The sequence below is a fragment of the Capricornis sumatraensis genome, chromosome 1 (assembly GCF_032405125.1).
Source record: "Capricornis sumatraensis isolate serow.1 chromosome 1, serow.2, whole genome shotgun sequence".
NCBI lineage: Eukaryota > Metazoa > Chordata > Mammalia > Artiodactyla > Bovidae > Capricornis > Capricornis sumatraensis.
The window spans coordinates 81,586,391-81,730,569 of record NC_091069.1 but is presented as its reverse complement, the minus strand read 5'-3'; the positions used below and the strand labels follow the sequence as shown (position 1 = coordinate 81,730,569).

At 37.4% G+C, this 144,179-nt stretch overlaps 1 protein-coding gene across 1 annotated transcript; it reads left to right on the top strand.

Annotated features, from left to right (window-relative positions):
- Window positions 1–52,039: 52,039 nt before the first annotated feature.
- Window positions 52,040–135,911, top strand: EML4 (EMAP like 4). Its single transcript, XM_068971814.1, has 23 exons — window positions 52,040–52,142; window positions 66,850–66,979; window positions 69,877–70,050; window positions 71,907–72,035; window positions 72,509–72,534; window positions 72,726–72,758; window positions 84,851–84,974; window positions 86,361–86,510; window positions 89,089–89,158; window positions 90,556–90,666; window positions 92,489–92,584; window positions 98,038–98,172; window positions 98,279–98,414; window positions 108,939–109,090; window positions 110,171–110,296; window positions 110,381–110,512; window positions 111,244–111,311; window positions 120,052–120,140; window positions 121,528–121,625; window positions 128,124–128,211; window positions 128,843–128,941; window positions 132,140–132,270; window positions 133,166–135,911. The coding sequence occupies exons 2-23, from the start codon at window positions 66,879–66,881 to the stop codon at window positions 133,637–133,639; spliced, it is 2,742 nt and encodes a 913-aa protein (XP_068827915.1). The 5' UTR covers window positions 52,040–52,142; window positions 66,850–66,878; the 3' UTR covers window positions 133,640–135,911.
- The last annotated feature ends 8,268 nt before the right edge of the window (window positions 135,912–144,179 follow it).

The following is a 144,179-nucleotide window of genomic DNA, read 5'->3' as shown; positions in this document are numbered from 1 at the left end:
GTAAAACAAAACTGTTCAGTTTTGATATCTGACTTTTTTTTCCTTAAGTCATTTTTCACTCTTGTATGTAACTTCTTATGGTGATTTTTAAGTGACATGTCAGAGAAAATGACAAAATTTGTTTGTGTTTTTCTTTGAGGCATTTGTTCCAGAAAAGTGCCATAACTGACTTCTGTTGATGAGTGGGAGATTTTTTTTTTTTAAACTTTGGAGGATATCCTGTTTTCAGTTTAGTTGGGGCATAGCCTTTGACTTTCTTTGACTGCTTTGAGTACCTCTTGGCATTCATCTTATTTTTTTAATCCTCTCCAATTATAATTAGTGAGGATTTTTTTTTTTTTTTGGCACAAACAATATTTTCTTGATTTTTAGGATCTATTATTGTGGATCATATGAGATGTAACATATTGGGGAACAAAGTTTAGAATAAAGAGAATGACCAGGAAAGTAACCCGTTTTTGACTTCTTTTCTTGAAATCTTTGTGAGTATTCTTGAGTGAAATTTAATGATTATATACGTACTGTGAAACTCCTTATCTTGGTTCATTAGTGCATACTGTAATGGGGCTAAGGTTATAGGTTTGAGTTTCATATAAGCCACTTATTTGCGTGTGTTTCCTGGTCATAAACACATTCATTAAGTAAATAGCTTTTGATTAGCTTCTTTGGGTCACACTCTGTGCTAAGTGCAGTGGGAAATTGGTGAATGAGACTCTCGAAATCCCTGCTCTCATGAAGCTTATAATTCTGTGGGGGATTCAGGCAGTATTTATTCAGGAAATATTTATTGAATGCTTGGTATGTGCTCAGCACTCTTCCAGCTATAAACATAGTTCTTATGGAGCTTATGATGTTGGCTTTTAAAATACAGAGTAACAAGAATTGTGATGGTGAAGTATGGGACGCTTTGGAAACCAAGGAAGGCTACCTTAAACTTCCGCCTTCCAGCCTTTTCTGTTTTATTCAAATGCTTGCTTAGTTTTGGGTGTAAGCAGGTCACAGTAGCCTTCCCAGCTCGTGAAAATGGCTTAAAGGAATGGCATTTACTTTTTTCTCTCCCTGCTCCCATATACTTGAGAAGATGGTAAACTACCAGCAGAGCTCACTTTGGTTGCCGTTTTCATCCTATGCAGAGACCATTGTCAGCTTCGCTCTCCTGGTGTCGTCCTAACTTAAGTCAGTGATTCAGTGACTTCCATCCTCTCTGTTATCTGTGTAAGTGGTGCTTTCCTGAGATACTTGCTTTTCCTGTGCTTTGTTGGAGTATGAGTCCTGTGATTAAGTCTGTGGTCTTTGATATACTTGCTTTAGGAAATAATCATTGAGGCAGTAGTGTATGGACTACATCTCAAGAAATTTGGTTTCACATGGCTAACTTTTTGAAAGGAAGCAGCAGAGCAGAGGCACTAGCATTTTTTCAGCTCTGAATAGGAAGCATGTCAGATGCTTTCCATAAACTGATAACTAAATGGCAAAGAAGATTGTTAACGTCAGTTAAAAAAAAATACCCTCGGGTAACTTTTAACTAGATTGAGTAAAACTGAACTTGTTATTACAACCCTACATATGAGGGCAATGATTATAGTAGTATTTGTTAGACTTTTGGTGACTGAAATGAACTATTGCTGCTAGTATGAAAATCTAATAATTGAGCAAATATTTATTCACCAAGTGCCATGTGCCAGGAATTGTTTTCATACTGGGAATATATCAGTGAAGAAAAGAAACAAAAATTCCTGCTAAAGCATATACTATAGTGAAGGGAGATAGACAGTAAACAGTTTTCATTTAATTATTCTCTCTTAGGATATGATTCCTGCATTATCTATTATAAACATAGTGTCCTTTTTTTCATATAATAGATGGTGATAGAGCTTGTGTGGTCTTTGGTTTTGTGAGATAAGCTTAGAGAAAAGTAATCTTGGGGAATGCAAAAACATATAGGTAAAATATTGACTGTGCTTGTCTACTATCATTGAACGTCTTAGTCACTGTATCTGATCATATGACAGTTTTGAATAGTATATGTACTTCTTAGATGTCCATACTCAGACTCTTAATTTTTTTGTTTCATATTTAAAGTTTTATTGTTTACTATAGTACTTTTATATGTTTGGATATATATTCCCTTGAATTGTAATATTTTTTTCTTGTGGAAAAATTTGATCATATTTCTCTAAAATCATTTGCTTCCTCTAGGTTAGTTACTGTAGATCACTGTTTGTCAACCTGGATTCGGGACCCCTATTCAGTTCCTAAGGAGGATTCCCAGGATGCTGTGGAGCTCTCCAGACAGCTGTCTGTGGGTGGTAGTGAGAGTGGAGGCAAGCAGTGGGTTGTGTGGCCAGGGTGAGGTCACCTCTTTTACCTTCTGGCCCTCCTTCTTTCCGGACTTTAACACCTACTTTGGTACTTAAAGCAGTTTGGGTTCTGTGCTGTGTTCTGAACAGTCGTTTAGTAGTAGTACCCATAAGATGATGTTAGATGTGTTTTGGATGGAACTCACGGGGGTGTGACTATGTCACAGCAACAACAAAGAAGTTGTTTCAGTAGTTTGAAAAGCGTTGGTATAGTTTTAAGTGTTCTGACCCACTATAGGCAACTGTTTTCATGTCTGGAAATTAGTGACTTCACATTTGATCTTTCCTGCTCTCATTTAACTTGCATATGGCCACCAGAATGTTTTATTGTCACTTTCTGGCCTAAAAGCTTTTTATCATTTTCAGCTTCTATGAGATGAACTCTTGGCTTGGGCCACCTGGCTCCAACTTTGCCATTCTTAGCTCTTTTTGGGGAATCATAGGTGGATTCATTCTCTCACTATCCCTTTTCTTGCCTCATTTCTTGCTACCTTGTTTCTTATGCCATAATTTATTATATTATATATTACATATATAATATGTTGATGGGTTTGACATATACCCTCAGGAAAATTAGGGAATTTGAAAACCAACAGATAACAACATATTCCTAAGAGTTGCATGAGAAAGTGTCTTTAGAGTAAGGTTTTATGAATTGTTTTCTTTTCCTACTTATTAACTTGTTCCTGCTTCTCAGCACTGGTATTTTGTGTAACCCTGGATGAGCCAATCTTCTTTTTTGCCAAACTTCATTGGACTTCTTTAAAACTGAGTGTATTCTGTTCCTTTAGGAATTTGTCTGGTATTTTTGCTATCAAATACAGTGCATTCTTGATAGCAAATTCTCAGTCATTTGTTTTAAAACATCACCAAACACCTCATTATTATATCTTGATCTTAGTTTGATCTTCAGTGACAAAGAAAACTACAGAGTAGTTTTGAGAATTCAAATTTTTAAAATCAGCTTTATTCAGCTGTGTGTGTGTGTGTGCACTAAATTGTTTCAGTCATGTCTGACTCTTTGCAGTCCTATGGACTGTAGCCTCCTAGGCTCCTCTGTCCGTGGGATTCTCCAGGCAGGAATACTGGAGAGGATTTCCAGGCCCTTCTCCAGGGGATCTTCCTGACCTTGGGATCAAATCTGGTCTCTTAAGTCTCCTGCATTGGCAGGCAGGTTCTTTAGCACTAGCGCCACCTGGGAGCTGTGCTTTACCTGTGATAAATTATGCCAATTTCAAGTGTATAGTGGGTCTTCCAAAATTCATATAGTTGTGTATCCACCACCACGATCAAGGTATAAACCATCTCTGTTACACCAAAAAGTTCCCCCCAAAGTTCCTATACCACCTTGCAGTCAGTCCTTTCCCTCCACTATGTTTCTGGCAACCACTGATTTGCTGTCTTTCCCTATATTCTGCCTTTCCTAAAATATCATATAACTGGAATCTTAAAATCTGTGGTCTGTTGTGCTTTTCACTTAGTATACTTTTGGGATTCATCTGTGTTGCATGTGTCAGTAATTTATTCCTTTTTATTGCTGAATCGCATTTTATCGTGTGACTATACCACAGTTAGTTTATCCATTCACCAGAGGATGGCCGTTTCAGTTGTTACCAGTTTTTGGCTATTATGAATACAGACAGCTGCTGTGAACTTTGGAACTTTGGCTCCCCACAGCCCTGCAGCCGCTAATCTGCCTTCTGACTATAGATTTGCCTGTCTGGTGCTCATTTTTTTTTAAAAAATGGGTTGATTATCTTATTATTAGATTTTGAGAGTTCTCTGTATACTATGGATGCAAGTCCTTTATCAGTTATGTGATTTGCAAATATTTTCTTCCACTTTGCAATTTAACTTTTCATTTGCTTAACAGTGCCTTTTGAAGAGTGGAAGTTTATTTTGATGAAATCCAATTTATCAATTTACTAGGATAAAGTTTGTCTTTTATAGTACATTTTATGTCCCGTTAAGAAATCTTTACCTAACCCAAGATCACAAAGATTCTAAAAGAAAACTGTCTGCTCACAACACTTCTGACATCAAATGTGTGGATTTTCCACACCACTAACTTCCTGAAATTAATGCAGATCCTATAGGTTAAAGAGTCAGTCCCTCTTGAGTGCCTTCCTTCTCCAGATATCAACTACAAGTTCAGACCTCAGATACTTCTGACTGACCACTTATAAATGGGAGATTCCTATGCCCCTTCTTGGGTCTGATAATATGTTAGAATGCCTTATAGAACTCAGGAAAGCACTTTACTTCCTGTTACTGGTTTATTATAAAGGACACAGTGCAGGAGTACCCAGATGGAAGAGATGCATTGGACAAGGTTCTTAGGAAGGCATATGGAGCTTCAGTGCCCTCTCTGGGCATGTCACTCTCCCAGCAGCCACCTTGAAGTGGTCATGTACCTGCAAGCTCTCTCAACCCCATCATTTAGGGTTTTAACGAAGGCTCCGGTATATAGGCGTGATTGATTAAGTCATTGACCAGTGTGGCTGAGCTCAAATTTCCAGTCCTCCTTCCCTCCCCGGAGGTCAAGGGGTGGAACTGAAAGTTCAAACTGTCTAATCAAGAAGTTGGTTCCTCTGGCAACCAGCCTCCATCTTCCAAAAGTTACCTCTTTAACATCAACTCAAATATGGTTGAAAGGGGCTCTTCACATCTCTTTACTCAGAAAATTCCAAGGATTTCAGAAATTCTATGCCAGGAACTGGGGGCAAAAATCAGTTATATATACTGCGTGTTATGTCACAATTTCTCTCCTATTTTCTTGTATAAGTTTATAATTTTTACTTTTATTTTAGGTTTGTGATCCTTTTAGAATTCGTTTTTACATATGGTATGAGGTATGAATCAAGGTTCATTTATTTGCACACTGATACCCCTTTGTTCCAGCAACATTTGTTGAAAAGATTAGCCCTTTTCCTTTGAATTGCCTTGGCACCTTTGCTGAAAATCAATAGACTGCATATGTGTCCGTCTATTTTTGGACTCTGTATTCTGTTCCATAGATGGCTATGTTTATCATTAAGTAAATACCACACTGTCTGATTACTATAGCTGTAAAGGCTTCAATTAAAGTTTTTATATTTGAAAAATAGTTTAGAGGAAATAAATTTAACTTTAAAACTTTGTAGACTGACATAAAATTACATAATTCAGTGATTGTTGTTAACATTTTATATTTAGATTTCAGAGTTTACTTTTTAAAATTACTTTCAAGAACACAATCTCTTGATTCACTGATGATTTTAAGAATTAGAGCAGGCACTGATATTCATATTTTATAAATGAGGAAACTGTAATATTTAAGAGGGATAGTTTAAGATCAGGCTGTAATATTTAAGAGCGATAGTTTGAGTGTGATAAAGGAAGAACTAAAGCCAAAATGTTATGCCTTCAAAAAATCCAGTGTGCTTTCCATTATAGCACACTGCTTTCGTTTGCTACTTCTCTTTATTTTGAATATCAGAGAATAAGTATTTCATGAAAAATTGAATCACTAAATTTTATTTAAAGTATAGAGCTATAGGAGAACAGTTAATCTGATTTTTGGTCACCAGCATCACAAGACACATTAAGAAGTCAAAATTGGACTTCATCCCCCCCCCCCACCCCCCACCCAGTGGTGTGTTTTACAACCAGAATAGGTATTTACAGTTTCATTTTAAATTTAGAAGGGCAGGAAAGAAGCAGCGAGATATGTTAAATGAAAGCTAAAGATTCCTTCTAAACGAACTGTTTTAAGAATGAGGATCTTCTTGCCATAGTGAGAATAAGAACAATAAAACTTAAACTTTCGACTGTTTGAAGCCTGAAATTATCTATAGTGTTCTCTTATGTTGCCACCACATTAAGTCTTTTCTCCCCAAATCCCCACAGCCTCAGATCCTACTTAAGAGATTCTTGCAGGAATACTGGTAAAAGATGATGACACCTGGGGCTTTCTGTGGCAGAGGTGAAAGAAGTGGTACCTTTTGGAATGTCTTTTGGAGAGGCTGTTGATGTGCTGATGGATGGTTGTAAAGGATAGAGAAAAGGACTGAATCATGATCCCAGGGTTATCCACTTAGAGGTTTTTTCCCCTCATCACCTTGATGGTGCCATGTACTTGGTGTGGAGAAGACTTAGATGAATTGGAAGAGCTACACAAGGGAGGAAAGGAAATCACAAAAGCTGTTAAAGTTCTTTTTTTAAGTTAATTTTTTGTTGGCGTACAGTTGATTTACAGTGTTGTTGGTTTCTTCTGTACAGCAAAGTGAATCATTTATACCCCCTCTTTTTTAGATTTCCTTCCCATTTAGGTCCCCAGAGAACATTGAATAGAGTTCCCTGTGCTATACAACAGGCTCTCATTAATCTATTTTATACATAGTGGTGTATATATGTTGGCCCCAATCTCCCAGTTCATCCCATTCTCCCTCTTCCCCCTTATCCATACGTTTGTTCTCTACATCTTTATCTCTGTTTCTGCTTTTCCATTAAGTTATCTATACCATTTTCCTAGATGCCGCATATAAGCAATATTATATACTTGTTTTTCTCTTTCTTACTTATTTCATTCTGTATGACAATCTCTAGATCTGTCCACATCTCTGCAAATGGCACTGGTTTTCCTTTTTCTGGCTGAGCAATATTTCCTTGTGTTTATACACCTCAGGTTCCTTATCCATTCCTCTGTTGATGGGCATATTTAGTTGGCTTCCTTGTCCTGGCTATTGTAATATTGCTCCAGTGAACATTAGGCTGCATGTATCTTTTTGTATTGGTCAGTTTGCTGGGTTATATGGTAGTTCTGTTTCTAAAATTTTGTTTTTATTGAAAGCAATATCACATCTCAGACTGGGAAGATAGAGACAAAATGAAATTACTTATGATCTTACCTTCCTAACAATCATTTAAAGTGTTTTGGGGTGTGTGTTTACCGTTTTGTATAGAAATTGGCAAACTTTCTGTAAAGACAACTACTCAATTCTGTTGTGGCATGAAGGCACCCATAGACAGTATCATAGTTGGGTGTGCTTGTGTTCCAATAAAGCTTTATTCATGGCCACTGAAACATGAATTTCAGTTAGTTTTCTCATATTGCAAAATATTCTGGTATTGATATTTCCCCCCAAACATTTAAAAATGTAAAAATTGTTCTTAGCTCACAGGCCATACAAAAATCACTGGCAGATCAGATTTGTCTTATGCGTTTGCTTTGTGGTTGCAGTAATAGCTTACGTTGAATTTCGTTACCTGCTTTTTGTATTTAATATATGTAATAAATGTGTACAGTTCTAGTTGAAAACCAAAGTGATCACATTTGCTGAATAATCTGAATAAGCTCTGATAAACTTAGAGTTTATGAAGTACCTTTATATTATTTCTTTTAATTCTTAAAATAACAACGGGAAATATTTACCGAGCTTAAGGTGGCTCAGATGGTAAAGAATCCACCTGCAGTGCACGAGACATGAGTTTGATGCCTGGGTTGTGAAGATCCCCTGGAGAAGGAAACGGCTACCTGCTCTAGTATTCTGGCCTGGAGAATTCCACTGGACAGAGGGGCCTGGCAGGCTACAGTCCATGGGGTCTCAAAGAGTTGGACATAACTGAGTGACTTTTCACTTCACTTCACTTAAAATACACGTTATATACATAGTCGAGGGTAAGGATGGTGCATTATCATTGGAATTATTGGTCTCTTACCTCCACTTCTCCATACATACTTGTTTTGTTCTTTGAAATAAGTCTTCTTCAGCAGCAGGGCTCATCCCAGTAGCTCTGCAAATGTGTCCTCAAGGTTTCCTTCCCTTAACTCTAATTTGAAAAATCCAAAGACAGGACTTTGGTCCTGCTTACATCAAATTTTTATCCCACTGCTAATCATTATGTTTACAAAGGGCAAATTGGTCATTTAGGAAGATGGCAGTTCTCTTTTGGAACAAAAGTCTAGAATAATAGGAGAAATGATTGAGTAGTCTCTCAGATGAAGGTCTAAAGGGTAGTACTCACAGCCACTTGGGGGAATTATGAATTGGATAGCCTTACCAAATCATGTCTGTTTACAATCCTTGGTTAATTCACTGATTTGATTTTGTGTTCTTTTCTTTTACTTGTTTGTATCACACTCAGTTCTCTTTCCTTCACTCTAGTTTTCATTGCTACTTAATTGTTTTAACACCATCTCAAATTTAATTTTAAAAATCTCTAGTTTTGAAAGTCTCTTTCTCAAGAGTCTAGGTCTTACACCTCAGTGCAGATGACGCTCTTCTTTTAAAAAGTCTGTATTCTTTCTGTTGTTTCCTGACCACTGCAGTCCCTTAAATACTAATATGCTTTTAGAGCAAAATCTTGGTCGAGTCTCTTGTCTCTTCTGTAACAACATAAAAGGTTGGATAAGAAATAAGTGAGGATCATTTGGAAACCCAGACACTAAAATATGAGTATATTTTGCCAGAATAATTGGCTTCCACTAGAATCCAAAAGCCCCTGAAGCGGTTGCTGGGGTCTCAGAGTTTTTAGGGCAATTGATTCCACTGTCATTTTCAGTTTCCTCCATACCTCATCTAGAGAACATGAGATTCCTGGTTCATCTGTACAGGGTGTTCAGGTTTTTGCTAATGAGAGAAATGATAGGTGAAACCCAGCAGTAGTAAGATTGTTTTTCAGGTTCTGAGATGATAGAGAGTATGGCGGGGAGGCCATGGAAATGACGTTTCAGCTGATTTGATCCATCCGCCAAGCATTGGTCTTTAGCTGCATCACAGCATGCTTCATAGTGAAATACTACATAATGTGCAGACAGTTTATCCTACTGAAGAAAAAATTAATAAAAGGTGGTTTGGGGATGAAAAATTAGAAGAGGAAAAGCATTTAGATGTTTAGACTGATGGTAGAAAATATTCTCAGGATAGAAATTACTGTGGAGATTTTATTTCTTAGGGCCAAACCCCATCTAATGCTGTAATGAGGACTAAAATGATTTCAGTTCTTTTAAGTTTTGGCCATTTGTCATCTCAGATTTCTTAATATCCCCATCTCAAATTCTTTAACTTAATCACACTATAAAGTTTTGGGTTCCTTTTTTTTCTTGCCATATAAGGTGACATTAACGGGTCCCAGGGATTAGGACATACGTAAAGGGCCATTCTTATATACTTTCAGTTTTTCATTTGTTATTTATTGAGAGTAATATGCATTCTTATTTTTAAATGTGTTGATCTTATTGTCAGCTGGTTTTAAGATTTCCCTTTTACCATTTTTAGGGGCACTCATGTTTTGCTTATTTTAATTCATATTTATAATATAGTATTTTTATAGCCTGTAAATAAAAATATATACAAAGAGGTGGTTACTGTAAACTCTTCACTTCAGATGTTGTGTTAATTAGAATTAGCTACAGTATGTGGTGAAGAAAATCGTCTTTTAAAATGAGATTAGATAAAATATAATTGTATTTCATTTACTTTTCACTTCCCATGTTTTCTATTCAATTGTTTAAATTTTTATTCTAGATTTGTTGTAGTTATGTACTCTGAATACAGATCCTTTGTCAACTATATGTGCTGTTAATATTTCTCTTCACAACTGTGAAGTTACTTCCTTAATGGTGTCCTTTGGTGGATAGGAATTTTAAAACTTCTGGTGAAATCTAATTTGTCATTGGTTCTCTATGACTCGTGCTTTTACTTTAGGTCAATGATTAATTATACTTCAGATTGATTTCTGTGTGTGGTATGAGATAAGGAATAAAGATCATTTCTTCCTTATGCTCCATAATAAACAGCACTTTTTGTTAAAGACCTTGCTTTACTTTCCTATTAGGTTTGAATATTAACTTATTAAAATAATTCTTCAAGTAGTTACATAGTTAGATCGCTTATTGGTTATAGAAACTGTGCTTCTAAGTTCAGTGTTACAGGTTCGTTCTTTCAGGATCAGTTACCTTGGCCTTGTTTTGTGGCCATAGATACATTTCTAGTCTGCTTTAGCCAATTGGTAGACCTGTATAGCCTAACTCCATTGTGCTACCAGATAAAACATTAGAGCATATCCCCTCCATGGTAATTCACTAATTTAATTTAGTGTGAAAGACAGTACCTCATTACATTTTTTAAGGATATAGTATGCATAGTAATACAGTGCTTATTGTGGCATGCTCAGTTTTTGTGCCTTACTAAAATAAGCAGAAGTACATTAATTCTTGTAAACATTAGGAAATAATTTTGCAGAATTTTGGGTAGAGTGGAAAATGGAGACATGACACTATAAAGTCTGTTTGTTAGGTTTTGTGGGTAAATGATAACTATTAAAAATTTAAGACAAAATTTTAAACGTAGTTCTACATATGCTTGTGTCAATATATAGATATATTACATAGACCCAATCGTTGGCTTACATTTCTGAGAGATCCGCATTAAACACAAGTCATCTTTTAAGAGGCTGAATTTCAGTTATATTACTGTGGTAAGATTTGTGCCAGCCTTTGGTTAATCATTATCTTGTTGATTATGTTTGGTTCAAGATGACTCATTTTTCAAGGAGCTTTATTGCAACATTACATATTTACTACAGGAAGCCTGGACGGAAGTGGAGCGTCAGGTCCTTGGAGATTTTTTTTTCTCTAAACTTGATTGTACCAAGTGTTATTAAAGTTAATTATTTTTCAGTAATTGAATTCTCTGTAGAGCCTAGTATTTCATTAACCAAATGTTATAGGATCAGTTATTTCTTTTTCATGACAGGTATATATACAGTTTGATGATTGTTTAAATATTGATCATACTTCATATCATACTTTTGGCTGCATTTGGATAAAATACTGTATCTTCATTAGGTTGAGTATTATAATTAACTGAGAATTTTGGAAACATAGAGATTTCAGTTGATGAAGATGTGAATGTATTTATATGCTGAGGGCAAATGACCAGTAGATAGATCAGAGGAGAGGGGCCCATGCGTGATGGACATAACTTTTCTACAGATAATATTTAATATTAGGAATGCTCTGTAGTACATTTGGTTTTTAACCAGAGACAACTGTGATTTGGGGAGGGGTATTTCTACCTGAAGTCTGCTATTTTCTCTTTAAAAGAAGAGGCGAGGACACTCAGAAGTATGAGGTAGAAATGGTGGAGTTGAAAGCTGAAACCGAGTTCTGAGAATTTGAAGTACTGAGGCCAATGCAATTGGCATTTACTTGAGAAGTGTAGACTCAGATGAGTTTGACGGCCTTGGATTTTCTGGTCGCCTCAGCAGTGCGCATCATTTCCCCCATCCTGCCCCCACAGTACTGTGGTAAATGTGGAGGACGAAATTTGAGAAAGAGGGAGAATGGCATAAGAAGAGCCATTCTAAGAGGGGTTGAAAGGATACATCTTGGATGCCTGGACTGGATATAGAAAGAAGTGAATCCAAAACAAGACTGGGAGAAAATGGAGGAACGTAGCACCAAAAGTTTCCTTGAAGCTAAAGTGTGATGATGGGTGGGTTGGCTGGGAGCTGGGGGGAGGGGGTGGGGGGGGCGGGTGGTGTAGAGTGTTAGAGAGCCAAAGGATAAGGAATGTTAGTTATAGGTCAAAACTATGAATTTTAAGGTTTCAGATGAATAATTGTTCTGGGTTATAAGGTCTAGAGTGATCATAGAGGTAGGTTGTTCAGGTGAGTGTTGGATATAAAGATCATTGTAGTTGGATATCTCCTTACTCCTTGAGGAGGAGAGCAGCTAGGATGTTCACAAGGATTTGGAAGTTACCTGGTTGATGGTGCCTGAAAAGGCAAGTGAGACAGTAAGACGGGCATTAAAACTTCTCTGCTAAGTTGAGGAGTGATGGGGAAGTTGATTGATGATGCTGATGAAAGTTAAGTAGCGCCTGATTACAAATAAGGAAGAAAAGTTGTAACAGTAGATTTTTGGAGTAGTCATATGTGTGCCACAATAGGGAAATGATAAGAAAATGCTGATATCTCCCAGTCTGTTGTTGGAGAGGTACAGAGAAAGGTGGAATGAGGTTCTGTTAAGGGTCTAGGGAAAGTTTATTCATAAAAGAAGCAGCATTGCGAACAGTGTAGTAAAAAGCTTTGGAAAGGAGGGGAACCCATCAGGAGAGAGGATGGGTAGGAAAGAGCGGGAACCAAGCCTTACAGAAATCAGACGTCTGTCATTTACTGGTCAGATGGTGAGTATTTTAGGGAAACAAAAGTGGTTTGTATTGTTATGGAAGCATGGATGAAGGCCATTTGTTATGAGTTGGTAATTCATGGTACATCATTTATGCCAGTTTCAAAAAACAATTTTGTATGATACCATTCCTTAGTGATCACATCATCATGATTATCTGGGTCGTGAAGATCTTTTTTGTACAGTTCTTCCGTGTATTCTTGCCACCTCTTCTTAATATCTTCTGCTTCTGTTAGGTCCAGACCATTTCTGTCCTTTATCGAGCCCATCTTTGCATGAAATGTTCCCTTTGTATCTTTAATTTTCTTGAAGAGATCTCTAGTCTTTCCCATTCTGTTGTTTCCCTCTATTTCTTTGCATTGATTGCTGAGGAAGGCTTTCTTACCTCTCCTTGCTATTCTTTGGAACTCTGCATTCGGATGCTTATATCTTTCCTTTTCTCCTTTGCTTTTCAGCTCTCTTCTTTTCACAGCTATTTGTAAGGCCTCCCCAGACAGCCATTTTGCTTTTTTCCATTTCTTTTCCATGGGGATGGTCTTGATCCCTGTCTTCTGTACAATGTCACGAACCTCGTTCCATAGTTCATCAGGCACTCTATCTATCAGATCTAGTCACTTAAATCTATTTCTCACTTCCACTGTATAATCATAAGGGATTTGATTGAGGTTATACCTGAATGGTCTAGCGGTTTTCCCTACTTTCTTCAATTTGAGTCTGAATTTGGTAATAAGGAGTTCATGATCTGAGCCACAGTCAGCTCCTGGTCTTGTTTTTGTTGACTGTATAGAGCTTCTCCATCTTTGGCTGCAAAGAATATAATCAGTCTGATTTTGGTGTTGATCATCTGGTGATGTCCATGTGTAGAGTCTTCTCTTGTGTTGTTGGAAGAGGGTGTTTGCTATGACCATTGCATTTTCTTGGCAAAACTCTATTAGTCTTTGCCCTGCTTCATTCTGCATTCCAAGGCCAAATTTGCCTGGTACTCCAGGTGTTTCTTGACTTCCTACTTTTGCATTCCAGTCCTCTAAAATGAAAAGGACATCTTTTTTGGGTGTTAGTTCTAAAAGATCTTGTAGGTCTTCATAAAACCGTTCAACTTCAGTTTCTTCAGCATTACTGGTTGGGGCATAGACTTGGATAACTGTGATATTGAATGGTTTGCCTTGGAGATGAACAGAGATCACGACCCAGATAATCATGATGATGTGATCACTAATCTAGAGCCAGACATCTTGGAATGTGAAGTCAAGTGGGCCTTGGAAAGCATCACTACGAACAAAGCTAGTGGAGGTGATGGAATTCCAGTTGAGCTGTTTCAAATCCTGAAAGATGATGCTGTGAAGTGCTGCCCTCAATATGCCAGCAAATTTGGAAAACTCAGTAGTGGCCACAGGACTGGAAAAGGTCAGTTTTCATTCCAATCCCAAAGAAAAGCAATGCCAAAGAATGCTCAAACTACCACACAATTGCACTCATCTCACATGCTAGTAAAGTAATGCTCAAAATTCTCCAGGCCAGACTTCAGCAATACGTGACCCGTGAACTCCCTGATGTTCAAGCTGGTTTTCGAAAAGGCAGAGAAACCAGAGATCAAATTGCCAACATTCGCTGGATCATGGAAAAAGCAAGAGAGTTCCAGAAAAACATCTATTTCTGCTTTATTGACTATGCCAAAGCTTTTGACTGTGTGGATCACAATAAACTGTGGAAAATTCTTCAGGAGATGGGAATACCAGACCACCTAACCTGCCTCTTGAGAAATCTGTATGCATGTCAGGAAGCAACAGTTAGAACTGGACATGGAACAACAGACTGGTTCCAAATCGGAAAAGGAGTACGTCAAGGCTGTATCTTGTCACCCTGCTTATTTAACTTCTATGCAGAGTACATCATGAGAAACGCTGGGCTGGAAGAAGCACAAGCTGGAATCAAGATTGCCGGGAGAAATATCAATAACCTCAGATATGCAGATGACACCACCCTTATGGCAGAAAGTGAAGAGGAGCTAAAAAGCCTCTTGATGAAAGTGAAAGAGGAGAGTGAAAAAGTTGGCTTAAAGCTCAACATTCAGAAAATGGAGATCATAGCTTCTGGTCCCATCACTTCATGGGAAATAGATGGGGAAACAGTGTCAGACTTTATTTTTTTGGGCTCCAAAATCACTGCAGATGGTGACTGCAGCCATGAAAGCAAAAGATGCTTACTCCTTGGAAGAAAAGTTATGACAAACCTAGATAGTATATTCAAAAGCAGAGACATTACTTTGCCGACTAAGGTCCATCTAGTCAAGGCTATGGTTTTTCCTGTGGTCGTGTATGGTTGTGAGAGTTGGACTGTGAAGAAGGCTGAGCGCTGAAGAATTGATGCTTTTGAACTGTGGTGTTGGAGAAGACTCTTGAGAGTCCCCTGGACTGCAGGGAGATCCAACCAGTCCATTCTGAAGGAGATCAACCCTGGGATTTCTTTGGAAGGAATGATGCTGAAGCTGAAGCTCCAGTACTTTGGCCACCTCATGCGAAGAGTTGACTCACTGGAAAAGACTCTGATGCTGGGAGGGATTGGGGGCAGGAGGAGAAGGGAACGACCGAGGATGAGATGGCTGGATGGCATCACTGACTCTATGGACGTGAGTCTGAGTGAACTCCGGGAGTTGGTGATGGACAGGGAGGCCTGGCGTGCTGCGATTCATGGGGTCGCAAACAGTCGGACATGACTGAGCAACTGAACTGAACTGAACTGAAGCATTCCTTAATGAGATGAACAATGGTTGGGTAAGTAAAATTGTGAAGATTTAGAATAGAAATACCATTACTGTGTACACATGAGTAAAGAAGTAAGAATTTCAGCGGTAATTATTTATGACCTTTGCTATACAAACAGCTACAGACAGCAATTTTTTGTGAATTCTTTGTAAATGCTTATGTGGGTAAATGTTAATTTGTGGTCGTCAAGCAAATTAATCAGTTCATTTAACAAATATGTATTGAGTTCTTATTTGGTCATTGGGATCAAAAGCTGTCTTTTCTGCTTTAGCACACTATAGTCGAAAAGATAGTTTCAGAAATTATGGCACCAGTTCATACTCATAAGCCTTCTTTGTAAAGACAATAATTCTCAAGTTTAACAGTTTGGCTCTAAACATCGTAACAATTCTAAATTCATACATAGAGGAATGTTTTAAATCTTTTAGAGTTTTTACAGATACTAGTCTGATAATGTTGGCATGCCTTTTATTGAATCTTTGGTGGGAAAAATAGGACGTGAAGCAGAGCACAGTGCTTTGCCAGGGGAGAGTAGAGGAGGCCATAGGATGAGGGCACATCCACAAGCAGCAGCAGCACGGGGTAGCCCATGTCTTTGCCACTTCTTCCCCTAGTCTCCATGGATTGCCTACTCTGTTCTCCTAGGGATGATCGAGGTAAATGGAGTGAATTGCACCCTCTAATTGTTCACTACAGCAGCAACTTGGCAGAGTACAGTACTTGCCGAAGTTCCCAAGTTTGGAAAATGACAGTCTTTAGCTTTATGACTTAAAGTTTGAAATCCATATAAGTAAAATTTAAGTGAAGGGTCAGTTCAGTTCAGTCACCTGTATTCTAATTCCCATCAATAGAATTGAATTTCTGAAGGTTTTGTGACCTGTGTTGATGTTCAGAATGGTTTTCTTGGCTGCGTGCCAACTTCCTAGTTAAACCTGTGAAAGCATTCCTGTCAAAATCTAGCTATTTAATTAAATTAATATGTAATTATAATAACTAACTTTTATTGAACACTACTCTGTAGCAGGTTGTGTTCCAAGTTCTTTACATGTATTGACTCATTTAATCCTCACAATAACCTTATGAAAGAGTATTATTATATCTGTTTTACAGATGAGGAAACTAAGGCTTGGGTTAAATAAGTTACTCAAGGTCACACAGCTAGACTCAGTGTATGTCAATTTTAAACTTGGTTTATGAAGTTAAACTTAAGACTATTAAACCTTTAAAAACTTACACTTTCCATAAATATGTAAAGATGTAAGTGGTTTTTTTTTATTGTTTAATGGACAGTTTATCTTTCTATCTGTGGTAACCCTTTTTTTATCAGAATCTGAGATAAAAATATTTGAATCTATATTATGTACAGTATAGTTTTTCTAAATTTGAATAAATTTGTCATTATTAAGCATACAAATGTCTTGATGTAGCTGTAATTAAAGTTAATATAACAAAGTTCACTTGAATGTTACATAGATTTTATTTGTAGTACAATGGATGGTACCATTGCCTATGGAAGCAATTGTACAGAGTGGCTGTAAAGTCTGGTTTCACTGATTAATATTACAAACCCTTTTCCTGTATACTTACCTGTGTTTCCAAATTTTATAATCACCCTGTATTTTATAAAGGCCTTTTCTGCATGTTCTGGTGTGGGTTTTAGTTGCCTGGAAGTAAACAGGAAAAAAATCAGAAAAGAGGTACTATACTTTTGTGGCTTCTATATCATAAGAAGGCGGCCTGGACTCCAACAGTTTGATTCCCTGTAACTATATGATGATGGTACTAATAATTAAAATATAGTAACACTGCATACGTGTTCAGTTGCTCAGTCATGTCCAATTCTTTGCGACCCCGTGGACTGTAGCCCACCAGGCTTCTTTGTCCATGGGATTTTCCAGGCAAGAATACTGGAGTGGGTTGCCATTTCCTCCTCTGGGGATCTTCCCGACCGAGCCAGGGATCAAACCTTAGTCTCCTGCTTGGCAGGAGGATTCTTTACCCCTGAGCCACTTTATTTAGTACTTACTGTGTATTAGGTATAGTGCTAAACACTTGATATGTATTTATCCTTTTAATCCTCTCAACAGTCCTATTAGGTACTATTTTCTGTCCTTAAAAAATTTTTAGAATTCTGAATTTTAGAATATTAAACAGTGAGACAGTCTTCATAACTAGTGGCATAGACAGATTTTGAAGCTGGGTTGATCTGATTTCAGTGCCTAAAGCATAATCTTTTGTCTGTTCTGCTATATGATAGGGGTTGGCTTTTCCTGTAAGTGGTCATATGGTAAATATTTTAGGCTTTGTGGGACACATGGTCTTGCAGAATTACTCAACTCTGCTGTTTTTGTAAAACAGTCATAGTCAGTACTTAAAAGAATGGGTGAGTCTGTAATAAAACTTTACTTACAGTCACTGAATTGCATATCATTTTTGTGGGTCCTTTAATGCTGTTCTTCTTTGATTTCAGTTTTCAGGTGTTCAAAAAGTGAAAAATCATTCTTAGTTAGCTGACCCTATGAAAGCCAGTGGTGGGATCAGATTTGTCTTGTGGACAGTAGTTTGTTGACCCCTGTAGAGTGATGTAATTATTCTTTCCCTCACCAAGGATAACAGAAATGGAGAATTATTAACATTTCTTTAGAATAAACTGGTATTTTTAGGTACAATTTAGAAATGAATCTAGGTAAATTTCTTTGGGGCAGATATTCATGGAATGCTAAGATGATGAGACTTTAATATTATAATTCTTATTACCATACCATATACTTTTAGAAATCATAAATATTCAACTTAGTTATTTCTGTTAAATTGCCAGTTTGTTCTATAACTATCAAAATTTTTTTTTTTCGAGGCCTTTTTGTATGTTAGATGCTGAGGTAATTTGATTCTTCTGTTAAGAAAAAGGAGTCTTGGAAATATAATGAAGAGTTCTCAAAAAAGATGATTCATTCAGAGTTTACAAAACTGGTGTCTTAGATTATAATTTGTCACTTATAAAGTTGACCTTTTAGAATGGATTTACTGTAAGTTTGGCTTGTATGCAACAAAAATACTTCCAGATGTGATCACTGATATATGATTCTGATTTAAAATGCTTAATGAAAACTTTTAGTGTTGACATACCGATACTAATAAAAATCTGTCCCTACAGTTAGTGAGGTTTATCAGCAACTGTTTACTTTTTTATATTTGGTAAGGAAAAGAGATACACAAAGACTAAATTAATCTCAGTTTGATCAGTAACGATTATAGGTATTGATGGAGTTAAATGGCCATTTGTGGGGATTATATGGTTGGTGCTGAGTCAGCTTCCCTGACTTGCCTAATCCACAATAAGCAGTCAGTGTATCTGTGATATTAAATTCTGTGTCAGCAGGTACACAAATGGAGGAATCAAAAGATATGTTAGTACAAAAGGAATTATTCTTTTTAGGAATTGTCAAGTTGAGTAAATCAGTCAGATTCTAGACAAAAATGGGGGAAATTACGTGTATTAATGATGCTATGTCAGAATCATTTAGTGATTGGCTATTACCTGTAGTACAGTATCCAGTTTTCTTCAGGGTAGGATTCAGAGTGCTCCATAATTTGGCCCTAGCCTTTCTTTCCAGCCTTGATTTTCATTCCCCAGTGTTAAGACTGTGTAGTCAATCTTTGTTACTCAGTTGTCCACAAATACTCTCTCAGTGTGGAATTTTCTCTTTTTTTTGCCTAGCCAGATTTTGCTTAGAGTTCAAGACCTGAGTCCAGTCTCTCTTATTTCAGTCAGACCGCTTTATTCATCATGATCTTTTTTCCCTCTAAATTTCTAGCACTCATTACTTCTGTCACACATATGACAGTTACTGCTTTGTAATATTTCTTATAAAAATGTTACATAGTTGTTTTGTCAGCCCAGCCAGATGGAAAACTCCTTGAGAACAGAGAACATATCTTGTACTTGTTTTGATGTATTGTAGAACTTAGGAGGAAAGTAAAAACCTCATGAATTCCATGTTTATGTGTATGAATTTTTTTTTCTAATGTGCATTGTTTTTCCTTTTCAACTTTTATTTTGAAGTAGCTTCAAATATAAGGAAAAGTTATAAGAATAATTCAAAGAACTTCATGTTCTTCACTCAGATTCACGATTACTAACATTTTGCTGTATATGCTTTATTGTTGTTTCTCTACCTTTTTTTTTTCCCCTACTGATTTGAGAGTAAGTGGTAAGTATTACTGCCCTTACCACAGTGTACATTTTCTAAGAATAAGGGCTTTATACAACCATAGTGTAGTGGTGAAAATCAGGAAATAAACATTTGTACAATACTAGTTTTAAATCTGTAGACGTAATTTATCTTTCACTGATTGGTTCCATGTAGCATTACCGCACCACCCCCCCACACCCAGTTCTAGTCAAGGATCATGTGTTGCATTTAGTTTTTTTGTTTCTTTAGTCCTCTTGCTTTCTTTAATCTGGGACTGAACCATTCCTGAGTCTTTTTTTAAATGGCATTAACATTTTGAAGATTACCGGCCATTTATTTTGCAGGATGCTTGCCAGTGTGAGTTTGTCTTATGTTTCATCATGACTAGATATAGGATATGAATTTTAGCACATGTATAGTCTATAAGTGATGTTGTGTCTTTAGAGTGCATCATATAAGGGACACGCGATAGTTGTTTGGTTATTTTTGATGTTTTGTTTGATCACTTGGTTATAGTGGTTCTTTTTCTTAAGAGGACCTAAGAAGAGGACCACCTCCTGCAGTGGAGCTAAAAAATGTAAGAAATATTTAAGGGCACTACCTGTATTAACTTAAGGGATATCAACTTCTGTTAATTTGGTAAATAATAAAATTTGAATCATCGCAGAATTGTAATAGTCACTAGTGAACTTGGATAGCACAGTGATCAAGACAGTGATCAGACCTGGACATTTATCCAGATGCATAGTAAAGGTTACTGTGAAGCTATAGTAATCAGAAAAACGTGGTGTTGGTAGTTGCATAAACAGGAAAAATATTTTAAAAGCAGACTCATAAAGCATTAAACATATGATGGTGGTTACATTTCAAATTAGTGAGGAAGAGAATGGGTTCATTAATGAATTATAGTTGGGAAAAATAGAACTATTACACAACTTTCAGTTGTAAAAACTCAAGAGATAAAGTATCATTCTCATCATATCAAGATGCATAGCAGCAACATGATTTCTGACTCTTGGCTGAGATGTTTTTCAGACTTCTCCGCTGTAAAGTTACTACCCCACTTTTCTATAACTACTCTTTCGAAGGTACAACCCATACCTGAGGAATAGAGAGGTAATGCTCTTGTCTCCTTGAAGGCCATCTACGTTCATGTAATAGTTTATTTGGAATTCTTTTACATGGGAGATTTATCTCTTCTCCCCTATTAGTTAATTCATTCAGTTATTCCTATCAGTTTGGACTAATGGATATTTACTTTATACTTTGGGTTATAATCCAGTACTACTTCATTTGGTACTTAGATTGTTCAACTTTTTTTTAATTTTGAGAACTTCTTTACTTTCTACTACTATAAAAGGACTTAGTTTTTAGATGAGTTTATTTAAAAATAAAATTTGAGGCAGTTCTCTTATGGTCCAGTGGTTAGGACTCTGCTTTCACCAAGGGCCTGGGTTGGATCTCTGATTGGGAAACTAAGATCCCTCAAGCCTCACAGCCCATCTAAAATAAAATAAAATTTTATGTCACTCAAAATTATATTCATAAAATTATAGAATATTCTTATCTTAGAAATCAGTTGTGTTTAAATATTAGGACTGTGTTATAGTTATTAAAAACTGAGACTTTCTTCTTGAATCTGGAAGAAGCCTGTATAAACGTCTCTCTCATGCTCTATCATACACTTCATTGGAGAGGCCTTTCTTTGCAGTTACAACTTTGTTTTTTTTTTTTTAATAGTATTTTCCTCAACATTTATTGAAATGCCTATAATGTCACGAGTATTGTGGGAAGTATATGAAATATGGTCTTCTATTGTGAAGGGGCTTGCAGTTGAATCTGGTTAACAGTCTATAAGCACCGTTGAGAAAACTCAGTCACATACTGCTGAGTAGAAAGTACTAAGTGATAGAGGTGAGGCTTATGAGAGTTTAGGAGAGAAAAGATTCAGTGTTGAATAGAATGAAGGAAATAACTTCTTGGGGGTGAGAAAGGAGTGAGTCCTGAAGGTAGATAGAGTATGGGAGATGGGCAGAGTTGTTTTAGACCAGAAAGTGAATTGAGTGAGTGTTGTTATCTGTAGAACAATGAGGACATTCTCTTGGGTGGATATATGTAAAATTGAAAGTGTTAGTTGCTCAGTCATGCCCAACCCTTTGTGACCCTATGGACTGTAACTCACCAGGCTTCTCTGACCATGGAATTCTCCAGGCAAGAATACTGGAGTGGGTTGCCAGTTCCTTCTCCAGGGGATCTTCCCAACCCAGGAATCAAACCCAGGTCTCCTGCAAATATATACTTGGGATATATATTGGAGTAGTTTAAAAGTATCTGAACCAATGGATTCCCTCTATCTTTTGTAATGTAGTTTAAAATCATGGCTTTAAAGTATGACCATGCCTGAAGGGGTCTAAAAAATGCTGACATGCCAATAACCTCAAATATGCAGATGATACCACCCTTATGGCAGAAAGTGAAGAAGAACTAAAGAGCCTCTTGATGAAAGTGAAAGAGGAGAGTGAAAAAGTTGGCTTAAAACTCAACATTCAGAAAATGAAGATCATGGAATCTGGTTGCATCACTTCATGGCAAATAGATGGGGAAACAGTGACAGACTTTATTTTGGGGGGCTCTAAAATCACTGCAGATGGTGACTGCAGCCATGAAATTAAAAGACGCTTGCTCCGTGGAAGAAAAGTTATGACCAACATAGACAGCATATTAAAAAGCAGAGACATTACTCTGCCAACAAAGGTCTGTCTAGTCAAGGCTACGGTTTTTCTAGTAGTCATGTATGGATGTGAGAAGTGAACTGTTAAAGAAAGCTGAAGGCCAAAGAATTGATGCTTTTGAACTGTGGTGTTGGAGAAGACTCTTGAGAGTCCCTTGGACTGCAAGGAGATCCAACCAGTCCATCCTAAAGGCAATCAGTCCTGAATATTCATTGGAAGGACTGATGCTGAAGCAGAAACCCCAATACTTTGGTCACCTCATGCGAAGAACTGACTCATGTGAAAAGACCCTGCTGTTGGGAAAGATTGAAGGCGGGAGGAGAAGGGGTTGACAGAGGAGGAGATGGTTGGATGCCATCACCGACTCCATGGACATGAGTTTGAGTAAACTCTGGGAGTTGGTGATGGAAAGGGAGGCCTGGTGTGCTGCAGTCCAGGGGGTCGCAAAGAGTCGGACATGACTGAGAGACTGAACTGAACTGAAAGGGGATCTGTCCTAATTATTAAAGAACTTGGATATTTAAAATTTGCAAATATTTCTACATCTTCAAGTTTTGTGGATTATATTCCACTTTCATAGTAGTTTGTAGATGCTAGTCTACTCTTTAGCTGCCAGTATTACAAAGAATTCCAGTATTTTACTGCAAATAAAATGTTATTAGAGACATTGAAGTTTTCCTCCCAGGAAGGTTATATTACTTTCTCATTGAAATAATTGAATTTAAATTGTATAACTTTGCTCTTGTTACTGCATAGTGTGTTGTCAGTGTTCTGACAAGAGTAAGATTTATCTTTTGTGTGGTGGGTAATATAAGCTTAGGCTGGCAGCGAACAGTAATATTTTCTTCCCAGACACACAATAAGCCACTTAAAAATAGTATGTAAGCATGTATAACGGCATTCTTTAGCCATTGTGGTACTTGACTACTTTGGGCCTTTGGATCATCTGTTAAGGATTATAATGTTTTTGTTGGTTTTAATTTCTTAATGAAAATTCTCTAATTGTATTTTTTTTTCACTTATAGTTGATGGTGTTTGAAATTTGAACTAGTGTGTATTTAAAGTCATCTTTAATAAAATGTTAGGCTTCCAAGTTTACCTGTCAATATCCATTGAAAATTTTTATTTAACTATATTTTAAAGAGAAGGAAGAAAAATATTTAAAAATTGACAATGCAGTAAATGTGTTTTTCTACATAAGTTTTATTTTCTGTTATTTCTAATTGGAGGATACTTACTTTACAATATTGTGATGGTTTCTGCCATACATCAACATTTAGCTACGTAAGTTTTATCACAAGAAATCAGAATGTTTTATAAATGTTTGAGACTTTGGGCGGGGAGGGCTGGTGGTGGTGGTGGTGGTGTCATTTTTAGAAGCTTCCCTTCCCCAGCAAGTCACTGCTAAAATTCTCTCTTGATTTTCTTCTCATTAGAACTTTTTTTTTTCCCTATCCAGATTAACAGATACCTTGACATGACATTGACATGACATTGACAGATACACTTACTCTGTGTGTATTATTTGGTAAGGTAGTAAGGCAGATTATGATCCCTTTCTTGCATTTATGTATCTACATCACTTTGCCAGTGTTTCTTCTAGGGCAGCATGTATCATTCATCAGGGCTTGGAAGTAGGAAAATGCATCTGCAGACATTGTAAAAGTAGCTACTAGAGAAAGAGGGTTTGACAGTATTGTGTGGTGGGCAAGCAGTAGAATAGGAGTGTGGAGGCCTGTGTTCTAGTCCTGGTTCTGCCCTGTATTATGTAATCTTGGAAGTCAGTTTCTGCATTCTCGTTGGGCTTATGTGATCTCCAAGCCACCTTCTATAATTGTGTCATTTTATGCCATGCTTCTGCAGACAAATGAGCAAACTAGTTTAGAGTATCAAGAATAAAGTGTTGGAAAACCTCTGCTTCAGGTGTATAAAAATTAAAATCTTATAATTTTGGCCACTCTCCACCCAAGTACACGTATTTTTTTCATTTATTGATTCATTTTTCAAAATTTATTTTTAATTGGAGGATAATTGCTTTACAGTGTTTTGTCAGTTTCTGCCATAAGATGGGAATCAGCCATAAGTATACATATATCCCCTCTTCCTTGAAACCTCCCCACACCCCAGCCCCACCCCTCTAAGTCGTCACAGAGCTTGGCATTGAACTCCATGTGTTACACAGCAGCTTCCCACAAGCTGTCCATTTACACATGGTAATCTGTATGTTTCAGTGCTACTCTTTCAATCCAGGTAAGCTTTTAATCGAAGTATAGTATACATACAGAAAAACTACTCAGATTATAACAACACAGAACATGAATCACAGAACATTACCAGAAGCCCTTCGGTGATTCATAGTCACTCCTTTTCCTCTCCTTTCTAAGGATAACTGCTGTCTTGACTTCTAACATCATAGATTAATTTTGACTATTTTTGAAATCACTTAGTATGGCTTTTTGTGTCTGGCTTCTTTCCCTCAACATTATATTTGTATTGTAGTTTGTTCACTTTTTTGTTCTTAATTTATATTTAAAATTGAGCTGTAGTTGGTTTACAGTACTATATAAGTTTCAGGTGTCTAACACAGTACCTTGTTCATTTTCACTGTGTAGAGATCTTAGTGTAAATATACATTGATTTATCTAGTCCTCTGTTGGAAGAATCAAAAGGAAAAGAAATTGAACTACCTTAAAGTTAAGCATGTCTGATAGTTTTTAATCTTCAGGGGTTGAGTATTTCCAATTTATACTTTAACATACTGATTAAATGAGCCTGCAAGTTACAAATGGATTCTTCAACTTAGTTAAAGTAGCCTAAGGTTTCTCTTTTTTTTCTTTGCCAGCAGCCATTTGAATCTTGTTCTGGTGCCTTTACTGGAAGAAAGGGATAATTTAATTATTATTTTAATAGCATGAAAAAAACTCCAGAAGCATACATATTAAAGAAGCAAAAGATTAATAAGAGCAGCAATTTAATAGCTTCTAAATTTTTGGTTTAGGGTAGATATAAGAATTAGAGTCTTAATTTCATATTTTATAGCTATTTAGAAGGTACTTTTGTGTTTTCTTAAAATAAGTATAAAATTAAGGGTATTGATGACTGTGTTGTTATTTAAATACATCAACTTAGGTTCTCTCACATAATCTATAAGCTGAATATGTAGAATTTTTATATTCACTCCATCAGCACTTGTCAAGCACCTACTACACATAGAGTCATAAGCTTTGTTTTACTGCCTGTGTCAAGCATTGTGTCAGTTGGTGAATAACACATACAAGTTTGCAATCCTTAAGATTTTTCCCAAGTCACTGAAAACCAAAACTGTAGAGGCTTAAAAGACATTTTATTATTTTAGATGCAGTTAATTCTCTATTAACTATTTTTACGGTAGCAACTTGGATGGGAGTCACAGATAACTGACAGTGTCAGATGACGGATTCATTATGAATTTAAAGAGCAAAAAATACATCTAACACATTTGCTTTTCTGTAAATATCACCCAATATATAAAAAATGAGTGGTTTAAGAAATATTTTGCTATTTGTTGCCTAGCTGAGTTTTTATTATACAGTGAGTGGGATGTATATATTCAAATAGACTAGGAAGTGATATTTCTAACTAGCCCTTTTCTCTTTTTAAAAAAATTTTTTACCTGTTTAGCCTAGATACTATAGGGTCCTTTTTTATTTTTCAGTACATTGAGAATGGATCATTTCATAAAAATGAAAGATTTGGACTAAATATTTACTATTTAAGGTACTTTATTTATGTATTCTGGTTTTTAAAAAGCACCGCCAAAATTTAGAAGCTTTAAAGAACAAGTGCATTGTTGTAAATCATATTATTTTGAGTCAGAAACTTGGGCAGAGCTTAACTAGGCAGTTCTACATTAAGGTCACTCAGTTATATTCGACTAGAAGGTCAGACAGTTTCATTTACATGTCTGGTACACATCTGAATGGCTCTCAGGCTGGATTTAGCTGAAACTATCAAACTGAGCATGGGTATGTGGCCTCTGGCATAATATCTCAGACTAATTAGATTTATAAATGGCAGGTCAGTACTTCTGAAGAAAGAAACCAGAATCTTAGAATATGCAAGGCATATTAATGTATAGTCTTGAAAGTTATACAGCTTCTATTAATCAAAAAGCAAGTCAAAGGGCCACCCTAGATTCAAAGAAGAAGACTGTAGAAAATCATGGATACTTCCTGGGAGGTGTGGTTTATTGGGGCATCATCTTTAGAGACTAGATACATTACAGGATCTAAAGATCTATAACTGCATAGTAGATATAGAAAACATTTTTTAAAACAGAATGGCATTCAAATACTGTCACCCAATTATCTTAATATTTTTCTCTATTAAATCTTCCAGAGTATTCTGTAATTTGTTTGTATTTTTCCTATGTATGTACCTCAGATTTTTTTTCTCTTTTGTTAGGAAAACTGCTTAAAAAAGATGAAGTAATTTACAGTGAACATCTAGATAACCACCGGTTAGATCCATTTTGCTGTTCTTGGGTTATCACATGTCTATCTGTCATCAGTCTGTCTTACTTTCTGAGGACTTTAAGAGATGTAGGTACTCAGAAGTAGATATGTCCCTTTTTCCTTTTGATTCTTTTACCTTGGAGAATAGTCAGAATATATAAAGAATCTCTCTTTAAGAACGTATATGTTGGGAACTTTTCAACCTGCCTTATTCATCACATATCCAGCCAAACTTTGGTGTAGTTTTTCACAACTCTTAAGCTTCAGAGTCTCAGTAAGATCTTTGGAGGAAAAGAAATCATTTTTTAAATTATAAAAACAATCACTCACAATCTCAGCATAAGCACAGCTGTTCTCATTAATGTGTTCTTGTTCTTTTTCCATTGCTAGTATTTTTATAGTTATTTCTGATGTATTGCACAGTGGGCCCTTAAAACAACTCAGGGATGAGGAGCACTGACCCTCCAGGGAGTAAAAAAATCAGTGTATAACTTATTATCAGCCCTCTGTATCCCTGTTTTCTCTGTGTCTGGGTTCCACATACATGGATTATGCCATGGATAATAGTCCTTGGACTATGTATTACTGTAGTATCTATTGAAAGAGAAATCTGTGTATAAGTGGACCCATGCTGTTCAAGCCTCAACCATATGTAGGTTTTAAATCTTTTACTGAATTTTGGAAAGTTTTTAGATTATTATAGCCTGATAATGAATGAGTGATATTTTATTGAATATCTGGATCACTGTTTTTAACCCTGCCACTTTTGAACAGTTGCTTTTCAATTGAGAAAAGCTGTTGAACCCAATGAAATATTACACTTACTGTGTGAAATTGGTTATATGCAAAGTTTATCCCACACCTCTGATTTACACAACCATAACTGTTGAAACGGATGACATGGCAGAGAAACAAAAAAGTTAGAAGGAACAAAGATGAACTTCAGTTCTGATTAACTTTGCAACTGCCTCAGAAGCAAATAAGGAAGTTAGAAAAAAAATTTATTTTCAACTTTGATGGAATATTTTTGTCAATTAAGTAAATTTTCATTTTCACCAGTATTCTCAGAGCTGGGCTGAGTAAATTTCCTAAAGTCTACCTGCAATTTTAAGCATACTAGAATTTTTTGGTGTTGAAGTATAAGAACTAGATATGTGTATTATATTTTCAATGAATTTTATTCCTGTTTGGTGTGAAACTCCTCTATGAATTATGAGAAGCAGTAACCAGTTCACTACACTTCCATAAGTGGTAGTTTCAAAATTTTCTCCCAGTTTAAGCATAACTGGCTAATCAGAGAGATTCAAAAAAATTAGATCCAGTAATCTTAGGGATAGTCTTGTAGGAGATAATTTATGAGTTCTCCTATAGTGATACGGGCTTCCCAGATGGCTCTGGTGGGAAAGAACTTGCCTGCCAATGCGGGAGATGTAAGAGACGCAGGTTCAGTTCCTGGGTTGGGAAGGTCCCCTGTAGAAGGGCATGGCAACCCACCCCAGTATTCCTGGCTGGAGAACCTCGTCGACAAAGGAGCCTGGTGGGCTATAGTCCTTAGGATCACAAAGAGTCAGACATGACTGACTTGGCACAGTGATACAGGATTACACTTAACCCGTCAAAGCAGTTAAATCTTGTTCTATTTAAAGATTTTTCAGACAAAACAGATCTTACTTGTTAAAAGTTATTCTTCCTGGAATTAACTTTTACCAGTGAAATAAAAATTTCTCTCTAAGACCTGTTTTTCATGTTATATATTGAGTATATTTCATCTTGTTTGACTCTTTGTGGAAACAGATGATTACTGTTTTTTGTAGAGTAACTTTAGATACTTGAAACCTAATTTGTCTTCTAGGCTTCACTGTGCCTGAATTAAGTTATTTACATAATACAGACCTGAACAGAGCTTTCTGTTAGGAAAAAAAGATCTCTGGGGATTCTTAAAATATGCTCTGGACTATTTTTGACCTTGTTTGTATGTGCATATGTTCATTGTCTTAATGAGTAGTTAGGTTATTTGAACTATTGATACATTGGTTGCTGGGACTTTTAGAACATATGCCCAAGTATCAGATCTATCAACAAGTATTATAGCTCATTGCTTAACTAGAGAAAATAGATTTGATCTGAATTTTGAATTAACTTTGGAGAAGACATGGGAAATTTGATCTAGGTTCTGATCATCACACTTTTGGAAAATTCCTCTAATGGATGATTGATGCTGGGATTAATTTATGGATCTGAGTCAGATCTGGGGTGATCCCATAAGATTGCATCATCCTCTACAAAGTGGGCTCTAGAACATCCAATTTGTCCCGCAATTGAAAATTACTACATGGATCTCTTGTTTATATGTATCCTCCAGAACATGTCTGAAGAGAATAGATGGTGGAGGAAAGAAGAATTAAATTTGTCTCATCATATTTACTTTGGTGTCAGCCTTTCACACTTGGTTCCTATCTGGACAACACAATACAATTTCATATGAGGAGTAAATGGATACTCCTTTAAATTTTGAGAGTGCTTTACTTTGACAATAAAAATATTTGACCTTTGGGGATTTCAGCCAGTAGGATGGTAGTGGTTTCTCCTTTGCTTGTTTCAAAACCACTGAAAACTTTTAGTATAGGTATAATACAATTGAGTAACTTGTTATACATTTTCCTAAAAATGTAACTGAGATACATTTACCTTGTTCATCAATGACATCATTTAAACAATTATGATTCTTGGCAGTGAGGAACTAACAGTGAACACAGAAACAAGTGAATTCTGAAGCCAGTAATAAGTTTAGTTTTAGACCTTGAATTGATTAATTATTGCAAAAACAACATCAATTGAAGAAAAGCCCCTTTTCATAAGGAAATATCAGATGTCTTTGAAAAGGACTACCTTATAAATTTCCAAGTTCTGCAAATCTTAGATTGCTTTAGTTTTTACATTGATGTTTGTTTTGCTTTTCACAAATTAAAAAATGACAGATCATGTTTAACATAAGCTTCAAAAAATTAAGTTTATTTTGTGTTTTTGGATTTGTTTTGGTGCATGAGCGTTTGAAACTCTTCTGCAGCCAAGAGTACCTTCTTTGAAATTTCTGTTGTGTATAAGAACGGTTTAAGAGTGTCAGTTTGTGTGTTTGTGAGGGGGGAGGATTTGTTCTTAATCTGCTATTTAATAAATGCATTATTTTCACTCATACTGTTTGTTATAGATCATTCAGAGCAGCAAAGTTCTCTAAAATGGTGTTATTTACATATAATGCACACATAATACTTGTGATTTAAAAATACCAATTATCCATATCAATTATATGTATGTGTATATACTTAGTATAGTTGAAGAAAGTTGCTCTTTGGGCATTTTTGAGGGAGAAGCTAGTAGTAAAGGGAAAGGGGGGGGGTGTAAAAACTACCCATCAGCTCCGTCACTGACAGTAATCTATTTTGCCCCATTATTTAGGTTGCCACTGCTTTATTTAGACTATTAACCTTCATGATCCTAGCAGCTCCTTATCTGTTGCTTAGATTCTAGTCTCAACTCTCAAACCTATCCTTGGCCTTAAATTCATTCTCCATTTAGCTGCCAGGGGCGATGAGCTACTTAAATTGTGATTTTGATCTGGTTATTCTCCTGCTGTCCTTTAATAAGACAGTGGTTTTCAGAGTGACGTGTAGATGATTTCTTGGTGGCATAAGAAAAAATTTTAGAATTTAAAATTTTACCTTTTAAAACTGAAGTAGAATAAAGGAAAGAAACTGTGCTTTACCAATATTAAAAAGAACAATTAGCATGCTCCCTTATTCAGTCTGTCAGGGGGAATTCCACATGGCACAGGGATTGACAGTGGAACTCTCTTTCAGGTACTGTCCGTGTGTTGCAGCATATTGCCATTTACCCGTACTCTGTTCAAAGTGCATCTGGCTTCCTGTGTGGCTCAGACAGTAAAGAATCTGCCTGCAAGGCAGGAGACCTGGGTCTGATCCCTGGGTCAGATATATCCCCTGGAGAAGGAAACGGCAACCCATTCCAGCATTCTTGCCTGGAGAATTCCATGGACAGAGGAGCTTGGTGTGCTCCTGTCCAGGACACGGTTAGAATAACACTTGAGTCAAAAAGTTGGACACAGCTGAGTGACTAACACTTGTCATATTATCTAATGCTCACAAAATGAGTGACTTTGAGAGATTTCTTTGAAGAAACCATAGGTTAATAATAATAATGTTAGTAAATCAAGCACAGGAAAAGAAGAAAATGGTACAGCTGATCCTTCTACTCTGAGTTCAAGCTCTTTGTCAGCCACATTAGTCTTAACATCAATGATCTAATCAGGTCTGTAAATCATCTTGCTTAAGTGAATATTATTGAGAAGACTTGTGTGAATCTTTCCCTAAGTACATGTATTGTCTTAAACTATTAAGTAATGATTGAAAAGCCAAAAAAGTAGTTTTGGGTCATGTCTTGATATTATTCACCACTCCAGGTCTGCATAAAATGTAAATATTATGAACACTTTGGGGATTAAGTCCTATTGAGAAAATAAGGCAATATATTGGGAGTGTGTGAAAGTTATTTAAAAAAATGGCAACCACAAGATTAAAATATTTGCTTCACTTGAAATAAATAAGTGTGCCATTTTTCAGGATACACACAGAAACTAAGCTATTACTATTAGCAAGATAGTTAAGATATCATTTATCTTTATTCCATAATTTTCATGTTTTTATTTTTTACATGTTTTATAGTATTCATAACATTAGCACAGTTAATATATGTATAAAAATATACATATATTGGGAATGTGAACTCAGTATTTAAAAACTTTTAAATTGTATAATGTATGTAATCATAATCCAGATCCATAAAGAGAATATACCGCAAACTCCAAAAGACCCCACCTTCTTATGCTTCTATCGCTTACTATCGCCTCTCACATCTCTAATAATAGCCTCTGTTTTGTTTTCTGACAATATGGTATAGTTTTGCCTGGTTTTGTACTTTAAAGTGGAATCATAAAGCATATATTCTTTTATGTCTGGTTTCCTTTGCTCAGTATTATGCTTGTGAGATTCATCTGTGTTGTATGTAGCTGTAGTTCATTCAGTATCATGGTTATATGGATATGCCACAGTTTATTTGTCCATTCTGATATTGATGGATATTAAGTTTGTTCCCAGTGTCTTATTATGAATAATGCTGCTCTGATTCATTTACATATTTCTTGGTACACATGCATACACATTTCTCTTGGGTGTAATCATAGAACTGGAAGTGTTTGGTCATGGGAAATGTATTTATTCCACTTTAATTGATCATGCCAAATAGTTTTCCATAATGGTTGTACCAGTACATAATCCTACCAGCAGTTCCCAGAGTTTCTGTCATCCCACATCTTCAGCAGCACTAGATACTATTAGTCTTTTAAGCCATTTAGTGAGTGTACAGTGGTAGTTTCATGTGGTTTCAACTTGTACTTTCTTAATTACTAATAAGGTTTAACACCTTTTTGTGTATTTATTATTGACCATCTGGCTGAAAAGTTCCTGTTCAGGTCTCTTGCCCAGTTTTCTGTCAGACTGTCTTTCTAATTGATATGTGAGTATTCTTTGTATATTGAGGATATGAACCCTTTGTTAGTTGTATACTCCAACCACTTTCACCTATTCTGGCTCGCCTTTTTACTCTTTTTTTAAATATTTATCTTTCTGGCTGCGTTGAGTCTGCATTGCAGCACTTGGGACCTTTGTTGTGTCTTGCGGGGTCTTTCCTCGCGGTGCATGAATTCTCTAGCTGTGGTCCATGGGCTCAGCAGTTGTAGCATGTGGGCTCAGTTGCCCCACAGCATGTGGACATCTCAGTTCCCCGACCAGGGATTGACCCTGCATCCTGCTGCAGTGCAAGGCAGATTCTTAACCACTGGACCACTCAGGAAGTCCCCCACTTTTTACTCTTAATGATATTTTTTTATGACTAAACATTCTCAATTTTAAGACTAATCTCACTGTCAACCTTTTAACTTATCAGTGGTGATTTTCATGTCTTATTTAAATATCTTCTAAAAGGTTTATTATTTCATCTTTCACATTTAAATCAACAATTTACCTGAAATTTCTGTTTTGAATATGTTTTGAGATGAGGGTAAGGTTTCATTTCTGTTTTTCCACATATGGAGATTCGTGTTACCCAGTATTATTTATTGACATGATTCTTGTTTCCTCTGATCTCTAAAGTGCTGCCATTGGTCTGCATGAGTGTGCGTATTTTCGGATTGTCTTTTCAATTCCATTTCCATGGATCCATTTGTCTATGTCTTAATTACTATAGTTTCATAGTGAGTCTTGATATCTAATAAAACAAGTGCTCCTTTTTCGTTTTTTTCAAGAGGCTGTTAGTAATTCTTGACCCTTTGCTTTTCCATATAAACTTTAGAGTAAGCTTATCAAATTTCATGTGCATGAGCACACGCAGGGTGTTCACACAGAGATTATTGATGTTTTTCTGTATTGCATTACATTTCTGGGTCAGCTTGGTTAAAAGTGGCATATTTTCATTGAGTCTTCTATCCATGAACATGGTTTATTTATCTTATTACTCAGGTCTTTAACTTCTGTCTACAGTATTTACTAGTTTTTTATGTAGAGCTCTTAAATGTCATTTATTAATTTTTATTCCTAGGTATTATTTTTTAGTACTACTGTAAATGTCTTAAAATTTTTTTCTTTTTCTGTTTTTTGCTAGGATGTACTAATACAATTGCTTTGTATATTGATCTGTATCCATCAATGGTGCTAAACTTGCTATTAATTATAGTAAATTATTAAGATTTTTTAGGATTTTATATGCCTAATTATATTGTCTGTGAATGATAATTTTATTTCTTTTCTAATCTTTATTTCTCTTGTCCTATTACTTGAGTAGAATTGAAATACAGAATAGAAGTAATGAAAGTAGGTATCCTTGGTGTTTTTGTTTTTGTTTCCCTTTGTTCTCTATCTCAAAAGGATGGCTTTAGGTTTTTCAACATTAAATATGATGTTGTAGTTTTTTGGGTTTTGGTGTATGCATGTTCTGGTATATGCATGTTTGGTATATGTATGTTCTGCCAACAAAGGTCTGTCTGGTCAAAGCTGTGGTTATTCCAGTAGTCATGTATGGGTGTGAGAGTTGGACTATAAAGAAAGCTGAGCACCAAAGAATTGATGGTTTTGAACTGTGGTGTTGGAGAAGACTCTTGAGAGGCCCTTGGACTGCAAGGAGATCCATCCTAAAGGAAATCAGTCCTGGGTGTTCATTGGAAAGACTGAAGCTGAAACTCCAATACTTTGGCCACCTGATGCGAATAACTGACTCACTGGAAAAGACCCTGATGCTGGGAAAGATTGAAGGCAGGAAGAGAAGGGGTTGACAGAGTATGAGATGGTTGGATGGCGTCACCGACTCAAAGGACATGAGTTTGAGTAAACTCTGGGAGTTGGTGATGGACAGGGGGCCTGGCATGCTGCAGTCCATGGGGTCACAGAGAGTCGGACACAACTGAGCAACTGAACCAAACTGGTTACTGTGGCTGCATAACCAATTAAAAACATAGAGGCATAAAGCAGACATTTATTTCAAACATGGATTTGGATTAGGAATTTAGAATTAGGGCTTACCGTGGAAGGCTGTCTCCACTCTGTATTGTCTCATGCCTTGGCTGCAAGATACAAAGTAGTGGGAAGGAATCATCTGAAGGCTAATTTACTTGTATATCCGGGTGTTTATGCTGGCCCTTGGCTCCCACCTGAGTTCTTTCATGTGGCCCTCTCCCAGTGGGTTAGTGTGAGCTGCCTCACTGCATGGTGGCAAACGTTTCCAAAGAGAGAAGGCTAGGTAGAAGCTGTATACTTTTTACAGCCTCATCTCAAAAGTCATGTAAGTGTCACTTTTTCATTCTCTGATTAGCAGTCACAGGCCCCTAGCCAGATACAAGAAGAGGAGATAGAAACCCTGCTTTTTGGTTAAAGGAGTATCTATCAGTCACATTGTTAGATGAGTACTGGGATGGCATATGTGCATACTCTTAATACATAAGTGTATGTATGTATGTGTGTGTGTGTCTAACTAGGGAGAAACGTAGAAAATATGATCTCCCACAATGTTCATCAGATTAAGAATGTTCTTTTCTATTCATAGTTAATCAGATTAAGAATGTTCCCTTCTATTCATAGTACTTTTACATTTTTGTTTTGAATTGTTGTTAAATTTTATGAAATGTGTTTGTTGAACATGATCTTATTTTCTGTTAATGTGATAAATCTCACTGATTGCAATAAATTAAACTTGACTGTGATTTATTATCCTTTTAATATATTATTGCATTTGGTTTGTTAATATTTTCTTTAGGATTTTTGCATCTTTGAAGTTCCCTGAGGGTAGGGACTGTCTTTCACATCACTTCAGTATCCTACCGTAGAGTTACTATGGGCTTCTCTGGTGGCTCAGATGGTAAAGAATCCACCTGCAAGGAGACCTGGGTGGTATCCCTGAGTTGGGAAGACCCCCTGGAGGAGGGCATGGCAACCTGCCCCAGTATTGTTGCCTGGAGAATCCCCATGGACAGAGGAGCCTGGCGGGCTGCTGTCCATGGGGTTGCAAAGAGCAGGACATGACTGAGCGACCAAGCACAGCACAGACCTAATATAGCATTGAGCATTTGAGACAGAAGCTTGGAAAATAAATGTCAGTCACTTCCTTATTCACAATACCAAATCCTTGGAATACTGTGTGTTGGTGATTTTTTTTAAGAAATGTGCTCTATTGTGGGAAGCCTAGGAAAGTTTTTCTGAAAATGTGAACATATTTATCCTGTCACAGAACTCTTGACTGAGTAGTCTTCTATTTTTCCTTAGATACTGTGTTTCTGTTCTTTATGGTAGAACTTTATCATTTCTGCCAGCTTGAGAACACTCCCTTTAAATAAGCAAGATTTAATTCTTTGAAGCAGGAAGTACTACCATGAAATGCCAAATTCTCTACTTTGGGGCTAAAAAAATTTTGAAGTTACCTTATTTTCTCCTTATTCTCCTCTCTCTGTAGCCATGGAGAAATAGAGTCATAACATTAGTATGCCATCTACTTTGATTATGAAGGTGTTTCTTAGTCTTATTAATAAAAATTACTTTGTCAATAAAATTATCCTTTAAGAAGAGGTGCTTTTAAAATTACTTTATATTTTTTTAAATTATAAATATATATTTGCTCATTTAGTTTGATTCTACATCAGAAATTGACAAATTAGGCTCTTGCACAGAATCTGCAGTTTTTGTATGTACATCGTTGTGTTGTGTGTTAGTTGCTCAGTTGTGTCCACCTCTTTGCAACCCCGTGGACTGTAGCCCGCCAGGCTTCTGTATACATGGAATTTTCCAGACAAGAATGCTGGAGTGGTTGCCATTCCCTTCTCCAGGAGATCTTCCCCACCCAGGGATTAAACCTGGGTCTTCAGCATTGCAAGTAGATTCTTTACTGTTTGAGCCACCAGGGAAGCCTAGCCAGGAATAATTTTTATATCTTTAAACGGTTAAAAAAAAAATCAAAAGAATAATATTTCATGGCACATGAAAGTTACATGAAATTCTAGTAGTAATTTCAGTGTTCATAAATGTAGTTTTATTGGGACATATGCCATTTGTAGAAATAGTGTCTGTGGCTGCTTGCTCTGCAAGAGCAGTGTGTGATGACTGGAATAGAGATCTTCTGACCTGTAAAACCTAACGTATTTACTTTCTGGTCCTTCACGGTAAAAGTTAGCCGACCCTTGTTCTGTATAAATGGATTTCGGTGTTTTTTTTTTCCCCTTCCAAAAAACAGGACATAAAATACACTGTTTATACAGTAGATATGCATCATCTTATTGGTGACTTTTTCCGCTTATCCACCGATCATTGATAACATACTGATACCACACTGATATATAGTTTGTAATATTCCATATTTAGATACTATATTTCATTCACCTGATCTCATTTATAGACCTTTAGATCTGTTAATACTACAGACATTGTTGCATCAGAGTACATATGTGTAATTTTAATTATTTAAGTAGCAATTACTAGATTGCTTTTCAGAATATTTGTAGCAGTTCACAAGTACACCAGTATAACTGCCTGTGTCCTAACACTTTGGCCACTTTTTGTTGTCATTTTTTAAAGATGTGCTTTAAAGGAGCTGAAGTTTCATCATCTCAACATTTCATTCTTTTTTTTAAGATCTTAAGTGTCAGCAGTCACAAATTGCAAATTTTACGCTAGCCAGTCATCTTTCCTCTCCTTGCTTACAAGAAGTCTGTCCCTTTTACAAGAGTACTGTGTGAGAGATTTTGACCTTAGCCCAGATCTCTCTGAGTATATGAAAAACATCCTCACTAAACACATCTAGATACAATGAGTAAAATGTTTATTTACAAACACCATTATATTTTTCTTAATCTTTGGATAGCTTAGTAAACAGACATAATAGTCTTTTAAGCTACGCCGGCTGTAACCTACATTATGAAAAAGTTGTAGTTGTTCTTACAATTCCAGCTTCTTTCTGCCTCCCCACCCCCCGCCCCATTATACTCTTATTTAGGTGATTCCTATGTGCTTTTCACATTCTCAGTAATGCCCCAGGAGGCTCTAGTCAGTCATTTGGGGAAAATGGAAACTCCACTTATACTTTTCAAGGGAATTTACAATGTAAATTATGAAATGAAAGTTTTTGTTGCTTACTGAATGGTTTGTTGTTGTTTTGGTAATAGCTTTTTTGCTCTATAACTCATATACCATACATTTAAAGTACACAATGCAGTGGTTTTTAGTATACTCCCAAGGTTGTATAACCTTCACTACAGTGAATTCTAGACCATTTTCATCACCCTAAGAAAAGATTCTGTGGTTTTCAGCGGTCACTCCCTTTCCCCCATCTTCTATAGTCTATAGGCAACCACTGGTCCACTTTGCCTGTTCTGAATGTTTAATGTAAATAGAATCATACAGCATGTGACTGACTTCTTTTAACTTAGCATGTTTTCAGGATTCATCTGTGTTATAGCATATATCGGTACTTCATTTCTTTTTATGGCTGAATGATATTCCATTGCATGGTTATACCATGTGAATGAATATCTTTATAATTCAGTGGGTATTTGGGTTATGTTTACTTTTTGGCTCTTGTGAGTAGTGCTGCTATGAACATTCATGTACAGGTTTTCGTGTGGAGATACCTTTTCATCTCTCTTGTGTATATACCCAGGAGGGAATTGCTGGGTCATGTGGTAACTCTGTTTAACTTTTTGAGGAACTACCAGACTATTTTCCAAAGTGGCTGCACCGTTTTTGTTCCCAGCAGCCCAGTGTATGAGGGTTCAGTTTGTCCACACTCTCACCAACAGTAATTGTCATTTTGACTATAGCCATCCTAATAGATGTGAAGTGATATCACATTGTGATTTTTTTTTAATGTGGTGTGATTTTTTTTTGGTATGATAAAATATGCATAACAAAATTAATTATTTTAACCATTTTTAGGTATATAATTTACAGTGTCGAATAACTATTACCACTGTCCATTTTCAGAACATTTTTGTCATTCTAAACAGAACTTTGTACTCATTAAATACTGACTCCACATTCTCCTCTTTTCCCAGCCCTGGTAACCTCTGTTCTGTTTTCTGTCTTTCTGAATTTTCCTACTCTGTATACCTCATTTAAATGCAGTCATACGCTATTTGCCCTTTTGTGTCTGACTTATTTTATTTAGCATAATAATTACAAGCCATGCTGTAGCTTGTGTCACAGTTTTATTCCTTTTTAATGTTGAATAATATTCCATTATATGCATATACCACATTTTGTTTATCCATTCATCGGTGGCTAGTCATTTCGGTGGTTTCACCTTTTGGCTATTGTGAAATCTGATTGGCTAATCTGATATGAATATTAGTACTGACATAGCTATTTGAGTCCCTGCTTTCAATTCTTTTGGGTACATATCCTTAGAAGTGGAATTGCTGGATCTCTGTTTAACTTTCTGAGGAATCACCAGGGTGTTTTGCACAGCAGTTACATAATTTTTTATTTCCATTTACAGTGCACAGGGTTTTAATTTCTCCACATTCTTTCATGTACTTAATAGCAATTTACATATCTTCTTCGGATAAATGTCTATTCCACACCTTGGCCTATTTTTGAGTGTGGGATTGCTGGCTTCCAGAGTAAGAGTACTTCAGATTTAGTAAACCTTGCTAGCTTATTCTCCCAAGTTGTTTATTAATGTACATTTTCCCTCCAAAGTGTATAAAAGTTCTGATGCCAATATTTGGTGTTGCCAGAATTTACAGCTTTTGTTTACTTAATAGCTATGAAATAGAAGCTTATGATTTTAATTGTATGTCCCTAATCAGTGAGGTTGATCTATTTTCCCTTCTTCCCTACAAACAGAAATTTGCCAACTCCTATCTTTTTCATATTTTTTCTTAGTTTGCGTTCTTATTATAGTATCTGTTTTTAATTTTTGCCTTTAAAAGTCTTTACTTTTCAAACTGGAAAGAACTGAATTTGAATTTGTGTTTCTGGGATTTAATATGGTGCCTGACAAGTTAGTCACTCAGTAAAATGTAGAAAGAGTAAGTATTTTATAGAAATCTAAAAGTTTGTTCTGTGTTTAAGAAATAATGCTACCCAAATTAATACACAAATGAGTACTAACAGCTTACAGTTTACATCATCTTTGTTGTTGTTGTTTAGTTGCTAAATTGGGTCTGACTCTTCTGCAACCCCATGGACTGTAGCCCACCAAGCTTCTCTGTCCATAGGATTTCCCAGCAGAACTGGAATGGGTTGCCCTTTCCTTCCCAACACAGGGATAGAACCCACATCTCTTGCATTATAGGTGAATTCTTTGCCACTTAGCCACGTGGGAAGCCCAGATTAAAAGCAATTTTACTAGCAAAATTTTACCTGCTAGAAATTAAAGGACAGACTTTAAGAGATGCTACTCAAGACACAGGGCATTTGGCAATGAAAGCTCAGAGTCCTAACCACTGGGCCAAAGGGAATTCCCCACCTCAGCATCCTGAATAATTTCTGTACCTCATAGTACTCAGATACTTGAATGTATGAATAGGCCTTTTAGAAAGACTGACTGTAATAGTAAAGAGGGAAGAGGTGCTTAAGCAAAGAAACTAAACTATTTAGGAACCAAATACTTTCTGGTCTGAAATCAGATTTTTATTTGAGAAGAAAGAAATGCCCAAGGTATATAATCTACAGATTAGTAGCAGTCTGCAAATGGGAGGTGGTGAAAAGAACCCCAGGTACTGTCATGTATGAGGAGCCTTTTTGTTATGTATCGGTTACAAAGCACTAGGTTGCAGAACTTCTTGACAATTCTGTAATCTTAGGAGTCTGTGAGCAGTCGTTTAATAGGGCTACATTTGTTATGAAGAAGAGTAGTTCAGACCTAAATTATAAAACTGCAGTCTTACATTTGTCTGTTGACTGAAGAGACATAATAAAGTACAATCTGCGTCAGAGCTTCTCACCAATCAATAGCAAGAATTTGAACTCTGTCCTAGTCTGTGCCTGGCACTACATTTCCTTTGTATCATTCTGTTTCCCTTCTGTCTGCTTTTAGTCACTCTACATGGTCTCGCCTAAATGTCCTTTGTTTCAAACACATTGCACACCTCCCAGCCCACTTAATTCCTGTTAATCTTCCAAGGAGCTCCTCCTGTATTTTGATGAATCTATACCAGGTATTAATCTATAGAGAAGTATTTTCCCAAGTCTCACTTGAGGAAACACTCTTGGTGGTTCCTACTTTCTTCTGTAAGGGCTTTTGTAAATATTAATCTAGATCATTTTGCTTCATTCCTCTTTTATCAGCGTTGCTTTTAGTTTACCCTTATCTCAGTCTCTGTAGCATAGCTCTTCATGTTCCGTTTAGTTTAGGTTTTATCTGTTTCACAGTATTTTGTGTGTGTGTTGATAGTAGTCCTGTTATTTCTGTTTTTCTTTGCTTTGGCTTAAATTTGCTTTTCTCAATTATAAATAAAAGTTTAAAAGCAACAAATTGAAGAGATAATCCATCAGTAGTTTTGTTTTGACACCTAACTCCATGAATTTGTTCTTTAACTAGCTTTAAAAGCAATTATCAAAAGAATAAATACATATTGTATTCATTAACTTTCACCTGCTTTTACATACTTTGGTGAGACTAAAGACACTTGTATTATTGTAAGCATATGTAGTTTAAAATTGGAATGTCTGACCAGAAGTAAATTATTATAGGTTACTTATTCATGCAATTGTGTTATTTTAAAATAATTTGGAAAATTAGTGAATTAAGAAAAATGACTCTTCTCATTGTTAATCGAATTCATTGTCTTACTCTAGTGAAATGGTTGTAACAAATCAGCCAACTTAGTCTTAACACTTAAGCTTTTTAAATTAATGAAGTGACCATTCTTTCAGTTTCTTTACAGTTCATGTGGATTTCATTTTATTTTAAACAAAGGCAAAAGGAAATGTGGCTTGCCACTTTGCACACACATTGTTTATTTCCTAGTAGAGAAAAATACTCATTTGAAGGGCTTTAATTCTGTTAATCATAGAAACTAATATGTTTTATGTTTCAGTTTCAGAAGGCAGAGTTTTGTATTCATTACTCTTAACCAGCTGAAAGATGATCAGAGAAGTAGTGCCTGAGGACAACCAGATAACTGTAGTGAATATTCATGGGTTCATTAATTCATGTGTTTCTGCGTGCGCCTGGAATTTAGCCACTCCCGAAAGCAGCCTTAGTTTTCTGTCTTTACCCTCCTTTTGCCTGCGTGCTGTTTGCTCTCCTTCAGTTCTTTGTCTCTATAAATAAGTAGAAGACTTTTCTTTAGATAAGAGAGCAAAGCGGCAAGAAAAGAACTGTCTTAAGAAGTTTTTATTTGTGCCAGCATAGAAGTGCTTTGTGGTAGGCCATCTGGACCGGGAGGATTTCCTCAGAATGTAAAGTATGTCGTGAGATTTAGAGAGCTGGGATTTGCTCTGGAACTATCTGGGAAGGCAGCAGGAAACGTGGACAGAACTGGTTTATATTGCTTGTAACGTAGGTGGCAAGAATGGAAGACAGCCTGCCTAGTCTCGCTTCAGGATGTGGTTCCTCTACACTTTCAAACTTCTGCGCTGGTAATGTATCTTTCCTTTTCTGGGAGACATGTGCCACAAACTTTACTACTTGTGACAAAAGAAATCTGAGGATGTGGGAATGAATTTAGGTCTCTTCCTTCCCCCCTCCCCCCTCCCCCTAGCTTCCTTTAAATATATGTGTCAGTAATAGCATAAATATTTGGTTACCTACTTTTATAAATGACTATTGTACCCCCTTTAAGAGGATATTTTCCTGTTGTGAGGGCAGAATAGGCTTTGTTCAGCTTGTTTTCCCTATCCCCACAAAAGGTGGTCATTACATTGTTTGTGAGGGAAAAAATAAAAACAGCTTTTACTGGAAAATAGTTTTTTTTGGGTTTTTTTGGGGAAAAAAAAAAAGCATGTCTCTTAAAAATAGGAAATGAGAATTGTGTAATTAAGCTTGACTTTTGCTTCTATGAAGTCTAACCAAAAAAACATCAAACGCAGAATTATCTGATTATGAATGAATCCTAGTAAAGTCCTTCCCTGGGACTAGCCTTCATGCTCAGAGTGTTGTGGCAAAAGTGGTTTTATATTTTCTTTTATTTTAACACAATTCCTTTTATAATTCATACTGCTAGGGGGATTTTTTAGTAAGAATATCTTATAAGAGAAACAAACATGAGTTCTTTAAAATAGAAAATATAGATCAATATTATTTGTGTTACTCAATTGAAGACAGATACTCTTTATTTTCATATATTATTACTAGCTGGACACGACTGAGCAACTGAACTGAACTGGAGGTAGTTAATATTGTCATTTACTAAAATAAAATATCCAAACTTTAACAGTGGCTTGTTTAATTAAAACTTCTTTGAGAGAAAAATTTGACTTCTAGCAGTAAAATATTAAGAGAAATAGGAAAGATTAATTCCTGCATAAATATGTGTTCATATGAGCTCTGTTTTTATTAGTGTATTTTCTTATGGTTTATTTCCAAAGTAAATTGTGGCTGTTGTAGAATTGATAGTGCATAACTTTTTCATAAAATACTTAAATATTGTCTTTAAAAGACAATATTTGAAGACAACCATTTCCATTTTAGGAAAAAAACCCCATTTATTTTGCTAAATGCCTTCTGATGGGAATTTAGTAATGTGACAAATTGGTTGTGATTTTGTTTTGTTTTTTGAAGAAATGGTATTTAAAGGCATCCAGTTTTCCTTTGGATGTATTATATTGATTTTTGTGTCTCTCATTAACCTGAGAATATTTCTTTTAAACGTCATGAGACATACTTTTACAAAAATGTTTTTATTCACTGTTCATAAAAATCTACACATTAACCAAATTTGTATTCAAAATTTGGGTGCATTACTAATTAGGTTTACATCACAGCCTAAATTAGCTTTGCTTTTCTTTACTGAGAAAATAGTTTTATGTTTTGTTCATGAAGAATATTTCACAGAAAAGTCATATAAAATAAGAATATAAGGGAGCAGAATCTTCTAAAATCCCACTTGCCAGACATACCTCCAGTCTCTATACAACTGTATGGTATGTATGCTTGTGGATATACAGTTCTGTATGGATATAACTACACTATAAATGTTGCCTGCAATTTTTTCCCTCTTTTATAGTACGTTGTTATACCTACTAAACTTTCTAGTTTATGGTTTTAAATATATACCATCCTTTTTAAGAGCTCCATGAGGTACCGTAGTACAGATGTTTATTTAATTAGTTCACCATTAGTAGTGATTTAGCCTGGTGCCTTCACTATTTTTTTTTAAACTATAAACAGTGCATGGTGGAATATGATTTCTCATGGTTTTTCACCATATTAGCTCTTCTGATCTTCATCACTACCATTCTGCTCATTAATGTCTGACCGGTGTCTTACAGAAATGGTTTTTAATTTTTTTTTTTTAATATTTGTTCTTTGGATGGTATTGTATCTCATATCATATACCTTTTTGAAACAGACTTTTTTTCCCCCCCAAAATTCATCGTTAACAACTAATCTTAGTTCATACCGTTAGGCCTCAAAACAATCATTAAACCCACAGGTTTAGTTGCTTTTATGACACAAAACTTCAGGGTTTTAGAAGTGAAACTCCATTTATATCTGTTTGGGGATTTAATTTGAAAAACTGGTTTCATTGTTCTAAAACAAAATGAGTAAATTAATTATGTAGTCTAGTCATTCGCATTCCCTTTCCTCTCTCAGAAAAGTCACTAACCTCCACCTCAAAAAAATATAACACAATGTGTTTTAATTGTCTTTATGACACAGATATTCTATTGTCTGTGGACATCTTCCTTCCTATCCCCTGCTCTACACTATCAGAAGTAACTATTGTCATAAATTTTGTATGTATCATTCCCTTGCTTTAAGGGTTTATTCTAAACAATATATCACTTTTGTATTTTTTTAACTTTATATAAAGTCCAACTTGCTTTTTACCCTCATTGTTATATTCCTAAGATTTATACATGATGTTTCATGTAGCCATAGTTTGTTTTTACCACTTACTAGTATTCTGTTGGATGTTTGTATCACAGTTTGTTTATACGTTTTACAGCTAATGATTGTTTCCAGTTTGTTGCTGTTGTGAACTTTGCTGTTATGGACATTATTGAACATTTCTGTTGGTGTGCATATGCACAAGCAGAGATTCGCCTGACAGGCCACCTGTTTTAGTTAAAAAAAAAGAAAAAGAAAAGTTTTATTGGAACATAGCTACACCCAATCATTTACGTATTTATGGCTATTTTTGTGTTACAAAGGTAGGTTTGAAGAGTTATTATAGAGATTATGTGGTCTGAAAGCCTAGAATATTTATAGTATCTGGCCCTCACAGGAAAAGATTGCCAGCGCTGCTGTAGGTCAGGGTCTGTACACCAGGAGTTTTTAATTGCTGGGTCATGGGATGTGTGCATCTTCAGTTTTGCCAGATGAGGCCAAAGTTGTATTTTGTTGTTGTTTGTTTTTTAGCTCAAAGTCTTGAGACAGTTTACTGCCTACCAGTAATATATGAGAATTCGTATTGCTCTTTATCCGAGGGAATACTTGATACACTTCATATTGTCACGCTTTAAGTTTTTTGCCCGTTTGGTTTTAATTTTTTCCTTTTCAAGATTATAAATGAAGTGTTTGAGCCTCATTTCATGCGTTCATTGGCCATTTATGTTTCCTTTACCATGAGGTGTTTAGTCACGGGTTTTGCAAACGGTTTTTCTATAGGACTGTTTGTCTTATCAATTTATAGGAATTCTTTATTCAGGATCCTAATCCTCTTTCACTTACAAATGTTCGAACTATCTTCTCCTCATTTGTGAATAGCTTTTTCTCTTTGTGTCTTTTAGTGAACGTGTGTTCTGAAAGCTAATGTGGTTTCAGTATGTACTTTAATGGATGGTGCTTACTCTGTCTTGTTTAGGAACCTCCTTTCTACTTGCAGGATATGAAGGAATTCTCTATTATTTTTCTAAAGGTTTTAATGATTTTGCCTTTAATTCTTTAACCTGCTTGGATTTGATTTTCATGTGTGGTGAGGAGAGGGACTTCAATATACTGAATTTTAATGAATTTGTGAATTTTGATTTAACTTGGGAAGTTCCGCCATTATTGCTTCATGTGTTTTGTTTTGTTTTGTTTTTTCACCTAGAATCTTTTTCTCCTTTTCCTGTGGGACTCCAGTGATACAAACATTAGGCCTGAAGCTGTGTCCATTTTCTTCCTCTATGTTAAAATTGTAAGCATCATATATATATATAATGTATGTGCTTATACATACATTATAGGTAACACTAAGTGCAAAGAAAGAAGCCGAAAAGGTAGGAAGAGAGATTACAAGTTTGAAAATGTAGTACTTTAAATTATTTAATTAGAAACATAATAGCTTCCAGGGCATCATTTTATCACAGTGCTTGCAGCACAAAGTAATTAAAATTTTAAGTGAAAACTGAGTCATCTAGAAATGGCTACATTATAAATATATGCCCTTATTAGGAAAACAGGAAAGTTGAGTGTACCATTTTAGAAAGATTTACATAAAATCATTAACATTCAAAAGATGCTAGAATGTATAGGCATGCCTCGTTCTGGTATGACGCTGGCTTGCCAACTTTTAGATACTTAGAATAGAGTACCATATATTTGTCTTGGCAAAGGTAACACGTATTTCTTGACAATTCAGAAGACAGGTTAACTGTGATTCACTGTAGTAAAAGCATAATAAGCAGTTAACCATTGTAGTTTTAAAACTGAAATATTGGATATTAACATTTACCTCGCACTTCTAATAAAAGAGACTAACTTATGCCAATAGTACATTAGACTGATGGAAAAAAGGTTTACGGACCGTCTTTCTCTTTTCTTTCTTTGCCCTTAATGAGTTTACGAACCCTTGGGAATTTATTTGTAGTTCATATTTTAACCCTCAAGGCTAGAAACTATTAATACTTTGAAAGGAGCAAAGAAATAGGAGACTACCGTAGGAAAAGGAAAAGGAATTAGTGTGCTTGGATTAAGAAGGGTGAGTGGAATATGCCTCTGAAAATGGATATATTCTGTTTACTGAACAGATGTATTCTTTAAAAAGTCATTGTGAATGTGCATGTGGTACCTTAGAGATTGAAAGAAAAGTAAGAACAAACTTTTGAAAATGTAAAGAGGAAGAGTGATGGGTTTTTTGGAGTCATCTGAGGAAGAAACTCTAACCCCAGTTTGCTGTGTGCCCAGGAGTAACTCTCCAAATTTCATAGTCTTAGAGTGTGTGTGTGTGTGTGTGTGTGTGTGTGTGCACGCACGCGTGCGCACGCGTGTGCATGCGTGTGCTCACTCAGCCATGTCTGTTACTTATCTATAAAATGGCAAGAGGAACTGTTGATCTTTAAGATAGTCTCTGTTCTAGCTTTTGTAATCAGTGAGTGCAAATTTAAGTTCATTGCCTTATGCTCTGATCTGTTCATTTATAAATTGGAATACTGTGCCTAGAGGAAACTTGCTTTAAGAAATCAAATTTCTGAAGCAGTATATTTTAGCTTAACTATAAGTTTAAATAACATTGTTACTGTGAAATTCAAATAATGTAGAAATACTAAAAAGCAAAAATTTCCCTTAATCTTGTCCTTACCTCATTCTCCTAGTCAGAAGTAACCCAATTACCAGATTGATGTATATTCTCCTAGATTTTCCTTGCTGTGTATTATGAGTAAGTTAAGTCGCTCAGTCATGTCTGACTCTGTGCGACCCCATGGACTGTGGCCCACCGGGCTCCGTCCATGGGATTCTCCAGGCAAGAGTACTGGCGTGGGTTGCATATACATATGTAAATATGAAATTTTTTGTGTACTTTTTAGAAGTATGTTTTGGTGCGTGTGTGTGTGTTTCAATAAATTATTCAGTACATGGTATTCCCCAGTTTGCTTACTCCACTTGAGTTGTCTTGTGGGGCTTTCAAATTTCTGGTTTATATACCTGTCTTATTATTTTTATGTTATTTGTTTGTTTATTTTAAAAATCATTTTATTTATTTTTGGCTGCACTGGGGGCTTTGCTGTGTGCGGGCTTTCTCTGGTTGCAGCAAGCAGGGGCTTCTCTTCGTTGCAGTGCACAGGCTTCTCATTGCAGTGGCTTCTCTTGTTGCGGAGCACAGGCTGTGGGTGCGTGAGCTTCAGCAGTTGTGGCACACGGGCTTAGTTGCTCTGTGGCATGTGGAATCTTCCTGGATCCGGGATCGAACCCATGTCCCCTGCACTGGCAGGTGGATTCTTATCCACTGCGCCACTAGAGAAGTCCACCTGTTTTACTATTTTTAATTGCATGGCTTTGTATGATGTGAATATATTATCATAGCTTATTTAACCCATCCAGGGACTTTAGATCATTTCCAGCCTTGTAGCAATAATAAAAACAGTGTAGTAAAGAACCTGCCCAGACAGAATAGTAACTTATCGAACCCTTGGTGTATGGCAGTGCTGTACATTTTTTCATTTAATAATCTGAAACTGGAGATAAGTACTATCATGAAAAAATTTCATGAAGAAGCCAGTCAGAGCTGGTGAGTCGTAAACAGATTTATTCATGCAGTGTAACACCAGAATTTATGCACAGTTCAACCACAGCTTTTATTGCTCCTGAAAAGGTGAAAAAGGCCAAAATATTAGGAAGATGTTACAGGATTTTAGGGCTATAAGGAACCATAGAGATCCACTCCTGTGCAGCTTTGCATCTCTGTTGCTGCTGCTGCCTTGTCTTGAGTGACCCTATAATTGATCATCCAAACTGGGAAACTTTAGAGAGAAAGAAGGAGTGTTATGATAATATTTTTACTGAGATAGCAGACATGTTTGTCCTGGGCAAATCGAGATGCATGAACACCTTACCCCTAGCCTAGACCACCTTCGCCTTTCACGCAGGTTACTGCATTAGCCTCATGTTTGGTCTCCATATGTTTACGATTATCCTGTTCCAATCCATTTTCTCTCCGCAGCCAGAATAACCTTTTTAGAACAGAAATCTGCTCATATCACCTCATAGTTTAAACCCTGTTTGGCTTTGTGAAAGAACATATTTATTCGATCCTCCCGTGATTATTAAGATGCAACATGAAAGTAAAGTGCACTTAAAACTGTGAGTCAAGTCCTCTGTTTGAATCTCATATATCAAGACTAGTTTGGTGACCTTGGGCAAGCTATTTCTCAAGCTGTTTCCTCAAGTATAAAATACAGATAGGGAGAGGAGGTAATAAATATGAAAGGTCCTGTATAAATCCAGGATGTTGTTAATGGTTAACATTATGCTTGTAATGTCCTTTGAAAAATTGTCCTGTGTCTTATCACAGTATCTAGCAGGTCGTGGTAGGATTTTTACAAGCTGAACCACCATTCATATGACTGTCCAAGTTTCACAAAATAAAAACCTTAGTCATTTTTGATGTGTATAACGGACTTTTGGACTCAGAGGGAGAGGGAGAGGGCGGGATGATTTGGGAGAATGGCATTCTATAATGTATACTATCATGTAAGAATTGAATCGCCAGTCTATGTCTGACGCAGGATACAGCATGCTTGGGGCTGGTGCATGGGGATCACCCACAGAGATGTTATGGGGAGGGAGGTGGGAGGGGGTTTCATGTTTGGGAACACGTGTAAGAATTAAAGATTTTAAAATTTAATAAAAAAAAGGAAAAAAAAAAAACCTTAGTCATTTTTTTTTTAATCAAAGTCTATAAAAGTTAAAGTAATTTACCAAAAGTAAAAGCTAGTTACCATGTCGGTACTAAAACCCAAGAGACTATACCTTTGGCATTATAGTCTGGTAATCTTTCCACTAGGCTTTGCTGCCTTCCCAAAAGAATTAAGAAGATTATGTGTTTATAAAAATCACATAAATATTTTACCTGTGATTATAACTTTGATACATAACCCATCTCCTGTAATTTGAGAAAAGTTTAGAAAGGCGTATCTGTATCATTTCCTGACTTAATCAGGACTTTTGGCTTATAGGTGGTGGCTTGTTGAAAGAGAGTTTGTCGGGTTACATAGATATCTGAAAGAAATATTAGAGTAACTCTCAGAATTGATGGTCCATGCTTCAGAGACTAGAACTGGAACTTAGGGCAGACAATACTTTTTATCATCGACAGCCCTAGATCTGTATGTCCTTACAGTTGACAAACCAAGAATGATGATACCTCCCTCCCACCCTCTGCTCTCTCTCTCTTTCATATTTGGGAGGACTCCTTTTGGCCTAACCCATACCCATAACCATTTCTATGGTAGTATTTGATTGAACCTTATGAAATTACCAATAGACATATTTTAACCATCAAAAAAAGCCACTTCATATACATCACCTTAGTAGTAGTGCATGGTGTTAGAGGAGAAAATGAGGGATCATAGATCCACAGCCCTAATGGAACCTCAAAAACCAGTAGAGGTCCGCAAAAGAGCTGTTTTTCTCCTACCAGAAGAAGGAAAATAGGAAAGTATTCTAGACAGACTAATGTTAATATGAAAATAACCATAGTGTGACACATAGAGCATCATGGGTCAGTTAGAATACAGCTAGTGTATGGCGTGCATGCTCAGTCATGTCTGACTCTTTGCAACCCCATGGACTGTACCCCCCCAGACTCCTCTGTCCATAGAATTTTCCAGGCAAGAATACTGGAGCAGATTGCCATTTCCTACTCCAGGGGAATCCTCCTGACCCAGAGATCAAACCCATGTCTCCTGTATTAGCAGGCAGATTCTTTACCATTGAGCCACCTGGGAAGCCCAGAATTCAGCTAGAATTCTGGAAATGAAAAAGACTTCAAATATAAAAATTTCTAAAATGAGAAGCTGAATTTTTCTTTTCTTAAGCCTCTCAAAGTTTGACAGATCTGCCTTTCATGTAATACATGGGCCTAAAGCTCTCAAATTTTACCTTTTGTACTTTGCTGTTGTATGTTAAACATTTATTAAATATCAGACACGTCCTGGATACCTTCCACAAAACAATCATTTAAACACAAACTGAGGCTCAAAGAGATAAAATAACTTGCCTGAGATTCCACAACTTATTAATTACAGAACTAGAATTCAAAGTCTAAATTGAAGATAAAACCCAACTTTTCCTTTCATTGCAGTACTTCTCAAAGATTGTCATTGGAATACCTCTAAAGACACAAGAGATGCATGTGTGTGCCTGAGATGTCTGTAGGCACGTAAGATTTTAAATGAGTGTTTGCTGCTGTGTAATAAATGGTGATGACTTTGGTTTTTAAGTGCTGGCGGTTTTGTTGCTGCCGTTTCTTAGTTAATATATGGCTGTGCTGGGTCTTTGTTGCTGCACAGGCTTTTCTCTAGTTGTGGCAAGTGAGGGCTCTTCTCTAGTTGTGTGCAGGCTTCTCACTGTGGTGGCTTCTCTTGTCACAGAGCACAGGCTGTAGGGCACACGGACTTCAGTAGCTCTGGCACGTGGGCTCAGTAGTTGTGGCTCACAGGCTCTGGACCACAGGCTCGGTAGTTGTGGCACAAAGGCTTAGTTCCTTCACAACATGTGGGGTCTTCCTGAATCAGGAGTTGAACCAGTGTCTCCTGCATTGGTAGGTGGATTCTTTATCACTGAGCCACCAGGGAAGCCCCCGTTGTTGCTGTTTTTAACTCAGACTTTGAGTTAAATTGTCTGCGTAAGATGTCTGGCACATTATCTCAGTATGAGAAAAATGGCACACTGTGGCTTAGCGTGTGCTGGAGCTAGAGGATGGCTCACCCAGTGTATATCACTCAGGTCAGGCCAGTCAGCTGTGAGAACCTCATTTCTTCCATTAAGTTTCCTGGTTATAGTGAATTAGCCATTAGCAAATGATCTTTTATACATTTGGATTCAGATTAACCCAACAAGTAGTATACTCTAAAGTTACACAGCTCTGAAAGTAGTTTGTAATTGCTGTATTACAGCTGAACATTATTTTGTTGTTGTTGTTGTTACATACCTAAGGGAGATATTAGCTATGTGCTTTATAGAAACTATACCTTTTTTCTTTTTTTAAGAGTTTGAGCAGCAAAAAGTATGTTACTAATTACGTAGCCATGCTTGGGGGAGGAGGTTGGGAGCATAATAATAAAGACAGAAAGTAAAGAATGGTTTCTGGTCATTGATGCTGAAGGTGAGAGGTTCCCAATTTGATACAAAAAGCAAAACTGAAGTGATTTGAACTCCTTATTTTCATAGATAATTATGATAATGATATAATAAGTAAAAAGGATGCTTTGAATAGTTTGCAGTTATGCAAGTTTCTGGATGTCTACAAAGTGGTATATTTAGGGAACATTTTGGTGAAAAAGTTATTAAGGTGATGGTGTAATAAACAACTCGACCATGAGAAAATTTTCATAGTTTTAATTACACGTCAGCTATATTAACTTTTTTGTTTTAAATTAGTTCAAGTAGCTATGAAAATTGTAAAGATTTAATCTGTGTAAAAATTATTTTCAGTTTTTCTCATCTTTTATAAGAGTTATCTAGTATACACTTTCTTATACATCATTAAATTGTTCCTTAAGCAGTTTACTTTAAAAAATATTCCATATTTTCTTATTTTTATAGATGATAGTATTTCTGCTGCAAGTACTTCTGATGTTCAGGATCGCCTCTCAGCCCTTGAGTTACGAGTTCAACAGCAAGAAGATGAAATCACAGTGCTAAAGGCAGCTTTGGCTGATGTTTTGAGGCGTCTTGCCATCTCTGAAGATCATGTAGCCTCAGTGAAAAAATCAGTCCCAAGTAAAGGTAATTTAAGTGTGTTGTAAAGTAGGGAGAATTTTGCTTTTCACAACATTTTCTTTGAAATAATATATTAAATGAATTTTATCAATGACATTAAGATTGGGAATATAAAACAATAGTTTCTCTTTGGGGTTACCTATGACTAGAGTTTATTTTCCATTTCCTTTTTCTTTATTCCCAAGAAATTCTGAAAGTTTATTATTTTAAATTGGGAATTTTTGTGTAATGCCACTAATTGTACTTACTGGCTTTTGTATCATGCTGTTTGTGTGAATTTAGCGTCTTTCAACTGCATAACAAATTAACTTAGAGCACAAACAGAATCATCTGTTTCCCATAGACTTCACATTGTATGTTGAATATAGCAGATAGGCACTCATCCTGTTAAAATGAACCCTCTTATCATTACAGAAATGATTTACACCATTATAGTAGTTCATATAGCTTCACGCTAAGCCTTCTGTGGTCATTAGTCAGCAAAGTCTTGAAAAATTTAATTTAAACTCTGAAATTTATTGCCAACCCCAGTTCAATGGAAATTTCAACTTCCAGACTTTGGGAATTTTCAGAGGTTGAAATAAACAGTTATTGGGACCTTGTTGCTCTGAGTTTGGAGCAGATGTCATGTGCCCTTTCTCTTCTTCCAGCTACCCAGAAGGAATTTTAAATTCTTTCACATAATTGAACAATCAAACACATCATTTCAAATGTCTCACTGACTTCTTGGTAGAGTAGATGGACTTGTTGCAAGAAGGGGGAGCTCTTCCAGGGCCTGAAAGTGGGCTCTTGGCTAACACTCAGAAATGAATTGTCTGAGGAGACCCACATGCTGTCAAAGCAAGAGGTTTTATTGGGAAAGGGCACCCTGCCAGAGAACAGTCGTGTAAGAGAACCCAGAAGAACTGCTCTTCCACATGGCTCACAGTCTTGAGTTTTATGGTGGTGGGATTAGTTCCGGGTTGTCTTTAGCCAGTCATTTGACTCAGAGTCCTTCCTGGACTTGTTCAGCCTAGATGGATGCCATCGAGAAGGATTCTGGGAGGTAGTCGGACATGCGGTGTCACTTTTTAACCTTTCCTGAACTCTCCCTGTTGGTGGTGGCTTATTAGTTCTGTGTTCCTTACCAGGACCACCTGTGGTAAAACAGCTCATGCAAATGGTTACTATGGTGCCAGGCCAGGGTGGGCGGTTTCAATCGGTGTCCTTCCCCTAACAGACATAGGCATAATTATCCCCATTTGGCAACAGAGAAAGAAGATTCATCACCTTACCTCTACTGTAATATGTCAATGCAAATGATTAATCGGACGAGTCTTACATAACTCCTAGATTTTTAGTAAGTGATTAGTTAGCTAGAATGTGAGGAGCAGATTTGGAAGGAAGATTATGAATTCAGTTTCTGAATGTTGAATTTGAGGTACATATGGTGTATAGATAGATATATATTGATAGTGCTCATGCTAGTCCTGGCTAGCAATAAAAATTTGGGAATGTTCAGCTTATGGATGAACATTTCTATGTTGAAGTCATAGAGGATGTAAAAAAGAAAGTAGCTCAGGATAGTTTTTGGGGGAGCCTCCAGTATTTCAGCATAGCAAAGAAAGAGTACTTCATGTTGCCAGCTGCTACGAAGAGGTCAAGTAGAACAAGGACTGAGAGGTGACCGTTGGATTTGATATTTCTGAGAATGTTAGAAAACCTCTTCAAAAGAAATTTTAATAGAGTGATAGGATTACAAATCTAATTGCACTATTTGAGAAATAAGAATTGAAGAGAATTGTGGAATGAAGAGCTGCAGCTATAGCCAGCTACTCTTTTCAAAAATATTTGCCTGAGAAGGGAAGACAGTAGTCACTAGAAGGATGCTAAATCAAAGACCAGCTTTAATTTTAATTTTTTAAGATGTTATAGACTTGAGCAGAAAAATATGTCGAGACCAGAAAGGCAGCAGAGAGAAAGATGATGTTGGTGGGGGAGGGGTAGTGGTAATTGTGGCAGGTCTCCGGGGAGTTTGAGAAAGGATGTTAAAGGCAGATTAAGAGCTGTTAGTGTTAGATGGAGTAAAGACTACTGCCGAGATAAGCTGGGAAGAGATAAAATTCAGTGGAGATTGATGTACGTTCACAGTTGTCATTGCTGGAAGTTTCATCCATTCTCACTTTCTCCTCAAGAGAGAGTCACTCAGCTGTGGACTGGAACCCACCAGGGTTCTCTATCCGTGGGGTTTTCCAGGCAAGAATATTGGAGTGGGTTGCCATTTCCTTCTCATGAAGTCCTTTAAGAAACTAAGACAGCTTCTGGGTGGTGGACTGAAAAAAGGAAGTAAATGTTTGGGATGGTTAGAGAGTAGAAAATGGAAGGCCACAGAAAGAAGTGCTCAGGGACCCTGGTGTGAAACTTCAAGGGAGAGGCATTCATTCTGCCTGGTTTTCTGATTTACATTCTTATACCTCCCACCCTCCAGCACTCCGGGGCTTTGTGTAGAGAGTTAGATAACATGCCATTAATACATTTGTCTTACCACCATTAGATAAATATGTCAGTGGTATAGGATAAGGGGCCCATGTTTGACAAAAGACTTGATTGAAGCCACTCTGGTTGTTATAAATGGGTTTTTTATTTTTTGAGAACCAACTTTGAGGTCTGTCAAGATCACGCCAGGGGAAAAAAATTTATTTGGTTATAAACTGATTTTTGTAAGAGGATTCTGAAGTATTAATTTACAGGAAAGGTAAACCTGTGCATAATGAGAGAAGAACAAGTTTCTCTTCTATACTGAATATGTGTATCCTCAGCTTCTGGCTCTATTAAATCCTGTAAGTGACATAGTATTTGGTCATTACCCACAGCATTTTTAAAAACTTATTTTATATAGTTTGTATTAGCCTACAATCTTTAAAAAATTTTATTATGCTAAAACTGATACATTTTAATCTTGTTTTGAGGAAAAATTAAAGTGTTTTCTCCCATTGTTTATTTACTAAGGTATTTTAGTAAACAAAAATTTATAGAGAAATTTAAAGAAAGAAATTTAAAGACTGCTCTTTTTTAAATTTGGCATGTAGATGATATTTTATATGACACATAAGTTACTTAGCATCTACTTGTTTCAGTTTCATGAAATACAAATACAATAGCTATAGTCCCTATCCCCAGGAATATATTTTTGTAAATGGTCCTTTTCTAACTGTCCTTCATTATTTCTTTGTATCTAAATTGAATTTAGGATCAGCTTTGTTACAGTCTCCTCTTCAGTGGAGATTTATCCAGTTCTGGAACCATCTGCAGTTTCTACATTGGAACTTTTCCTTCCACATAGTACTGATTATTATTTCTTATTAATAACTTTATTAACTAGAGAGATAATAAGTTCCTTTCCATTAATTCTACGTCTTAAGTTTACTTTGACTGCCATTCTTATAATATGTTGATATGGTTTACTTTTTGAAATGGAGTCCACTAGTGAATATTCTTCAACTTACTTCGTTACCTTAAACACAGACTTTGAGTTGCTGGCTATAAAATGGATTGATGGGGGAGGAAGGATTACATAATAATTTGGGGAAATATTAATTAAGAAATGAGCATAATTCATTAAAAATTTATTACCATTTCCCATTAGTGAAAAAATTTGCCTGACCATTTGTTTTCTAATATTGATACTAAAAATCAAGAGAAATACATAAAGTTTTGTTAATTTTATTTGCAATTCTGAGCAACTTTATCTCAAAATTTATATATATTATAGTATAGAAAGTAATTGACAAATATTAAGTGAATATTTGCTGTTGTCATTTGTATATAACCTTAAAAAGATCAACTATCAGTTTTGACATAAAACAATTTATTAATACTATAAATATTTGAAGTAAACACTTAAAGTGTTTTCTAACAAATGCAAAAGAATTTTGAAAAGCAGTGAAATTATTTTGCAGGGATTTCGTATTTTTTCTTTCATTAAAAAGTAAATGATGTGAAATTAATATTATGTGTTAATTATACTGCAATTAAAAAAAAATAGTGAAATCATTCCTGATACTATACAGCTTTATACCTGAAAATTTTTAGTCCCTTGCAAAATGAGGATTTGTAGTGTTCACTTTCACACAAATTACTGCAGGACAGTAATCATCTTCTTAAGATATTTAGACTTACCATCTTCTTAAGATATTTAGAACTTCTAGAGGACTTTTCTTTAGAGGTGAGAGTAAACTGCAGTAGATAAGTAGGTAATAAGATTTTATGCGGTTATGATCAGAAGTATAGGTCAACTTCCTCATTGTTGAAGACAACTGTTACATACTTTTGCTAGATGGTGGTGATATGGAAACATGACTTGGCTGCAGGTATGGCTAAAACTAAATGTGTATGCTAATAATTTAATGACATTCTCTGCCACTTCATAGTAGTATTGCCATTCAGTTAATGCCAGAATCAGAAACACACCTAACTAGTCATTTCAATATTTTTAGTTCGTTCTTTTAGTTTGTCCTCTCCAGTATGCTAGTAGTATTAAAAGCTAAACCTCATTTTTTCTTGAACATATTATGTCAGACACTTAACTGAGGTAGAAAGTTTTCCCAATAGTTTTTAAGGTGGCCAGTCATTTAGATTTCTCATATACCTTCTCTTCTGTTGGAGAATTCTTTCCTTTTGACGACATATGTTCATAATATATACACCAGTTGCAGCTGAATCCTTGCCAAAAAGAAAAAAAAAATTACCTGTACTTTGGAGCAAAAGAGAAGGCCCAGGGAACACTCTGGCAGTTTTAACTGCCAGGAAGACAAATTATGTCACAGCTGGTGCCTGGGAAACCCATTAAGACCTCTTGGGGTGACCAAATGAATGTAATTTGAGAATATAGCCCAGTGGCAATATGTGAAGACAAGCTGTTAGTACACAATGGTATAGAAGCTCATGAGTCAAATTATCTAAAGGTGGGAAACCGCCATTTTAAACCAGGAAACTGCTGGTAAATCAGAAAAATCAAGCATTATGACTGCTGCTTGAGAAATGAGAGAACCCAGAGGCAAAATAGAAATTTAGAGGATGTCAGTTCTCTAAAAAAAGCATTCCTAATTATGCAGAATCTAGGATAGTATACAGACACAGATCTATATCATTTAGCTTTTACTGTAAATACATTTGGGAGAAGACAGAGATGGTCATGAGTTTGAAAATGTTGTTAATAAGTAAATTCCTTTAATCAGGTTAGGAGGAGTGAATTTCCTTGGTGGGGCCCTTGAGCTAAAATGATTCATAATTGTGGTAGGGGATGGGAGAGTATCTTATTATTTTGACAACACATCAAAGACTTCTAAGCTGCTCTTTGTATATGAAAATAAACGGGAGGATATTGCCTCAGACAAGGCAGCAATTACCATTTACAGAGCTCCATTTCTCCATGAGAGTCAAATACTCTTTGGTCATTTCTACTCAGAACACCCTTTAAAAAATTAATGGCCAAGAGTTAAGACTAAAGTACACCTTCCTGTGAGACAAGAGAAAAGGGGAAAAGTACAGATAAAATTCCAAAGGGAAGAGATAAAATTTGATAAAGTACATGTAGTCCTCAATCTTTTTAAAGAATGAAACAAAGTTTAATTGACAAATTGAAAAAGGTGGCAGGGAGCTTGAAAGTGTGAAGAGAATGGAAGAGATGAGTGTGAATTAAAAGTTTCATTATAGACCATCTTTACCCTTCTCCTGATCAAAAATTTTCTCATCCTTTAGGGCCTCAAATGAATTCCTGAAAATGATCTATTTTTGGTATCTTTTTGGAGTTGTTTAAAAATTTTATTATGTGGTTCTGATGGTATATATATATTTGTTGCTCCTGCGAGATTATAAACTGTTTGGAGGCAGGGACAGTTTCTTACATAACTAGCTTTGGAGTGACTCACGATAGATGCAAGAATAAGAGAATGTTACAGATGAGGGTAGCAAGATGCATTTCAGATTTGCAACACTTGCAACAGTCCTTAGTGAGAGTTCAGTGAAATTCATTAATATTTAGGAACTGTTAGGCTAAAGTGTCAGAAAGATCATCTGCTTAGGTTTGTCATCGAGAAATACAAACAATGATGATTAGCATCCTTATGTCACAATAAAGTAAAATAAAGTATAAAATTTATTCATTGTCCTTCAACCCTGGCATTATGATGGTTAAAACTGAAACTGTAATTAAAACAGAATTAGTACCTTCTTGGTTTATAGGCTTTTAGCCTAATTTCTCTTATTTGAACTGGATTTCTGCTCAGAAATAGGACTACTTTTGTACCTTTGGTTACTAGAGGTCACTGTTGGTTCCAGTCTTCTAGTCTTGCAGGCTAATCTTTGAGAGGCTTGTGGCTCAGACTTTATAATGTCCAAGCCTTGGGGGAAGGGGTGTGTGTGTGTGTGTGTGTGTGTATATATATATATATATCTTTTTAAACATACGTGTGTGTGTGTAGCTAATGATGCATTTTAGTCATAAATTTGTGTAACTGCAATCATTTTTATACTCCTTTCTTCCAGTTAGGTTCCTAATATTCTAAATTTTAAAGAATACGTTTTAGACTCCTCAGCCAAAAAACAGGCCTTCACCCACAGTTCTTTTTGATTTTTGCCTCTGCTTTACATAACTCATTGCCTCTACTGTGGGAGATCATTCACCCTTTTATCCAAATACTAAGGATTCCTGGCACTAAGAGTTACTTGAAATTAAACTGTAGGATGGGCGGTGACCATGAAAATCTTTTGGTGTCTTCTTGCTACTTAATGTAAGTATCTGGGGACCTTGATGATTTAGTGCTGTTCTCTGCTTAGAATTTTCTTTTCCCCTACTCCCATCTGGTAAATTCCTATCTGTTATCCTGATATAGCTCAAAATGTCACTCTCCATAAGACAGAGTTACTTCTTTCCACTTATTACCTAACCATTACTTCTCCCTGGACTCATATCTTGATTTCATTCTCTAATATAATCTTGAGCAAGTTAATGATCTCTTTAGGCCTTAGTTATTTCATCAGCAAAACTGGAATGATAATAGTATATCCTTTTTAGGATTATAATGAAGATTAAAGGACATAATAATTATAAAACACTTAGGATAACAATATTTAGCAAGTGCTTGATAATTAATATTAATACTCTTCTATACCATTTACTGTATTGTATCTCTTTCCTTCATCTTTTCAATGCACCAATCACTATTTTAGGTGCTGGAGATTAAAAAATTTTAAAAAGACACTGACTTTGCTTCTACAGGGCCTTAGGTAAAGTGAGAAGATAGCTAAGTCAATAATTATGAAACTGTATGTATTGATATTAAAAAGGTAAATTTAGGGTATTGTGGGAGCACCTGATGCTGAGGCTAAAACTCCTTTGGCCACCTCATGCGAAGAGTTGACTCACTGGCAAAGACCCTGATGCTGGGAGGGATTGGGGGCAGGAGGAGAAGGGGACGACAGAGGATGAGATGGCTGGACGGCATCACTGACTCTATGGATGTGAATCTGAGTGAACTCTGGGAGTTGGTGATGGACAGGGAGGCCTGGTGTGCTGTGATTCATGGGGTCACAAAGAGTCGGACATGACTGAGCGACTGAACTGACTAAACTGGGAACATCTAACTGAAACTGGAGTCAAAGATTCCTTGCAGAAGGTGACATCAGCATTCACCTTCCTTTATGATCTTAACATCCACCTACTGGTACCATTTCCCCAATTGTTAATCTATATTCTAGACTTGAGCAGTTAAGAATTACCTACTTACTAGATTGTTGTGCTTCTGTGTCCCTCAAAATTCATAAATGTAAAATGTCCCCAAGCTGAAATCATTATCTTTTAAGACATAAATATTTCTTACAGCTTCCTTTTCCTTTCCATTTATGCTGCCTAGCTCTTATTTCAGGTCCACATCATGCTATGCTTAGACCAGTGCCCTGAAATTTACTCTTCATACAGCCAGCTAGGATGAACTAAGTATTTTTTTCAGCTTAATAGAGATCTTTGATGGTCTCTATTTCCTACAGATAAAATCTCCATAATGTAGCTCCTCCTTACCTCTACCATCTGGACTTTACCATCTGGACTCTGCTTTTCCTTGTCCTACATTCTCACCACATAAAGAGCTTTTTTTCTATCCCACCCCCATGCTGTGCCCACTTACATACCCCACTTTACCTTCTTTCTGTTCCTTTACACACACTGGGAAAAGATCCATGTATCTTATCACCTCTCATTTACCTGGCTGCCTCTTACTTATTCTTTAAGGCTGCTCTGCATTTTTTTCTAGGAAGCCTTTCCTGGGCTCTGTGTCCCTAATCACCCTTACAGAACTGTGTGTCTTTTCTCTGAGCTTGTGTGATGCTCTGTTCATATCATTTTGTTGCTGTACTTACTTTATGTTTTCAGTGCTAGTGTGATTTTCTTGCAAGATTTTAACTCCCTGATGCTCGTGGCTCCCTTATATTCTCTTGTAAACACAAGGCTAGGATAATAATAGTCCTTGAGTAAATATTTGATGGGTAAATGGATAATGAATATATGTAAATGTAGGCAAGCAGAGGTGACTAGTGTATCACAGAGAGAAGGATCATCCAGGAGTAAAGTGCAGAGGAGTAAAAAGTACTTAGTTTGCAAGTTTAAAATAAATAGAAGTATGAGGTGTGAAGTTGGGAGTATCAAAAATGAGCTTCAGCTGGTGAAGAGAGCCCATAGTGAAAGATTTTCTTAGGCCTTGCTAAGGAATTTAGGTTTTATCCTGAGGACACTGGAGGGCCATTAAAGGATTTTAAATTAAGCAATGACAGGTAGTTACACTAATCCATTAATTCTAAGATGGCTGTATTTCTTGCATTTTAACATCTCTGGAATTGTATCTTACTGTTGATTGTGTCTTACAGTTCTTACAAGCAGCATTTCTTTCTGGTGCTGTTCATGATAATGGTATATATTACAATTGATGGCATATTAAATTCAAAGATACATAGCATGTTTTAGAAAGATTTCTGACACAGTGTACAGGATGTTTTAAGAACAAGGTCATAACAGTGCTAGAAGGGAGAATAGAGATAAACTGATCATAATCCAGAAGAGAAATTTGAGGCAGTAGTGGTGAAGAATGCATTCATTTAGTCGTTTAGATATGAAGTGTTTTCTAGGATTCAATCAGAATGCTAAGCATGGTGATACAGACAAGAATCACACAACAAGTAAGAGTTCCAGCTAGAGTTGCTGCTGCTGCTGCTAAGTCACTTTAGTCATGTCTGACTCTGTGCGGCCCCATAGACGGCAGCCCACCAGGCTCCCCCGTCCCTGGGATTCTCCAGGCAAGAATATTGAAGTGGGTTGCCATTTCTTTCTCCAATGCATGAAAGTGAAAAGTGAAAATGAAGTTGCTCAGTCGGGTCCAACCCTCAATGACCCCATAGACTGCAGCCTTCCAGGCTCCTCCGTCCATGGGATTTTCCAGGCAAGAGTACTGGAGTGGGATGCCATTGCCTTCTCCTAAACTAAAGAGAGTATCCCATTTATACTAACTGGGAGAATGTGTTTGTTTTTCTTTTGGAGATAATTGCTAGCTTGGTGTGTATGAAATACAAAGTCTTCTTTCTCCTTGAGGTAAAAGAACGTGAAGTAGCTTTTCTCTGTTTACATATTAGTATGAGAAGTTCTAAAATAATTTAAAACAAAATTCAGGGGGCTTCCCTGGCGGTCCAGTGGTTAAGATTTATGACACAAGGGATATGGGTTCAGTCTCTGATTAGGGAGATAAAATCTCACATGCCTTGGGGTCCCAAAAAAACCCCAAAAAACATAAAACAGAAGCAATATTGTAAAAATTCAATAGACTTTAAAAAAGACAAAATTTAAAAATAAGTATTGATTAGTGACCTATCTCACTGCTGCACTCGTTTTTCAGAAAGAGAACATTAATGTGTAATTCCTTCCTGAAAGACTTAGTATCATGTGTATATTGGCAGGATTCTGATAAAGATATTAAAATAAAATGATTTGTACTTCTGTCTGTGATGTAGCTCCAAAAGTTCTCCAGTGTTTTTAATTTTGTTCTTCTTCACTCATGCTTATACAATCAGCCAGATTCAATGAGAGTTCAGGTTAGGCTAAAGATTTGTCATTTTCAACATAGAGTACTTGATAATTTTCAGTCATATAGTATGTTTTCTGAGACCTGCCATCTTATTCATATCAGCATCTTCATTTTTCTATTTTTCATTTATTTTACATAATAAAGATAAAATAACTAGATAATTACAAAGATATTTCAATTTTTTAAATTGTTATTACTCTTTATACTTTATAACTGACTTAGTACTTGGATATCTTTATAGAAAGTGAAAGAAAGTGAAGTGGCTCAGTCGTGTCCGACTCTTTGCGACCCCATGGACTGTAGCCTATCAGGCTCCTCCATCCGTGGGATTTTCCAGGCAAGAGCGCTGAAGTCGATTGCCATTTCCTTCTCCAGGGATCTTCCCGACCCAGGAATCAAACCCGGGTCTCCCGCATTGCAGGCAGACGCTTTACTGTCTGAGCCACCAGGGAAGCCATGAGCTCCTTTATAGTGCCATGATACGTTTATAGTGAATAATAAAAATGAAGCCATTATATTAACATATATACCTCAAAATGGCCAATACATCATAATATATCTCATCTTTTTGAAGTAAGTATCTAGGATACTTACTTAGTTTGGAAGTATCTAGGATACTTACTTCAAAGGCAACAAGAGAGCCTTCTGAGACTGATCAAAACTGTAAGGTATAACACTGCCATCTAATCATGTGGCCATGAATGGTAATTTCACAAGATACCTTGAAAGTATTTGAAGAATTGAACAGTAAACTGTAGGACTTTGAAACATTGATGATATGTTGATTTTTTTTTTAACATTTTTTATCATAAAATACATAGCATAAAATTTACTACTTTAACCATTTTTAGGTATACAGTTCAGTGGCATTAATTACATGCACATTGGTTGTGTAACCATCACCACCATCCATCTCTAGAACTCTCTTATCTTCCCAAACTGAAGCTGTGCATCCATCTACTCCTTTCCTTGTCCCCCATCCTGATTTTTTCTTTTTTTCTAGAAACTACCATTTTGTTTTCTATTTATATGAATTTAACTCCTCCAGGTATCTAGTATAATTGAAATACAACAGTTGCCCTTTTCTTCTTATCTGGCCTATTTCACTTTGAATAATGTCTTCAGGGTTCATCCATGTTATAACATGTTATACAGTTTCATTTCTTTATTAGGCTAACTAATATCCCATTTTATATACATATATACCATTCATTTATCAATGGGCATTTGGGTCTGTTCAGTTCAGTCACTCAGTCCTGTCCGACTCTGCGAACCTATGGCCTTCCTGTCCATCACCAACTCCCATAGTTTACTCAAACTCATGTCCATTGAGTCGGTGATGCCATCCAACCCTCTCATCCTCTGTTGTCCCCTTCTCCTGCCTTCAATCTTTCCCAGCATCAGGGTCTTTTCAAATGAGTCTGTTCTTTGCATCAGGTGGCCAAAGTGTTTCTAATTTCAGCTTTAGCATCAGTCCTTCCAATGAATATTCAGGACTGATTTCCTTTAGGATGGATTGATTGGATCATGCAGTCCAAGGGACTCTCAAGAGTCTTCTTCAACACCACAGTTCAAAAGCATCAATTCTTTGGCACTCAGCTTTCTTTATAATCCAACTCTCACATCCATACATGACTACTGGAAAAACCATAGCCTTGACTAGATGGACCTTTGTTGGCAAAGTAATGTCTCTGCTTTTCAATATGCTGTCTAGGTTGGTCATAGCTTTTCTTGCAAGGAGCAAGCATCTTTTAATTTCATGGCTGCAGTCACCATCTGCAGTGATTTTGGTGCACCAAAAAATAAAGTCTGCCACCATTTCCCCATCTATTTCCCATGAAGTGATGGAACCAGATGCCATGATCTTCATTTTCTGAGTGTTGAGTTTTAAGCCAACTTTTCCACTCTCCTCTTTCTCCTCTTTCACTTTCAATAACAGGCTTTTTATGTCTTCTTCACTTTCTGCCACAAGGGTAGTGTCATCTGCATATCTGAGGTTATTGATATTTCTCCCGGTAATCTTGATTCCAGCTTGTGCTTCCTGGGAACCCCCATCCAGCGCAGCATTTCTCATGATGTACTCTGCAAGTTCACAGTTCACGTACTGTTGAAACCTGGCTTATAGAATTTTGAGCATTACCTTTTGGCTATGTGGATAATGCTGCTATGAATATGGGTATACAGATATCTGCCTGACTTCCTGCTTTCAATTTTGGGGGCTGTATATACCTGGAATTGGAATTGCCAGATCATTTGGTCCTTTCATGTTTAATTTTTTGAGAAACAGCCGGTAATATTTTGTACTCCAGGGCTGTGTGTGTGTGTGTGTGTGTGTGTGTGCGTGGGCGCGCATGGTGTGCTATTTTACATTTCTATATGTAATATAGAGGAATATGTAAAATAGGAGGAATACATTGGGGTTTCTGTTTCTACGTGTATGTAGAGAGCACTCTGAACAATTTGCATCATATATTCTTACTGAAAAGCAGTCAAAAGATCTTGAACAGATAGTTCTCCAAAGATATACAGAGGGCCAGCAAACCCAGTAAAAGATTCTTGGTATTAGGGAAATGCAAATCAAAACCATGATGAGATAGCACTGAATTCCCAGAGATGGCTACAGTTGGAAAAAAAAAAAACCCTGAAAATAACAAGTGTTGGCATGGATGTGAAATTGGAACCCTCATACATTGTTGGTAACATTATAAAGCGGTGCAGCTGCTGGGTTTGGGCGTTCCTCAATAAGTTAAACGTAATGCTGTGACCCAGCAATCCAACTCCTAGTTATCTACCCAAAATAATTAAAAACATGTTCAAATGAAAACTTGCATACAGATGTTTAAGGCAGCACTGTTTACAGTAGCAAAGAGAGAAAACAACCCAGGTATTCATCAGCAGATGAATGGATAAACAAAATATGGCATAGTTGTAAAACTGAATATTATTCAGCCATAAAAAGAATAAAGAATAAATTACTCTTACATTGCTCCCATGTGGTTGAACCTTGAGAACATTGTTCTAAGTGAGAGGAACCACACACAAAAAGTACATATTGTATGATTCCATGTATGTGAAATACTCAGAATAGCCAAAACCATGGAGGCAATGAAGATTAATGGTTGGCAAGAGCTGGGGGGATGGGTAGGAGGGAATGAGAGATGAATGAGTATAGGGTTTCTGATTGGGTGATTAAAAGTTCTGGACCTGGGTAGTGGTGATGGTTGCACAACATTGTGAATATACCAAATGCCACTAAACTGCACATGTTGAAATTGTTCAAATGGTATGTTTTATAGTGTTTTACTACAGTAAAAAGAAAAAAGGTAGCAAGAAGTCACTGTTTGGGCAGACCATCACTAGATCTGATGATCAGTGATATTAGCATAGTTTGGGGTTATTTTACCTTATATGTGAAAATTTTCCTGGGAAGTTTGAAAAATAAATTGTAGTAGATCTTTTCCTTCCTCTCTTCTGATTCATTCTGTCTGAGGTAGAGAATAGGAATCTCAAAATTAAGGAAGCGCTTTATATGATTGACACAAGTGGCTCCCAACAGCGTATTATTGTCAGAAATTCAATGCTGTACTATTGTACATGTAACATTCTAGGGTGCCAAATATTGTAGGCTCTATACATAAAAGTTTTTGCTCTCTGTGCTTTTATGAAAGAAAAAGAGAAAATGAGATTGGCCAAACAGAAAAGATTTTCTTGTGTTCATGTGAGAAAACAGAGTCCAAAAATTCAAAATTATTCTCTACTTCCAAATTTTTAAATATATTTGACCCTTAATAGACGTGGCTCTTTTATCTTGTGACTGTGTCTTCCTTACCATGCCAGCATATTCATCGCACACGTATTCCAGTCCTTCTCCTGTTTGAACGAAGATAACAGAGGTTATTTCATATATTTATGCTTTATTTATAGGGAACAATATTCTAGGATTCAAGATTTATGATATCTAGGATTTCTAATCAGTTAAATTTCGACAGAACCTGAGCTCTTTCTGAAAATCGCTGTTATGTGGGGACTTGGGGTTTACTTAAGGCACAGCTTTGGATCGTGTCCTTTAAGACTACTATGTGTGGAAAGCAAGCCATTGAGTTAGCGAGTGACTCTAGATGCAGTTTAGCAAATTAGCGTGTCTTTTTTTATAGGTCTATTTTAATGAGAGTAAATCTTCAGACTATAATATTATGTGCTACATGATGGATTCCTCTGAGACCTTCAGATCTCATTCATTTCCTTTTGAACTATAGACAATACTGGAGATGTATCTAATTAAAGTTGGGTTTACAAGCTAGCAAAGTTCATTATTCTGTGGAGGAAATTACCATTTCATTGTGTTTGTATATAATTTTTCCAAATAATTTATAACTTTGTATATCACATAGAGTTGTCTCAGTTTACAGATATTTATCTTTTTGCACTCATTCCTTTCTTATTTATATACTTGATGCTTACTGAAAAAATAATTTTGTATGTTACCTATGGCAGGGTGGGCCGTCTGCTTACTAGATCTAAACACTAATAGACTTACTTTTGAAGCTCTAATCTTTGAGGAATATTTTGAAATTTGATTTTAAAACTTTTTTCTTAACCGTATCTAGGCCAGCCAGGCCTTCGAGAAGCTATTTCTATGTCCTGTATAACCAACGGGAGTGGTACAAACAGAAAACCGAGTCACACCAGCTCTGTCTCAATCGCAAGAAAAGAAACTCTTTCATCTGCTGCTAAAAGGTATGCATTTGTAAAAAGCTAACATTGCAAAACTATCTGAATGTGATAACTCAGTCTACTTTTGAAAAGAATATGAAATAAGAGCTGTATGGAATTCAAGTGAGCATGTCTTTAGAATTCTTTGTCTGAATGTAGTGATATCCTGCTTGTACTCGCTGAGTTTACATTCATCATACCTATGGAGTTGTGTGGGAAGTTTTTGGTTTTTACAAAAGAAAGCAAGCAGTTTCATTTCCTGGTTTGGTTTTGTTTCTTTTTAATAAGCATCTGTTGATGAGATAAGCATGACTATATTTAATGTAATTATATAAGTGAATTTTGCATAACAAGTGATGCATTTGACACAGCATTTTTAAAGGAGAAATAGACTCTTTGGTATGTATGTACTTTGGTGGGAGATTAGATGCTATAACTTTTATTCTCAATCATAACTATAAAATTGAGGCTTAATTTAAAAATGGATGTGTGTGTGTGTGTTAGGGGGTGGTGGACAGGAAGGCAGTGGAAATATTGCAATATAAAAATGTCAGTGGGTTACAGGTTTACATTCTCTATGTTCTTTTCATGAATTAATTAATTCAGTATTCTAATAAAATTGCTTACAGGATCTTAAAACCGTTTTCTTCAAAGAATGATTGAAGAAAAACTTTAATAGAATAATATTTAAACTATGCTGATGGAAAATGGTTGCCTCAATAAGCTAATGCTGAGTTTTTTGTCAGTGTGTTTTCACAGATGTTAACCAGACATCTGACTACAGGAATGGTGAAGAAATGACAGAATCTTTAGGCCTTTTAAAAATCCCGTTCTGTGTTTGAGTCATTAAGTCATTGTTACAGCATGTAGACTTTATCCTCCAAAGCATGCCAGAATTTATTACCTGTGTTCCAGTTTCAGGAGAAAAGGACAAATGATGAAAAAATAAACGTGTGTGGAAATTTTTAATACAGTTTTTAATAATAAACTTCCCTGTTGTATCCAGTGATAGTTTGTATTCAGCCCATTTTCTTACATAGCTATGGTTATGTGCAGTGGTCAGTATTATGTACAGTAGTGACTTAGTTTTAAACCAGATGAGTTTGTTAATTTATGATGCAGAGGCTTTGTGTTTTGTTTTGAAATAACACAGGAGGAAAATCTACTGGGTCCATATAAGACTACTGGCCCAACGCTGTGAATTCAGAATAATTTGAAGACCAGTAAGAAAGAAGTAGTTTCTAATTCAGTTTTAAATTTCAAAGTTAGTCTGATATTTTTGAGGTAGAATTCAATTTCTCAGCACATACTGTAAAATTTGAGTATGAACAAGACCATCAAAAGCCAGTCTGAAGTCAGAAGGTGTCAGAAGGAACTAGATTGAGAAATATTACTGTCAAAATTATATTTGAACATTAGTCATTATCATGTGATTACATTGTACTATTTGCATTTGTTTAGCATGTTCTTAAACGTACTTTCTTTGTAGATTATGCACCTGATAGTAAAATTTTAAATGTCCTTTGGTTAAGATAGTTGCAATTTTATACCTTTTCAACGCTGGCTGGAATCGTTTCCATCTGTTTTGTAATATTGTCAGAAGTGTTTGTGCAGTATATGGACGCTTATCCAGTGTGATCAGGGATAGCGATGCTTCATTAACCAAGACTCAGTGTGGAATCATGTGAATTTATAAATAAATATCTGAAATATTTTATTTTAGCTTAAAATATGTTCACGTGGGCTTCTCTGGTGGCTCAGATGGTAAAGAGTTTGTGTGCAATACAGGAGACCCAGGTTCAATCCCTGAGTTGGGAAGATTCCCCTGGAGAAGAGAATGGCTACCTAGGACTCCAGGATTCTTGCCTGGAGAATTCCATGGACAGAGGAGCCTGGTGGACTACAGTCCATGGGGTCAAAGAGTCAGACATGACTGAGCAACTTTCACTATGTTCATTTGTCGATTTTTTAATAAAAGACTGAGTCTCCCCCTTTTTCCTGTCTTAAATACTCAGACTCATTAGACTACTCATTAGACTACTACTACTTATCTCATTAGACTACTTACTGTCTTGCGTAAAATACACCCATAAATTGTTTTTTACAATTTTTAGTTTCATTTGTTAAGACAGAATAAGAAACTTAAAATTCTTGCAAAATGGTATGAACTAGAACCCATCTTTTTTCTGTGGGTTTTTTTCTTAAATCTTTTGTAATTGTTTCACCTACACAAAATTTAACAGCAGTTCTTTAAGTAACTCATTTTTATTTGGTCTTTGCAAAGCATTCAGCTTAGTTTACATAGAAATTATTCTCTTTTCTGTGTACATTTTGTCAGTTTTCTTTGTATTTTATTAACTTAATCATTAAAATAACAAGTACAACTGGCATAAAGAAATTCAGGGGAAAAAACACAGTTGACTCTTGGTAAGTGTAAAACTCAACTGGTGAGAGCAGAAGTATACAAAAGAAATAGGAATTAGAGAATAACCTACAGAATGTGAGCATTTAGTGTTCCTTAGTTGTCAGTGTGCTTAACCAGAGGTAATGGATAGTGTCACTAATGCTCTGATTTGGGTAATCTAAAGTCAGTTAAGAGAGCTTTTACTGCCCCCCCACCCCCCCCCACCCCCCGCCGCCAATTTGTTAAGATGGCATAAGGCATTAGAGGCCGGTTTGGTCCAAAGGGGCAATCTTCATAGGATATGTTGTCTTAGAATTATAATAAATTCTTTACTGAAGATTTTAATAGCTTCCAGGATTCTTAAAAGGAATATTTTCATTATTAAATGAAAGCAATGTAACTTATATTAGCTGTATGATTCAGGATTTTGAATTATATAATAGTAGTAACTTTTTCCATCATTTGATATCTTTTTTGTTTAAATATGTGTTGTTCCATGTTATACTTTATTTTACAGTGGTACAGAAAAAAAGAAAGAAAAACCACAAGGACAGAGAGAGAAAAAAGAGGACTCTCACTCTAATGATCAAAGTCCACAAATTCGAGCATCACCTTCTCCCCAGCCCTCTTCACAGCCTCTCCAAATACACAGGCAAACTCAAGAAAGCAAGAATTCTACTCCCACCAAAAGGTTTTAACTGACCCCAAGTAATCAGAGTTAGGGAATGGTTGTAATGATCCCTAAATTCTGTGACTTGAGAAAAAGTTGGCTATCCATGAATTCTAAGAGAAAAACTTGTTGACTTTTTTCCCTTCACTTCTTTGTGGCAGTAATCTGTATTTTAACACATTGGGGAATGATAATTTAAAATTATCATTCAAAATCTATAAGTTAAAATGAGGAAAAAGCTAAGTTATAAAAATGAAAGGAAGGCAAAGGTAACCTACTCTAAAACCAAAACAACATTTTAAAATTATAGAATATTAAAAATATATGTATAACTGCATAAATTTATAGCCATGGATGAAAATTGCATGTGTTCTTATGCTCACCATATTTTGGCATCATTACAACCTTCAGCTTGTCAAGGCCCTTCACAACATTCGGCTCTTGACTGTGACTGCAGCTCAGTTTCAGTTTTGGGTTTTGGGAGGATAAGTTCTTGCTTGAGTAGAGAATCGAATTCATTTCTCCTAATCTTTCCTATGCTAAAGGCTTGCTTGAGGGCTTCTCTCTGTGTCTTAATAATTAATATTTTAAAGTTATGAGAAGGGGAGAAGGGAGAAACATTCTAACAGTGTGTGTGAGCCTAAATTGGGGGTCTAAACTTGCATGCTGGGAGTTCAGCACTACAGCTGCCTTGTAATCAAATATTTAGACCAACTTAATGAAATTTGCCTGCTTTAGGGATGTTGATTCAAGCTTTATGATTAGGTATAGATATATTTTATCATCATACTTCCACTTGGAAATCTTAGGAAAATATTAAACCATTCCCAGAACTGGCTAGGATTTTAATAAAAACAAATGACATCCATTCCTAAAAGATTTTTAATATATTTTTATTTGATTAGCTTACTATTTTGCCTCAAATCTCTAATGGAAAATTTGGGAAAACACAACACCCTTCACTTGATTGATGCATGTTTAACATTTTTAAAATGCTTTGTGTGTCTCACGCAGATTCTTATCCTATCTTAATGGTTTGTAATTCTTCTGCCTGATCTAATGTGGAGTTTTTCTTGGATATAGCTTATTAACGTTTTGCAGCCTTGGATTATGTGTGATTAAAGGTGGCTTTTTTGTAATCAATCTCTTTAAGGTTCTGATTTGACTTGGCATCTTCTTTGTCCCAGATCTCTTTTTTCAGCTTCTTAAGGTCTCCTGGAAATGTGCTTGCCATTCTAAATTTCTCTTTGAATGTACTATTATAAGATGTATTAAAGACTGGATGAGTTGTAGGGCAGTTAACAGTGCAGGAAAAAAATCATTTATAAATCAAAATATTTCAGTTATAAATATATGGGATTAGTTTTGATAATATCAAAACATTCCTGTATTAAAATGTTTTTATTTCTGATCATGGGTAAAATTGAGAGATAAAAACACAAGTTTTGCTTTTAGTCCCACAATTATTTAGAAATTGTCATTTATACCATATATAATTTAATTACATGAGGACATAAAAAATGAAAATAGCAGCCTTGTCATGATTTTGAATAAGTTTTTTTCAAAAATTCACACAATTTCATAAATTATGAGAGTAATTATTCAGATTTAAGCACATGGGTGTTCTAAAAATCGAGTACTATTTATTCTAGTGAATCTTTTGAAAAATAGTGAAAATTAAAAAACAGACTAGATAATTGCTTTGTTTAACTCCTTCACTCATCCAAGCACCGACCCTTTCAACTAATCATTCTTTCTCTTTTCTGGATTAGCTTTAAGAAAATGTTAATTGCTGCTTATATGTTCTATTCAAACTCAATTACATGTCATTGCTATGCATAGAATTTTCCTCTAATAAATTAAAATGTTTCTTCCAGCATAAAACGACCACCAACAGCTGAAAAGTCACATAATTCATGGGAAAATTCAGACGATAGCCGTAATAAATTATTGAGGGCAGTTTCAACATCAAAATTAATATCAAAAGTTATAAAAAATACAGACAAGTAAGTATTATACTTCCATCTGAAAATTACTAGTTCTTTTACTATCATATTTGCATGTACAGTTATATACCTTGTTTGAATCATTTTTAAAAATCTGTATTTATAATTTATACCTTTTTTCTTCTAAGTACATTTTTTCTTTTGTGTTATTTAAAAAAGGCTATGTCTTCCTGTTAATGCTTCTCAACTCATAATAAATCTCAATAATGTCATAAAATTTGAGTATTTTTCATAAATTCTTTCTGTGTTTTACTATTTAAGTGATCCTAATGGAATATTCCTTGTTTTATGACACAGTGTATATTAGTAGTTGAGACCAGTGAGAAACTTTAAAGAATACTGATGCCTGAATTTCACATCTGCAGATTTATTTGGGATGTAGCCTAGACATTAAAGCTTTTGCAATTTTCAGGTGATTATAATGTTGAGCCAAATAAGGTTATGAAATAAATATCTTTGAATTCCTTTTGTAGGCATAAAGATGTCATCATCAACCAAGGTAAATTAAAAATCCTTTTTAAAAAATATTTTTTCTAAATCATAAGTTTTCCCTCTTGATAAGAATATTGACTTATTTTCATTCAGTGTATTTTATTAGCTCACAATAATAAAAAAAGAAGCATATTTTATAATCATTTAAGAAAATCTCTTAATTTTTATTGTAAGATATGTCATTTTTGTCTCAACCAGCAAAAATGTCAACCCGTGAAAAAAACAGCCAAGGTAAGAATAAGCTACGCAGTTGGTCGCCTTCTTAGTTAATTTCTTTCTGGATCTCTTATTTGGCTTTTCATTATTTATACTACCTGACTTTCCTCTTAATGAAGAAAATATGGTAATTTGAACTAGTGAATCCAAACACTTTTCCACTTCTATGAGCTCTGAAGAGTCAAAGTCAACAGTAGAAATAAATATATCGTCACAAAGAGGTATAAAATACCAAGGGGAATTTCCCCCCTTTTAAAAAAAAGAAAAGTACTTAGAAAAGCCATTTAAAAGATTGATAAATTTTAACTCAGTTTCCTGTCTTGCCAACTTCATTGCAAATAATCGCTCATTTCTTGAAGCTAAGACTTAAAATGTAATGAGTCTAGCAAATCCATTTCCTCTTAAATTTTTCTTTTATATTAATTGTAATTTCTGGCTACTTGCTGTTGTTGGCTTGTTCTGACCCAAAAAAGGAGAGCAGACTTTCTGTAAATGTGTATTTAATTTAATTGCAAAGTAGGTAAGATTTATACATCAGTTTTACATTCTCCTTCAATTGCCTGCAAATTTAATTGAAGCATGCTATTATAAGTAAAAGCATGTCCTTCCTGTGCATGCTTTTTACAGCTAATTTCTATATGTCATAGTTATCTTTATTTTTCTAGGCTATTATATTAACCATATACCATGTGGTTGAAATTTTTGTTAGAGATTTAACTTGATTTCTATAGATTTTTACTTACTTTTTTCTTAGTAGAATCAAAGAATTTGTGATCTTCTTTGGGTCATTTGTTTTTACATAGAAGTTCTAAATAAAGTTGATTTTTGCTACTGTTTTCCTTCAGTTAGGTCTTTTTTTCTCTTCTTTAATTAAGTACAGCTTAAGTAATAGTTAAAATACCTTAAGGAAAAGTGAAAATTTATTTACAAAGCCAATTCTTTCTATGTGCCAAAACATTAAAAAAAATAATAATAATAGAGATAGTGATAGATAGTGGAAGGAGCAGTGAACGGAGAGCGTCTGTGTTTAATATTTGGCTCTGTTGTATAGCAGTCTTGTGACATAGGCAAAATAGCAACATCTTTGGGTGTTTTTCTAATCTGAGAATAGTAACTATAAAGCTTATTTCACAAGACTGCTGAATATGTATGGAAGTACTTTAAAAACAGAAAACACTACCTATAAAAAGGTGCTACTATTATTACATGTTTTGCTAAAGAACACATTTCATAAAAATCCTTATAGCTATGGTAAATGAGAAAGGGCTACCTCTCTGTCATGCTGTGGTATGCTCTTTGGAAGGAAAAGGGGAACTAACTTATGCTTAGTAGGTCATAAGTGAGTGGTTTGTGTTGGTGACAATTTTCAAAACCATCCAAATAGGCAGATACGTAAATGTATTTAAAAGGGAAGAGTTTTGCTAGAGAAGGATCACCAAAGTGGGGAAGAAAGGATGGAATGAAAAGCTGAAAAAGGATATAGAAAAATCAGTTAAATTCTGTCACAGGAATTTTATGTGGCACTAGTGCTAAGGAACCCGCCCATCAGTGCAGGAGACATGAGATGGGATTTTGATCCCTGGGTCAGGAAGACCCCCTGGAAAAGGAAATTGCAAACCACTCCAGTACTCTTGCTTGGAAAATTCCATGGATGGAATTGTTCCAGATGTTGGAATTTAATAATGTCAAGTGTTTTTGCATTAAGCCTTATTTTTGAAATTTGAGTTTGTTCTTTTGCCACTTTAATCAGCTATATATATCATTAGAGTGTATTTTGAAGGAGAACTCTTACACTTTAGCCTGCTGCATAATTCAGGTCTGACTGAAGCAGAACCTGTGCAAAGAAGTAGATGGTTCTAGAGATTGCAGGTAGGGTATGAGAGGTAAGGAACAGAGGGAATCTATGAAGGCAAGCTTGAAAGTGGGTAAGAGGCATCTACTGAAATAAGGGACATTTGAGGAGGAATAGATGTGGAGAAAAGAATAGTTTGGTTTTGGACAGTTACGCTTGAGTTGCCTATAAATCTTAATTTACTTGTAGAGGTGTGTAACAAACAACATACCGTAGATCTTTGACACCTGTAGTTGAAGTCGAGACTGGTTTCACCATTTACTTAACCTGTGATCAAAAGCAGATGAATTAATCTTGTCTTTGTTTTCTTATCTATAGTTGAGACAACCATAAAAACCCTCGAAGGATTATAAAAATTAAAGATAACGAAGTGTCATAGCACATGGCACATAGTACAAAATAAATTTTCATTGTTATAAATATAACAGTAAAACTTTGCACTTAAATATGTGGAGTTAAGATGAAAAGATGACCATTAAATAGATGGTCTTCACTTAATGTGAGTTGTAGATTGTTTAGTATTCATTTTGCATAATATATTTCACAGCACATTTTCTTATACTTCAGCTATTTAAAGTATCTCATTTTTGGATAGTCTTTTTAAATGTGATTTATTAGTTTTCTAGCTCTTTTTTGACAGTGACAAGTGTGACTTGTTCTAAGCCATCTGCTTTGAGTTGGAAACAAGCTGATTTACATTTGGTATACATAAATGAGTGGTAGCAGAGAAAGCTTGACCTGAAAGGACTGTGTTCCTTAAGCCCAGCAAAGTAAAAGAGCAGTAAATATGCATATTCAGATCAGCACTTTGAAGAAAGGAAACCATGGTTGAAAGCAGTAGGAGGTGAAATGGGATGTATACAGGGCAATCGCTCGTCTAGGTGTACTATACCATATTGTCTGAACTCTGTGGAACTTATATTCTACCTATAAGAAACCAATAATAACTATTTAACATATCAGGAAGTAATACACATTGAGAAAGAACAAGGAGAGGGGAGAATTGCTATTTTATATACAGTGATTAGGGGAGACATCTGTGATAAAGTGACATTGCTAAGTCACTTCAGTCGTGTCCGACTCTGCGACCCCATAGACGGCAGCCCACCAGGCTCCCCCGTCCCTGGGATTCTCCAGGCAAGAACACTGGGGTGGGTTGCCATTTCCTTCTCCAATGCATGAAAGTGAAAAGTGAAAGTGAAGTCGCTCAGTCGTGTCCGACTAGTAGCGACCCCATGGACTGCAACCTACCAGGCTCCTCTGTCCATGAGATTTTCCAGGCAAGAGTACTGGAGTGGGGTGCCATTGAGTCACCTGAAAGGAAGTAAGTGAACAATTGGGTAGTCAAAGAAAAGAATTTCACGAGCAGAGAAAATTGGAAATACATAAGCTCTGAGTTAAGAGCCTTCTTGCGGTGTTAGGAGCAGCAAGGAGGTCCTTGATCATAGTGTGCATACAATTCTGTATTTGTTAACCACTACTGAAGTGACTTAGCAGCAGCAGCCACTTATAGAATACAGATTCATTCTAAGCTAGAGAGGCGTCATTAGACACCTCACTTAGGAAAGGAAAACAGTGTTATTTAGTGGAAAGAGCATAAGAATAATAAGCCTGAGACCTAGTTAGGGGTGAATCACAGAACTTTAAAGAATCAATGTTAATTACAGTGACTACAGTTATGAGTGTTGCTTGGGAAGAAACTAAAATTTCATTTGCCAGAGGAAATTATGAAAAATAAAATATCCTTCATCTGTTAATAAATTTTTCACCACCTCTTGGGATCTTGGACCTCGGTTTCCTGATACATACTTTGGCTTAGACTGCATATTGCCAAGAATCTCTTTAATCACTTTTTGAAAGCTGTTTCTCACAACAAATAGAAAATGGAAGACAGCCCCTCATACCTTCTCTAACTCATGTTTACTCTACCTCTGAAGAGTTTGACTGCAGGTGCTTTTGCTTAGTGCTTAGTATTGTTTTCTGACCTGTTGGCTCCAGGAATGTTCTGTCCTGAAACCTGATCACATCTGTGTAAACTGAGCATTGTATCTGAAAACATAGCTAAAATTTACTGCAAGAATATAGAGTAGCAGTGTCCTACTGACACTGTTTGTATATTGTGTTACCTGCTAAGAAGAAGTATATTGTCACCTCCTGAGAGAGTGTGCAGTTTGAAACAAACCAAAAAAATCAAAAGCCCTTGAGCTACAGATAGAATCTTTCCTTGTTTCCAAGATAATATCCAGAACTTTGCAATTTCAGAAGTTAGAAAGAAGGATGCTAACCTTAAACCTATTTTAAGTGTAAATAAGCAGAAGGGAAGGAAACCAAATATTGCACTTCCAAAAAATATACTCACTACTAAAATTTACCTATTGGCATATATTAAATAGAATATATAAATATTACTTAGATATCTAGGTCTTGGCTTTGTCCAAGTATATCCTCTGTATTTAAAAAGAGAACAAAAAGGAGGGGACTTCTTCTCTGTTGGAAATTTTATTTTTGAGCCAGAGACCTGATTTCTTGTTGTTAGTGACAGTCATCTAGATTAAAATGTATTTCAGGGCTGTCCAATTTTTTATTACACAAATCACCCCAACTTCTAGAATATGTGTTTTTGACATCCTCTTTGCTTATTTTCAGCTGAGAAAAAAGCCCCAACTGCCCCCCTTTGATGATTCTAGTGGTAAAGAACTCACCTGCTGATGCATGAGACGTAAGAGATGCAGGTTCAGTCCCTGGGTTGGAAAGATCCCCTGGAGAAGGGCCTGGTAACCCACTCCAGTATGTTCCATGGACAGAGGAGCCTGGCAGGCTACAGTCCATAGGGTCGCAAAGAATTGGACGCAACTGAAGTGACTTAGCACGCCCCCTTTGAACATGGAGAATATGAGTTTTCGTGAGAATTTCTAGTCTTGTACATATTTATTTTGCTGTGTTTAAAGACATTTCACCCATACTGAATTTTCACAACTGTGGGTAGAAGTTTTTTGTTTTGTTTTTTCAATTTAAAGTAGGAAAAACAATTAACTGGAAAATACTCATTCCTTAACCATGCCGGTTAACTGAGCTAGTAGAGTTAGAAATCCATTCTGTCTGGAAATGACAATCAGACTCCATGTTGTGTTGCTCATTCTATCAGTTACTGTTTTCCTGAAGTGCTTTGAAAAGAATTCTGAAACTTGTGATTAGCATAGCAGAGAAGAGGTACAAATCATCAGTGACATATATGAGAGTGCAGGAAAAGACACAGTGAATTACATACCACATTTCTAAGCCATACTCATGGTTGATTCTCCAAGGAACAATTTTACCAAAAATATTCTGTTGATTATTTCCTTTAATAATGCTTTTTAAACTTTTTAAAGATTTTAATCTTTCTAAAAGTATATGCAAATAATACAACAAGCACCCATTTACTGACCCCCCAAATTTATTAGATCTTTACATTTTGCTTTATTTAACTCAGGTGTTTTTTTTTTTAATTCACCTTTTTTTTTTTTCCAGCTATAACATGTGATATATCTTAGTTCCCCAACCAGGAATCTTAGTTCCCCAACCAGGGATCAGATCCATGCCCCCTGCATTAGGAGCTCAAAGTCTTAACCACTGGACCACTGGGGAAGTACCTTTAAAAAAAAAAAAAAATTAAAGATAAATTGAAGTCTCTCAATCCTGTATAATTGGGCCCCTTGATTCTCTTTCTACTGTAGTTAATTGGGAAAGAGCTAGAGGGATAAATATTTTGGTATCTGAAATTTCTTTTTTAAAAAAAATTAAATCCAACTTGGTATATTCAGATAAAGTGAAGAATTTTTTTCATTTATTTAGTGTTTAAGATAACTTTTCCTGGAGATATAAGTGAGTGATTTGAGGGACTTTTTTAAAAACCATATTTTGCTTAGTTTAGAAATGTTTTCAGCAATATAGCAAATCTTTTAGAAGTTTTGTGTGCCTTATGTTGTTGAATAGATTTACTTCCCTTCTTTTTACCAAAGAAAGCCTTGTTCACACAATAAAAATAATCTGAAATGCTTAAGCAAACTCCCATATCTGATATTTTCAAGTAATTCTATTACAGTCACAGTTGTAAAAAAAAAAAAAAGGCAAAGAAATCTGACTAAAGGAAGTTTAGATGTAGGAAAGCAGTTAACTACAGATTGACTTATTACTATAATTAGTATGTCTTGGCCAGCAGATACGTAAGATTTTGTTATGTATCTCTGTTGTAAGCTCCTAAGAGTCTAGGTTCACATCTTTATACCTTCATTGTGTACCCTCACCCCACCCCCATGTATCAGTAATTAAGAATTCAATAAAATTTACCAGCTAGTAGAACTCTACCTGTAAAACAAGGAAAATTAAGGTTTTAGCATTTTGTCAAATTTTTCAGACCTGTGTTCTTGCCCAAGCCAGTAAAACTAACTGTAAAATATTTGACAAGCACTGCAACTAGGAATTTTTTTTGATGTGCAAAATAAGGTTAGATTATATATCCTAAATTTATGACTCGCCTTTTTATTTTGCAGCCTTCATTTTATGATCTGTTTTTACAGCTAGACCTTTGAAAAGGAGTGAAATTAAGATTTTATAATAGCATATATCAACTTTCTTATCAAAATCCAAAGATCCTCATAAATTACGTAGTTTCATTGGAATTAAAAAAAAATATTACTCTAGTGTAAAACTTGAAATATTTTAAAAATGAATTTGTTTTAAGAAAAGATTTTAGCTTTCCTTAAATGGGTTTTTGTCACTTTGTACCATAAAATTGTGGACAGTATTTCTAGCATCTTGTTTACTGGCCTGTTCTGCAGCTCTGTGCTTTGGGGGAGTAGAACGGGTAGTATCTGAGGAAAATCTCACATTAAAGATTCTGCAATTTTCTGTTTGCTGAAATTGGGTAGAACCACACTGCCACATTTTAGTGAAATATAAAACCCAAATTCAGTTGTGGTGGGGAGCCTTTTAGTTCTAAAGATCATGAAATACAAATAAAAATGAAATTTCTAAAGTGAAAACTTTGGGAGAAAGATGCTTTAAACTATAAGTATTCTAGAAGGTCAGAAGGCTTTCTACGGGCACTGCTCATTACATAAATAAGTACAAATCATAGTCCAAACCCTTGAAGCTCTGCTGCTGCTGTCGTTGAAAGGCTTTTCTTTTTTTTTTCCTTTAATATCTCTAGGTGCAGAAATAGGGAAAGCTATTAAAAAAAAAAAAAGAGAAGAAAACAGTCTTGGATAAGAGTACAGTTTTCTTCTACACTTTTCCTTTTGATTTGTTATAATCTGTGAAAGATTAATAAATTTTGATGTGCATCTTTTAAGCATATAATATTGATAACCAGTTGTTTATATCAATATGAATCATTTCAGCAATACTTTTCTCAGAACACCTGAGAGTAACTATCCCAGAAAGTTTGGATTAGGAAATATAAAGATCATTTTGCAATTTGGAGCACTTTGGAAGATAAAACAGCCCAGGGTTGATGCTTAAGTAGAATAGTTAACAGCATGTGAGGAGACTGAAGGGCGAGGACTAAGAGGTGCGCATGAAGGACATAGAAATACAGTGTTTCGTATTTTTGTCTAACACTCACTGTTCCAAAAGATAGTAGAGCAGAAACATCTTTTTCTTCTCTTGTACTCTGATTTCCCTGTTGTTGGGAATTCAGGGCTCAAGCTAATACTATTTGGATTATAAGTAAGCTACATTATCAGGTAATTGGACTTATGTAGCCTAAGGACCTCACCACTGTCTGAACAGTACTGTCCAATGGAAATATATAAAGCACATATACTTTTAAATGTTCTAATAGCAACATTTTTAGAAAAGAAAATTTTCACAGGTAAGGTAAGTTTGGGCTTCTCCAGTGGCTCAGTGGTAAAGAACCCACCTGCCAATACAGGAAACAAGGGTTCAATCCTTGGTTCGGGAAGATCCCTCCGGAGAAGGAAATGGCAACCCCTTCAGTATTCTTGCCTGGAAAGTCTCATGGACAGAGGAGCCTGGCAGGCTGCAGTCTGTGTTATCACAAAGAGTCAGATACAACTCAGTGACTAAACAACAACAACAACAAGATTAATATATTTAATCCAGTATATTCAGAATATCAGTGGGTGATCAATATACAAAACCATTAATGAGTGACTTACCTGGTAGCCCAGTGGTTAAGATGCTGTGTGTTCAGTGCAGAGGGTACAGGTTTACTTCCTGGGCAGGAAACTAAGATTCCACATATCATGAAGCTGGGGGTGAGAGGCGTGGGCATGGGCGGAGGAACATTAAGGAAACGTTTTACTTTTTTTTCCATACAAACATCGTCAGACTCTCAGACTCTGGTGTGTATTTTATACTTAGAGCATGCCTCAGTTCCCGCTGACTGCCTGCTAAGTATTCTGCCAGTGGCTCTTGTTCCAAATTGTACAGATCTAGAACAATAGTTTAGAAAGAAAATATTTCACAAGTTCTAAGTAATAGACATTTTGGGACACAGTCTAGGAACTCATTTGACCTTTCTGAGCCTTGGTTTCTCCTGTAAAAATAGGTGTTTGGACTAGGTGAGCTGTAAGATTTCTTCTTCCAACATTATGTGTATCTAGAGAAATGAACTGATAAAATTTATTAACAATATCCCACACAGTTTCTTGTGTTTTTGTTTATTTTTCCTTACACCATGTAGCTTGGAGGATCTTAGTTCCCTGATCAGGGATTGAACCTAGGGCCTGGCAATGAAAGCACCGAGTTCTGACCACTAGATCACCAGGGAATTCCCTGAATTTCTTCTTTTATAAATAAGATACCTGTCATTGATCAGATTCAATTAAGAATATTTATTTTGTTTGAGCATAAGCTAGTAAGTGGTAAAGCTTAGATTCAAATAAGGATGGCCTTTATCACAAAGCTTGCATTCTGTCCACTATACTGTATAGCCACCCTGTCAGTACCAGGAATTTTCACAGTGTCAAAGTAGATAAAATGTTGAGATGAATTACATTTCAGGAAGCAGCAGCTTCATTATTGAATACAGATAGCCCTATGCTGTGTTTACTAATTATCAAGAGATAGATAATTTAATCATTTCTTTTTCTCACATTTCTGGACCACCAGACTTTATTACTATATTAATTACTATTACTGACCTCATATGCTTTTTGTCCCATGGCCCCTCTGTTCCCCTTGACTTTCATGCTGGAGTACAGTGAGGACAGCCAGAAAGTAGCAGTTGATAAAACAGCTGAGTGGTTTAGCTATAAGGTCAAGAAACCTGACAGACTCAAAATGTTTGCAGTGACAATTTGACTCACGAGTGACGGAGGAGGAAAGAGGTTCTTCATCTACATATTTTATCTAACTAACTCCCAAGGTAAAGACTCTTCTTAGTTTGCAAACTAGTGAGTTCTATGTAGGCCAAAGGTGTGTTTTCACATGGTATTCTCCCTCTTTGGCAAAGGAGTAAACATTTAAAAATTGGGAGACTTCACAATAAATTATAGATTTTCTGTTTCTCTTGAAAAATGAGAAGCTCTAGCAGCACTGGGCCCACATCTTTCCTGAGGTGGATTAACTGCTGCCTCCCTAAGGTGGGCCTGGTGGATACCAGTGCCCCCACCCTAACTGGCATCCCATATGCTCCCAGGGGTCTCAATTTGCATTTTCTGCCTGGGCCTCTAGACACTTGAACTTGTAACCCCTGTATTAGTGGCCCAGATAGGACCCTCAGAATTCTAGCTCATTTGCCTGCAGTTGCTGTTCTGTGGACAGTCGCTTTAAAGCTTTTGAAGAGAGAGGAGTGTTGAACCATGTATTATAAGCAGTTCCTAGACAGTGTTTAGAATGCTTACAAAGGGAAGGAAGGAAAATACTTGTCAAAGACCTCATACGTTACAGTGTGATATCTTATTTGTTCAATCAGAATTCAAATGGTAAGTAGTATTATCATTTTATTTATGAGTCTTATGGTTAGGAAGAGGATAAAGCTGGGATTCAAATCCCAGACAGTGTGTCTCTAAAGCTCACGCTCTTTTCCACTATAATGTGTTGTCCCCCTCAGTTACTGGAATGGTTCCCAGTGTCTAGATATATACTCAGCCTCCAACATGTATACCGCCAATTTATAGACAGGAAAAGGATTTTCATCCTAATTTGCCATTTTAATATTATATTAGAAAAGTTTGCAAGCATAGATACAGCTGCTTTGCTTAGACTTGGTTGCTTATGCTGCTTTACAGTTGTTGAAGGAATCAGTACAGTATTCTGAGCTGTCTCTCTTAGCAGAAGTGAAGTTGCTTAGTTGTGTACGACTCTTTGCGATCCCATTGACTGTAGCCTACCAGGTCCCTCCATCCATGGCATTTTCCAGGCAAGAATACTGGAGTGGGTTGCCATTTACTTCTCCAGGGGATCTTCCCGACCCAGGGATCGAACCCAGGTCTCCCCCATTGCGGTCAGACACTTTACCCTCTGAGCCACCAGGGAAGCCCCTATTAGCAGAGGAGGGCACTTTCTTCCCTTGATGCTACCCTAACCCATTCCCTTTGCTGGATATACAGTCTCCTTTAACTGGCAATAGAAACATCTATGAAATATTTTTTTTCCATTCAGAAAGCATTTATGCTGTACACCTCTGACCAGTGAATGACCTTGGAAGAAATTCCACAGGACAGGAATTTATTTCCCTTTAAGGATTTATTTTTTTTAAAAAACAAAAACAAAAACCAACTAGAGGGAAAATTTTGTTAACAAATTGACACCTAGAAGAAAGTGGACCTTACAAAAAATGACAAGGAGATACAGATAAAGATGATTGCTGAAGGGAAATAGTTACTTACAGCTGATAACTAAATTGTTTAGTTATCATCAAAGTCCAGGAAACAGAGCCCACTCTTAGATTCAGAAGTAATAGAGACATACATCATGTGGTGTTAAAAAATTGTGGCGTGGGAGGTCTTAGCCTGTTCTTAGATCAAACCCTGAGGCCGAGCACACTGTAATAATAATAAAAATAACTTGAACTTCTCACCCATAGCAAGTACAGTTTAAAAGTCTTACTCTGAAGAAATACTTACAAACATTCAGCAAATGGTTTTTTTCCTTCTGCTTTCATGGTTTGTGTTACATAAGCTATTGAATTATCTACGCGTCTCTTTAGTGGCTTAGGTCATTCCTCATTAGAAGTCCTGAGGTTGACTCAACCTCTGATTGAGAATCACACTTTGTTTCTAACGTGATTTTCCTATTGTAACAGACAAGTTAGCAAGTTCTAGACAACGCCTATGCATTTACACGCAGTCCCGTATTTTCTCCTTCCCTTTTAGGTTCTTTCATAAACATTTCACAGCCACCATCAACATTTATTAAACCTGTCTGTATGTAGATCAGCCAAGGATGGGTGGTGTTGTTTTGTTTCTTAAGACTTACAAACAGTCTGATCTGATCACTTAAGTATTGTTTTCATTTGTAAAAGGTGTACCATAAATGTTGATTTGATTCTGGAGTTGTCTTTTTAACATTTTTAGCTTTAGACTATTGCAGATCTTATAAGCAGCTATTGGCTTATGTAAATAAAAGATGTTTGTGCTGTTATGTTAATATTACCTAGGCTACAAACTAGAAAACTATTTCCTAGCACAGTCTTTAAGATTTCAGGGCATTATAATTGAATTTAATTGCTTAAACTCAAGGCTGATTGTAGGCCCAGTTGTGAAATGAAGGATGTTGGTCGTCTTTGCTCCCTCTCTGATCACTGCCCTGTGTAACAGTGCCTAGTCTCTCTCTGTGCTTGACTTATGGGGTGTCTGACTCCACTCATGGTATATTCTGTGGCCATGGTTTTTTGCTGCCATTAAATGTCAATAGGTTGATCAGGTAGTGACAGCCATCAGACATGGTTGTCGTCAGAGGACTCTGATAATCTGTTTTTTTCAATTGTCAGAGAACCTTCTATCACAAAATTATTTCCTCTTGCCTTTTTATACCTCAATTTTCCTGACTTTCTTGTTGAAATCTGTCAACATATAAATTATATTTTAATTATGAAAAGTTATTCTCACTTAAGGAATGACCAGTGATTTTTTTCCTTTGATATTTTAAACTAAGTCTTTACACAAAAGCAGTTATATATAATGAGACTCGAATTCTGAAGTAGCTATTTTCTGTCTTGTTTTTATTATAGCATATTAATAATACATTTTTTCTATGAATATTCAGCAAATACATCTGTCTTAATTTTTTTCTTGTGTTTCAACAGAAGGAGAATACATTAAAATGTTTATGCGAGGTCGACCAATTACAATGTTCATTCCTTCTGATGTTGACAACTATGATGACATCAGAACAGAACTGCCTCCTGAGAAGCTCAAACTGGAGTGGGTGTATCCTTTTCTATTGTGACAGCAAATTTGTTTGCTCTGTCTTTAAGAAAAATTACTTTACCTGACGTCTATCAGAATTGTCTTTATGTCAAGTAAACGTGATAAACAGTGACCACTTGAGAAAGTAAAGAGATGTTCTCTAATCCTTTCACATATTATGTGTATATTGCTGTTCGCAACTTAAAAGCACCAAAATTAATATCTTCAGATAGGGTAAGCAGTATTCCATGGACATCAAGGCAGGTAGGTGCTTGTGATGTAGTGAAAGAGGCGTCAGACTAGAATTGGAAGGCTGGTGTTTTGAGTCTTGGCTCTGCCACTTACCCTCAATGAACCTTACTTCTTCCAATATAAAAAGAGGTCAGTAATCCCTACCTCACAGGTCCATTTTAAGAATTAAATAAGGAAACATCAGTTAAGCATTTTGTAACCTTTGAAATAATGTGAATTATCTTATTAAGAGCTGAAATTAGCAAGGTGGATTCTAATTTGAGAATTAACTTCTTCATGACCAGACATTTTCTCTAAAATGAGTATATGAAACAGCGCTCCTTATTTCACTTAGGAAGCCTCATTTCTCTTAGACATTCTAAGAAATTCTTAGTGAAGCAGAAGAAACTTAATGTTTGAACTTTGCATTTTGCCTCCATTCTCTTATATCCTCTTTCCCACTCCTTGAATCAGTCCCTCCTTTTGGCAGAAATTAGCTTGAGAAAACTCACCAATCCTGTGATTCTGCATAGTTTTTTAGCAGGTACTCTGCTTATACCAAACTGTGCCTGGCTGTGTTTTATTCATCAGTTAGGGTAAGTATAAGTGTCAAGCAGCTCTTCTTTTTTTGTTTAATTTTGGGCTGCACCATGTGGTTTGTGGGATCTTAGGTCCCAACTAGGGATCAAACCTGGTTAAGCAGTGAGAGTGCAGAGTCCAGCCGGTAGATCACCAGGAGATTCCCTCAAGTAGCCCTTCTTTTGCTCTCTCTCTCTTTTTCTCTCTCCATTTAAGTTAGATCCTCCTCCTGTGTTTTCTTCTTAGCATCCTGTTGTTTTTCCTTCCACAATTTCTAATATACTTGGTGTAAATTTTTGTTATCTTTGAAAAGCAAGAACTCCAGGGACACACACCCACATATTTTTGTTCAGAAATGCATATTCTACTCTATGCCTGATACACATTAGGAGCTCAATATGTATTTCTTGGTTGAATGAGGAAACTAGGATTTAAGCATATTAAGTCTTGGAACGGCACAAGGGCTAATGGCAAGACATGAGTTTTATAGTTACAGTCCAGTCCTCTTTTCTTATACTGATTCCTTTACATATCCATTAATAAATTATTTAACATTTTGAAAGTTATGTTTGTTCGAAACCTTGACTCTATTTTAAGATACGGTTATCGAGGAAAGGATTGTCGAGCTAATGTTTACCTTCTTCCTACCGGGGAAATTGTTTATTTCATAGCATCAGTAGTAGTACTATTTAATTATGAAGAGCGAACTCAACGGCACTACCTGGGTCATACAGACTGTGTAAAATGGTTGGTATCATTTTATATATATATATATATTTCATCCTCTTATTTTTGTATTTTATTAAGCTAGGTTTTTATTGGAAATGATTTCTTATGGAAAAATGAGAATTTAAGGATATTATGGACATCCTATAGGTAGATTTCAAAAATAAAAAAGACTTACAGGCCTCCAAAATAGTTGGTGTGATACCTGCCTGAACAGGTACCTGCAACATATCATCTATAAATTTTGATGGGCGCTTCTTTGGCTTTTCCAGAGCGTTTATACTTTTTCCTCTGGCCTGTAACATCAGATATATGTGGCAGACTAGACTTTTACATACTTCTGAGAGTGATTATTGGTTACTTAATATTTATTGAGAATTTATTTTAAGTAGGTAAGCTTTGAACTTGAGACTTTTGGGAGGAAAGGGAAATCACAGCTGAATAAGGATCAAACTGTAAAATAGAGTGAGAACCATAAAAATGTGAGAACTCCTTTTCTATGCTTGGGGTATTTTGGAAGTACTCAATTTTACTACTTTGAAGTTAACTTTAATTACCTATTGCTTAAATTCATTATTTTCCAACATTTAAAATCTTCTATTCTGGCAACTATATCTATACCTAGAAAAAAATTAATATACATTAGACTTAAAATATAGATATTGTTAAACTTTTAGAGATGATTAAAATTTTGTCTTTTTCACTAGAAGGATAATAATACATGTACAAGATTACTTATTACAACATCATTTTTGATGGTAAAGGTTGGAAAGAACCTGAATATCTTTTAGCTGGAAACTAGTAACGTGTGGTATGCATGCAGCCACGCAGCCATAAAGAATGAGGTTAGATGGACTCAGAGATTACCCTACTTAAGTGAAGTGAGTCAGAAAGAGAAAGACAATTATGATGTGATATCACATATTTAGAATCTAAAATATGGCACAAAAGAGCAGAAACAGACTTACTTAGTAGAGAATAGATTTGTTAAGACTGGGGAGAAAAGAACAGGGAGTTTGGAATTAGCAGATGCAGTCTATTATATATAGAATGATATACAACACAGTCCTATTGTATAGCACAGGGATTTATATTCAGTACCCTGTGATAAACCATAATGGAAATGAATGTGAAAAAGAAAAAAAAAAAAATATATATATATAACTGAATCACTGTGCAACATAAATTAACACAACATTGTAAATCAACTCTGCTTCAATAAAATTAAGAAAGAATGAGAATGTTTGTGTATTAAATGGAAAGATCCCTAAGATACACTTAAGTATAAAAGAACAAGAAAATGTGTAGTATTTGACCATTTGTGTAAAAAAGGAGGTGGAAGATAAATATTTATCTTGACTTTCACATAGGTAAAATTTTTCCAGAATTAGTAATAAAAAGAAACTGATTACAGTGATTACCTGGTTGGTGTTACAGGGAGTAGGGATAATAGCCAGATAGATGAGATTTTAGCAGAGTTTCATAAGTGTTTTTATAGTTTTTGATATTTGAACCATGCACATATATTACCTAATCCAGCAATTTTGCTTTTTTAAGTGTTTAAGATTTGAATTAAATATGGAAAAATGTTAATGTTAGATTTTTAATTAACTCAATGTAATTGATCTATATTAAAAAAGTAAAATTGCTGGATTAGGTAATTCATGTGTTTGGTTCAGATATTAACTGTCAATGTAATTGATCTCAATAAAGGATATATGGGCTTCCCTGATAGCTCAGTTAGTAAAGAATCTGCTTGCAATGTAGGAGACCCCAGTTCAATTCCTGAGTCAGGAAAATCCACTGGAAAAGGGATAGGCTACCCAATCCAATGTTCTGGCCTAGAGAGTTCCAAGGACTGTATATTCCATGGGGTCTCAAAGAGTGGGATACGACTGAGTGACTTTCACTTTCACTTTTCTTTCAAAGCATATGAACTATTTGAGAAAAAATAACAGTTAAAGCAACATATTGAAAAACTCTAGCCTCTTTAATAATTAAAGAAATTAAACTGATAATCTTCTATACCAATCAGATTACCAAGACATGTTAAAAGGTATAATTCTTAATATGAGGAAGTTGTAGTGAAATGTTGAAAACATTTTTATTTCTTTATAACAATTTAAATTGATAACTGTTCTGGAAAATAATGACCAATACATACCAAAAACAAAAAATGTATTCTCTATTTATTGCTTAAATTCATTATTCTCCAACATTTAAAATCTTTACAAGATGTAATATTACATCTTCACGGTAATAAAACTATGTGACTATGTCTAGGTGTAAGACTAGAAAGAAACAAGTTCCTTTATCGTGAACATGTGATAAATTTATCATGCCACAATTATGAGTAGATATTTTCTTCAAATTTAGTGTTCTAATAATTCAGTTTAACAAAGAAGGCAAAAGTACCACAGAAAACTTAGAAGACCTGTAGGTAATTGATGTTTATTTGATTAGCCAAAGAAAATAAAACAAATGGGTCACATTGAGTTTTTTTAATGATTAAAAACTGTTTGAAAAATGTTGATACTGAGACATGTTTCTGCTGTTTTACATCTTTCCTGTATTTAAAATTGTTAACACTGCTTTTTAGCCTTGCTATACATCCTGACAAAATTAGGATTGCAACTGGACAGATAGCTGGAGTGGATAAGGATGGAAGGGTGAGTGGCACAGTTTTATGCATTCTGTACCAGGTGATATTGATATTAGGATGGAATTGATTGTATTTAACCCTAAATCATTTATTTCATTCTCTTAAAATTTAACTATTAAGGAATTTTTAGTATAAGCAGAGAAAAAAATAATACAATGTAATAACATTAAAAAAAAAAAGTCACACTAAAATATTCCTTTTCAAAAAATGTGTTCTCCCTAAGGAAACTATTTATTTATAAGAATGGGAGAACTGATAAGCTTATTTAAGTTCTTTTTTTAAGTATAGAATAATTTATCAGTCTGCTGGAAGGTACTGTAATTATCCTAAATTGATGGATCCCTCAATTTTATATTTTACATATGATTTTATATGTAATTTATATATGACTAGAAATAGCACTTAAAATTTTTCAGTTATTATTCAATACTATTGGCTTACATGACAAATCCCTTATTAATAAGGATCAGTGAATATTAGTGATGACTGATTAGCATGTATATGACTATACTTAATAACGTTTTCTGCCTGGTTTCTTTAAAGAAAAGTAGTTGGAGGGGTTATATTGGATGACTTTTAATACTCATTCCAGTTCTAAATTCTGTTCAAGGGCTGTTTGCTTAGCAATTTTTGGACACTGATTTTTTTTTTTAACATTATTTTCTCAGGAATGAAAGTAATGCAAAAAGCAGGATTTCCAGTGCAGATTTGCTGGTATTAGAATCCTGAGTCTACCTTTTAATAGCTGGATAACTATGGACAAGTTATTTAAATCTCTATTTCAGAATAACATTGAAACTTGTATATTGCCATATGTAAAATAGATGACCAGTGCAAGTTCGATGCATGAAGCAGGGCACTCAAAACCAGTGCTCTAGGACAACCCAGAGGGATGGGGTAGGGAGAGAGGTAGAAGGGGGATTCAGGAAGAGGGGACCCATGCACCCTTGGCTGATTCATGTCAGTATATGGCAAAAACCACCACAACATTGTAAAGGAATTAGCCTCCAATTAAAATAAAATAATTAATTTTAAAAACTATCTCAATTTCCTCATTTGTTAAATGATGATTATAATAGCACCTAACCCCCAGGGTCTGTGAGAATTAAATGAATTAATGCATGTGACGTATTAAAATAGTATATAGCACATACTAGATACTCAGATCATTTGCTGCTACTATTATCACTTTGTCATTTCCTTATTTTTGTAGTATGAGAAGAAAATACCTGCTCAAGATTCTTTGGGGGCATGTGTAAATGTAATGGCTATTTTTTATTAGACATTTATCCATCCATCATTATTTTTTAAAGATGGCAAACAGTTCTTGTAGGAGTGGTATTTTCATCTATGTAAATACTAGTTAAGTCCTGCTATCTTGTATTTTTCCCCTTGTTTTTGCAGCCCCTGCAACCCCATGTCAGAGTGTGGGATTCAGTTAGTCTTTCTACACTGCAAATTATTGGACTTGGAACTTTTGAACGTGGAGTAGGATGCCTGGATTTTTCAAAAGCAGTAAGTAACAATTTTTAAGGGAGTAAGCCAGCCACACAAAGATACAGAAAAGACGTTAAGCTCAGGTTTGTGTGTGTGTTCATAGAAAGGTATCACTTAATTGAAAAATTAGATGTTAGCTGTTGCTTATCAGTGGCCAGCATTTTAACTGAAATACTAAAGGACTTTGGTTTAGATAAGATCCAGGATATTACACTTAATTATACTTATGTTATTCTGCCTGAAATAGAATTCCAGTGTAATAGCAGGAAATGGTTAAAGGAATTGCATACATAGCATAGTAAAATTGAAGTAAGTAAGAAGATATGTTTTTGAATCAGCTTGAGTCATAGAAGTCTATTTTACTTACAAAATTTACGGACATGAAACTTGGCCAATTCTGCCACGAGTATTGTCTTTTCTTAATGTCATGTTGCAGCAAAGAAAACAGCCAGATCTTTGTGCTCACTAAAGTCATGAATTGTTTTGGTTCTGAATTGATGATGGCATGGTTTTATATTTAAGTTTAAAATTCAGCATCTAGCAATCTTAACCTAAGTCTTGATGCTTTATTCTGGGGAGAATGAAATAAGATGTTGCTCATTTAAACATTCTATTTATTCTTGAACTATATGTAATTGTTATAGACCATACAAGAGAACATCTATATTTTTAGGATGCATAATTTTTCATTTCAAATGCAAATATCCCTCCAGATTTTATTGGGCCTCATACTTACTTTAGAATATATTTATGTATTCACATTATCTCTTTAATTCCTAACTATCAGCAGTTGTATTCTGGTTTATGGCTGTTTTGTGGGATGTGGAGGAGGAAGGGACATTTTTAGAGCAGAAGTATAAATTTGGGTGGATACAGGAACTTTACTAGCTTACAAGCACTGAATGTCAAGTGTTCTCATGAATCAGGAATTAGAAGAAAGGAGATGAGCAGAGAGAAGGGAAATACTTTTACTACCTTTTTAACCCCCTAAAATCTCTGTAGCAGTAACTGTTGTCTTCTTGTTGATATTGTTACAGTGTTAAGATTGTCTTGAATTGCCTCATGCACTGACTTTTCCTAGTTTAGGTAATCATTCCAGTACAGGGTAAAAGAAGGCAAAAGAGAAGAGAGTAAGCTCTGCCCTTCCTCAGTACTCTCACTTGTCACCACAGTATTTCTTTGTTCCGTAGACATCATAAGGTATATATTACAAATGCTACTAGAAAAAAAATAATCTTTTAATATCATCCACAGTTCTTTTTCTGGAAGGTATCAATTAGTGAATGAAAATAGTTTTAGGAAAATAGAAAGGAATTTATTTATGTTTTTATTTATCTTGTTTATTCATTTTAATATAAATCAATAATATCATGGAAAACTAAAATTGGCAAACTTTCACATAACTTATTCCAACAGATTTACTGAAATTTAGGACCAAAGTTATAAAATTATATACATTTCACATCTACTGCAAAGGAAAATACTTTAAAAGCAGTCAGAACACTTTAAAGCAGAAGATACTTTAAGATGCAGAATGGACTATCCTCAAAATTGATTATTTGCTATTTTTGAATAGTGGAAGTAGCTAGATAGCAAATGGAAATCAACCTAGGGGAAAAAATTAGAAATATGGAAAAAAAAATTAAGAATCCTTATTATATTTCTGAAGAAAATACAGTCTTAGTAAATAGTATATTCATTATATTTCAAGGAACCATGAGTTTAAAGGATTTTGTATTTATCTTAATGTTGGCGGTTTTCATAATATGGTATTTCTTTTTTAAAAGTAAGCCTTATCTGAAGATTTTTAAATCCCTTATTTAAACTGACTTTTCTTTAGGATTCAGGTGTTCATTTATGTGTTATCGATGACTCCAATGAGCATATGCTTACTGTGTGGGATTGGCAGAAAAAATCAAAAGGAGCAGAAATAAAGGTAAAAAAAATTTGAATAGGTTATTTATCTTGTAAAATACATTTTTTGTTTCGCAAGTCCTTGAAGTATGTTGCATACTCTTAGGTTTCAGGAGAGTACAGTTCAGTTCAGTCGCTCAGTCGTGTCCGACTCTTTGCAACCCCATGAATCGCAGCACGCCCCCACCTGACCACATTCATCAGATGTGCTGACTTGCCGTCATTCTTATGATGGTGGTGGCTTAGTCACAAGTCATGTCTGACTCTTGCGACCCCATGGACTGTAACCTGCCAGGCTCCTCTGCCCACGGGATTCTCCAGGCAAGGATACTGGAGTGGGTTGCCATTTCCTTCTCCAAGAATTCTTATGGTACCTTTAAGATAAAATAGTCAAGCAGCTTCAACCACTTTCAGTGATGTTTCAGATACATTGTACTACTGAAATGCTGAAGTAGTTGGATATCTAATCTCAAAATTAAGACTACATGCTCTACTTGGCTTCTTCTTTAGCAAAGTGTTATTTTGTTCAATCTATAAAGATTAAAAAATCTAAAGGAAAAATTCAACCTTGGGAATATGACTGACATAACTGAAAAAACATCCAGTGATAAGTTTTTTTGGTCTAAATTATGTTTGTGGGATTATTACATAAAATGCCACCGCGTTTATAGTTGCTGTGGAGTAGTGTTAATCCTTTTGTGTGGAGCAGGCTCTAACTTGTAAGAAAGGAATGAGGTTAGCATTGCAGCTGCATTCATATGGCTCAGAAAATGGCCTCCCTCTGACAGGCTTTCAGAGGGATCGAGAGGTGCAGGATGGCTTTTGAAAGCCTATGACATATTTGCTTTACTCTCAAATAACATCACATTCCTCCTCAGTTGCTCTCCAAGTTTTTTTTTGTAAAATCTTCAAGCTTTCAACCTGTTGGATGAAAAGAGGTTGTTTCTTTTAGGTAGTTTTAATCTTTTGAAAGAAGTAGGGTAGATTTTATTTTACTTGAAAGGAATATAAGGTGTCAGGAAACCTCAAATTTTAAAAAAACATAAATGAAGATAGATTGTCTTTCAGCCATCGTTCAGAGTAATTTTACGTTGAAACATAGGGAAGTTATACCACAGTGAAATACGTAAATTTTGGTCCATTGTATTAAAGGCTGCCAGATGAAGTCTTATGGTTTTCCTCCTCCTGGCCTCTCCTCTGTCTCCTTTCTGGAACCTTCGGGATGCATGTTGCTGAGAGTTACATCCCATCTCTTGTGCAAACACCATATGCTGCTCCATTTGCTCCCATGGCCTTGGTTACTACTTGACGTGTCCCACACCAGCTGACTCCAGCCCAGGACATCCTCATATGAATACCCCAGCCACAGTGTGTACAGACACGTACTCATCATATTTATCAGCCCCCTCTCAGCGAGTACCATCACATTCCACTTAATTGCCCAAGCTGAAAATTCAGGCATCATTCGTGACTCCTTTTCCCTCACTTCACACTCAGCCAGTCAACAGGTGCTTTCAGTTCTGTGTCCTTAATGTCTGTGTTAGAACTCTTTCTCCCTCTCTCTCTTTTTTAATTTTTTGTAATTTTTAATTAATTTATTTTTTTGGCCACACTGTACAGCTTGTGGGATCTTAGTTCTCTGGCCATGGATTGAACCCAGGGCCATAGCAGTAAAGTGCCTAATCCTAACCACTGGACCATCAGGGAAGTCCCTATATTAGAAGTCTTTCGTTGCAAATGACTTCAAAACAACTAAAGCAAACTTAATAAGAATTTATAGATTCACGTTTAGAAAGTTAAAGAAGAGATCTAGTAAAGGTAGAGAATTTTGCCTCAGGGATGATTTAAGTCAGGGACTAGATCACTGATTCTGTCCCTCTTAGCTTCTCCCTATGTATTGACCTTATTCTAGTCTTCTGTAAATAAGTTCTGTCCTAGCTTATGTCTCAAAGGATCGGAGATTTGATACATTACTTGTTAATTTATGTAAATTTAAATTCAGTAAGGCAACTTCATAACCTCATTCACAGAAATTAAAGAAGATCTAAATCAGAGGATTGTACATTTATAATGAGTAGAAGATAATATTGTAAAGATGTTATTAATTCTTCTCTGCATATTGGTCTATACATTTCAATATAGTCAAAATTCCAGCTTGATTTTTATAGAAGTTGACAGGCTGAATGTATGAGGAAATATGAATGGGTAAGAATAGACAAAATCACCGAGGTTGATGAGGGTATAAAGTAACTGGAACTCTCATATACTGCTGTTGGCATGTAAACTGGTACAGCCATTTTGGATAACTGTTGGGTATTACCAGGTAAAGTTGAACACATGCATATGCCTACCCCTTTGACCCATCTTGTTGCACTGCTATGTTAGAACTCTTTCTCCCTGTCTCTCTCTCTCTTTATTTTTCGTAATGTTTAATTAATTTATATTTTTGGCCACACTGTACAGCTTGTGGGATCTTAGTTCTCTGACCATGGATTGAACCCAGGGCCATGGCAGTAAAGTGCCTAATCCTGACCACTGGACCATCAGGGAAGTCCCTATATTAGAAGTCTTTCGTTGCAAATGAAAGTTGTATAAACCCTAAAGAAGATAATACATGTGTTGACCAAAAGACAAGTAATCAAAAATAACAGAAGTAGAAAAGAAAGTTACTCAAATGTCCATCAGTAAGAGAATGGATAAATCAGTGCTGTGGTCTTTCCCTGTAAAGGGAATACTATAAAGCAGTTTGCTTGATCAAATTGCAATGTATATACCGACATTAAATGTATCTCACAAATGTAATGATAAAATACGCTAGACACAAATGAATACCCTCTATATTATTCCACTTAAACAGACAAAGCTAATCTTTGCTGCTGCAAATCAGTTCAGTCGCTCAGTCGTGTCCGACTCTTTGTGACCCCATGAATTGCAGCACGCCAGGCCTCCCTGTCCATCACCAACTCCCGGAGTTCACTCAGACTCATGTCCATCGAGTCGGTGATGCCATCCAGCCATCTCATCCTCGGTCGTCCCCTTCTTCTCCTGCCCCCAGTCCCTCCCAGCATCAGTCTTTTCCAATGAGTCAACTCTTCTCATGAGGTGGCCAAACTACTGGAGTTTTCAGCTTTAGCATCATTCCTTCCAAAGAAATCCCAGGGTTGATCTCCTTCAGGATGGATTGGTTGGATCTCCTTGCAGTCCAAGGGACTCTCAAGAGTCTTCTCCAACACCACAGTTCAAACGCATCAATTCTTCGGCGCTCAGTCTTCTTCACAGTCCAGCTCTCACATCCATGCATGACCACTGGAAAAACCATAGCCTTGACTAGACGGACCTCAGTCAGCAAAGTAATGTCTCTGCTTTTGAGTATGCTATCTAGGTTGGTCATAACTTTTCTTCCAAGGAGTAAGCGTCTTTTAATTTCATGGCTGCAGTCACCATCTGCAGTGATTTTGGAGCCAAAAAAAAATAAAGTCTGACACTGTTTCCACTGTTTCCCCATCTATTTCCCGTGGAGTGATGGGACTGGATGCCATGATCTTCGTTTTCTGAATGTTGAGCTTTAAGCCAACTTTTTCAGTATCATGGTTATTTCAGTGGAGGGAGAGGACAGTAACTAGAAGAGGGATCTGGGATGTTAGTAATGATCTGTTTCTTGCGTTAGATGCTATGCACAGGTGTGTTCAATTTGTGAGAATTTATCAAACTGTGTACTTAGGATTTGTGAACTTTTCTGATTATATAGTATACATTAATAGAAAGTTTAAATATCCTATAAAGCTACACTAATACCCAAGTGATTTATTTTCTTAGATTACTTCAGTTTATATCTTGAACATCTTATCACTAGAACTGTGGGTGTGTATACTTGGAAGTATTTATACCAGTGTGTGTGAGTTGCTCAGTTGTGTCCAACTCCTTGTGACCCCATGGACTGTCCGTGGGATTTCCCAGGCAATAATACTGAAGTGGGTTGCCATTTCCTTCTCCACGGGATCTTCCCACCCAGGGATTGAAGCTGCATCTCCTGCTTGGCGGTTGGATTCTTCACCACTGAGCCACCCGGGAAGGCCCCCCTCACTGACTTGGTATGATAATCTCTAGGCCCATCCATGTTGCCATAAATGGTATTATTTCATTCCTTTTTATGGCTGAGTAATACTCCATTGTATTTATGTACCACATCTTCTTTATCCACTCATCTGTCAGTGAACATTTAGGTTGCCTCCATGTCTTGGCTGTTGTAAATAATGCTGCAGTGAACAGTAGGTGCATATATTTTTTCAAATTATGGTTTTTTCTGGATATAGGCCCAGGAGTGGGATTATATCAGATCATATGGTAGTTCTGTTTTTAGGTTTTTAAGAATCTCCATACTGTTCTCCATAGTGACTTCACCAATTTACATTCCCTCTAACAGTATAGGAGGGTTCCCTTTTCTCCACCCCATCTCCAGCATTTATTATTTATAGACTTTTTGATGATGGCCATTCTGACTGGTGTGAAGTGATACCACATTATAGTTTTGATTTGCATTTCTCTAATAATTAGCAATATCTAACATCTTTTCTTGTGCCTTTTGGCCATTTGTATGTCTTCTTTGGAGAAAAGTCTACTTAGATCTTTTGCCCATTTTTTCATTTGTTTGTTGGATACTGAGCTGTATATATATTTTCGAGATTTGCCTCTTATTGGTTGGTTTTCTCCCTTTCTGTGGGTAGTCTTTTCATTTTGTTTATAGTTTCCTTTACTGTACAAAAGCCTCTTAAGTTTAACTAGGTCCTTTTCTTAGGTTTTTTTGGTGGAAAGAACATAAAAGCTCTTTGTGGTTTTTTGTTTGTTTGATTTTTCATTCTATAGGAATCCATAGTGACCATTCAGCCTTCAATCTGAGGATGAATCTCTAAATCAGTAATGTTTTCTTAAATGAATGATCAATAGTAATAGTAAAAAAAAAAAAAAACTGGGTTTTTTTTTTTTAAAGACCAGAACGGCAGTGTCTTTAAGACAGATTTTATATTTCTGTTTCATTTGCTAGTTTTAGTGTTCTTTTCCCTGAATGTGCAAGAAATTAAAACTGTAATTTGCATAAATGTCTTTTTAGTGCAGAGTTTTTATATATAGATGGCCTAAAAGATAATATAATAAGATAAGGACATCAGATTTAAACCATTTTATTCTGAAAATGTATTACTTCAGTTTTTCAGGAAAATAAACATTGGAAGAAAAGGCATTTCCTTAAAATTTTTCCCTATCTCTGGGACTTCCCTGATGGTCCAGTGGTTAAGATTCTGTGTTTCCACTGCCAGGGTCACAGGTTTGATTCCCTGGTGAGTGAACTGAGATCCCACATGCTACATGTGGTGTGGCCAAAAAATAAACTTCCTTGTCTTTGATTATCAGGACCTGTAATTGGTATTTAATGAAGATAAGGATATACATGCACCTAAAGCTATATTTCTCTTTTCACAGACAACAAATGAAGTTGTTTTGGCTGTGGGATTCCATCCAACAGATGCAAATATCATAATAACATGTGGTAAATCACATATTTTTTTCTGGACCTGGAGTGGCAATTCACTAACAAAAAAACAGGGAGTTTTTGGGGTAAGGATCAGAATGTTACAACTTTATTATAGAACTTTAATTTTAAGTAAGGATAAAGTCATCATGCCCAAGGGGAAAACTGAAAATTCTCATTGTTTCATTGTAGAAATATGAAAAACCAAAATTTGTGCAGTGTTTAGCTTTCTTGGGAAACGGAGATGTTCTTGCTGGAGACTCAGGTGGAGTCATACTCATATGGAGCAAAACTACTGTAGAGCCCACACCTGGGAAAGGGCCTAAAGGTACAGTATTCTCGTGTTCAAATCATTCTTTTCAGTTTGCACTATCACTATTGCAGTCAGACCAGGAGAGAGGGAGCTGTAAGGAGACAGTATGAGAGTCGCTAACATACATTTCATTTTTCACAGTTCTTCATAACAACCTTTTTTTAAATCAAATTAGTTACTCATTTATTAAGCATATATCGCCTACATTTGACTACCTTGCCTTCCAGGAGATTATTACAAAATAATTAGAAAAGATGATACAGATACCACATTAAAAACTATAGAGATTGGGAGAGAAGTCACCCCAGTCTTCAGTATTTTGTAAAGCCCTCACAGAAGAAATGGTATTTAAGCTAAACCATAATGAATGTAGAACACTACAGAAGATAGGGAATCTTAATCCCAGTTACGGATCAGTGTACATTAAGGGAGGAGAATGGTGATGACTGTGACGCATCCAGGATAGTGTGAATAACTTTGTCATGTGTTAACAGAAACAAGAAGTAGCCAGCATGAAGGAATGACACTTCCAGGGTAGTGTGAATGGATTTGTCATGTGTTAACAAACAGGAGATAGCCAGCATGAAGGAAATAGTGTTCTAAAAAATCCTAGTGTTTTGCAGTTGCTCTTATCATTTTAAACTAATATATACTAAACCCTTGAAAATTCAAATAGAGATTAAAGATACAGATTGTTTTGCATTACCCACAATAATCCTTAAAACTGATTGAGTTCACCATGGAAGAGAGAAGAGCTATGAGGCCAAGGATACTTTGTCCCACAGTTAGATGACCAGAAAAGAGCCTGCAAGGATTACAGATTGTTTTAAAAGAAATTAGTAGGACAGAAGTTTTTATTTAGTGCTCCTGAACAAGGAAGAGGAGAAAGTTCCCAGGAGTATCAGGAAGGAGGGCTATAGGAAGGTCAAGAAGAGTAAGAACCAAGAAAGGACCATTGGAAGCTCACAATTTCAGTAGGAAATGAAGGCTGTAGAACAGCTGAGTGTAGAATAGCCAGTTTTTTAATGGAGAATTTTGAGAATCGCAGTTGAAAATGGAATGAAAAGTAGAGTTACTCGAATCAGTAGTCTTTTTAAGGTTGACTAAACCTGAAAGTAAAACGCGGATTGTGATGGAAGAAAGATGAAAACTCTAAAGAGAGATGGGAATAACTGGATTGGACATCAGAAGAAAGATTATCCTTGAAAAAGAGTGATACTGTACATTTATTCTGAAACTGGAGCTTTGGAAAACTAGTATCTTACGTGGCTAAATAATAGAGGTCATGCAGAATTAACATTGCTCTCAGTAAAAGCAGCTCTCCGTTAAAAGCTTGAAGTTATTTTAAAATGGGTAATATAAGAATAGTATACGTCATGTAATATAGTATACACTAGTATACATATACTACTAGTACTAGCATACAGTAGTATACATCATGTAATCAGACTCCATTACTTCAGAATTCTACTTGTTGGAGTTGGGATCCAGCTGAAACCTTAGACCTGCCAGCGGATATTAGGTTTATTAGAACACTAAAACTGAAGACCTGCGAAATTTAGAGGTATCATTTTCTAAATAGTCATTAAAATTGTCCTTATCCACTTAAAAAAGGATGGGCCCAAGGACCTTTTCCTTTCTTTTTTTTTTAGTTTTTGAAAACTTGATTGAAGTATAGTTGATTTACAATGTTGTATTAGTTTCAGGTGGATTGCAAAGTAAATCAGTTACAGCTACACATACACACACTCTTTCTTAGATTCTTTTCTTATATAGGCCATTGCAGAGTACTGAATAGAGTTCCCTGTGCTATACAGTACATGCTTATTAGTTACCTGTTTTATTGTTTCATATATAGTAGTATGTATGTGTTAGGCCCAGTCTCCTAATTTATCCCTTCTGCTTCTTACACCCTCAGTTCAGTTCAGTTGCCCAGTCGTGTCCAACTCTTCGTGACCCCATGGACCACAACACGCTAAGACTTCCTGTCCATCAACAACTCCCGGAGTTTAGTTAAACTCGTGACCATTGAGTCGGTGATGCCATCCAACCATCTCATCCTCTGTCATCCCCTTCTTCTTCTGCCCTCAGTCTTTCCCAGCATCAGGGTCTTTTCAAATGAGTCAGCTCTTCACATCAGGTGGCCAAAGTATTGGAGTTTCAGCTTCAACATCAGTCCTTCCAATGAACATTCAGGACCGATCTCCTTTAGGATGGACTGGTTGGATCTCCTTGCAGTCCAGGGGACTCTCAAGAGTCTTCTTCAACACCAAAATTCAAAAGCATCAATTTTTTGGTGCTCAGCTTTCTTTATAGTCCAACTCTCACATCCATACATGACTACTGGAAGAACCATAGCCTTGACTAGATGGACCTTTGTTGGCAGAGTAATGTCTCTGCTTTTTAATATGCTGTCTAGGTTGGTCATAACTTTCCTTATAAGGAATAAGCATCTTTTAATTTCATGGCTACATTCACTATCTGTATTGATTTTGGAGCCCCAAAAAATAAAGTCAGCCACTGTTTCCCCATCTGTTTGCCATGAAATGATGGGACCAGATGCCATGATCTTTGTTTTCTTAATGTGGAGCTTTAAGCCAACTTTTCCACTCTCTACTTTCACTTTCATCAAGAGGCTCTTTAGTTCTTCTTCACTTTCTGCCATCAGGGTGGTGTCATCTGCATATCTGAGGTTATTGATATTTCTCCTGGCAATCTTGATTCCAGCTTGTGTTTCTTCCAGCCCAGCGTTTTTCATGATGTTCTCTGCATATAAGTTAAATAAGCAGGGTGACAATATACATCCTTGACGTACTCCTTTCCCGATTTGGAACCAGTCTGTTTGTTGTCCCACGTCCAGTTCTAACTGTTGCTTCCTGACCTGCATACAGATTTCTCAGGAGGCAGGTCAGGTGATCTGGTATTCCCATCTCTTTCAGAATTTTCCACAGTTTGTTGTGAACCACACAGTCATAGGCTTTGGCATAGTCAATAAAGCAGAAATAGATGTTTTTCTGGAACTCTCTTGCTTTTTCCATGATCCAGCGAATGTTGGCAATTTGATCTCTTGTTCCTCTGCCTTTTCGAAAACCAGCTTGAACATCAGGGAGTTCACGGTTCACATATTGCTGAAGCCTGGCTTGGAGAATTTTGAGCATTACTTTACTAGCATGTGAGATGCGTGCAATTGTGCGGTAGTTTGAGCATTCTTTGGCATTGCCTTTCTTTGGGATTGGAATGAAAACTGACCTTTTCCAGTCCTGTGGCCACTGCTGAGTTTTCCAAATTTGCTGGCATATTGAGGGCAGCACTTCACAGCATCATCTTTCAGGATTTGAAACAGCTCAACTGGAATTCCATCACCTCCACTGGCTTTGTTCATAGTGATGCTGCCTAAGGCCCACTTGACTTCACATTCCAGGATGTCTGGCTCTAGGTGAGTGATCACACCATCATGATTATCTGGATCGTGGAAATCTTTTTTGTACAGTTCTGTGTATTCTTGCCACCTCTTAATATCTTCTGCTTCTGTTAGGTCCATACCATTTCTGTCCTTTATTGAGCCCCTTTGCATGAAATGTTCTCTTGGTATCTCTAATTTTCTTGAAGAGATCTCTAGTCTTTCCCATTCTATTATTTTCCTCTATTTCTTTGCAGTAATCACTGAGGAAGGCATTCTTATCGCTCCTTGCTATTCTTAACCCCTAGCAGCCGTCAATTTGTTTTCTGCATCCATAACTATTTCCATTTTGTAGATAAAGTTATTTTGTACCTTTTTGTAGATTCCACATATAAGGGATGCAATATGATATTTGCCAAGTACCTTAACAGCTGTTGGATAACATAGTTACTTGTAATATAGAAAGATAGTCCCAGTTACTACATTTGTGGTACATTTTCTCCCTTCTCATCTCCTTTTCCCAACATAGCAACAGACTACAGGATTCATTCTCCCTGGACTGAGTCTGGAGGTATCTGTGAGAGCAGTATGCATGGCCATTTGGTAAAATGGGAGCAGAGAGAAAAAAATAATAAATTCATAGTTAGTCCCTTTCTTCTTTTTCTTTTTCTCACTACACCTCCTGTTCCCACCCCCAGTAGTGGGCCTTGGAATTCATTCAGCATTACCTCAAATTAGTTTTCCTCAAAAATACAGATATATTTTATTCTCAAGTCTCATTTGTGCTCAAATATACAGGTCCACTTTGCCCTTTTCTATGGTACATGAATAAATCAGGAAAGGCATTGAAAATAGCCTTTTTTCACATACACACTAATATATATAAAATAGATAATCAACAACAACCTGTATAGTACAGGGAACTCTATTCAGTAGTCTGTAATAACCTTTACAGGAAAAGAATCTGTAAAAGAATGGATACTGTATAACTGAATCACTTTCCTTTATACCTGAAACTAACACAACATTTTCTATCAACTATACTCCAAAATAAAAATTAAATTGAAAAAAAAAATAGCATTTATTCAACTCTATTTATCCTTACTATTTAAGGACAATAAAACAAATAGTATCCAGAGAACCATATAGAATACTTGCTTCAAGGTAGAAGGTTATGAGAGAAAAATTAGAGACCTTGTTCTAAAGTGAGCGGATTGGAAGTAAAGAGAGGTTCTTTATTAGTAGCAGTAGGAGAGCAAAAAAAAAACAACTAAGCCTGTCAGTCTCTGAGTTCCACAAACAAAAAGGAGAGGGAGAAAGAAAAAGGAGGTTATGGGGAACCAGCCTGAGGTTCCTGAGACATTTCCCCGAGGATTTTTTTTGTGGGTGTGTGACATTACTGTCTTCCACTTCACACCCCTTTTCCATGTGTGAAAATGAAAGTCGCTCAGTGATGCCCAACTCTTTGCGACCCCATGAACTGTACAGTCCATGGCATTCTCCATACCAGAATACTGTGGTGGATAACCGTTCCTTCCTCTAAGGGATCTTTCCAACCCAGGAATCGAACCCAGGTCTGCTGCATTGCAGGCGGATTCTTTACCAGCTGAGCCATAAGGGAAGCCCTTTCCATACATAAAAGCTAACAATTGAAGACATCTGTTAGTTAGCTGAGAGCCTTCAGAGCTAGCAGTTGAAATGAGTTCTCTCATTTCAGTTTGATGATCTTCCACCATCATCCTTAGTACAAGCAAGTGACCATATTTGCCGTTGAGGCATCATGGCAGATAGACAGTAAATTCCTTCCAGTACTGGAACCTGGCCTGAGCACTGTAGCCATTGCAAAGTATTATTACCAGTTATTATGAAAGGAGATAACTCAAGAACAGTCAGATGGAAAAGGTGATGAGGACAAGGCCTGGGGAAAGGACCTGTCCAGAACCTCCATGCCCTCTCCGGGAATAATACTCTCTCCAAGTTTCCATGTGTTCACTGACCCAGAAGCTCTGGGTTGAGGTTCCTTAAGAAAAAAGAGAGAAGAGCATTATCAGTCATCCACTCTCTTTTCTTTTTCTTTCTACCCTCTTCTCTTTCCTAGGCATACATTTTCAGCATCAGAAATGTCAGGAACAATATTATATTATCAAAATATTATCAAAACTGTAACTCAAATTGTTGACATATATTATCCCACCTCTCTGAGTAGTTTGGATATAAATGCACCCTTCATTGGCTTTAGTGTGCAAGGGCTGGTAAAGGTTCCGAATTGTTTTTATTTATTTTTGTTTTTGTCTGAAAAACTGGTGCCTTACCCTTTATGCAGAGAAAATCTACATAGGCACAAACAGAAAACAGAAAATCTCATCTTGTAAGCTGCTGGGCACATGAAATTTGCTATGTGACTGACCCTGTTATGGGCGAACTTGCTGAGAATTTGGTTTCTTCCTTTATATAAGAGTTTTCCGTTACGTAAGTAAGGCTGGAAAGGATTTGGTGAGTTTAGTAAAATATATTTGTAAGACCGGATCAGAACAGAGGTTCATAGTTTCCATTTCTAAATTCTTGCCCCAAATTTTAATAGATTGATCCAGTTTACATATTCCCTAATAAGATATTTCTGTACCCATGGCAGTCTTTATCAACCAGACTTTCAGTATACTGTCATAATTGCATCTAATAAAGGGACTTTCGGGAATTAGAGAAGTATAATTTCACAGCTAATTCTTTTATTCTAGTGAATAGGAGACAAATGAAAACTGTGTTTTATGTCTCATAAGGAGCTCTCTTGCTTCCAAACCACTATTTCCTTATCTTAAATGTAAATTAAGGGGAATCTTCAAAGTAATTAGTATTTTCTGTTCCCTGTTTTTCCAGTTTTATAATATTTTTATATATAACCGTGCCTAGCTAAGAGTCAGACACGACTGAACGACTTCACTTTCACTTTTCCCTTTCATGCATTGGAGAAGGAAATGGCAACCCACTCCAGTGTTCTTGCCTGGAGAATCCCAGGAACGGGGGAGCCTGGTGGGCTGCCGTCTATGGGGTCACACAGAGTCGGACACGACTGAAATGACAGCATCAGCAACAGCAGCTTAATATATGTAGTTTTTAATATGTAACCTTATCTATAATGACTTGATACTTGTATGTACTGCAGAATGATTACCAAAACAAGTTAACATGCATCACTTCACAGTTACAATTTTTTTTTCTTGGGATGAGAACTTCTAAGATCTGCTCCCTTAGCAACTTTCAAATATACATTATAGTATATAGTCCCCATGCTCTGCATTAAATTTCACAGTTGATACCTTTCGACTGCCTTCACACATTTCTTCTACCCCCACCCCCACCCCTGACCACCACCAGGCTGTTCTCTTTCTGTGAATCTTTTTTTTTTTTAGATTCTACATAGATATGAGATCTCATAGTATTTGTCTTTGACTGTTTACACTTAGCTTAATGTCCTCAAGACTCATTCATGTTGCATATGGCAGGACTTCTCTATTTTAACCCCATTGTGTATATGTATGTACCACATCTTCTTTATCCATTCATCCATCTGTGGACACTTACGTTGTTTCAGTATTTTCTGTGCCCTACGTGGGTACAAGGTATTTGTTATTTCCTACATATATGAAATAGTTCAGTTTTTCTTACATGAAAAAATTCAGGATTCTTTAAGTTGAGGGGGAGGTTGAAAGTGTCTATACCCCCCCTTAAAATGTTCATTATTCTTAAATCTTTACCAAGTTACTTAAAGGAACTTAGAAACACCATTTCAGCGAATATCAACACGGGTACGTTTGCACATTGCTGAGAATATAATGGGATTCCCGGGTGGGTCAGTGGTAAAGATTCCTCCTGCCGGTGCAGATGTGGACGCAGTCCCTGGGTCGAGAAGATCCCCTCAAGAAGGAAATGGCAACTGAACTCCAATATTCTTGTCTGGGAAATCCCATGGACCAGAGAAGCCTGGCAGTCTACAGCCCATGGGGCCACAAAGAGTCAGACATGACTTAGTGACTGAGTACACACAAGAATATAACATAAATTTCAAAGTCTCCTTGACATTTGATTCTATACTTAAACAGGCACAGAAAGCCCTCCAAACAGTCTTTATTTGGCAGTCAAGATAAACTTGCTTTTTATGGAAACCTTGTTTCTGTTGGAGTTGAAAATAAAGGGGGGATTTGCAGTTAAGCTTCGATAGACTTGGCCATGATTGTGCCTGGAGGTGCAGTAGGTTTTTAAATACAAGGATAATTATTTTTCTTGGCAGGTATTTCAAACATTATTTGGCTTAAATTAGAATGTCAGAAATATAGGCCCATGAGAAGGAAATCTTAGACTATAAATTACTTTGTAGGTAAATACTATCTAAAGTAGAGTATTTTTGTTCTTGATGAAGCATTTGTTCTTCAGTTTCTCCATTTTCTAAGATTCTGTCTTTCTAGGAAGATCTTAAGTGTTTAACAAGGTATTTGTTACGTTTAGAAGTAGGGAAGACTGAATTAAAAATAGAAAAGCTGTATTTTACTTCCCTGCTTTCTGATGGAGAGTTGTAAAACACCACACCCCTGCGTTTTATAATTTCTTGCATGGTACTCTCAGACTACTTTTGTTAATTTGACCATGCGTGAGAAAAATAAGCTCACGCTCCCTCTCACCCCTCACCTCCCACTTTTAACTGCCCATATAAAGCCAGCAATACTCTCAGAAAGTTCACATCTCTCAGATGTTCTTTCTCTCTTGATCACATCAGGGCCATGATAGATAATTGGCTGGGTATCCTACTGGACACAGTTGTGTTGTTCAGTGTTTAAAGTATTTTTAGGTGATGAATGTTGATGTGAGCCGAGGCAGTTGACCTGAATAGCAAGTTTGTTGAAGCTCTGCTCCCAGCTCTGCTGAATCAGGCAAGGTCTACTCCAAAGCATGAGGCCCTTTCCTTTCTCCTTGCCAGAGATAACCATCTATTAAGTTATTTATTCCACTAGCCGCCTCACACTGAGAAATACTGAGAGTCAACTATAGCATTTTTTTTTTAAGATACCAAAGTCTTACAAATTTTAGTTAATATTAACAATATAATGACAGCTCAAATGGTAAATGAACAATCTCAGTTAATATCTCTAAGATTATACTTCACATACCATAAAATTTTATCATTTTAAAATGTACAATTCAGTGATTTTTAATATATTCAGAGTAGTGTAATTATCACCACTGTCTAATTTCAGAATATCTTTATCACCCCGAAATGAAACACTGCCCATTCGCAGTCACTTTCCTTTCCTCTCCCTCCTCAATCACTAGCATCCACTTGCCTTCTTTGGATTTGCCTGTGTCGGACAGTTCATGTAAATGTAATCATAGAATATGTTGTCTTTGTGAACAGCTTCTTTGAGTTGCGTCTTAATGTTTTTAGGTTCATCCATGTTATTTCACATATTAGTACCTTATTCCTTTTTGTCACTGAATAATACCACATTTTGTTTTTCCGTTTGTCAGCTGATGAGCAATTTTATTAGAAAATGAACAGTTTTTTTTCCAGTTTGTTGAGGTATAATTGACACATAACTTTGTATGAGGTATACAATAAGGTGATTTGCTATATGTTTATCTTGCAAAGTGATTGCCACAGTAAGTTTAGTTAACATCCATCACTTCACATAGTTAGAGATTTTTCTCTTGTGATGAGAACTTTTAAGATGTACTGTCTTAGCATCTTCAAATATATGATACTCTGTTGTTAACTATAGTCACCATGTTATACATTAATTCTCAGAATTTATAGCTGGAACTTTGTACCTTTAACCACCGTCATCCATTTCTCCCACTGAATAGTTTTTAAACTTAATTTCTGTCCCCACCCCCCAACCCCCCGCCCCGGGAATCTAATGTGTATTTTATTGACTGACTGGTCATGTTTAAACCAGGCTCTACCTGGTCATTATGAACCTGGTAATTAGTCTGCAAGAATCTTCCAAAAAGCTTTTACTGGGTTTTTTTTTAAACAGTATTTAAAATAAATTTTGTTTTGCACATTGCATACAGGCTGCCCCTGCTTTCTATTTATTCATTTATTTTTACTTTTTTTAATTGGAGGATACTTGCTTTACAATGTTGTGTTGGCTTCTGCCATACAACATCATGAATCAGCAATAAGTATACATTTGTCTCCTCCCTCTTGAGCCTCCCTCCCACCCCATGCCCCTTCTCACCCGTCTAGGTCATCACGGAGCAGCAGGCTGAGCTCCCTTAACTCTGGGAAGAGCTTCTCTGAGTAAGGCATCATGAATACCAAGGAAAAGGGCTTGAGTACCAAACTCTGTTGTCTTCACTCTTAAGAAAGAGGCTTTGATTATATTTTTATACCTGCCTTGTTCCTTCCTGGGTACTTGTGAAGTGCTGAGAACATATAAGAAACCTGGCCCATCGTTCAGCTTTCACACTGGTATAGCTGTCAGTTTTTAAAATACTTCCCTGGTTGGTCAAAAGCCACTGCTCCAAGCCACCAGTGCCTCTTCTGCCCCATACCTTCCCCAGTATCTCAGCAAATAAAAGGGGTTATCCTTGGCAGACCAGAAGGCCTGCAGGTCAGCAGTGGTTAAATGTTAAAACATTATGACTGTTGCCCCCAAAGGAAATGAAGGCTCTTTTGCAAACTTACAGGAACACTGAATATAAGAGACTTGAGTTCCGGTCACAGCTGTGTCACTAGCTAACCATGTGGTATTGGTTAAGCCAGTTCTATACCTGTGTGCTTAGTTATAAAATTACAGGAGCAATATCTGCCTTAACTGTTGAATGAGATGATTGTAAGTAAAGTTCTGAGGCTAATATATCCCCTCTTGTCTGTGGAATTGTCACTACTTTAGCCTACCTTTTTGTAAGAATATATTTCGAATTATTTTCAGAGTAACTATTGGCATGAATGCCAAATATTATATTAAGCTTTGCTATCTGCCTTGCAGAAAAATTGGCTGGAAATAGGTTTTTGATTGTAGACTCATGAGAGCTTTTGATTATTTACTCTGTAGTTCTGCTTAAGTTTTTTCCCAGAAAGACACTAAAATCTGATGGAGAAAATGTTATGACTAGTGTTTCTGCTTTACCCCTCATTATGTTAGGTGTTTATCAGATCAGCAAACAAATCAAAGCTCATGATGGCAGTGTGTTCACACTTTGTCAGATGAGAAATGGGATGTTATTAACTGGAGGCGGGAAAGACAGAAAAGTAATTCTGTGGGATCATGATCTGAATCCTGAAAGAGAAATAGAGGTAAGGATGAAAACAGAACATAAACATTTTAAAATGTTAAACCCTCTAAACTCATGTCTTTTGTCCCACATTAAGATAACTTACACTTTTCTGGAAAATTTGGTATACATTCTTGTCATTTCATTCCCTTGAAATAAACCAGGAAAAAAAGGACTATTCACTAAGCCAAATAATTTGAAAGAATAAGAAAAATGGGCAGAATAGTTAACTTGCTTACTTATTTCTGACATTATTTTTTAGTGACCCAAAAATAACCACATAACCATTTAAACTTAAAATTTGCCAGACATTTATGAAATATTATATTATACTCCATGGTATACAAGATGACCAGCTTAATTTTAAAACTCAAAAATAATCTTTTAAATGATGGGCTTAATGATAATTGCTGATTATATCTCTGTATATGTCTGCTTCATGGTATAAACGAAGTATATCCATAAAAACAGGTTCTATGTGTTCAGTGAAAGTTGAATGAGATCTGAAGAAGTGAAATGGTTTAGAATAGTGCTCTAGATCACTGACTGTCAGAGCAAGGCAAAGCTCACAGTTCAATACTGCTTCTATTTGTTGGTGACTTTAATTTTGAATTTACACTCAGCCTTTTCCACTTACAACATGCTTTGCAGGCAAAATCTCTTAAAAAGAGAATTCTGATGTACTGCTCTTGGATTTTATTTCCAGGAAGATATATCCCCATATTGTAGATAAAGAAATTTGTCTCAGGCTAAATGGCTTACCCAAAATAATATAACCAGTAAGTAACAAAATCAAGCCACAGTCTTCATGTAGTCTCTCAGAACTTATTCCTTTATCCCTTACTCATAATCCTTAACTCTTGAAATCATATAAAATGTGAATTTAAAATTGAAGCAAAGAATGTTGATAATCCATTATAACTTCTGTGTATAAAATGTAAATGTATGAATAAATAATTTATTGACATAAAATTACCTTGTACTTTCAAATTTGAAATTCTGTCATTTATTACCACATAATTGTGTGCAGCTATAACTTCCATCTTCAGGTTGATTAATGCATTGTATTATGTGTATGGTGACTTTATAAATTATTTTTTAGGTTCCTGATCAGTATGGAACAATCAGAGCTGTAGCAGAAGGAAAGGCAGATCAATTTTTGGTCGGCACATCACGAAACTTTATTTTACGAGGAACATTTAATGATGGCTTCCAAATAGAAGTACAGGTAAGCTGTATGATTTTAACCATTAACCGAATATTTTGATGATACCCTTTATTTCTTATAACAATGGGTATGTTTCTTTTTCAGGGTCATACAGATGAGCTTTGGGGTCTTGCCACACATCCCTTCAAAGACTTGCTCTTGACTTGTGCTCAGGACAGACAGGTGTGCATGTGGAACTCCGTGGAACACAGGCTGGAATGGACCAGGCTGGTAGACGTGAGTAAAGCAAAATGCGATTATAGTTTCCCCACAGAAACTCCCCCAAACTGGCAGTTGGTAGCAGCAAAGCAAAAAGGATTCAGTATTGGTTAAAACCAAGTTTATTGCTATAGTTCAATAAAGAGGAAGGGATAAGGGGGAGAGTGTTTAGTTACAAAGTACATCATGAACCCACTCCAAAGAAGCAAGTTAACAGGACAGAAGCTCAACTTTTCGGTCAGGTTCAATAGTAAAAATCAAGAATATTTCACATCTTTATGGAGCGTTAATTGTTATGGAAATGTTTGGGCCGCTGGTGGTAGGGCAGTTGGGTTCAGTAAGTACTGCTCACTAACAGATTCTACTGTCTTCTTTTTGAGTTGGTCTCTTACTGTATTTTCTCCCTACCCCACCCAGATATTCACCTTTTCTAGCCTAAAAGGTGTATGCACGTTCTTTGTAGCCTCTAAAGAACTGTACAGATGTTTGTTGTTATTCTTATTATTGTTCCACTGCCTAGCTGCAAGCTGGCGGTCCTTTCCCCCTACCACTCTGCCAGCATGTCCCCTTCCTGCTCTGAAGTTCTTTTTCCTCTTATGTCTGTGTGGTATTCCCATTGGCTATAGTAAAGTTGATTGAGATTCCATGTTTATGTGAAACAAGTTATTTTCAAATGTTTTGCCACTCTTCCCATAGATCTAGGGAGACTTTCTCGTGTACTCCCCAACAGCTGTCTGTCTCTCTTCTAGGAACCAGGACACTGTGCAGATTTTCATCCAAGTGGCACAGTGGTGGCCATAGGAACGCACTCAGGCAGGTAGGGTCTTTAAGGGAAATGTGAGCTGAGTAATCTTAAGTGGTGGGATGTTTAACCATTATTCAGGAATGTTCTCTATCTGATCTGGAGAATTGATCTTTTAAGTGGCACAGTTTTATACTTTTTGCTCTTTTCTGTTATGTATACTCATTTAATCACTCAGTAATTTTTTGTTAAGGACCTGCTGTTTGTTAGACCCAATTGCAAGAGTTCAGGCTACATCACAGTACAAAGCAAAAATCCTTGCTCCCACGGAGTTCACACTTTAATGTGTGTCAGGGGTGGAGGCAGAATAAAAAAATAAGCCTTAACTAATTAAGTTAGTTATTAACTAATTAAGTTAGAAAAATGAAGAGCTATGATGGGGAGGGTTGAGCCTAGGAAGAGGGATCTGGAAGGGTACAGTTACAAAATGCTATGGGGAGGTCAGGGTAGGCTTCACTAAGGAAGGTGGCAGTTCAGCAAACTTGACCCTCTCGTGACATTTTCTGCGGTATCAGAAAACTTCTGTCCTCGTTATCTTTAAAAAGGGAAGGAAATCGAATCTGAAATAACCCAGTTGAGCTTTTGTTTGAGCTATAGCTTTTTTCCTTCTTAAATGCTACACAGGTAAATAATAAAGGTATGTTTCTTGAAATTGTTATTAATTACTTATCTTTGCAGACCTTGTATAGTACCTTTCCAAGGCTATTAAGTAATATATATTTATTATCTGTATTTTTTAAATGTCCTTTTTATTGCCTCTGCTAGTAAGTAGCCCTCATCACAAATAGCTTAATTTATTTTTTAAAGAGGCAGAGGAAAAATATAAAATCAGTTTTCAAAAGTTAAACCCATAAAAAATGTGGAATGCTGATTTCTAATAAGGTGAAAGTATTGTGAACACACTTACATAAATATTTTTATGACTGTAACAAATATTTCAGATCATCCAGTTTATTTCAGTTCAGTCACTCAGTCGTGTCCAACTCTTTGTGTCCCCGTGGACTGCAGCACGCCAGGCTTCCCTGTCCATCACCAGCTCTCAGAGCTTACTCAAACTCATGTCCATCAAGTCGGTGATGCCATCTAACCATCTCATCCTCTGTCATCCCCTTTTCCGCCTGCCCTCAGTCTTTGCCACCATCAGGGTCTTTTCAAATGAGTCAGCTCTTCACATCAGGTGGCCAAAGTATTGGAGCGTCAGCTTCAGCATCAGTCCTTCCAGTGAATATTCAGGACTGATTTCCTTTAGGATGGACTGGTTGATCTCCTTGCAGTCCAAGAGATGGACTCTCAGGAGTCTTCTCCAACACCACAGTTGAAAAACATCAATTCTTCGGCACCCAGCTTTCTTTATAGTCCAACTCTCACGTCCATACATGACTACTGGAAAAACCATAGCTTTGACTAGACGGTTTATTTAATTCCACTTTACTTAATTCTAACTAAATTTAGCCATTTAGAGGGTTTTTTTTTTTAATCACGTTTTCCCCTTTGGCTGTTAGATACAAATTAATACCTCTGAAAAATTGAAACATTTTCAAAACCCTCATTTATAGTGCTCAGAATCATGGAAGAACAGGTCTTTATGGTAAAGATAAACTTTGAAATGTGGGTATGTAATTAGAGATGTTATTTGAGTGGTTCTGAAATAGTAGAATTTTAGAATTAGGCTGCTTGGGAGCGTAATTGGTGATAACTTGCAAATATAGATGGCTTTCCTATCTCAGATTCCCTCAAAATACATGGCAGTAATAGATTGTTGCTTGGACTAAACAGGCATATGGCAGGCCACTTTGTAGAATTTGGAGGAAATTTATTTTCTGTTTTACCAAAAATGTATTTCTTGAGCATATAAGAATCTCCTAAACTACAGTGGTGAACTGGTTTTCAGGAAACCACAAAAGAGTTTACTTCAGATCTATTTTGGGGGCAGCTGAACAGATATTACAAATGCTAATATCAATGAAACAGGAATAAGAGCTACCATTTTTTCAGTCTGATGACACACCTTGTACTAAATTATTTTCATATTGTACCTTTTGTTTGTTGCATTGTAACAAGAATGCAACAAAATGTTCATTAATATCTCCTTTGCACAAACAGGAAGCCCAAGACCCAAGTCACATGAGTCACTTGTGCTTGAGCTGGGATTTAACTCAGGTTCTATATGATTCGAGTTCTATATGGCTTTAAAGCTTGTCTCTTTCCAGGATTCCACCAGTACTCTTTTGAGATGTTCTTATAGTGTTTGTACTATTACTTAGAAATGTTACAAGGAAAGTTTATCTTTGAAGGTTGAATCAATGTCTGACATAGTGTTTTAAAAGCATTTACTGTGTGTAGTAAGGAGTTCAGCACTGAGTGATGTAGTAAGTGCTAGAAGGACTTGAATCATTAAGACTCAACCCCTTCATTGGATGCATGTACATTCAGAGCCCCAGTTTTTCATGACAAGCAGATCTGATGAAACTTACTGAAGTTACTTTCTAACATTTAGTATAACTGTGAAGTCATCATTAACAAATTTAAAAGGAAAAGTTTCTTAATGTAAGTGACTTAGCTAAGCCAGTTGTTTCCTCTTGGAGTTGTGAGTAGGAAAAACCTTATGAGTGAGAGTGATATAACTCAAAAGTGCTGTCAGTTAATTCTTTCTAGTGTAGAGTTGGGGATTATTTAAAATCTAGAGGAGATGTAGTTATCAGTGTTCATTTTCCTGCCTTTGATTCTTAGAGAACTTGTCTTATTTATTATTGTTTTTTTGCATGAGTCTGTGAACACTTGGCTCTATTGTCTAAAACAAAATTCCTCAATGTAACCATTCAGATTATTATCACTGACCCTAAGCCTGCAAAAAATCACACTGAGGGCAAGAATTTTTTTAAGTTTAATACAGCACATTATCCAAATTGTTCATGATCCAGAAAAGGTGACTAGCAACATGTTTAAAGATGTGTTCATGTCCATATCTAGAAATCTTCTACTTGTAATCAAGAAGTAAGCACAAGTGTGGATAAATTATCACAAAGATAAATAAAATTTATCATTTTAAAAGATTATATTATGAATACAATTTCTAAGGGAAAAAATGAAATGCATGGCCCTATGTGGACATACTGTTTCCTTAACATTGCTATTCCTTATATATTAATAGTAAAGAGTCTTTTTAATAGCTTTATTAGATAGCATTCATATACCTTAAAATTCACCCTTTTAAAGTATACAGTGCAGTAGTTTTCAAGAAGTTCACAGCGTTGTGGAACTTTCATCACAAGCTACTTTCAGGACACTTTCATTAACCCTGAAAGGATGTACGCTGTAGCAGTCATTCCTCATTACCCCCACCCACTTGCAGCCCTGAGTAACTGGTCTGCCTTCTATTTCTGTAGGTTTGCCTATTCTGGGCATTTCATATAAATACAGTCATATAATTGTGATTTGTGACTAGTTTCTTTCACGTAACACGTTTTGAAGGTTCGTGCATGTTGTACAGCATGTATCAGCATTTCATTCCTTTTGTCACCAAACGTCCCATCGTATGGCTGTTACCATCTGAATTAATATTTCCGTTTTATGACTGCTGTGAGTAGTGCTGCTGTAAGCAGTCATATACAAGCTTTCATGTGGACAAATGTTTTCTCTTCTCTTAGGTATACACCAAGGAGTAGAGTGAGCTATGTTTAAAACATTTTAAGGAGCTTCCGCATTGTTTTCCACAACAGCTATACCATTTTACAGTTCTGCCAATAAACTATGAGGGTTCCAATTTCTCTACATCCTTGCCAACAGTTGTCATTGCCTGTGTGTGTGTTGATTATAGCTCTCCTAATGGCTGTGGAGTGCTTTTTCATTGTTTTAATTTGTGTTTCTCTGATGGCTAATGATGTTGAGTATCTTTTTCATGTGTTTATTAGTTATGTATGTATAGCCTCTTTAGAGATATGTTTGTTCATATCCTGTGCCTATCTTTGAATTGATTTGTCTTTTTATTCTTAGTTATAAGGGCTCTTTATATATTCTGGATAAAGTACCTCATCAGATGTATGACTTGCAAGTATTTTCTCTCATTCCAGTGGTCTTTTCACTTTCTTTCTTTCTTTTTCTAATATTTATTTGCCTGTGTCGGGTCTTAGTTGTGGCACCCAGGACCATTCATTACAGCGGGTGGTCTCCCTAGTTGTTGGCATGGTGTGCAGGCTTAGTTGCCCCACAGCATGTGAGATCTTAGTTCCCCAACCAGGGCTCAAAAACAGGTCCCCTGCATTGTAAGGCAGAGTCCTAACCACTGGACTGCTAGTGGGAGTCCCTCTTTTAAATTTCTTAATGGTAAATTTTATTGCATTAAAGTTTAAAATTTTTATATTTTCCCATTTATCTGTTCTTTCTCTCGGTCCTAAACATTTACTACGATATTTTCTTCTAAGAATTTTATAGTGTTAGCTCTTACCTTGAGATCTTGATTTATTTTGAGTTAATCTTTGTATAGATATTCAACCTCATTCTTTTGCTTGTGGATACCCAGTGTTGCAGCACTGTTTTGTTTTGTTTTTTTCAGCACTGTTTCTTGAAAAGACTTTTCTTCCCGCAGTGAAGACTTGAAACCCTTGTTGAAAATCAGTTGACCGTAATTAGGTTTCAGTCTGGATTCTCACTTATATTTCATTGATCTCTATGTTCATCCTATGCAATACTGGTCTTGATTATTATAGCTTTGCATTATGATTTGAATTGGGAAATGCAAGTCCTCCAAACTTTGTTCTTTTTCAGGGTGGTTTTAGGTATTCAGGATTCCTTGAATTCTATGCAAATTTTAAGATCAGCTTGTCAGTTTCTGCAAAGAAGCCTTGATAAGGATTGTTTTCTTCTTTATAGATCAATTTGAATATGTCACTGTTTTAACAATATTAAGCCTTCCAATTTATGAACAGGTGTTTTTCCATTTAGTTAGGTCTTCAATTTTATTCAAAGATGTTTTTAGTTTTTAGGGTACAAATTTGCACATTTGTTAAATTGTACCAAAGTGTTTCATTTTCTTGATGCCATTTTGAATTAAATTGTTTTCTCAATTTCATTTTTAGAATATTCATTGCTGGTATATATAAATACAACTGCTTCTTGCATGTTGATCTTGTATTACTTGAATAAACAAGCAGTAATACTTGAAGATCAACAGAGAAATTACTGTGAACCTAAGTCGTCAGAGAGCACCTCACAAAGGAGGTGGAGCTGGTCCTGCCTTGTAGGAGTTCTGAGATCTTAAGAAGGCAGTGAAGAGTTAGGAGCTCATATCAGCCAGAGGAAGTGGATTGAGCCAACGCAAGAAACTGTGAACTAACTGAAATAGAACATTCCTTAAAGGCCTCTTGATAGCTAAACAGTGGAATCCAAACTTCTTAGCCTGGCGTTTAAAGCCCATTAAAAATCTTTCCCTCACCATTCCAGCCAGAGTAGTTAAGTTGTTGTCCTTCAGATACACCTCAACCCTTTCTGTCCTTTCTTACCTATTCCTTTCCACCTGATTCTTACTACATTTGATATGATGAAATCCTAAACCACCCCCACATCCTCAGTGATTACTCCCTGCTCTGAAACTTCATGATCCTTCATGATCATAAAAGCAGTTGGGAAAAAGTTACAAACCTGCCACCCAGAAGATACACTTTATATGATGATGAATATTTTTTAATGCATTTTATGAACAGATATAGATTCATTTAGAGACTTTAACATGTGATACTTTCCAGCTCTGAAATCTTATGATTCTCCTTTTGCCACTAAAGAAATCAATGTGTGGGGGTTTTTTTGTTTTTTTTTTTTAAGTCATCAAATTATGGTGGTAGTGTGTGTGGTTATTTGACTCACAAGTCAGATTAGTTTAAATATATGGTCAAAGATTTCCCACCTCTGATGCTGAGCAGTTCCATTTAGAAAGAACCTTTAGGCCACATAGAGCCCCATAATGATTCTTTGAAGCAGAAGCTTGGTTCTAGTATATATACTCTAGATTAGAATGAGAGTCCAATTCAGCACAGTGAAAACTTAAATTATTTATTTGTAGAAAATTTCCTTTACTTCTCCATACTCTCGTTAAGGATAGAGGTCCTGAGCTAGAAAGTCTTTTCTGAATGTAGAATGTAAATTCATGCACTGAAAAGGGTGGGAGCCTTAAAATTATTGCTGTATAGTTTTCACAACAAAGTTATTTTAATTATTACTAAAAAATTACTCGCCACAAGTGAAAGAAATAATCTCTGATAGCTTCCCACATAGCTCAGCTGGTAAAGAATCCCCCTGCAATGCAGAAGATCCCAGTTTGATTACTGAGTCTGGAAGTTCCCCTGGAGAAAGGCATAGCAACCCACTCTAGTATTCTTGCCTGGAGAATCCTCATGGACTGAGGAGCCTGACAGGCTACAGTCCAGGGGGTTGCGAAGAGTCAGATACAACTGAGCGACTAGGTGTGCACATGTGCAATTAAAGAAATAGAAAAAGTAACCAGAGGGTTTTCTGTTTGTTTTTTTTTTTAATTGTTGTTGTTTGTTTCTTTTTTGAGAGCTACCATCTCTCACCAGTAAATAACTCAGTTTTAGGTTCTACATATTGTATACCAACAGACATTCTGGAGGTTTTTTTTATTACTTTTTTTTTTTTTTTTGCCATGTGGGATCATAGTTCCCTAACCAGGAATCAGACCCATCCCCCCTGCAGTGGAAGTACAGAGTCCTAACTGCTGGACCACCAGGAAATTCACTTAAAAAAAAATTAAAGAGAGTTTTCAGAGCAGTAAAATTGTTTTCAGTTTTCCTAGGAAGATTGAATTGGAAACAGTATCAGTCAAGGCTTCTTCAAAATAAAAACTGGTAATTTTAAATGCCTAAGAAAGTATAGTGAAGTGTTTACATAAACTCATTAAAAACTTAAAGCCCACAGAGCAGTGTTGTGTCTCATTGTTGTTCAGGCATGTCTGTTCACTCTTAAGTTGATAATATTTTGTTCCTTTACTCTGAAAAGGAATTATAATTTGTTCCCTCACTTGGCATCAGCTTTGGCATTTCTTGGCTAAAGAGTAGTTTCACGGTGGCAGCCATAAAAATTGATGAATGAATTACATTCTCAGAAGAAACCTGTAATCTCTGCGTACTGTCCAATTGCAATAAAGTACGTTCCTTATGCACCTTTTGAAGTAGAAATGATCAAACCATGAGCCCAGGGCTTCAAAGTGCTAGTTTCCTGCTGATTGGCTTTTCATAAACTTGGATATTTACAAATATCCAAATATGTTTCTCTTACCTGAGTAAAAAGCAGAATTATTAATTAGGTTAGTACCTAGAAATTTCAACCCATAACTCACAAGTTATTTGAAGGAATAGTGGTCTCTTCTCAGATATTTATTATAATGCTTCAAGATTAAAGGAGCTGTCGTCATGACTCCTGCTATTGAATTTAGTGGAACTTTTCCCATCGGAGTAATTAAGAACTTGCTGCTCATTTGTCCCATTCAGTTCTATGAAATTAAGATAGTGATTTTATTTTTCTAATTTCGTCCCATTCTTTCCACTCCAACCATTTCTTCCTACACACTGCGTTTCAGTTACATAATTCTTACTTAAACAGCATCTGTCATGTTCGAGACATTTTATATTTGTTCATTTGTCCATTCTGTAAATATTTATTTAGTGCCTGATCTGAGCCAGGCAGTCTCAACTCTGAGCTCCTGCAGCTAACTGTGCCTGCTGTCTGTAGCCTGCTCCTCTCCGGTGTCTGTCCTTTAGTTGTCCTTTCTTAGTTCCCAGTCTTTGCTTTGTACCCCGTATCTCACCCTGCTCTTAGAAAAGGGTCTGATGAGAGTCACTTACTATGTAGTTGGGTATAAGTCATTGTTTTACCTATCAAGAGGCCTTTTACATTTTGACTTTTCCTATAAATGTGACAGAAAAACTGCTTTTCAGAGAGCTGAAGAGGTTGCTATGCTGGTGTTGGGGTTATTGGAGAGGTAGAGTGCCCCCTGCTGGCCCCTTTGAAATCTCACCAAATGAATGGCCTGCCTTTCCCTCCCGCCGTCATGCTATCCATGCTGCTTCTACCTCCAAGGCAGTGCAGCTGTCCCTCCTCCTGCATGAACTGCCTGTAACTCACCCTCAGTGTGCAGCTCAGCCATGTTCTACTGATACATCCTCCCTAAAGGTCTTCCTATGCCTGTTCATTCTTAGGCTATTCAGTTTCTATGCTAGTCATTCTCCTTCTGAGTTCCTCTACTATACGTAGTCACCATCGGTGAAATTAGCACTTAATTGTGCTTTGTTTTTTAATATAATTTATTTTTTAATATAAATTTATTTATTTTAATTGGAGGCTAATTACTTTACAATATTGTATTGGTTTTGCCATACATCAACATGAATCCTGTGCTTTGTTTTAATTAGCTCATTTCCTTTTCCCTGGCTCTAGTGTAATTTCCAAAAGCACTGATCATCTTGTCATTTTCTATTTGGACAGTGCCTCGCAGAGAGACACCCTTGGCACTCAATGAATACCTAAGTAGAAATGAGAACATGCCTAGGCCCATATGTATAAGTATATTGCATCTAGTAACATTTTGCAAAATAAATTCATCCTTCATTAGAAAAGGGTAACATATCCAGCTTTAGGGCATTATTAAAATTTCTTTTTAAAAGGAGAAAAAAGTCAGCAGCCTTTTTTTTTTTTTTTGATAAATGCTAATGTCTGAGGAAACTTTTGATTTTCTACTTCTTAACAGGTGGTTTGTTCTGGATGCAGAAACCAGAGATCTGGTTTCTATCCACACAGACGGGAATGAGCAGCTCTCGGTGATGCGCTACTCAGTAGGTAGGCAGGTTTACTCCACTCCAGGGGGCATTTACGGCTTTTCTCAGTCACTGTGTATTTTCACTTCCAGTAATGCTGACTACTTCATTCTCTGCTCTCTACAGTTGCTAAGTATTGCATATGTTTCCCCAACAGTAGGTTCAATTCTGCTGTAGGAAACTGCAAAAGATCTGCTAAAGTTAAACAGTATTCTAAATCATCAAGCAAACATAAATTTAGAACAAACTGTTACAACTGCATTTGCAGCTGAAAGCAGAATACAGAGCAATCAAATACCTTTCTTTTTTGAACTACACCTACTTAGAATTTTCAATAGGTATTAGGCTGAATGTTAATAAATTTAGCAATCTTTTCTTCGTATATAAGAGGATATAAAACAAATTGTAATAATATTCAAAGAATACAAATTTTATAGGCCCTTCAAGTTCTTTAAAAAAATCTCTCTAGTTTGCCTTTCACTGTTTACATAGGAATGATTGGTTTGTTAATTAGATAAAATACCCAGCAACTCACTATAAGAATGTGATCAATTCACTTAGCTACTTTGAGTAATTCTTTTCTATTTTATTCAGAGTGTTTATTTAGTTCCCAACACCTTTTTCCCTGTATTAATATGGTTTTAATCCACACAGTTCAAGTGACATTTTCTTATATTCAGAAATGTATTCCAGTAGTTGTTGAATCAGTGTGAAATCGAAATGATCTTTTTGACGGCTTCTAAGACATTTCAAAGGAAGCCAAGAATGCTCTTCTCTGTGTTGAACAAGGAAGGAAAAGTATTTGCTTTGAGCTATAAGCTTGGCAAGAGTTATTCTGAAGAAGAAAAGGTTACCTTTTCTGTTTTACTTTGGCTTTTTTCAGTGCTATAATAGCAAATAACTGCTCAAATTTAGCATTTAAAACCCCAAGATCAAATGAACTTTATTGACCGTCTGTTATGTGAGTACAGTGGAGGAGATGATAGAAGAGAACGCTGTCCCTTCCCAAGAGAACCTACCCCGTAACTGGAGAGATCACATGTCCTCGGTTGAAATGAGCAGTTGTGCGCTCTGCTTGCTATATGAATCCTGTATACTTAAACCTATAAAACCAGGTTAACCTCCTTGGGCCTAGTCCGTAGCTAACTAGAAGGAGATGAAGCTAAGGTCCGAGTCCAAGGCCCATGGAGCATTTCCAAGAAGGGATTGTGCACTTGACTAGATGACCGTTTGGTTTTCAAGTATGTTTAGTGATGGAAGGAGTCATTCATTAAACACCAAATAATAATTAATTTGATGAGATTTAACAACATTTGTAAAATATCATTTGGTATCGGTCCAGTAAAGTGATGGTAAATAAACCTGTCAGTGTATTTCTCTATTCAACATTTTTTCCTGTTTCATTCTAGATGGCACCCTCCTGGCTGTAGGATCTCATGACAACTTCATTTACCTCTATGCAGTCTCAGAAAATGGAAGAAAGTATAGCAGACATGGAAAGTGCACTGTAAGTAGTAAAGGGAAATAAATTGGCCTATAAAATTGTTGGAAGATTTTACTTTGTAAAAAGAGTTAAATGTTTGCATTGATGTATCACCTTTAAACTTGGGAGATTGAACTTCGGTCTTTCTCTTTGAAAATTGACATTGCCTGACAGCAGAATTTTGCCGTGCACTTGAAGTTCTAGAAAGATTTCTTCTTTGATGAAAGTTTAATACTTGTCTCTCTCTAACTGCTAGTTTTAGTGCAGTTTCTGATATCAAATCTACTTCCTTAGGAAATCCTTAGAAAATAATGCTTTTTTAAGATGAAGTGAGTCAGGAATGGAAGGGTATCTCTCAGGTTTCAAGCTCAGTGTCCCATGATCCTACCCATCCTCGACACTGCAGTTCCGTTTTCATGTGACCTCTGGAGCACTGCACAGAACATAATTTATATGAAGAACAGCAGCATACTTTCTTTAGTTTACTGCATTTCTGATTGATTAGTTTTATCATTGTAAGATGAAGTTCAGGTTCAGTTACAGACATACTGAGTACATATCTTATCGCAGGCAGTTTGCTAACTCAGGAAGCGTTCCAGGCACTGGGAATACACCTAAGATTTGTTCATTGTCCTCTAAAAGTACATATTCAAACTGAGGACAGAATGAAAAAGGCAGGAGGTATAGCATAGTAGTTATGGGGATGAACTTTGGATTGAACTACCTGGATTTTAACTCTCATTTCACTACTCACAAGTGTGACCTTGGGCAAGTTATTTAAAACCTTCTACTTCAGTTTTCTCATTTATAAAGTGAATTTAGTAGTACTTTCTACTTCACTGGATTGAAACAAGGCATATAAAATACTTGTAATAGTGTTGGGCAAATAAATGTACTCAATATAGGTTAACTATAGTTTTTATAGAAAATGAGGTGGTTTTTTTTTACTTGATGAGTTAGTAGCACAGATTCTTCAGCAGTCTTTACCACAGAAGAATGTTAGGGCAATGAATAAAAGAATGAGTTTTTAAAAGCAAATACATAAGTAAAACCCAGGCCATTTACTATTCAGAGAAGAGACTTACTGCCTTTTTTGGTTTATTTTCTTTTTTCTTGCGGGGAGAGCATATTTTGTATAATGTGCCAAAACCAGCCAATAAACTGATCTACAGGCAACCTTGTAATTTTATAATTTACCCAAAATATTTTTATTGACTTTGACAAAAATTATGAATCGGTATCCATTAATTTATTTAAAATACATCTTTTAATCAATTTATTATCTTAATAGTTGGGATATGGAATAGTAGAGTAACAGTGTATCATTGTATATAGCATGATCAAATGTTCCACTGAAAGGGATTTGCAGACTACTTAAGTTTACCCTACCAGGCACCAACATTTTCTTAATTATTTTTTACCTCAGCCTGTTTTTAAAAGTCCATGTCTTAATAAGTAGAGTAATATCAAATATAATGTATTCTTATGGAATCATAAAATTCTACAGTAGCACGTTAGCTCAGACCTCATTTTACAGACCAAGAGCCTGAGTTTCAGTCTTCAGAGAAGGTAAGTGGCTTGTCCTGATCGCATCTTGACATAGTGGCTGATCTGGGGCCTGAACCCCGTTCTCCTGACTCTTAGTAGAGCAGACTGCTCGAGGTACAGAAATGCCTCAGATCTGTTAACAATGTGTGGTAGTGTGCTCTGCTCTTACAGCGCAGCACCTGGTGCAGGAAGAGCAGTGTGTGACACCGGCAGTGAGATGACCTTGGAAGTGTTGAGAAGTGGCAGGTTTATCAATTGCATGACACTGAGTTAGCCTTCTCCAGTTAGGCAGCTTGTATCTTCAGAGCGTATGAAAGTATTATGTTGAAATATCTTTAAGAACTGTGGAATTTTATAATACTTTTTGGGGCTATAATGAAAGGCTCAACCACTCTGCTTTTCTAATTATCTTCTGTTCTGTGCTTTGCTTCCAGCTCTCACTCCTTGCTGTCTGCTTCCACCAGCTGCTCTTATAACCTCATGTCTGCTTTTATCTGTTGTCTGCTATGATATAGGACAGAAAAGGTTGGGCTAATGCTGCCTGGCCACTTTCTAGGTTGCAACTTTAGGCAAGTTAATTTCTGAATCTTAATTCTTAAAATTGGAGATTATAATAGTTCCCACTTTTATAGGATTGCTGTAAAGATTTTAAATGTGTCAACTGGACCCACTCTCAAAGTTCCAAACACAAATGCTATTTTCTGTTTTGTTTCCAGTATTTCCTGTTATTACTAGTTAACATTTAAGTGACCCTATAGCTTCAGAAACATACTGGGCTTAGAACTTTAGGAAGTGTCCCTCTAATAAATTATAAGCAAGCAGCTGAAACTGTCCCTGAGTGCCAACATAGTAGCTTTCTGTTTGACTGAAATTCCCGCATGCCTTTTAACACTGCTACTCCAAGATTTGAGCCCAGGAGAAAGAGTGTGTATTCAAGTTGCAGTGATGTACTAAAAAAGCATTACAAATAGGTAAGAATTGCTGGTAAAATGTTTCTTTTTTGGTCAGGATTTTGGTAAATGAAAATATATATACAAAGAGAAGAGTAAAAGACTTCTAAGCTGTCTACCTGGAAATAAGCAAGAAAATTACCCATAATACTAATGCTGTATATATTTCAATATTACTGTAACAGGAATTCTATTGCACTCCTTTGTGGCTTAAACAAATGGGGGTTATGTTTTCATTTAAAAGAAGTCACCAGGGACTCAGGATTCTTCTTTCTTTCTGCTCCCATCATCCTCAGTATGGTGCTGCTGGAATTCCAGTCATCATGTCCTGGTTCCAGGAAGAATCAGAGCCAGGGGAAAAAAGACATTCTTCCTCCTAAGGCAGTTCTAAAGTTTCCCTAGTAGCCCCACTCAGTGACTTCTGCCACCCATAACTGCAAAAGAGGTTAGCAAATACAGAGTTTAGCTGGGCACTGAAAAGGAGATTGTGGAATGGATAAATATAGTTTACATATCTACACTCTGAAGATTGAGTTAGAAAGGCTGATCCTCTGGAAATTAGCTTTCTCTCAAACCAGCAAAGCACATCAAAAATGTAATGGGGGAAAAAAATCCTAATTGCAATAATAACAAAAACTGTGGATGCTTTGAGAATAGACTTAGCAAGAAAAGCACAGGAAGCTATGTGAAACATGACCGAAATACAAACTAAGGACTGAAAAATAGACATAATGTATTTCTGGAAGAAAAGACTTGACAAAATGTCTGTTCTCTACAAATTAGTCTCTAAATTTGATGCACTCTTACTTAAATTTTCATGATATTTATGAGCTTGATAAAATCGTTCTAAAGTTCATCTGAGATTTTCCACATTATAAAACTATCACAGTTGGCTGGGAATAATAGGTAGATAGCCTAATGGAACAGAGAAGAGAGTCCAAAAACAGATCTCCGTTTATATGGAAACTCACTAGATAATACAAGAGGTATTTCAAATCAGTAGAGCAACAATGGGCTCTTCTCAGCCTGCATTGTTCAGCGTCACAGCTACTAACGGCAACTTTATGAAATTAACTACAGTTCAGTTCCCTGGGAACACTGGCCACATTTTGAGTACTCAGGAACCGCAGGTACTGGCTGCTACTGCATTGGACTGCACAGATACACATGTTTTCATCACTGCAAAAACAAAGATCCGTTGTATGTCACTGCCCTAAATAGTGATTCCGTCGTGTCTTGACTCTTTGCGACCCTATGGACTGTAGCCTACCAAGTTCCTCTGTCCTTGGAATTGTCCAGGGAAGAATACTGGAGTGGGTTGCCTCCAGGGGATCTTCCCCACCCAGGGGAACCTGTATCTCTTACGTCTCCTGCATTGGCAGGGAGGTTCTTTACCACCAGTCAGGACCTGTTAAATAATAGAAAATTGATTCTTTGGGGAGTGTCATTGGGCTCACTAAGAATCAGATCCCTCAACACTTCGCACCTGTTGAAAAACTGCCATGAGCTTTTCAAATATCCAAACCAAGAAAGCCCCCTATTAACAAATCTACTTCATTGTCAGACTCGCCATGGCTTAGCATCATGGCCCCCTAACCGACCAGCATCCACCTGGACACCTACTTAGGAAAAATTTAGTGCCCTATGAACTCAAGGCCTCAGTACTTTTTTTGAAAACTAATCAGATAATATTAATCTATAGCCAGGGTTGCGAAGCACTGATGTAGGTGATGACATTCTGTGTGATTAACAAAAGATTTAGCTGAAATAATTCAGACTTTTCCAGAGTGTATTCTCAGGCACCATCACTTGTAGTTGTTACTGTGGTTACACCATTCAGCTGCTTAAAGGCACTAATGAACACACCAGCTTAGAAGACTCTTCTCTTCTGGGAGGTATACTTACTTGCTCCCAACCATGTCTTGCCTATGGGGGGACATTTGAGGGGATTTTCCCCCAATGTATACATGTATCTTTGATGGCCTGTGAGTTAGATGAGACAAGGACACTCTGAAGTGGAAGCTGGGAAGGCAGCAGCATAGATTCCTAGCTGAAAGTCACATCTCATCTTTGCTTCTTTATTGGACTCCATATCAGGGAAAAAATACTTTGTTTTCCAGTATGAATTGATAGCTTACTAAATTTGGGGGCTTTTCCTACTCAAGTTCTTTGTGAGAATTTACTTGATATTTAGATTTTTTTACCATCTAAATACGTGTCCAACACAGATGTGAATTAAATGAATGTTAAGTATCCATACAGTGCTTTTGATTCTTTTCTAAGTAATACTATTAAAGTCTCTTCAGGGAGATTGAAACAGTATTTTTAAACACTATGCTAGGAGGAATGCTTCCTGGAGGACAGTGGTTTGCCGTGATTAGTTAAATCCTTCATTCGTGTAGTGCCAGTGTTCCTATCTTAGAAGCTTGGCTTCTCTGGATGCCAGCCAGGCATCAGATTGATGAACCCTGTGAAAAAGATGTGAGATCCCGTCCTTCTGCCATATTCAGAAAATATCCACAAACCATAGACATCTTACTGGCATTGATTTCTTGTTAAGTTGGGACGTCTCCCACATGCCTAGCAAGTAATTCCTAACCTGTTTGCTGACATACCACCTAACCTCCAGTGACTTCAGGAAGCTTCATGGTTCTCAAGTTCACGTAAATTCATTTAGATGTATAAATGTGGGTATTTTCCATACAGCACTGTGGTAGATTATAGTGCCAGGGAGGTTTTAGGACATGTCACTGAACTGCAGAAGGCTCCAGGAATAATTAAAATCCTCTGTGTAAGTCATTAAAAAGTATTTTGAATTTATTAACTTTTTTTAAAAGCGTACTTCCGGCTGTGCTGAGTCTCCATTGCTGCACAGGCTGTCCTCCAGCGGGGGCTGCCGGGGGCTGCCCTTTGCTGCCATGCTCAGGCTCCTCACTGCAGAGGCTGCTCTTGTGGAGCACAGGGTCTCGGCCTTGCAGGCTGCGGTGATTGCGCTTCCCAGGTCTAGAGCACAGGCTCGGTAGTTGCGGTGCCTGGGTTTAGTTGCTCCAAGGCATGTGGGGCTTCCAAGATCAGGGATCAAACCCATGACTGCTGCATTGGCAGGTGGATTCTTTATCACGGTGCCACCAGGAAAGCCCCTGAATTTATTAACTTTAAAAATACAAGCCATGTGAGCAGAAAGCTAGGAATCCAAAAAGTACAATCAAAATTATCAATAACTGTTCTAATACAGTGTAGCCGATAAGTGATCTTGAGTCTCTGTTGGCTTTAGTGTAAACTGTAAGACGTATGTGATCTGTCCGCAGTAGTTTATTGAAAATCATCAAATGCTTACATGTGAAGCCAGCATAATATGGCACCTTACTAATTTTTTGTTTGAATTCCCAGTGTTAGTAAAACCTAAGCAGAAAAAGATCTGTCTTTTTGTATAAAGAGTCAGATAGATGATTAATTATTGGATCTAGTTGATCAGAGGGAGTGTGCTATTGGGAAACTTTTTCCCCAGCATATTCTTTGGAGATAGGAGTTTTTTAGGGGATCTCCACATGCCATGGGTACTCAAGAAACTGACCAGGAAAATTGTACTCTTCTTTTATACAACCTGGAACCAAGATTTCATTCTCAAAAATGGAGTCACTCTAATTAGGGCCACTGGTGACTTGAAATAAGGCCCGAGGTTGTAGTGTCTGTTTCAGCGCCCTCTGAGACTGTCTTCCCTGGAAGTGTAGTGCTGGTCGTGCTCGGTGATGGCATCCAAGTGGAGGCACCAGCAGGGTACTCCCGGGTTCCGAGTGCTTACCCTTCCCACTGTGGTCAGTTCTCTTCAGTCCCACAGTTCTGGCTCCCAACCAAAGACCTGCTCCAAACCATAAGCCTCATTTAGTTCCAGAGGCTGTGATACTGCTCTGCTTCAGGAATTCCCAGTGAATGGCTACCAAGAAGACAGTGTTAACTGTGAGACTACTTATCATTCATTCAGAACTCTTAAGTACATTCTAATGATTGATGTGTTACTTCCTAGGGACATTCCAGCTATATCACACACCTTGACTGGTCCCCAGACAACAAGTATATAATGTCTAACTCGGGAGACTATGAGATCCTGTACTGTAAGTATGAATGCTCACATACAGCTGAGGTGTGTCTGTCGGGGGGTAGTAAAGAGCAGACTCCGTGAAGTCTGAAATGTGCAGCGCTGCACAGCGCCCCTCTAACCTGACGCAGCACTTGAAGCCGGCCAAGGACTGAGAATCTCAAAGTAATCAGTTCATTCAAATGTCATAAGAAATTATTCAGGGAGACTGATCCTGCTCTGGATGGTTCTGTATTTAACAGCTCTTCCTGGAGACAGGAAGGAGTATAATGGATGGGTATTTATGCTTTTTAAAGAAAAAAAAAATAACTTCAGTAGGAAAGTTTATCCTTCTGTGTGTGCGTGAGTGTTCATTGCATCCAACTCTTTGTAACACCATGAACTGTAGCCTGCCAGGCTCCTCTGTTCCTGGAGTTTTCCAGGCAAGAATACTGGAGTGGTTTGCCATTTCTTACTCCAGGGGATCTTACTGACCCAGGGATCTAAAACCATGGTAAACACTTTGTTTTCCTTTCAACTGTGTCTTAATATGTTTCAGTGTATGGATTATAAATACAAGTAAATATGGCTAGTTTGAATCAAGATGCATTTTCAAATCCATTTGTACACAAGCACTATGAATATACTTCCTGTTTCTAAATTTAAAGGGGACATTGAACATGGCTGCAAACTGATGAGAAATCGATCAGAATGTAAGGACATCAATTGGACAACATACACCTGTGTGCTAGGCTTCCAAGTCTTTGGTAAGGACATTGCACTCGATGGGAAAATCGGTCTGGTGCTGTTTTTGTGTGTAATACCTAAATTTCTAAATGAAAAACAGTCTGCATGTATTCTTCTTTTATTGAAGTATAGTTGAATTACAGTGTTAATTTCTGCTGTCTGTCAGAGTGATACAGTTATTCATACACATACATTCTTTTTCATACTCTTTTCCATTATGGTTTGTTCCAGGATATTAATGTAGTTCCCCACGCTGCACAGTCGCACCTTGTTTATCCATTCTACATGCACCAGTTTGCATCTGCTGATCCCACGCTGCCAGGCCAGCCCTCTCACACCCCTCTCCCTTGGCAACCACCAGACTGTTCTGTGTGTCTGTGATTCTGTTTCATAGACAGGTTCAATCTGTCATATTTTAGATTCCACATATAAGATATCCTAATGGCGTGTGTCTCTCTCTTTGACTTCCTTCATTCTGTTTCATAGACAGGTTCAATCTGTCACACTTTAGATCCCACATATAAGACATCCTAATGGTGTATGTCTCTCTCTCTGGCTTCCTTCATTTAGTACTACATGTGCTCTTTTGTGTTAACTGCTATTAATGTCCAGTTCAGAGAAGTTAAATATATTAGGATTGAACCACTACAAGGTTTATTCTCTACAGAATCCATTGGCCCCTAATAAATATAAGACAATTAGAAGGGAAAGGGATTTACAGATTATTATAGATTGCCTTTTGTGTTTTTTCCTCCAGGTGAAAATTGAAGCTTTCAAATTAGTAAAAAGCATTTTCAAAATAACAGCTTTATTATCACATACCGTATACCAAGTGTACAATTTGGTTATTTCAGCATATTCACCAGATTGTGCAGCCATCATCACTGTCGAATTTTATACCATTTTCATCACCCAGAAAGAAATTCTCTGCCCGTGAGCAGTCACTCCCCTACCTCACCCTTCCACAACCTCCCAGCAACCACTGATCTCTTTTAATGATTCACATACTCAGGACAGTTCATATAAATGGAATCATACAACACGTGATTCATGAAACTGACTTCTTTGCTTTAGCACAAGGTGTTCAGGGTTCATCGTGTGGTAGCATGTGTCAGTACTTCATTGTGGCTGAATATCTCCGTGTACAGCTGTATCACACAGTTTATCATCAACTGATGGACACTTAGGTTGTTCCCACTTTTCGGCTATTATAAATAATGCTGGTATGAGCGGTAACGTACAAGTTTTAGTGTAGACGTGTTTTCATTCTCTTGGGTGTATACCTAAGAGTGGATTTGCAGGGTCAAATGGTAATTCTGAGTTAACCTTTTGAGGAACTGCTGGACTGTTTCCCATAGTGGCTGCAGCATTGTCATTCCTACCAGTGGTGTACCAGGGTTCCTTCTCTGCGTGGTTGTCAACAGCTGGTGGTGGTTTTGCATGTGGGTGTCCAGCTTTCGCGCTACCATTGGTTGATATATGAAGGCATTCTCAGTAGACATTATTTAAAGATAAAATGTGGAGATCATTCCTAATACGATATTTTGAACTTTTCTAGAAATCTGTCCTTTGACAGTTTTCTCAATCTTTGCCAGACTGTAGGATTCCTTCTGAGAAAGTTAGTTAGGATTAAAAAGAGATGGTATACTCTGTAATTAGAATTCTGGATATGGATATGGCACCAGTACCTAACTGCTACTGCTACTGCTAAGTCGCTTCAGTCGTGTCCGACTCTGTGCAACCCCATAGACAGCAGCCCACCAGGCTCCCCCGTCCCTGGGATTCTCCAGGCAAGAACACTGGAGTGGGTTGCCATTTCCTTCTCCAGTGCAGGAAAGTGAAAAGTGAAAGTGAAGTCGCTCAGTCGTGTCCAACTCTTAGCGATCCCATGGACTGCAGCCTACCAGGCTCCTTCATCCGTGGGATTTTCCGGGCAAGAGTACTGGAGTGGGGTGCCATTGCCTTCTCCAACCAGTACCTAAAGCAGTACCCAAAATAGGAGGGTTTTTTCCCTTATCAGTGTACCTCTGCTTTCTGAGAGCTGGACTCTCTCCACCCTAGTGGTAGAGCTGAACATTTCTTTATGCAGTGTGCATTAGAAAAAATAATCCATTATAAGTACTTGTTCTAAACTAACTGCTATAGAGATGTAGAAGCCAACTAAGTAAGCTTGGAAGAAATTAAAATAATCCTGACAAGTCCGTAAACAAGTTCATTATTCCGGGTGAAGCTGAAGCAGTGGCCAGTAGGTAGTAACTTACCTAGTTATTTTAATGACACAATATTTAATTTACTTATTAACAGATGTCAATTAACGTATTGACTAGAGACATACTAATACATGTTTTGTTACTCAAATGTTATTGACCAGAGATGTTCCAGTATTCACTTACCTAACAAATCACTGGCTATAGGCATTAGTTTCTGCAAAAATTACCTGGTCAATAATGTGTTAAGAAATGTTTTGTCTTTACCAAATTAAACCCCTCCTCCCCCCAAAAAAAATTGTTCTCTAGGGCAGTATTGAACTAGAGGAGGCCAGCTTCTCAACTCTTACATGTTATTTTTAGTCTGGTAGGGATTTGTGCTAATCATGTTGAACATCACCAGTGCCTCAGGATGATTCAGAATAATTAAATTTGCTGTGTCGACTTTTGGACATAAATAATAGTTCCAGGAAAATTCTATGGATAGGCGTGATAGACTAGTGGATTATGACCTATGCATTTCCATTAAGAAAGAAAAAGTTTTTTTAAAAAAAAGTGCCTGCCTGAAAAGGAGCAGTGAAAAAGTATGTAAATTTTCGACTGCCCAGAGTCTACTTTGCAGAATTAGTGCCCGGGTTGTTTCTGCACTCTGATACAGAAGTAACAGATTTCCCTTCCAGCTAGACACTTTCAGGAGCTTATTGCCCCATTGAGACAAGCTATATTTATTAGCCCCACCTGCTGGTTACTAGTGAGTACTTTTGAGTCTTAAAGTCTTAAATTTTCAATCTTGAGGTTATTTCAGTTTATTATTAGTTAGATTTCAGATAAAATTTCATTTGAATGAAGTATTGAGGCACTAAGAAATCTATAAGGGAAATTCAGCAGCTAGGAGTCTGAACACAGATGAAAATTAATAAGTTTCTAAAATAAACATATGTAGCGTGGCACTTGTATTTTTCAGACTAATTTTTCTAACAGTGCACCCCCTGCCATGTTTCCATATCAAAGGTGTCTGGCCAGAAGGATCTGATGGGACGGATATCAATGCACTGGTGCGATCCCACAACAGAAAGGTGATAGCTGTTGCTGATGACTTTTGCAAAGTCCATCTGTTTCAGTATCCCTGCTCCAAAGCAAAGGTAAAACCAACTTAATAAAGACGAGTGTTGTATTTAGGGCCTTTTGTTTGGGGGATAATTTTGTGTCAATGGTGGGAAAGTATTTGTAGGGTTGCTGATTACTCTCCAAAATGCTAGAGTGCACAGGGAGCGCGAACAGGCCATCTGTGAGCGTCCATGCAGGCAGTGCCCGTCCTTCCCTTCATTGTGGTGAAAGAGAAGACACTTGATGACGTTTCACTTGTGGGTTTTTTTTTTTTCATTTTGATATCTTAGCAGTTTTATATTTCTTCCAAACATATTAAAATATTTTATTTTTGATACACGATCAACATTATAAGACTTCTAAACCATCTATAATCCTACCAACCTAGTAAAATTCTCCTCTAGCTATCTCAGAATAGTCACTATAAACTCGTAACAAGTATACCAACCTGACATCCAGAAGAGACATTTTTTAAACATAGTCCAGAAGTACAACTGTCCAGTTACTTTGTTTCCCACATGCTGCTGCTAAGTCGCTTCAGTCGTGTCTGTGTCCGACTCTGTGCAACCCCATAGACGGCGGCCCACCAGGCTCCCCCATCTCTGGGATTCTCCAGGCAAGAACACTGGAGTGGGTTGCCATTTCCTTCTCCAGTGCGTGAAAGTGAAAAGTGAAAGTGAACTCGCTCAGTCGTGTCCGACTCTTAGTGACCCCATGGACTCCAGCCTACCAGGCTCCGTCCATGGGATTTTCCAGGCACACATAAATAGGTATTAAAAGGAGATTTGCTGCTAGCTTTCTTCAGCCAGTGATCTGTGGTTTTTTAGATTGTTTCACAAGCTGAATTGGCCTTCCTAACCTAGTCTCCATTGCTGTGAGTAGGCATGTAGGGAATGAATTTAATTTTGCTGTCTGATTTATTTCACATAGGCTCCCAGTCACAAGTACAGTGCCCACAGCAGCCATGTCACCAACGTCAGTTTTACTCATAATGACAGTCACCTGATTTCAACTGGTGGAAAAGACATGAGCATCATTCAGTGGAAACTTGTGGAAAAGTTACCTTTGCCTCAGAATGAGACTCTAGCGGATCCTACACTCACCAAAGCCCCTCCCTCTTCCATCGAGAGCGTGGTGCAGTCTGATACCCCCACACCGCCTCCTTCCCAGCCCTTAAACGAGACAGCTGAAGAAGAAAGTCGCATAAGCAGTTCCCCCACACTTCTGGAAAACAGCCTGGAACAGACCGTGGAGCCCAGCGAAGACCACAGTGAGGAGCAGAGCGAGGGGGGCAGCGAAGAGCTCGGCGCGCCTGATTATGAAGAGCTAGCCAATGAGCTAAGCGAGGAGCAGAGCAGAGCCGCCCTGCCCGGGGGCCAGCAGGACCCCTCGTCCCTGTCCTGACGCCCGGACTTCAGTGCGGCTCGCCTTTTCCTTCAGCTGCATGTGGTCTTGTGATAGCAGAGTTCAGATAACACTCTGAGGAGTGATGAAGAATCACTGTTGGTGGAGTTTTGGTTTCCACGTGATCTGTTTTCAACAGTCTCATCTTCCGTCTCTTAAATGCAGTCAACCTAAAGGTTTGGTTTGACGTGTGTTGAAAATTAACCAAACTTAATAGTAGGAAAAGACTGAAACATTGATTATGTCTCAGAAATTACTGTGTATGTGAGTAGTATGATGTAAATACTGGAAACAAAAACAGCAATTGTATAGATTTAAAAATAAACCCCTCGTTATCTGAACAGGTTTTCTTCAGGAACAACCAGAGGCATCACAAACACTGTTACTCATCTGCTCATCTACTGGCTCAGACTGCTTTTTTTCCCCTGATGCTGAAAATCAGAAAAACAAAAACCAAAAAAAAACTCTTCCCGAGACCCTCCCCGCCCAGATACGTAGTGGAAGCGTCTTAGTGAACGCAAGCCTGCGGCGTGGCTGTGAGCAGGGTGTGGCCTTCCTGAGCGGGGGGCACTGCTTTCTCGCGCTGCGCAGACGCCCAGACGCGCTTGTTACTCTGCTGTGTAGGTGCTGCCTTTCCTGAGTCAGAGCGAGGAGCCGTCCCTGAATCTCCTGTGCACAGATCTATTTCACCTTAGAATTAAGAAAGCAGTGGTTTGTTAAAGAGCTTTTAATGTATATTAAACCATTGATGCTCAGAAATAATGGATTCTGCCAAGGATCCCTTTACTGGCCTAAACATTTTCAAGTAAATGGAAGGAAAAAAAACCGCATGCCTATACAACTAAACTTGGCTAATTTTAGCTTAGCCTTCATCATAATTTGTTCCCTCAATAACAAATATTAATACAGTAAGTTTAAATGATTAAATTGGTGCTTGAAATTCATTGGTTTAGTTCTAATTTTTATACAGATTGAGGGATGAAATAACAAATTGCAAATTCTTTTTTACAGAAGTGTGACAGTAGTCATAGTAATTTTTTATAAATTGCATACTTAATAGACTTCCTACATATATGGTGATTTTTCTCTGGTGGAGTTGCTTTAAGCCTTGCAGTTCTGAGTGACTATCCTCTGCTACTGGGGGCAGTGCATGTATTTTTATGCAGTGGATAGTTTTGGGTTTTTGTGTTTTTTTTTTTTTTTTTTTTAAAGTTTTGTCAGACGATTGTTTTTCTTAAGTATGTGTTTCCTATTTTCAAAATAATTACTGACAAATATGCATTTCCTATATATTTGTTTATACTTTGATTATAAAAAAGACTTATTTTTTAACTTGCTGCATTGTTTTGATATCTTTCTGTTGTTGTTAGATCATGTTTAGAAACTTCAGATGAGTCCAGAAGTCTTAAGTATGCGAGTGTTTACGTGACTGTGCCATTCCAAAGTGCTTCAGAACTGTCATTCCCTTCCATCTTCTCAGGAGTAACACAAGTCAGGTATCTCATCATCTGGTAACATACAGACTCCAGTGAACGCCCAAGGACACTCACCACATTTGTACTCGGATGCTGTATGTAAGGGTGTGGGTATGTGTGAGGGGTGAGTGAGTATAGACACTTACTCTGTGTCTCTCTCTATACAAGAAGATGTGCGCCACATTGAAAATACTCAGTGTGTGTCTCTGTGTATAGGTATATGTTGTGTATATCTCTTTCCTTTTGTTTACAACTGTTCAGAAAAAAAAAAAAACCTCAAAGCAGTTCTCTTCAAAAGAAGAGAGACTCCAAGCAACCCATCATTTTTCAGTATGTTTATACATAATTATCAGAGGGCAGCAGCAGTATCAGGCATATATTTTTGCCTGTTAGCTGTGGTGATTGAATCATCAGGTCAGCATGTGCTAGACCCTGCAAAATAATAGGAGATGACAAGTAATTCTAGAAGAAGAAAAAAGCATTTTGTAAAGTACCTGGGGGATACCGCTCTCCATGACAAGCAGGGAGTGTATCTGGGGATATCAGTCACCTTTGGGGTTGCTGTGTACAATGAAATTTATATTCGTGATATTTGTGATATCTTGGGTGGTAGTTTCAAAAAGACACTACTAATACGCAGAAAGCGTTCCAGCTCTCTATTGCTGGCAACTACTGTTTAACAGTCAATTAAATCTGTGATTATGGTTGGAAGTGGGTGGGATTATGAAATTGTAGATGTTTTTAGGAAAACTTGTGAATGAAAATGAATCCAAGTGTTTTATGTGAAGTTGTTGAGCCATTTCTACCATGCATTCCTGTCTTTTGACAGAAAAATTTGAAGATTAAAAAATAAAATAATCAAAAAGTTTCATTTGTCTCTAAATGTGTCTTGGGTCTTTCTTCCTTTATGCTGCTAGTTCCATCCAGTTATCAGGAGACACGACGGACAGTCCAGAAGGACACGTTCATCAGTGGGCCACTGCCGCCATGGATACAGCCATTCTGGTGGTGACAGGCTCCATCTCATAAAGCTAGAGGAAATTACTTCTGATTTATGCTTCCATTTAATAGGCAGTAGCTTCGTTTTAATTTATTTCATGTCTGCACTCACTCAGATGTTTACATTGGGTGATCCTAGCTACCTGCCTCCCCAGTGTTCGCCTGCGGGAAGCCCTTGAACTCAGCATCACGCTTTCTCCATCTCTCCTGGGTTGCTTAGTGACACATCCTCTGGACACTGCAACCATAAGTTAGCTGCTGCACATTTTTCTTTATGAAAAAGTAAGTATTCCATACATTTCCCAGTTTCACAGTCATGGAAATGATGGGGTTTCCATCATCACCTTATTCATCCGTGGTGACTATGAATGTATGTTCACAGCCCCTCACACACACTAACCCGTCAGAGGCGTCCTGGGCCAGCAGTTCCTCTCCCACTGATTCTGAGACACAATGGCTGGCAGGCAGCAGAACAGACGCGCTAAACAATGTGATTTTTCTGAATAAAAAAGGAGCTCCAAGCCAGGAACCTGTTTATGGGGAAAGAGTGGTAAATCAGATCTTGGACATAAGGGTGTGGTGGTGTAAGTTCTAGAGGGAACGATGTTTCCAGCTTACAGGGGGAACTAAAAGGCAGCTTAGGACAAGGACAGGTTTCTAGGACAAAGGAGACAGGCTGAAGAGCAGGCATGCTGGCCGTGAGCAGAGCGGAGCTGCTGCCCGAGGAGTCTATGCGGCCAGAATCCCCGACGCCCCAGCCTCATACAGCACACGGGGTGGGCTGTGCTTCAGGAGCAGGCCCACGCTCGCTCACCCATGACCTCACGCCAGGACGCCATGTGCTGTCTCCAAAGCTGGAGCCTCTTCCCCTTACACTAGGAGAAAGGCATTCTTTAGAAACGGAGGGGGAAGCAAAGGATGAGGGTAAGGAGTCACAGATGTGGGAAAGGAGACGGGGCAACATCAGAGGCCCCGTGTCATCTCAGTCCGCACCAGGGGAGGATTTCTGCCGCCACCACAAAAACAGGCTCTGCTGAAGAAGCTGCCTTCATCCAGGATGCCCAGGACTGGCATCTTCAAGGACCTTAGAAAAAGTTCCAGGCATTTTCCCTGAAAAGCAGATGCAATCCTTTGTAAAGGGCAACTGCTGCTTTCAGGGACTACAGTCATCTTTCCCAGAGGAAAACTGGATTTCTACGCCACCCTCATTAATGGATTCCTACAATAACCTCTGATACAAAAACGGCAAGGGAACTAAACGAGAAGTAATCCCAAATGGAAGAAGAAAGTTTGGTTCCTATAGACATGTCAGCGTGTTTCATCTCTGAATCCGTGGGTGACATCCTCAGGAGACCATAACTTGCCGAACTGAACACGTGTGATTTTTAATTTTACCAATCAGAAATATGGAAGAAAAAGATACCACTTCTATATCTCAGAGGACAAAAATACAAGAAATGTGGGAAACAAAAACTCAGTGCTCATGGATTACGACACATCCATATAGAACTAAATGTTATTCAACCATCATAGCTGACACTACTGTAACATTTTAGAGCCTTCCACCAATTTTTTCAGCCATCCTACAATCGATCACCATTTTACACGAGTAAACTTACAGATGAAAGGCGAGGTCAGCCTAATAGTACCAAGTGACTGAACCAAGATTTGAAGGCAGGACCTCCTGCCTCAGAGCCCCTGGGGTAGCTCTGCAGCCGGGCACTGTAGGAGATGCTTACTACAGAAGAGTAATATAGCAATTATTAATAACAAGAAAATGAAATGGGCTGAGCTTCCGGTAGGAAGGATTTGAGACCAGTATATCGAAAAATCACAGAAATCAGTTAGGCTTTGGAACGGTCGACTCTGGGCTCTGAACAATCACAGAAGACTGGGACCCCTCCCTGGCACAAGACCCCTCCTGCCAGCCCTACAACTGGAGCGGGGGCCAAGCTTCCAGCCCACTCCACAGCACCTCCTGCCAGCGCCTCTGCACTGCCTGCCTGCCTGGGCTCCTGAGTCCTCAGTCCCTGAGGTTCCATTTTAAACCTACTTGTGTGGAGACACTGCTCCCTTATTTTCCAACCTCTGAGCAATTTCTGTTTCACTGAAAAAGCAGCATAGCAGCTTCTTTCTTCACCGGTCAAGTGCTTCTTCCCTTAATCTCCGGCCTCTCCTCTCTACGCAGTCCTGAAAGCAAATTTCCCTAGGGAGTCATCCAGGGACAGAGGTGAATATGCGTAGCCACCGGTGCTGACGACTCTGTCAGTGGGATGACGCACGTCGCCAGATCTCACTAAGGGAGCTGGAGACAGTGCTAGAAGGGGACTTAGGGAGGAAAAATAGCTTCATAATAAAAAACAAAAGCCCACCTACCTGGTCATCCGTTTCAGTCCTGATGTTCCCGTAGCCACCAAGCCAGAGTGCGCCCTAGGCAAGGTCAAGGGGTACCCAAGCCCACCCCTCCACAGTGATGCCCATTGAGCCAACATGGGGTTGGGCTGACTTGGTGACCTGGTGGAAGCAGGGAAACCAGAAGCTGGCATTCTCTCAGTGTGTCAGCCACAGAATTTTCTCAGTTAACACAACTGTAAGTGATGTCCAGGCAGGGCACGGCCTCTTCCTTCTGCAGACTTTCAGTCTCTGCAGTAAAAATGTATTGTGCTGCTGACACAAAGAGGGAGCCGGTCTGAACTCAGCAAGCTTGTGTGGGACTCGGATCCACAGGCGCACATCAGGTGTACGCACACACTCTCCTCGTACAGGGAACTCGACCGGGCCCGGCAGGGAACCTGCTGACGAGAAAGATACAGGCCCTGCCCTCATGGAGCAAGGGGGAGATGTCACCTAGAGGGGCGGCACGGGGGCCGCTGTGATGATGAACAGGCTCCATCTTGGTTGTGGGGTGATGACATGAACCTCCACGCAGCACTAAATCACACTGGTGGAAGCCAATTCAGACCTGTAGTCTGCATGACTGCTGTGCAAGCGAACCCTTCCTGGACTTAGCAATACGATAACACTATATATGATGTCACCATTGGGGGAAGCCAAGGGAAGGGTTCATGGGACTCTTAAAACTTCCTCTAAGTCTACAGTTTTTCCAAAATGAAAAATCTTTCTGAAGTAATGTTATAGAAACTCCCTTCTCTTTATGCTTTTGAGGGAAACAGAGAAACAAAAATGGGCTTTAATACAACACAGATATTTTAAAATAAAATTCCTATCCTGGTGCACCTCAAGTATTCCACGTCTGATCAAATAAACACTGCCGATGTGGAACATGCCCTCTGCAGCTTTCCCCACCTCTGCTCGGCCCCCACAGGGCCTGGGGGAGCCCCTGGCAAGGGGGGGGTCACTGGTCAGAGGGTGTGCCTGGGAGCATGGAGGCTTTACCTGCTTGCGGCTGAGAAACAGTCAGTGCATCATCCTGCCACCAGCAGAGTCCTCCCCGTCCCTGGGCGTTCACTGCTCCTGGGTCCGCACTGGCTTCCCTTTCTGCCTGGTTTGAGTGTCACTGATGCTCACTCCCTTCCTTGGAAATGCTCGCATGGCACGTTCCCCATGGCTGCCTTCCCTCAGGTGGTTGGGCTGAATCACCTTCCCTTACTCAGGCTTAATAAAATGACAAGAAAAAAGAATTCTACTATTTATGGGTCCCCAGTGAAACTGCTGCAAAACTGAGATTAGGTGACCAGGCCTTCTCCTTGGAGAGTGATGGCCCCATGGTTTCACTGGCAAAATCCATTTTCATGTGGCCTACTGTTTGCTCCCCATGAATATCTCAGCACCGGAATCATTAGCAGGAGCGTTTGCCAGGCTTTGACATTTCCATTTAGAAGATGAATTAATTCTGAGCTGAGCCACAAGTCCCTTCTCTCTTGGAAGAACGTGTTAAGATTCAAGCTCTCAGAGACCCCCAGAGCATCAGTGAGATCTCACAGCAGTCCCACCTGATGCTGGGCCAGCCCTTCCATGAGGGCAAGTGAGGAATCTGGCATAAAAAACTCAAGGCTGCAGTGAAGGGGCATTTTTCATTGTGAGTTTGGGTAAGTTTGGGCCCCTCCTCCTTGGTCTCTGTCCAAAAGAGAGTAAGGGTTTGCCCTCCAGGAACACCTGATCCTCAGGGGAGAGACCTCCCGGGGAGCTCCTGGGCTCCACCCCCACTGCCCCACGTAGGCCCAGCATCCAAGGGGCTTGAGACAAGCAGGGGAACTGTTCTCACCTCAGAGCGCAGGGAAGGTAACCCCTCTGGGTCAAGGATGACAGGCTGGGGCTCCATCACAATAAACAGTGTTTGCGCTGGAAGCAACGAGCAGGGTGACAGATTGTGTGGACAGCTAGGAGAGCCTGCAGATGGCTCCACTAATAGAGCTGCCATTCACAGCCGCCCAGGCTCAAGCGGTTTCTATGGAAAACCCTCACGCTGAAATTGAAGGAAGTTCTTTTAAATTACAGTAGTTGATAACTTTTGATCAAACATGGTCAAATGTGAACACGAGGATTTGTTGGGAGGGCACCCTGGAAGCCACAGCGTGGCCATCTGCAGCGCTGGGAGCTATGACCCAGGCACAGGCCATCTCAGCTATGCCCTGCATGTGAGGATCTTCGCTCTTCCCTTCTCACTCGGGGTTAGGGTCTGTCCTACGCCACTCCGTCAACAGTGCTGGGGACGCACTCCAGTGACCATGGGAGGATGGGGAGGGCAGCCCCCCGGGTCACTCTACGGAGCCAGCCCCAGGCTTGCCCTCTGGGTGTGGGAGTGACACAGGTCATCACCCTCTTTCTTGAAAATGCAAACCTCTCCTGCCAGGCACCACAGCCTCCAGGTTTCTTTTCTTCTCCCCTCTGTCCCCTTCCTCCCATCTTCCTTCTGAAGGGCACCAGAATATGCCAGCCCCAAATTTGCCACTTTGGGAGGTTGACTGTTCTGAGCTGTAGGCATCTGAAAAACAGCCAACCCAATGAGAGGCTTTCTCTGAACGCTCCCATCTGCCTAAAGACAGATGCTCCAAAAGGAACTCAGTTGTTATAGATCCCTCCCGGGAGCTTCATCAGCCAGGGGAGATTGACTCTCATCACAGAGGAGGCTGAGCCCACCCTACACCCAGACACACTTGTCACAAACCATCACACTTCCCAATCATCCTTCTAAGGGCCTCGTGACGTCCCTAAAAATCACTCTCCCCTAGAAGGCCTACCTCCCTCTCCGTCTACCCTACTAAGATGGTGTTGAAGCCTGAATTCTAAGCCCCTTCGGGGGAGCTCCTTGTTTTTCTCTGAGTATCTCCCATGTATACGTGAGGTCTACATGTTCATAAACTTCCATTCTTTTTTATTTTCAAAACAGACTGAAGTGTTTTTTTTCTTCTAGTAAAAGGTATCTATTACTTTGAAATAAGATACACATGGGTTTATGAAGCTGGATGTGTGGCCACAATCCAGCTTTGTTCTGGGTGCGCCTGACACCGAATGTAAGCAACAACTTTGAATCAGGCGTGCTCCTCATGGTGGTGGTGGGGGTAGGGGGTGCGGGGGATTTTTCTTTTAATTCTTATTAGCTTATAGTTACTTCTGTCTGCCTCTGATTAATCTGTCTTTCAATACAGACGTCTCAGCCATGGGCTCTGAGAGCTGGAAGGCAAACTATTTTTCCTCCCCTGTACTTCCATCTTCCTAAGTTTTTAAAGATTTTATTTTTAGGTACAACTTACAGCAAAGTGCAGAAGTCTCAGGGTATCTGCGTTTATCTGCCTACACGTGTACACGCCCACCCAGATGAAGAGCTGCCATGTTTTGGGGACACAAGCCTCTCTGTGAAGCCTCCTCCTGTCAGTACTCCCTGACGGGGGCTGGCTCTGTTCCGACCTCTGTCACCACTGAGCGGTTCTGCCCAGCTTTGATTTTCATCTAAATGCAGTCACGTCACGGGCTATGCTCTCTTTTGTGTCCGCTTTTTTCACGCAGCATGACATCTGCATTCCTTCTGATCTTAGACCCTCGGGGCCATCACAAGCTCTTGTCTTCTCCACCTCTCCTGAATACTGGTATTTTCCCCATTTTACTTCCTCATCTTCCTACACTCCCTAACAATGTAGCAGACACCAGGCTTTCACCGCCCCTATGTCCTGCACCCTCTCAAAATTCCTACCTCTAGTCCAAATCCTGGGCTTGTCTCCAGACTCCACTGCAGACTCAAATTCTTTGCATAGAGGGCTCACAGGCAATCCGTTTTTCGCAACAACACATGCCCTGCCCTGCTGCCCCCCAGTCCTGCACCTCCACTCACCCAGGAGCCAGGCTGAGTCATCCTGGAGCAGCCAGAAGCCTGCCTCCCCTGACCGCTAATTGTTAGGTGAATTCACTGTTGCCTTCTTAACATCCCTGGGCTTCGCACCTCTCTCTCCATGCCCACTGCTGCTGGTCCCCAGGGCCCCATCATCTCTCAACTGAACTCTCACGGTAACTCTCAACAGTCCAATGCTGCAAGTCTTTCCCCCTCCAATGTGCCCTCCACATCAACACCATGGATTCAAAAGCAGCAGCAGAACACTGGATACTGTGGCCATTCCCCCACACACACCCTGTGTGCTCGCCCACCGGAGCCCAGCCCTCTCGCGGCCCCCGGCGGGAGCCTCCCTCTCCCGCCCCCCTCACACTTCAGTGGGTGCTCCTCCCTCAGGCCAAATGCCCCTCCCCGCCGTGTGCAGCAGGGAGCCCCGGCGCATCCCCATGCGATGTACACAGTGCCCCCTCTGAGGGCGTCCCTGCCGCTCCTCCTCATTCCTGGGCCCCAGCCCTGACCTGGACGCTTCTGTTGCACTTTGGTTGTGCCCATCCTTCTCTGAGCTCCGGGACCAGCGACAGCATCACCTCTGTCTGGCCTCTACTGCCCAGGACAGAGCCCAGCACGCAGCAATTCCAGAATGGATTCCTACAATAACCTCTGATGGTGAAGGTAGGCCAGGTCCCCACTCTGCTAGGGAGACAGGGCGCCAATCCTCAGGTAACCCCAGATCTGCTCACAGAAAAGCCCTGCAGGAAATGACAACAGGGCATCTGATGGTCCACTAAGGGAATGCCAGAAAACTCGCGGGGAGCCAGAGACAGCCCAGGGAGCCGGCCAACTCCAGGAAAGACAAGAGCCAGCGAGACTTCAAGCCCCAGCTCAGAAGTAAACGGGCTGCCCGGCACCACTAGGAAATCCCAGGCCTGAGCCCTCCTGGGTCTGAGGCACGGTCGTTTTCACAAGTAGAGTCAGGCTGTCCCTTCTGTTTTTATCGGCATCTGGTCCAGATCCCAGACTACAGTGTTCTTCTAAGCCCAGAACACAGTATGAGCTCAGGAAAGACCAGCAAGTACCCACCCCCCAAAACTCCCACTCCTAAGACATTCAAATAAGGGTACAGTTAGCATTTGTCACCTCTGTCCAGAGGTGAGACTAAAGGAAGCAGACCTCCCCGCCCCGCCTCCTGAGTTCTGAGGGCCTGGAGTGATCCACCTGGAGGAATCCTGGCTTACAGATCCTCAGTCATAACACTTCTCATCACAGTCATGCAGGAAAATAAACAGAAAAGATATGCTGGGTGACAAGGCACAGGGTCCCGGAGCAGGCATACAGAGCTTCTATCTCACTCCCTGCTCCAGGCGTGCCGGCTCCTCCAGGACACTGAGCCTGCAGACAGGCCAGATGAGAACTCTGACCATCACTCAGCGGGAAGGAAGCCCCACACTTAAAGCATAAATGCTCAGGGACAGTGAGGTCACAGAATGACAAACAGCAGGACTCTCCCAAATCAAAAGGCCCTCCCTGGGAAGACCAGGCCTCACCTCAGCCGCCCGAGGCCTGCCCCTGCCCAAGCTTACGACTTTAGCCCTTCACTTTCTGTCCCAAGGTCACAGGACATATTTTTGCAAATTGTACACCTCAGTTCAAGCCCCAGCTGCAAGTAGCCTCCTGGCAGCCTACTTCCCCTGGTGCAATTCCTTCTCATGCTCAGTAAACACGACCCAAATAAGGGAGGGATGATCAGACACACAAAGTTATGAACCGATTTTCCGAATGG

Coding starts and splice junctions, on each gene's coding strand:
- EML4 (XM_068971814.1), top strand. CDS start 66,879: ATGTCCTGTATAACCAACGGGAGTGGTACAAACAGAAAACCGAGTCAC. Junction 72,036..72,508: donor GTTATAAAAAATACAGACAA/GTAAGTATTATA, acceptor TTCCTTTTGTAG/GCATAAAGATGTCATCATCA. Junction 121,626..128,123: donor GCAGACATGGAAAGTGCACT/GTAAGTAGTAAA, acceptor GTTACTTCCTAG/GGACATTCCAGCTATATCAC.